Below are 144,179 nucleotides of genomic sequence, written 5' to 3'. Positions count from 1 at the left end.
TGATTTTTGTGCTGGTCAGCTTCAGCATATGAACAACTCCCAAGTGTATGCACATGCTGGCACCTGCTGTTTGTTACTAGGCTGAGTGACAGCACTCTGTCTGCTGCTTCCTTACGTGGATGCCCCAACCCACCCAGAGCAGAGCATCAACAAAAACAACACTTATGCTTTCCAAACTCAGGGCTGTTTCTGTAAACTACCTTTCTCAGTGTTCATGACGAGTTGTAACTCTCCCTGCACTAACACGAGCAAACCACGGTGGGTGGTTTGTTTTTGAAGCCTTAGGTAGTTTCTTGCACAACATTTAGCCTTTGCTGACCTTGCTTGTCAACACTGGTAATTTGTGTCTCTGTTAGGAATCCTCTCCCAGTACCTGCTGTACTAAAATCACCTCCCAAGGCTTCAAATAGTCCAGCCTTGGCTCCCCTCCTTTAAATTACATTTTCCCCCTTTTTTTTTAACTTACACAGATCTGTCACATTCTACTGCTCTGTTCATTGAAGTATTCGGGTTTTCTTTCTTGTCTTTCCTTTTTAACATGGGGAGACCCAAACAGGCATAAATCTGAGCAGAGATGTGTCCAGAAGAAACTCACACACTTAAAAACCTTTATATACAATGTAAACAACCCTGAAATCTCTCCCCCTCCTTCCCCCCCAGCTTATTTTTTGAGGAGAGATGTGAGATTTCTCTTCTATTTCACTGAGTGACATTAAAAACCATTCTTGGGTCTGGGACTATGAATGAAATGAAAGCTGAGTGGTGCCAGGATGTCTCTCATGTGGCTGGACACTGGCTTGGTGTAACCCAGTGGTGCTTGCAAGGCTAGGTGAGCAACAGCACAGGCACTGTAGCTCATGCTAAGGGGCTTCACTTTCAACCAGTGGCCCCAGATCATGCTTTGGGGGGTTGGAGCTAGGTAATCCTTGAGGTTCCTTCCAACCCTAACAAGTCCATGATTCTTTGCCTTTAGCCGTAATTTTTTTTGTGCTTTGAAAAATGTACAGAATGTCCAACCATTCTTTAACTCTCCCAACTCTAGTGACACAGTCTCAGGCTGCACCAGGGGAGGTTTAGGCTGGAGGTTAGGAAGAAGTTCTACACAGAGAGAGTGATTGCCCATTGGAATGGGCTGTCCGAGGAGGTGGTGGAGTCACCATCACTGGAGGTATTTAGGAGGAGACTTGATAGGGTGCTTGGTTGCATGGTTTAGTTGATTAGGTGGTGTAGGATGGTAGGCTGGACACGATCTTGAAGGTCTCTTCCAACCTGGCTTATTCTATTCTAAACCACGTCCCTCAGCACTGCATCTCTGTGTCTTTTAAACACTTCCAGGAATGGGGATTCAACCACCTCCCCGGGGACCCTATTCCAGTGTTTGAGAACCCTTTCAGTGAAGAAGTTTCTTCTAATGTCCAACCAAAATCTCTGATGTTGCAACTTGAGGCCATTTCCTCTTGTTCTAAGCCTTCTTAAAGAGGCTTCAAGGCACATTAAATAATAACTCTGAAATAACAAAAATCCAAGTTGTGTGTTTTCGGTTGACATGGATGGGGAAGTGCTCCAGCCCTCTGGCCATCTTGGTGGACCTTCTCTGGACACATAGATGGACACAGTACTCCAGATGGTCTCACCAGAGCAGCGGGCCAGAATCACCTCTTAATCTGCTTTTGGTGCAGCCCAGGATGCTATTAGTTTTCTCCAGTTTCTCATCTACCAGCACCCCCAAGTCCTTTATACTGTAATCCTTATTTATATGATGATTGAAAGTAAGCCAGTTTTTTTTCTAGTTGAAGGGAGGTTATATAGATGCACCTTGTCCTAGTGCTTTTCCCCGGTAGAAAAATACACACCAGGGTCCACAACTGCAAGGTGAGCAATTTCTGATTGTCAGGAACTCCTGAGCAGAACCATCTGCCTTTCTGCCCACCCCAGCAGGGATTGGAGTACACTAAGGAGAGCACTAACCTGCTCTGGAGGTGTGACTGTGATGCCTCATGTTGTGATTTTTATCTAGTTACTGGCCAGATAACACTGTCCTATCAACACAGTTCACTACTGCCCAGTGCTGCTGTTCTCTGTGACAGTACTGAACTCCTGCTTTCACTCTGAGACATACCTGTTCTTATCATGCTAATGAATTTTTTCTCATTCTTAGAAAATGGCTCCCAAATTATCTTCCACTTCCTAGACACTGGGCAGACATTGCTTAGAACCCCATAGCTCAGGCTTTCTGCTCTGGCCAAGCGGTGTTTGAACCAAGAGCAGTGAGGTGAAAGGAGTGTTACTTAGAGCTGGTTTTACTATTGCCTGGTCTTGGGACTACTCCAGCTTCTGAAGTAAGTTAGAGTTGCTCTAGTTCTGTGCTTAGCCATGTTTGAATTTGAGGCTTCTTGGTAAGCAAATACATAGAATCATGGACTGGCTTGGGTTGTAATGGACCTTTAAAGGTCATGTAGTCAAATTTCCTTGCAGTGAGCAGGGCCATCTTCAACTAGAGCAGGCTACTCCTGTACCTTTTAATTAGAGATGGTCTCCCCATGCCGTGGACCAGCAGAATTGATGTATTCACAGCATGCCGGAGGACTTGTGGGTAGTACAGCTTTCACACTGCTGCAGTTGTAATCCCTCAGTATCTGTGCAACACAAATCATGGTCAGCACCATGGATCTCATGGTTCATCATCAAATGGTTTCTCCAGCATGGTGCATTCACATCATTTAGCTCCATTTACAACAGCAGTGGTCAAGGGAGAGTCATCCCTGTGCGTTGTTCCAGCATAAAGTAATGTGCCTATGGCATCTCGGTGATTACTTCCCATGAAGGATGAGGTTTTCTGCTTTTCCTAGGCTGTTTGATCACACAACAGCCTTCTGCAGGAGGTCATTGGAACAGTAATTTCTCTGGACTGCTGTTATAAAAAGAGGCAGCTTGTTCAGGAAGATGGTACCAGCCAAAATGTAGTCTTCTGCCCTCCACGCTCAGCTTTGGTCACAGAGTGTTTTTTACTTGCTGAATATTTGAGAAGAACAGGTCTTCTCCTTCTTTTACAGCCAACCAAACATCTACCTAAATTTTTTAATGTTATCTCTCATTGTTTTCCAGTTAAAATAACCCCAGTCCAACAAACCCAACCTGCTCTGTCATGGCATGAGCAGTGTTCTTACCAAAGCTCAACTTGACTTGTGAAGGTCTAAAATGGGTATTCAGAGTGAGTGAGAAAACTGAGTATATTAGATAGTGAGAATGTTCTTCCTGTGCTAACAGCAGTGAAAAGCCTTAGATGAGGCTGGAAGCCTTAGTGTTAATTAGACAAGAATTTCCTTAATTTGTAGGTCTGTTTTAAAAGTTGTAAATCCAAGAAGCAACAGATGGCTGAGGAAAAATGAGAAGAGATTAAGACCTACATCCTCTGTAATGCCAGGTACTATGGAAAATATTTCTGAACACAAAGCACTTTGATTGTGGGAGCTATCAGAGCCTTTATCTCCTGTCTATGCTGGAAGGCACTGCAGCCCACAGATCAGCTCAAGATGGATATGTAATCCCATAACTATTCCCTGCTCTGCAAAGCTCTTAAGCATCTACTTCAGTCACAAAGAAATCAGTGGGATTGAAACAAGTGTTCAAAAGTAAAGGTACATGTTGAAGTGCTTAGCCTGGAGAAGAGGAGGCTCAGAGGAGACCTTATTGCTGTCCACAACTACCTGAAGGGAGGTTGTAGCCAGGTGGGGGTTGGTCTCTTCTCCCAGGCAACCAGCACTGGAACAAGAGGACAGAGTCTCAAGCTGTGCCAGGGGAAGTTTAGCTTGGACGTTAGGAAGAAGCTCTTCATAGAAAGAGTGATTGATCATTGGAATGAGCTGCCCAGGGAGGTGGTGGAGTCACCATCACTGGAGGTGTTCAGGAGGAGACTGGATGGGGTGCTTGGTGCCATGGTTTAGTTGACTAGATGGTGTTGGGTGATAGGTTGGACTCGATCTCAAAGGTCTTTTCCAACCAATTCTATTCACTTGTTTTAATTGCTGTCTCCTGAAACCATAACCGTTTGTGCTTTACTTCTGCTTAACCTTTACTTTTATATTCTAAGCTATGCAGTAAAAAGGAGTAAAATGCTTGTAACTGTGATAGCAAATGTTCAGTCTCTAGCTACCCCATGATCAAGGCAGTTGTTCCCTGGAATAAATCCTGCTCTTTTGCTCTGCTGCTTCAGTAATTCATCATTTGTTGTCGGAAGGGACCAACGCTGCTGCTAAAGCAGAGTCACTTATAGCAGCTTGTCCAGGATCACAATGGCCAGCTGGGTTTGGAATCTCTCCAGGGAAGACTTCACAACCTCTCTGTGCAGCTCAAAACCAGTCAGTCCCTAAGTCAAGCAGTGTGTGTGCTTATCAAAGTGAATTCTGTGCTATCAGAGCTTTGTTAGTGACTGTGTGAAGTGCTGCAGGTTCTGGGTATAAATACTCTTGAACTCATGCTGTATCTTGTCTGTATCTTGAATGTTATAGTGGGACTATGCCTGAAGAAAGAGGGCAAAAATAAGGAACTGTAGGGATTAAAAAGGCCCCATCCAACAAAATAAAGACAGACAGGCCAGTTCAGTTCTTGGTAATGCATCTCAGAAACCTTAGTAATGGGACCACTAAAGATGTGTGTGTTTAGATAGATAGACATAATATCTATAGGTGTATCATGTACTTGTGTGAGTTGCTGGTTACAGAACAATTTGAGAGAGGCAGGCTGGCTGTCCTCTGCAGGGACCAAGCCCTCAAGCCAGTATATACAGTGAGAAACCCCAGACTGCTGCATAGTGGAGCAGCCTTCCATAGTGTCTTTCCCACATGCTTTGACACACCCTGCCTTGAGGTGGGACTGGAAGCAAAACCTCTGGAATATCTGAGGAAGACCATTCTTGTGGTATTGCCATCCCAGCCAAAACCAGGAAGCACTGGAAAACTTGCCAAAGGGGAAAAAAGGAAAAAAAAAAGAAGAAGGAAAATAAAAAAGGGAAAAAATCAGACTGCTAGGGGAGTTTGCCAGCCTGGCTTCCAAGCCAAGGCGATTTGGAAAAGCATCTGAATGCTTCAGAGGTTATCCAAACCAGACCCACAGACTTTCACTCACTCTTCAGTGTAGGAGTACAGCCCTCTGAGCTGCACTGTCATGGAGCAGGCTCCTACATCTGATTGCTTATTAGCAGCTCAAACTTACCAACTCTACTAACTTACTTCCCCATAACCACAGGAGCCTGCTGTCCACCCAACAGCCAACTCAAGTTAAAAAATAAAGCTTATTCTTAAAAAGAACTAATAGTGGGGGGAAACCCCCTAATAAAAACTCAGTCTTGAACTATCTCTACCTGTCTCTCTTCCCTACCTACCTATCTCTCCCTATCTTCCTCTGCATATTGCTGTTTAAAGGCAGGCAGCTCCTGTCCTTTCTTCTTCAGCTTTAACTCCATCCACTACCAACTGGTGGAAGACTAATTAAAACCTGCTTCTCCTGTGGCAATACCATTGCCTCTGGCTTCTCTGTGCTGTTGAAGATATACTTAGTGAGGGACTTTCTCATCTTTACTTCACTTTTAGTGTGACTCTACCAGGAATGAATCATAGCGTCAATGAAGTTGGAAAAGACCTTTGAGATCATCAAGTCCAACCTGTCAACCAAGACCTCATGACTGCTAAACCATGGCACCAAGTGCCATGTCAAATGCCCTCTTGAACATCTGCAGGGATGGTGATTCCACCACCTCCCTGGGCAGCCCATTCCAATGGCTAACAACTCTCTCTGTGTGAAGAACTTTCTCCTCACCTCCAGCCTAAACCTCCCCTGGTGCAGCTTGAGACTGTGTCCCCTTGTTCTGGTGCTGGTTGCCTGGGAGAAGAGACCAACCCCCTCCTGGCTACAACCACCCTTCAGGTAGTTGTAGAGAGCAATAAGGTCTCCCCCTGAGCCTCCTCTTCTCCAGGCTAAACAGTCTGAGCTCTGTGTCTCTTCTTGTAGAGCTTGTGCTCAAGGCCTCTCCCCAGCCTTGTTGCCCTTCTCTGGACATGTTCAAGAGTCTTAATGCCCTTCTTAAATTGAGGGGCCCAAATGAAGTGCTCAGCTCTTATGCTGAAAGACTTCAGGCTTCACTCTAGAAATGATCTATCAGGAAGCATTTTACACCTTATGCTAGATCCAGTGTGGGATAAAAAAACCTCTCAAGTTGCCTTACCAAAGGACCATTCACACTATTTTGGTTGTATTTCTGATTTCAGCTTGAACATGATGGGGGGAAAAAGAACATTTGTTTACAGCAGCTTTGTAGGAGAATGAGCTCCACATGTGAAATTTCTCCAGAAGAAACAGTAGTGTATGAATGATGGTGTAGCTTATTTACCTTTTGTTTTGACTTCTCCCCCTGCCCCCACTTAGTGAACAAAAAAAAGGAATGCACCTGCATTTCTTAATGGGTCTGGTGGGAGGTAAGCTATAAAGGCACAGGCAAAAGAGAGAATGCAGAATATATTTCTGGGGATGTGCTGGAATTCCAGGGATCTCTCACATCAGAAAAAGACAATAGTGCCTGCTCTGTTCACCATGCTCAATGTCAGCTATAGCAGTGTAAGTGCAGAGTGAAGTTCCTGAACTCTGGAGAATCCCAGCAAGCAGAATGCTGGGCTGAGGTCAAATTCAGGTTGGTGGATTTGTCTCCAATGCCTCTGCAATGTTAGACTGATGATGGTTTGAACACTGGTTAGGCCACACCTTGAGTGCTGTGTCCAGTTCTGGGCCCATCAGTTTAGGAAAGTTGTTGACTTGCTGGAAGGTGTCCAGAGAAGGGCAACAAAGTTGGTGAGGGGTTTGGAACACAAGCCCTATGAGGAGAGGCTGAGGGAGCTGGGGTTGCTTAGCCTGGAGAAGAGGAGGCTCAGGGGAGACCTTGTTGCTCTCTACAGCTACTTGAAGGGAGGTTGTAGACAGGTGGGGGTTGGTCTCTTCTCCCAGGCAGCCAGCACCAGAACAAGAGGACACAGTCTCAAGCTGCACCAGGGGGGGAGGTTCAGACTGGATGTTAGGAAGAAATTCTACAGAGAGAGAGTGATTGGCCATTGGAATGTGCTGCCTGGGGAGGTGGTGGAGTCACCATCATTGAAGGTGTTTAGGAGGAGACTTGATAGGGTGCTTGGTTGCATGGTTTAGTTGATTAGGTGGTGTTGGATGTGATGATCTCGGCGGTCTCTTCCAACCTCGTCTAATTCTGTTCTGTTCTATGGCTCTGCTGCACTCAGTTATGTGCACTGAGTATCTAGTTACTTCTCTGAGGATTAGGTGAGTAAAATGCTTAACTGGAGTTTTCTGCTTTGTACAGCATTGTGTCCTTACAAAAAGAATGGCAGGAGTGGTGGGTCACTGTGGTTGATAACCTTCAGAAGAGGTGGTTATTAATTGGCTGGGTCAGACCTCCATGCTCATTATGGAGCATCTCTTGCTGCATTCCCCTACTTGGGTGAGGGGAGGTGCAGTGCATCTTGTTTAGATCTGAGTGATCTTAAGTGGCAGTATGGCAGCAGCAGATGTCCCTGTGCTGTTACAAGGCACTGTAAGATACCAGGAGGTTTTAAATCCATTATTTGGAATTCTTGAGAAATCTCACTGCAAGTTTAAAGCAGAGGGAATTTATCTGTTTACTCATTTTACAGTCTGTATTGGATTATTCTCTGCCCTAGTGAGGCCACGTCTGGAGTGTTGTGGCCAGTTCTGGACTCCCCAGTTCAAGAGAGACAGGGAACTACTGGAGAGTGTCCAGTGGAGGCTACAAAGGTGCTGAGAGGCCTGGAGCATGTCTGTGAGGAGGAAAGGCTGAGAGATATAGGGCTGCTGAGCCTGGAGAAGAGCAGCCTGGAGAAGAGCAGCCTGAGAAGGTATCTTCTCAATGCTCAGCAAGAGCTAAAGGACCTGTGGGATGCAAGAGGATGGGTCCAGACTCTTGTCAGTGGTGCTCAGTGACAGGACAAGGTGCAACAGGCAAACTTGGACTCAGGAGGTTTCACATACATATAAGGAAAAACATCTTTGATGTGAGGCTGCTGGAGCTCTGGAGCAGGCTGCCCAGAGAGGTTGCAGACTCTCTTTGCAGAGTCTCTGGAGAGACTCCAAACTCAGGTGGTCATTGTGTTCCTCTGGACAACCTGCTGTGGGTGCCCTGCTTTTGCAGGGAGGCTGGGAAGGCTCCTGAGGTCCCTTCCAACCCCTACCATGCTGGGATTCTGTGGTGCTTATCTACAATTCTTAAAAGGAAGGCTAACAACATTAGTTAAATTTCCAAGTGCACGTTTTGGGGTGGTTGCGGGGCGTGGTGTCCTGCTGAAGAGTCAAGTAAAGCAACTTCTATCCGCATTTCTTAAGAGGTAGTCCATTTTTTCCCCCCTCTTGAACAACAATCCAGCAGAACTGTCATGTTATTGGAAAGAAAATATTCAGTATCTGGATACAAACTGCAGCAGAGAACTCTTGCTTGTGGAGTGAAAGCATCTGCTGCTACTGAGGGGACATTGAGCACCCCATACTAATTATCTGAATCAGCAATACATTGGGCTGCTATCATCATGATTAAAACAAGGAAAATATGCCTGTGTCTGTGGGATGGGACTCCAGGCTGGAGGCAGATCTGGCTTTGCTCTTAAAGCCAGCAGGTGTGTTCTTAAGGTGTTCTGTGAGAGCATGGCTGAACCACATCTGGAAACTGCCTGCAGATGTGAAAGCTTGGCTTGGTGGTAGGCTCACAGGAGTGTTTAAACTTGCTGCATTGGAAAAGTGGCACTGAGAGCCTAGAACAACACTGATAGTGAAGACCTCTCTTTTCTAAGGCATGTCTTTTGATTCCTCTGTTACTAGAAGCTGTGTTTTTACACCTTTGACAGACACCTTTGGTGTTCCAAGAAGTTTAGTAGCATTTTGGTTGACATGAGTGTGAGAGATGTAGTTAGTCTGCAAGCTGTGGGGTTTTGTCTGTGATAGCTGGAGAAGCAGCATTATGGCTTTATTTCCATTTTATTTTCTGTTGTGGTCCATGATTCACAGATTGCATAGGGTTGGAAGGGACCTTCAAAGGTCATCTTGTCCTGCAGTCATCAACTACTGGTGCTCCATGGGTTTAGAATAGAGCATGCATGGATTCTCCAGAAGAAGACTTGTCACCCAGATAAGAACTGGTATTTCAGAAGTGTAACACATCTGTGTTGCAGCACAACAAGTTCAAAGCCAGGCAGAGAAGTTTATGGGAAGCAGCTGCAGTTGTCTTTGGTAACCAGCAGCAGAAGGTACTTGAGGACTTGACACAACAGGTTTGCATGCTGCCATTAGGGAAAGAAAGTTAATGTCTGCTTTTAGTAACAGGAACAAGTAGCAGAGGTGGCAAATTATTTTTAATGACGTCATTTGCCCAGCTGTTTTAGACATCTGTAACCCGGAACGTCGTTCCAGTTCTGTAACACTTCATCCTTGCTCTTCCACACCTTTGGGATGAAGGATAAGGTTAGCTGTCTGGAGGGGAGCAGTCTGGGAACTGTTTGTGTTTGTGGTTAGTTATCAGCATTGCCCCTGGTAAAGCACTGGCCATGGCGTGCTGCCTGAGCTCTGTGTTTTTATTCCATGTGCTAATTACTTCACTGTGATTTGGCACCCTCTGCTCCCTTCCAGGCTCAACTGCTAGGAGTGAAACATTTGCAGCAGCTGCAAAAATAGTTTTCACTTGTTTGGACTATTATAGTGCTTTATAACCATGGATAATGACAAGCATATAAATAATTTGTTAGTTTGTTGTGTCAGATGATTCCCCTCATGGTGCCTGGGGCAAGGATGGCACAGGAAAGGATGTGTTAGGTGGCTCTACTACATTATGTTCAGGTATGTGTTGAGAAGATGCATAGGGTCTGTTTCAGCTCCAGTTACATTCAGCAGGCTTTCTATTTGAGCAGCCTTTGATTCAGGCCTGGTGTCCCTGTTTGAGCTAGACTAGAACTAAGTCTGCTCAGTGCTGTCACTTCCCAGCTCAGTCTCTGCTCAGTGAGGGCACTTTCTGAAGTTCAGGGCAGGTTTGTACAGCCAGCAGCTGCTTCTAGCAGTGAGAATGCTGGTGGGGAAAGTTCCTGCCAAGGGCTGGGCTGCAGAAAGACTCTGGCTTAGGCTTGCTCCCGTGCAGACCAAGGTCACTTCCTCATCTTGTTCCCCACTGTAAGGGAAGGAAGTCGGGTGACACCTGTGGGGAAGAGTAGGCAGGATAGGTGACCCTCAAGTGACCAACGAGAGACTTCATCCTACAGACATCATCTTCAGTGTACAGATCACCAGGGTCGAGCATCTTCTTTCATGGCTGGTGTCTGGGGAGGGATTTGTCCTTCCTACTTCTGATCCTGATCCATGTGTTCTGGAATCCAGATATGTGGTTCCTGCCTGTTGCTGAGTCCAACCTGGATTTACCCTGTGCATGATCATAAGTTTTGTTGTTTGCCTTTTAAAAGTCTATGAATTCTTCCTATAGGTTGAAAATATTGCTAAGCTTAATGAATCTGAGTAAAAAGGGCAAAAAAAGGCAGGTGAAAGCTCCAGGACTGTGAAGCTAATGTATGTTTGTGATGATGAGAGGACACAGTCTCAAGCTGCACCAGGGGAAGTTTAGGCTTGAGGTGAGGAGAAAGTTCTTCAATGAGAGAGTTGTTAGCCATTGCAATGGGCTGCCCAGGGAGGTGGTGGAGTCACTGTCCCTGGAGGTATTCAAGAGGGAATTGGACATGGCACTTGGTGCCATGGTCTCATAGTCATGAGGTCTTGGTTGACAGGTTGGACTTGATGATCTTTGAGGTCTTTTCCAACCTTGCTGATGTGGCCCAGCAGAGGAGGGGTTAACATGCACCAGAGGGTTTTCTGCAGCGGGTGCATGGATCCATCCCAGGATGCAGAGGGATCAGGGCTGCCTGGAATGCAGCAGGGTGCAGTTTGCAGAGCGGGGCTAGCTGCCAAGCCATTTAACAGTCGGCTGTTTTTGTTGAAAAGGCAGCTTGAAAAGTTAAAACCTTCTGATTTTTTCAAATCAGCTGGAGAACATTATAGTCACGCAGAACCGAAGGCAGACAACTCGTTAAAATTAGCATTGGCTGTAATTAAAAACATGCTGGGGGAAAAAGACCATGAGAAGAAACAGACTCTTGGAAGGCTCCTGACATTGCTAGATGTCTAGCTGGAAATGTAACTTGCTAATTGATTTCAATAATTGCTAGGTGACTACGTGCTTCACCCGCTGCAGCAGATACCAAAGCTGTCTTCCTGGGTGTGGTGGAACCCCTGATCAGGTCTTGCAAGCCTGGGAGCAAAGAAAGGACCTCCAAAAGGGTGAGCAGAGAAATCAGCTGCTGCATTGCCAGGCTGCCCTGCACTGTGCTGGGGAGAGACCAGCTCCTCCTTTCCAAAAGCTGTTACTAATCTTTAATTTTCTGTGTGACAATTTTGCTTCTCATGCCAGTTAGTAACTGGCATTGCTCAGGAAATTGCTTGGCAGTTTGCATCCTCCTCCAGGACTCCCCTTAAAGTTGTTTGCTACCTTGGAGTGCAGGTTTGGTGCATGCCAGCATGCAGATCTGCAGCTGCTCTGCATTTCACATTACAAGCACAGACACAGGAAAGATTTTCAGAAGGCAGAAGCTCAGAATTGAGTTTAGCCTTTGCTGTGAGTGCAGGTGGTGAAGACTGGTGATGCTGGCAGGCTTGAGGCCAGTTTAGGGGGAGGAGTGGAGGAAGAAACTTGGACATTCTAGGTCTGTACCAGCTTACATTGTAATGAGATGAGTGTAGTATTACCATCCTATCCTGCTTCCCACAGCTGTCTTGCTGTCTTCTACACTACATTTTGTCATCAAAATGTCAGGAGTTTCCACTCAGCCTGCTGCTCCCACCCCTTACCATAAAGGTCAGTAAATCCAGATGTAAGGGTGAGGTGGAGTCTGAGCTTCCAGCATTGCATGTGCTAGCACAGGCTGTGGGATCTGGAGTTGGTATAGTGGGGGAATACAGGCTGCATCTGTTACAGGTGGCAATGCAGAAGCATGATGGCAGGTCAAAAATCACTTCTGACATCTGTCTGGTCCCTGTTCCAGGTTCCTGAGGGTGGTGTAGCTGCAAGTAGAGGGAGCACAGCTAGATGAGCATTCTCATCACATGTATGGGGAGTATCATTGCTCAAATAATGGGACTACCACCCTTTATACCTGCACAAAGAATTTCTCTGCTGGGTATTGTAGTGCTTTTATTTTTCTCATTTGTTCTGGAAGTTAGGCATAACTTCAACAAAAACTATCTTCAGAAGCTCATCATTGTGGCTTCAACACTACCCCACGCTGCCTTGCACACTGCCTTCAGATGAACGAGCAACCTGGGTGAATCCCCCTTTTTATTGTACTATTGGAGCTGGTTTTGTGGTGCTGCTCATTTTCCATTCATGCTGTTTCATGTAGAAGGAGTTTTTATTTCATAACTCCTGTGTGTGGTTGGGAAGTCTCCTTTTCCACACTTCATAATTCATTTTTCGGTTGGCCTCTGCTGTGTAACACAACATGAGCGGGAAAAATTCCCTTCTTCTTTAGTCCCAACAAGCCCCTTTTGGTATCATCCTGCAGAGTCTCATTGCTTGTACACGTTCTTGGGAAGATAACAAATCCCACTTCAGAGCCTTGTGTAAGACCAACTGCCTTCCATTACATGTTGTAACTCAGTGACAACCCTATTAAATCATAATGCAATTTATCCTGGCTTTACTACACGTTGTCAGATGATGATTGGCCCTTCTCATGTGATGCCTTTGGCTTTTTTAACAAATCAAAATGCTCCAGCCCACCTTTTTACATCCCAATGTAATGAACTCTTTCCACAGCTTGCTCAGATGCTTGTTGCTTTCTATGAGGGATCCTGTTCCTAATTTAATGAGTCCCTCCTTGCATCATAATGTAATTCATGCTGGCTTTTACAGCATCTACTTGCACACCAGTGCCAAACCATGTTGTGTCATAAAGCTAGGTGGCTTCTAATGGACATCACACCTCCCTAACCCTGTCTCACACCTTAACATCCCTCTCTGCTTCTCAAACAAGTTGCAGAAGCCTGGTAGTTCTGCAGACCAGATGCTTCAGACAAGAGCCCAGTTGGGACTTGCCAAACAGACTGCTGTGGTGTATCCTGAGCCACTGCAGGCTTAAGCCCAGAATCACATAGAATGTTAGTGTTTGGAAGAGACCATGAAAAATCATTCAGTCCAACCCCCCTGCAAGAGCAGGATCACCTGGAATAGGTCACACAGGAACACATCTAGGCAGGTTTTGGAAGTCTCCAGAGGAGACTCCATAACCTCTCTGGGCAGCCTGCTCCAGGACTCTGTCACCCTCACAGTGAAAAAGCTTTTCATTATGCTCACATGGAAATCTTCTCTGATCCACCTTGCACCTGCTGCCCCTTGTCCTATCTTAGGCATCACCAAGAAGAGCCTGGCCCCATCCTCCTGATGCTGCCCTTCACATCTTTATAGACATAAGTGAGGTCACCCCTCAGTCTCCTCTTCTCCAAGCTACTGAGACCCAGCTCCCTTGTAGCCTTCTCCTCCCTTCCACGTGCACCATTTCACAGTATCAAAGTATAACTTAGGTTGGAAAGGACCTTGAGGATCATTGAGTCCAGCCTATCAACACAGACCCCATGACTAGACCATGGCACCAAGTGCCACATCCAGTCTCCTCTTGAACACCTCCAGGGTCGATGACTCCACCACCTCCCTGGGCAGCACATTCCAATGACGAATGACTCGCTCGGTGAAGAATTTCCTCCTCACCTCGAGTCTAAACCTCCCCTGGCGCAGCTTGAGACTGTGTCCCCTTGTTCTGGTGCTGGTTGCCTGGGAGAAGAGGCCAACCCCTTCCTGGCTACAACCACCTTTCAGGTAGTTGTAGAGGGCAATGAGGTCACCCCTGAGCCTCCTCTTCTTCCCCATACCTGACAGACATCCAAGCCGCTGCTGGTTGTCAGTGAATGCTGCTTGCCAGTGTTCAGTAGGATTCCTTCCCTGTGTCCCTGAGAGGAGCTGGTGAAGAGCAGCTCAGCAGCCTAAACCCATGAAATGTGTGCGGTGCTGAGAGTGCAGGTGCTCTAGGAGACACCGAAGGATTTTGACACAGGCCTGATTGTTTCTGAATCCTCTTAATGAGTTCTGTGTTCCCTCTCTCTCTCTCCATGGTGCTATAAAAGAATAATCCTTGGCCAGGGATTCAGCTGATGTGGAATGTGGTCCTTTGCAGTGAGTTATCCTCATAACTCCTTATAACTCATCCATTTTGCTCATTGCGTTACAGATTAGAGATTTGGTACCTATAGTTTTCTATCTAATCTCCTTTCAACCTTTTCCTGGGTTTTAATTCCTTGTAAAAGGCAAGTGATGAACTTGTTTTATTCAGAATAACCTAATTGCTCCCCAGGCTTTGGTTAGAGAAAAACTGAGAGGTCAATTTTGCTTATTTATTCTTTTTTAAACAGAACTAAGAGCTTCCAATAGCATTGCTGCTGCTCCTCTCTGAGTTGGAATCTGGGATAGCTCTCTTCTGTGGGCTGGGTTTATCAGTCAGATGATATTGTCATTGTCCATGATGAGCTGATCTTCTCATGAGACAAATTACATAGTGGGAGGGAGGATCATAGTACATGGTGGAATATGAAATGGGATCCATGGAAGATGATGGACTCAGAGGACTGAAGCTCCTCTAAAGCCAAGCTTTGCTAGTTTATCAACACACAGACTCTCAGCATAGCTAAGGTTGGCAGGGGCTGGACAAGGAGTCCCCCAGATATCCCCTAGTCCAGGCCACTTGTCCAGGTTGGATCACCTAGAGCTTGTGGTTCTCAAGTGTGTCCAGCCAGACTCAGAGTCACAGACTGGTAGGGGTTGGAAGGGACCTATGGGGATCACCCCAACCCCCCTGCTAAAGCAGGGACACCCACAACAGGTTGCCTAGGATCACAATGCTCAGGTGGGTTTGGAATCTCTCCCTTACACCAGAGAAGGTTTCCCACAGAATCTGTGGAGTCTCCAAGCCTGGAAGTGTTCAAAGCCAAAACAGCCACCTGCCTGCATGACGCCAGTAACTCCCTTGCATTAAGCATCTGTCATCCTCTGCTGAGCTGTGCTGTGCTCTCTGGTCCTCACACCTTCTGCCAGGCTCTTGTCCCCTACCAGATTCTTCCTGCAACACTGGGGGAGAGAGGAAAGAGTGCTCCAGGGACTGTGGTCCAGGAGAGGGCTGGTGCTTAGTAAATTCTGCCTAAACCTTCTAGAAAAGATAATGGTGGCAATAAAAAATGAGAAAGAACTGCTGGGTGGTGTGTTGCTGTCTGGGGAGTGGAGAGTTCTGTGACTTAGAGATTGCATCAGGCTGCATAGAAATAGAATAGAATTAACCAGCTTGGAAGAGACCTTTGAGATCATCAAGTCCAACCTATCACCCAACACTGTCTAACCAACTAAACCATGGCACCAAGCACCCCATCAAGTCTCTTCCTAAGCACCTCCAGTGATGGTGACTCCACCACCTCCCTGGGCAGCACATTCCAATGGCCAATCTCTCTCTCTGGGGAGCTGGTAGATGATGGTGGCTTGATGAGGTGGTTGTCCTTAGTTTGCACTGCATTTATGTAGAGCTTATTAGTATGTTTATTACCTTTATTAGGTCAGGATTTGCTTGTGCTGTGCTCTTGGACACAATAGGTAAAGATACAGAGGATGCTGGATTTCCTGCATTGGAAGGACGTTGAGTAATCTATTCAAGGCAGGGAAAGATTACTGGTTCCAGTTTCAGCTATGGTAGGAGGTTGGATATAAAAACAGGTGAATTTAACTCCAAAAAGCTTCCAATCAGATAAAATGAGGAACATATAAAGTGAAGTAGACTGGTGCTGTTTATTAGAAAATGGCCTATGAAGGAAAATTGGCTCAACTTTAAAGAGGTGTCGGAGTTGGCTTGGGGGGAGTGAATATATCTTTACATAAAACTAAACATAAAACTTTAAACCTAGTGTGGATGAGTGATAAGTTGTTAAAGTTAATTGTGAGTGAAAATAGAGCTCTAAAGTGTACAGGGAGTAATAGAGCACAGGGCTGTTGGAGGGGTTATAAGGACAAAGCTGCCATACATATGGAGGTTTTGAAGGGCAAAATGGAGAGTAAGTAGTGAAGGCCATTAAGCTAAGGAGTACTTGGGTGAGTAAAGAGGTGAAGGGAACTAGAGGGACTGCTCTTGGGGTGCTTAGTCTGTTCAAACTAAAAAACCCAAACATCCTCCAAGGATTTAGTTCCCTTTAATGCTATACCATTAAATTGTGCAACTCCTACAAGCACTTGTAGAGCACCTGTTTTCAATTACTGATTATGCCTGTTGTTATGAGTAATTAAAATCAATTACTAGATCATAATATTTATATAACTACTACAAGGTAATGTGTTGAATTATATAGTGTGTGCTGCAGATATATGGGAATATACACCAAAATGTCACAGAACAGTTTGGGTGGAAAGGGACCTTTCAAGGTCATCAATCCCCCTGCAGTCAGCAAGGACATCTGTGACTAGAGCAGGTTGTTCAGAGCCCCAGACAACCTGACCTGGAATGGTTCCATGGATGGGGCATCTCTCATGTCTTTGGGCAGCCTGGGACAGTGTCTTACCACCTTAACTGAAAAAAATCTTCCTTCTCTCTAGCCTAAGTGTCCCTCTAAATTTCAAACCATCATCCCTTGTCCTATCACAACACACCCTGCTAGAGAGATTGTCCCTTTCATCATATTAGGTTAGTGTAGTGCTTAGAGTATGGTATCTATATGGTATCATCTAGCTTATCAACAGGCTTATGCATGAAATACATTCTGTAGGAAATTGTTAGGGATTGAAGGTATTCTGTAATAGTCTACATCATGCATTGGACTGTTATGGTGGCATTGTCTCTACATAACGTTGGCAACAGCAGGAGCTGCTGGCCCCTGGTACCTGCAGGCTACCTATGCTATGAACTTAGCTTTTATTCACTCTGGTGCATCCAGTGTAGTTATCTAACAGAATTGTAGAATGATAGGGGTTGGAAGGGATCTAGTCCAATCTGCCTGCCAGAGTAACATCACCCAGGACAGGTCATACCTCTGAGCAGCTTGCTCCACTGCCCTGTCACTCTTACCATACAGAAGTGTCTGCTCACGTTGAGGTGGAACCTCCTGTCTTCTGGCTCTTACCTCTTGTTCCTTGTCCTGTCACTAGCTGCCACTGAAAAGAGGCCATTACCTTCATCCTGACACCCACCCCTCAGATATTTGTATGCGTCCTTCCACTTGCTGGGGCTGCAGACAGCAAAGATGCATACCAGCTCCTCTGCAAGCACTGCACAGTTTGGAGCACCCATTCTCAGAGAGGGATGTAGGCAAGACTCAAGCACTGGGAATACTGGGTCTGCCTAAGATACCTTTCTGTGTTCCATCTTCTCCTATAGTGCTGTGGCTGCAAAATTCTCTACAGGACAAGAGGAAATAGTCTCAAGTTGCACTGGGGAGGTTTAAGTTCGATATGAGGAAAAATGTCTTCACTTGAAAGGGTGCTTAAGCCCAGGAACAGGCTGCCCAGGGCAGTGTTGGAATCAAAAATGGTGTTCAAAACACCATTCAGACGCAGCACTTAGGGACATGTTTTAGTGGTGACCTGGCAGTGTTAGATTAATGGTTGAACTCAGTCTTAGAGGTTTTTTACAATCTTGATGGTGCAATGATTTAAAGGGAATTAGACTTATTGTTTGTTTTTAGAATAAATGCTGAGTAATAACTGATTGGTCATTTCCTTTTTGCCTTGTGAAATGTGTCTTCTAGGAAAAAAATCCAGCATGGGCAGTCTAGCCCTGTAAGTTGAGCAACATCTCCATGTAGGACTACTGGTGCAAATAATCTGAGAAAGGATCACAATCTCCTTTGATTTGGAGGTGAAAACAATAATTTGTCCCACTTTTAAATGTTTTATTAAATAAGAGCAATGTATTGCCAGTTTCTGACCTTTGAGGTTCAAGTTGTGTGAATTGGTCTGGACTGGCTGAACAGGTGGGTTGCTGGCACAGGTTATTGGAGGTGTTGTAATGGAGCCTTCATTAGAAGGCTCTGCTTGAGGTCAGGTAGAACCAGCAGCAGGTTGTAGAGAAACACATTTATGAGACCCAGAAGCAGTAGGAAAATTTTATGGAACACTAGAAGGAGAGAGGTCATAAAATGAACCATCTTTACATCTCAATTGGCAACTTTTTTCTTCTTGGAGTAATGAGAAAATGAAATCACTGACTTTGCATAGCAGTTAATAGTTAAGCTGTTGCTGCACTTGGTCTATCTATATGCTGCAGATGCAGAGAGCTTGCCAAATGCAGATCTGGCTGAGATGAAAAGGTGTTTTGGCAAAGTTTCTGTGGCGTTGCAAAGACGGAGGAAATTCAACAGACATCTGAAGTGAGGTTCCAGGGGGAGGAAAAGATGGTAAATTGAGAGGGGAAAAAGTATGTCTTCAATAGCACTTTTTAAACAATGAATATAGCTAGAACTGAACCAGCATGTCATGAGAGTATTTCATGATCTTAAGTGGCTCTTTATCTGCTGTGTACTTTATAATCATTCCAGAATCACAAACCCTTTCTGATGTGACTCATCTGCAATAAATATTGTACAGATACACAGCAAGAGATGTTCAGCTCTGCAGAGCTTGAGTTGAACAGGTTTTGTGCTCTAAAACACACAGTTCTTCTCAAAATCCCTTCCTTTTGAGATAGAAAGGATAACACAGAGATGCCAGTATTTGTTCCTCTTCACCCACTAACTTTGGCCTTCAGATGAAGCTTTGGCTAAGCTTTGGCTCAGCTGGCCAAGTTCCACAGCTCCTCAGCTACACAGTAACTGTTCAGAGAAGTGCCTGGTTGGTGTCCTCAGATGGAAAAGTTGTTGATGAGTAACAGAGAAACGACCCTTTAAAAGAGAGTTTAAAGTAAGGGATGGCGGACATCATTTGTCTATTTAGATGCTGAAATCTGTTGTGGTTTATAGTCTGTATGCTGGTATTTGGCACTTTGTCCTGTTTCTTCTAGTTAGAACAGTAGCAAGACCTGACATTCTTCATTTTACTCAGAAACATGTTCTTGGGCTTCAACAGCATCATTCAAATACTGTCATCATGGCTTTAGTCTGAAAGAGCTGAAGAATGTTTGAGAGCTCAAACCTGCTTTAAATCATAGGAGCAGTAATGTCCAGACAAATATCATTACAGCTAGCTCAGTGGTGACGAAAAAGGATCCTGGCTTTTTTGGCACCTTTTGGAATGTGATGGTAAATCTGGAATAAGTTCAGTATAAGTTACTCTGATTTGTATCAGTTGAGCAGAGCAGAATCTGACATGTTTAATAGATTCTGGGGGCTCAAGAGCAGGAGAACAGAAGTGAAGCTGCAGTCACCGAATCCTCAGTGACAGGAACCATAGAATGATTTGGGTTGAAAGAGACCTGAAAAGATATTCTCATTTCAACCCCTCTGCCATAGGCAGGAACACCTTCTCCTAGACCAAGCTGCTCACAGCTCCATCCAACCCAGCCTGCAACACTTCCAGGCTTGGAGCCTCCATGGGCTGCTCAGGGAGGTGGTGGAGTCACTGTCATTGGAGGTGTTTAGGAGGAGACTTGATGGGGTGCTTGGTGCCATGGTTTAGTTGTTTAGGTGGGTTGGATTGGTTGATGGGTTGGACGCGATGATCTTGAAGGTCTCTTCCGGTCTGGTCTAGTCTACCCTATCCTATCTTCTCTGGGCAACCTTTTCCAGTGCCTCACCACCTTGGTGGGGAAAAATTTCTGTCTGATGTAAACTCAGTTTCTTGCAATTTGAAACCATCACCTCTTCTCCTGTCACTCCATGCCTTTGTAAACAGACATCTCTCCAATACAGTGAAATGCTTCCAATCTCACTCTGCACTATGCTGTGCAATAACCATGTTGTGGGTTCTTTTAATCCACTGTAACAAACCTCCAGGGAGTGTGGTGTTTGCAAGCAGCTGCAGGTATAACCAATGTTGTCTGATCTCTTGAGAGAATCTGTGCAAGAGTTTAAAGACAGCTGGGCAAAGGGGCTTGTGAGTCAGGACAGTGTTGGTGGGAGGTAGTGCTCACATCCCTGTGAACCTTCCACTAAGTTCAGTATAGTTTTTAAGCTGCGGTTTTGGCTGGGTCTTGCTTTTTCTGTGTCATTTGGTTCCTCTGTTTTGGACCGTGGCTGATTTAAACATTACTTTTGTGTGTGGATCTACTCACCTTTTCCTTTTTTTTTTTTAATAATCCTTTGGTTAGAAATAATTTTGCAGGAGCTGATTTAAACGAGGACTGATGTGCCCTGGCTGGGCTTCCCGTGGCTAAGAGACACATTCTTTGCCACTGAACTATGGGCTTTCTGTCTCCTTGTTCTTTGCAGCCAACCAGGATATTGAACATCCTGGAACACCTAAAGCATTTGCTTCTGTCCTTAGGGACACCTAGCATATTTTATGACAAAAGCTTTTATACCAGCTCTAACTGTCTGAGTCAACAGACTTGGTTTCTTCAAACTATTTCAGGAATTTGCCTGGGATAACCAGGAGAGCTCCAGTGTCTCCCGAAGGCTGAGCAAATGAATGTATTTGATCACCAGAGTGGGCAGGCTTAATTCATTTTAAGTCCTGTGTGCTTTTATGGATGCAGCTTTTCAAGGCCTTTTATGAAAGGTGGAGAAACCCTGTGAAAGTTTGGGGGGGATGTTGGTTTTATTTTGTTGGGTCGTTTATTTGTTTGTTTTCTATTTTGGTTTGTTTTTTTAAGTAAAAGTGGGGAGGTTTGGACTAGATAAAAGGAAGAAATCTTTTCCACTGAGAATGGTGAGATGCTCACCCAGGTTGCCCAGAGAGGTGGTTGATGCCCCATCCCTGGAACCATTCCAGTTTAGATGGCCTGGTGCTCTGAGCAACCTGCTTTAGTTGAGGATCTCCATGCTGACTGCAGGGGGTGTGGGGTAGATGGCCTTTAAATGCCCCTTCCAACTCAAACCATTCTGTGATTTTATGACTTGGAGGGAAGCAAACCAGGGGGAGGGGGAGTGGGGAGGGGCAGGGGAAGGAAATGTGCTATGATAAGCAAATGCCTCCAGTGTAGAGAGAGACTGTGGCTGGAGATCATGCAATCATAGAATGGTTTGGTTTGGAAGCAATCTTTAAAGGTAATCTAGTCCAACCCCTGATGTGAGATGTGTCCTTAGGAGAAGAACCCCAGGTTTACATTCTTCTTTCCACCACCACATGCATCTATTGCTCTGGGAGAAGTTCTGAACATCTGAGACAGAATTTGATGCCCTTCCCTGTAAACTACTTCACTCTCTAAAGAACTCATATTGTAATTGACTCATTGAGGATACACTGTTCCAGGAGTTCACCATGTTGAAGGTACTGGGAGAGCTTAGTGAATGTTGGAGAGCTGTTGGAAATCATCAGTGCTTGGACTGTAAGTCTTCCCACATGAAAAACTCTGCTGTGCCAGCGTTTTAAGATATTGGCATAGAGAGCAGAGGGCTGATTACACAACCTAGGCAGAGCAGAAGGATGTGAGGTGTGCATTGAGCTGCTGGGTGTACTCACTGTGAAAACCTTGAGGTGTTCCTTTACAGTGCAGGGCAGCTTGGTGTGGTTGATAAGACTGAAGGATGGGATGGATGCCATCCAGGGGGACCTGGACAGGCTAGAGAGGTGGGCTGAGGAGAATCGTACGAGATTCAATAAAGCACAATGCAAGGTCCAGCAACTAGGTTGGGGGAACCCTAAATATCAATATAGGCTGGGGGATGATGAAAATGAGAGCAGCCCTGCAGAAAAGAACTTGAGGGTGCTCGTGGATGAGAAGCTGAATGTGAGCCAGCATGAGTACCTCTCCTGTAGGGATAGGCTGAAAGAATTGGGGCTGTTCAGCCTGGAGAAGGCTCCAGGGAGACCTTAGAGCTATATTTCAGTATCTGAAGGGGACCTACAGGAATGCTGGGGAAGGACTGATTAGAAGGGCATCTAGTGATAGGACAAGGAACAATGGTCTGAGACTAGAGCAGAGCAGATTTAGATAAGACATAAGGAAGAAATTCTTCACAGTGAAAGAGGTGAAAGACTGCAACAAGTTGCCCAGGGATGTAGCCCTTCCATGAAGGCATTCAAGATCAGATTTGTTGTGGCCCTGGGCAGCCTGACCTAGTTGGACATATCCTGCTGAACACAGGGTGGTTGGAGAAGATGACCTTTAAGAATCCCTCCTAACCCAAAATAATCTGTGAATATTTCTGTTTCCTAAAGCACATGTCACCTCTTAAACCTTAAACTTTCTTGCAAAGCTTTTAAAAGCATAAAATGTGAGCAAGGACTCCTCTCAGCTCTGTGTTGGATTGTGGCTGGCTGCTGTAGTGTGTGAGGGTTGATGTGTGGCTGAAGGAGCAAAGCTACTGAAAAGGCTTGAGCTGTTCATTAACAACAAGCTTGTGCTGAACAAATGTAATAGTTGTCTTCAGTGTAATTAATGACTCGTTGAGCACATAAAGGGAATTAAATAGATATTATATCCTTGGCTCTTGGCAAACAGTTATTTCCTGCCATGTGAGAGTCTATGAAAAAAATTGAATGTATAGCAAGAAGGTACTAATTCCATGGCCTGGATTCTCTCTTGGCTGACATGCAGGGAAGAAAGGAATCACAAAAAGGGAAACCTCCATGTATGAAATCCTGTAAAGTGGTTAACTGCAGATGTTAGTGGTAGGGTCCAGCTTGTTGCATCTTTTATGTAGGAACATCTTTGCAGTTCAGTTTTTGACACTAGGCTGTGTAAAACTAACCTTGCAGAGTGTGTGATGGAAATGTCATGTCTAGAAAGCCCAAGAAAGGGCAGTGAAAAACCACAGCAAAATGGTAGAATCATTTTAATTAGAAATCATAGAATCATTTTAATTGGAAATGATCATCAAGTCCAACTGTTAACACAGCACTACTAGGTCACCACTAAACTGTTTCTCGGCACCATATCTCTGTGGCTATTAAACTCCTTCAGGGATGGGGACTGCAGTGCTGCCCTGGACAGTCTTGTCCCATGCTTACCCACTCTTTCAGTGAAGATGTCTCCTACAGAACCTACAAACCAATCATTTCAACACTAAGCTTGTGTACAGAACTGTTAGTGATATTTGAATGGAAACAACCCACAGGTCAGGAGTGTCACTGGCAAGCAAGAGTACTACAGAGTGACCCAGTGTTGGCAGAAATAAGGAAGAATAGTCTTCCCCTCCCGCTTAGGAATCTCAAGAACTGTTGATAAACATAACAGAATCCAAGGGAACTCTGGAGATCATCTAGTCCAACTCCTCTGATAAAGCAGGGCTACGCAGAACAGGCTGCCCAGGATTGCAATGTCCAGGTGGGTCTGGAAGCCCTCCAGAGGAGACTCCACAATCTCTCTGGGCAGCCTGCTCCAGGTCTCCAGAACCCTCACACCAAAGAATTTTCTCCCCCTGTTCAGATGGAATCTACTGAGCTCCAGCTTGTGCCCGTTGTTTTGTGTCACTGGGCACCCCTGAAAAGAATCTGGCCCCATCCTCTTGCCCCTTTTACCTTTCAGGTAGTATTCTTGTGAAAGAAACCTGAATAATTCAGATGATGTATTCTTGAATTGCATTTTCAGCTCTTTTTCTGTGACTTGAAAGAGTGGAGCCGTACTTGATGGCTTTCCTTCCTGCCAGGGCATTTGAGGCAGGGGTTCTCAGCAAGTCACTGGTTAGCAGGTAGCACTTTGTGCTTACATTTGAGCTACGTGAATGCAAAGAGCAACATTTTGCTGGAAGCAAAATGATTTGGAAACTTGGAATGTGGTTTCCTTTCTGAGGCTGTGACTGGTGAGGGCTTTTAGCAGTGTCTGAACTAAACTGAAACGAGACTGGATTTATCTTGATGCTCTTAATATAATCAGTGTTTCTCTTCCAGGTTGTTGAGTCAACCACTTCCCTGCTCTTCATTCTTTCTGGTTGCTGGAAGCAAGGGGGGCTGCATCAGACCCTGTTTTGTAAGATCAGGCCTGGTGTTTTTCAGTAATTCAGGATCTTCTTGATTTTTGTCTTTTTTAAGCCCCAAAAGAAGGGATAACCTATCATTCTGTGGTATTTGTCTTCCTCTTTCCCTGCATAAAGCCAAAGGGTAAGGACTGAGGTGCCGGCTGCTTGGGGGTGACATCCCAGAGCTTCCCACACAGATTAAGTTTCTTGTTATGTAACAGGAAATTCTAAAGTATGGTAAAAATTCACTTTCCAACAGTTTGGATTATGAATGAAAATCGCTGTGCTTCCAATTCAGGCAGTATGGTCTCACATATGGTTTTTGTCTCATATTGAAAGAATCTGTGCTAATTTGGCTCCATCCCTACTCCACCCATAGTTCGCATATTGTCTCTGACTTTACAGTAGGATTTTTCCTAGGAAGTAGAAAGACAAAACAGATTTAAGAGAAGCAAAGACAGCTTAGAAGCTCGGGTCAGCTGAGTTTTATTTTGGGCTTGTGGTGTTCTGGGTCACATGGAAGGAGAGATGGATGGGTACATTACAGACAAGGGTTTTTCCTGTCTCTGTTCATAGATTCACAGAACGGTTTGGGTTGGAAGGGACCTTGAAGATCATCTAGTTGCCTGCTGGAGGCAAGCAGATTAAAGTAATTGGACTTTGCCTTAAAAACAAATCATTTTTTTGGATACCTCCTGTTTTTATGTCACCTTTAGCTCAATGGCTTTGTAAATGCAGAGCTAAGCATAGCAAATAAGGTTGATTTTGACCCGGTTTGTGTTTGTTTTAGCGAGTCACCTGTAACTCAAGTTTTGCCCACCTGCTGATAGTGGAACAATGATGACAGTGGTCATGATGATTGGTGCAAGAGTTTTAACACCCACAGTGTGAGTGTTGTGGATGATAAACTTAAGTTGGCTTTTACCATGAAATGCTAAGTCATCTGTACATATTTCCACACCCCCCCCCCCCCCCCCCATCTCTCTGACCTCTGTTCCTGTTCACACTCAAGCTATTGTCAATGGAAAGTTTGATTTGTTGTTAGTCTGTGAAAGTGGGCTATCCACAGGTGGCATTTCTGAGGTATGAGTGTCTGTCTGTCAGAGAAACAGTGCTATGGCCTCTGTGCCCTTTTCTGAATCCCTTTCTAGTGACTGAAAGTGGGTGGAAGGAGGATGCTCAGTCCCAGGATCTATGTGCATGCTGTGGGAGTGATGATGTACCCCTGCCTCTTACCAGAGCCTGACTCCTATACATCTCTGCTATTTTCCTTGCCACTTTCACTCCTGATGGAATGCTATTTTTTTTTTTTTTTTTCTCCAGGCCTCCCTTCCCAGATCTGCCACCCCAGTTCATCCCCAGTTGTGAGGTCCCTTGGGGTCCTTTCTCCTTGCCCAGTTGCTTTCAGCTTGGGCTCCCACCCTGCTCTGTGCAGTATGCCTCTGGTGCCACGTTCATACTTTCTCCCAAGCCATGTTATTCTTTGTTGTTCTCAACTGACTCATTTCACACTCTTTCCTCTCAGTTTGGCCTCGATTCCCACTGGATGATAGATGGTGGACCAGGAATGAGCGTATCTGGAAGGGGCCAGCACGTGCTCTGAGCACTGTCTCCCACAGCCCTGGCCCTGCTGCGGCGTGGTCAGGATTTGTGATGTGTTATGGGGGGTCCAGCTGCAGGCAGTGAGCTCAGGCTTGGCGAGCAGCCAGGGCACAAAGCACAGCAATCGAAGCAGGTGTCAGGGAAGGGTTTGATGTGCCAGGGGCCTGGTGTATGTGGTGCATTTCTCCACAAGGCTTGTGCATAGCTAAAATGAGTTTGGGGTGTGTGATCTGGTTTGGAGCAATCTGAGGCTTTAGAATCACAGAATCATCATTTCCCCTGGCAGTTTAGCAGAGAGAAGAAATCTCTGTGGCCAATGAAACAGGTGTTGCTTCTGCTTTCTCATTGTGAGTGAAGCCTTATCTCACCCTTAGTTGGTGAAAAAGTCATTATCTAATAAAGGACTGTTAATTTATTGTATAGGCTGCCATAAGGTCTCCCTGTTCCCTTCTCCCGGCTGAGCAAACCCAAGAAGTTATGAAGCTACTCCCTCTAACCTCAGGCCATGTTTAAGCCTTGTGAAGTAATTGTAGCTGTTCTAGAATGGCACAAACCTGTATCTTGGCTGAGGTCCACAGGAGTCTTATATACAGAGAGAATCTGTCCTGTTGGCACAGAGTTCTCTAGTGTGCCAAGGGATGCTGACCTCAGGCCATGACAGTATGTTCTTTGTTGAAAGAGATCACTTTTCTCTTGCATGTCTTGAAATGGAAAGAGCTTTGAGCTTTCTGGTGAGGATAATATTGTCCATTTTGTCACACAACCTGGCTTGAATTGGTGGGTGGCAAATCAAGTAGGAACTAGCAGGCAGGATGAATTTCAGGAAATAACTTCTTGTCCACAGAGATGAACACAGCCCCCTAGGAATCATTTCCTTATGAGCAGCAGGAGAGACATTGCTGTTTCCTCTACTGCTTTGCTAGAAGAACTGGTTTGTTTTGGGGAGGTACAGAATCCTCCAAATCTTATTTTGTAATTTTTTCTGACACAGTTATCTTTGACTCATGCTCAGTGTTTAAATGTTCTCATACCCATCTGAGAAGTTGCTTTGTCATGGAAAGGCTCTTTTCCAGTCTCAACTGACAGAAACAGGAGCATGCTAGAAGAGCTGTGGGCCACACTGCTGCATCTTCTTGCTGTAATGTTTTCTGCCAGTGATTGCATCACCTTGCTGAGGTGAGATTCTCTCACCATGCTAGCTGACATGCAGCTCTCTGCGATGGTGTCTGCAGTTCTCTCTCCACACTTGCCACAGCAAGGCAGCCATGGTGCTGCATGGGGACACCTCAGGGACTCTGGAGACTGGATTCCTATTTCAGCTCAGCACAAGTGCCTTGGAACTCCTCTGTCCTCACCAGGGCTGTATGGCTCTGTAAGCTGAAGAAGAGCCTTGCAGCAATGAATCTCTCTGACATATCTGGATCCAGCCCAGGCCCAGTTGGCTGAGTGGTTTTCTGGCAAAATCTCCTTTCCCATCCGTATCCATTCTTACTAAGTGAGTTTTCCCCATTCAAATGTTTTGATCTCACTGAAATGTTTCACCTCAATATTTCTTTTGCAATGCCACTTTCTGAAAATCAGTATGTTCCTGTGGAAAACTTGGATCACATCTGAAATACATTCTTGACTGGAGAATACACTTAGAATGCCACTCAGCTCCTCATTGGAGAGGTCACATGCATTGACCCAGCTGAAAAACCTCTCTCAGATAAATTTACTTTTTCCCCCCCTTAGTTTTTATATTTCATGGCAACTCTGTCTTTTTACTTCATGGTTATGGGGTTTTAGCCCCTGGCTGGGTAGTTACACAGATGGAAGCCTGATCTGGGTGTTCTCTAGCTGTTGCTGTCCTCTTTAAGGAATAGAAAGGGATCACTCTGCACCCAGGGCTCCATCTCCCCTGTCACTCGAAGCCCCAAAGGTTTGGAGGTTTTTCTGTCCCTCTGAATATGCATGAGCAAAAGGTAATCAATCTGCCAAACACATGAATGCCTTACAACATAAGTGTGCAGGTTAGCTGTGAGAGATTTGTCATCAGGAAGCTACACCTCTGTGCAGTCAGTAGGTTACCATTCAAACTGGGAAGCTGCTGAAGGGCTTTTCATGGGTGAAAGTCATAAACTCTCCTTGAAGAGATGGGTGTCAAGATGGAAAGAGGATGGAAAAATGAAAGAGGAAAATAATTTGCAACTAGTCATAGAGAAAAAGGTATAAAGCTGGGAAGGGAAGAAAGAAGCTGGTTGAGGAGAGAAAGGTAGGGAAGAGAGGGGGAGGAGGATCATTGTAGATTTGTTGCACTTAGCATTAGGAGCTGCTACAGAGCAGGCAGGTTGCAGTGATTTTCTAATACTGAGTAATATGTCAGAAAGGCTATTCTGGATTTAGACCAATATATACAGTTTCTTGTCTAAGCAGAACCATATGCTCAAAAGAGAGATCATTTTATTTTACTAGGGTGGACAGTAAGTAGAAACACATTCCAGGTTTCATGAGGTTTCTTCCCCCCCTTGGCAGCCACAGTGCTGCTTGTGCTTAGTCTATGGTTTTTCAGCTGTTTGATAACTGTCTGTCACTGTACAGGACTCCAAAGCCACTACATCATGATGTCTGTTGAACTGTGACTAATGGTTGTGTTCAGCAGGTTGCTGTGGCTGCTAATTGTTAGTAGTAAAACAAATCATCCTGATATGTGCAGTATGGCAATGTGCTGTACACTAGAAGGCATACCTTTTGTGTCTGTCCTTGAGCTATGACTTAAGGCCTCATCCAAATCTTTCCTGACAGCTTAGAAAGAAGGAAAAAAAACCAAACTCCTTTGTGGAATATTCAAGCTGGTGTTTAATACATGAGCCCTGTAGGTAACAGGCTGAGCAATCAAACCTACTTAGATATTTATACAGTTTGACATAGTCTATCCCCCTTCTTCCCTCAGCCACTGGTCTGTTCTTGTTCCAGGTCTTGTGTGTTACTCTAGTTTAGTGTCCACCATGACTCATGACTTGGTGCTGAACCATCCTTAGTCATAACAAGACATTTTGGTCTGATTCAGCCACGCAATGGACCACCTGACATGTCCACAAGTAGACCAAGGACTTGGTGCTTCTTGAACTTGCTTAGAGTCCAGCTGCAGAAAATCCTGTGTCCAAGGCTGTGCCATAGGCTTGCTTGCTCTCTGTCCTTCCTGCAGGTCTGTCGTTCTGCAGTCCTGCCCACTGTCTGTTCTTCCTGCATGTCTCCTCCATGTCTCTAGCAGTAATTTCTGGCTAGGGAATGGTGAGACCCATGATTCCCCATGCAGGAACCCTGCTTACCATTTTCTCTGAAGAGCTGCTTTTGCCAGGTCCAAGTAGCAACAGAGCAACTCTGCTTGAGCTGAAAAAAACACCAATCTGTGTTGCATTGTAGGGTCCTAAAAGCAAAGGCCTCATCTATTAGTTGTGTTGCAGGGCTCTGAATGACCCAGGTGTACTTGCTAGTCTCTGCCTAGCAAGAATGATGGCACCAAAATGGCTTTAAAAGGGACCTTTTAATTTAAAAAGGAAAAGCTATATCATGGACATATTTGCTTCAGTTTGGATGATGAGCAGTACTGAACAAAGTCTAAAGGTTGACTGCTGGGTACCACCCACATTAGCTGTCCCCAGAAGTCTTCTCATCTCTTAATTTGTTCAGATTATATTCTGGGGAGATGTAAATCTGTTGCTGGTCTACACAGAGGATGAGCCTCTCTGACCTGGCTGGCGGGGCAAGTGAAATACAGAAGCCTGGTTCCTGCTGACACCTGAAAGGTCTCTTTGCACATAAGCAGTTAGATGCTGTACTTTTTTTTGCCTTAATTTACAGATGGTTGGCTGCTGGTATCTGCCAGCAGGCATACTCTAGAGGTGACTGCAGTCAGCTTTGCAGTTAGCACAGATAAAAGACTATAAAAAAACCCCAAAAAACAAAAAGACAACTAAACAAAAAAGGTCCACTGAAAATGAGAGACAGACACCAGCAGAGGGGAAAAAAGCATGTGATGAAACCACTGCAGAACAGGATAATACAAGTTGTGGCTCATGAAATATCCGCTCTGGGAGTCCAAACCTCTCAGATGATCCTGGAATTACAAATGTGGTTTTATCTGCTTCAATTTGTTTCCTGCTTTTGCTGTGCAAGTCCCAGATCACTACTTAGGCTGAGGATGGGTTGTCCTGTAAGGATGCCTTTCTCCTCCCCTTCCTGGCCACCACATCCATCCTGGATGGTTGGTTGTCAATACTCAGAAGGACATTTCTCCCTTTTAGCAAATCAAGCCCAGCAGAATCCAGTTTTATCTGCTCCCTGCTTGTCTCAGCCAGGCTCTGAGACTTGTTTAGTCCCAAATGGGTTTGAGAGGTTTTCTAAACAAAGTGCGTCTTCCTGCGAGGGAGGTCTTAGAACTAAATATAACAAGCAAGGGTTTGCAGGCTTACCTTTGCTTGGCTGATGGTGCAAAGCAAAGGGGGTTTTCTTCTCTGGGTTATGGACATCAGTTGGAGCATACACTGGGTGAGAAGCCTTTGGACAGCCATGGTGGAAGGAGTAGATCTAATCCCTGGCTCCAAAATTATTACAAACCCTCTTTCAGCCTTGCTATGAGAACTCCCCTGGAGTGTCCTCTCTAAGGAGTCTGATAATCAAACTGCTGAGGAGGAGTTAATCTGTCAGAGCTTGTTTGATGGAAGTACTGGGAAGCCACCCCAGCCATGCAGAAGGCTTCTATTTCTGCAGAGCCTTGCTGAGCACAGCCTCCTGGGGGAGTTGAGTGGGTGAGATTTTGAGTGGGCAAACATTTCAGAGGGAGCTCCAAAAAGGGAACTATCTCTGGAAATTTTTGTAGGTGGTAGATCTTGTTATGAAGTCTAGGAGGTGTTGGAGTGGTCCTGAGAAGGTCAATGAAGCTGATGAAGGGTGCAGAGAACAGGTCTGGTGAGGAGTAGCTGAGGGAACCGGGGTTGTTCTGGCTGGAGAAAAGGAGTCTGAGGGGAGACCTCATTGCTCTCAACAGCTCCCTGAAAGAAGGTTGGAGTGAGGTGGGGGTCAGTCTAGTAACAAGTGATAGGACGAGAGGAAATAGCCTCAAGCTGCAGCAGGGGAGGTTTAGGTTGGACATTAGAAGAAACTTCTTTCTTGAAAGGGTTCTCAAAGTTTGGAACAGGCAGCACAGGGAGGCAATTGAACCCCCATCCCTGGAGGAGTTTCAAAGCTGCAGAGATGTGCTGAGGGACATGGTTTAGCACCAGCCTTGGTAGAGTTAGAGAAGGGTTGGACTGGATGATCTTGAAGGTCTTTCCCAACAGAAACACTTCTGTGATCCTGTGAAAGAAAATGATGACGCTGCACTGCTCTGGCAACATAATTTCATTGAACGTGGCTGTTGCCATTTACTGTGGTACTTGTAGAGAAGGCTTTTCTTACCCCGTGCCTTTGTCACTGGAAACATTTCTGCGTGGGTGGGCTAAAAGAGCCCCTGTGAAGGGATGTGTGCATGTGTACCTGCACTGTATATACAGTAGATATGCACACGGAAAACCCCATTTGCCTGCATGCGTGGAACAATTTTGCGTGGTTTGGAGCAGCTGCTTTCTGAGAGAGTCTGTGTGCATTTATAGTATATATTTTCAAAGTTGTAGTCTCAGAGTGGTGCTTGTAGGATGTTCCTCACAAATACCTAACACCCACTTGTGAGAACTTAAATGGCTCTGGAAAATGTGATGTGTGTGTTCTCTGTGGTGTGGATGAGTAATTGTGGCAAACAGTTGTAGTAGCTACTCATGAGTTTACTGCTGTTCATTTACTATGTTTATACCTTGGTTGTGTAACTCTGTCTGCAATTTTTAGTTCTGTTCGTGTGGTGATCCCACGCATGAGAGCAAGTGGTGTTGATCTGCAGCAGCAACCCACTCCAAGAAAGATCTCCATCTGTGGAAAAAAAGCATCTGAATGACACACATTCTGTAGGGCCAAAGAATTCCATGTATTCAAACACGGTATTTCGTCTTTTGTTGTGGTGAGGACCTGCCTTTATTGTGCTGTTGAAACATCATCAAAGCCTGGGAATCCGAGGGACATTCCAGTGGAAACCTTTGTAAGGCTTCAGTGGAGAAACTGAAATTCAAAGCAGGTCTGTGGACTTGGCATCTTCGGTAATAACAATACAAGATGTGCTGAAAGCCCATCCCGAGGCAGACAGGATCCTGGGTTGTCCTGCTGCAGAGAGGAATGGGCTGGCTCTTGTGATTTATCCAGCCCTAAACAGAGGCAAACTGTTCTGAAAGTTGTAGGATACTCCAGGAAGCCACTGTTTAAGATTTTGGCAAAACTCTCCAACTGGTAGGAAAACTCTGTTTAAAATGGTTTCAAGGAAGATAAATGTGTGTGTGTATTATCTCTAAGTATGGAGATAAACACAGTTGTTCTGTACAAATATTGGTTTGACCTCAGATTATTTCATTAGCAGCAGCATGTAAGGCTGATCACATGTCTTGGAAAGCAGCTGCCAGCGCTGGTGAGCATCTGAAGTTTGTTGTGTGGGCTGCTGTCCATAGTGTGTATCTTGCCCTGCAGTTTGGGAGACACGAGCTTGAATCCTGCCCTTGCTTCTCTGTGGCAGACAATTGGCATCCCATCTGCTTCAAATGGCATCTTGCTGTGCTTCAGCCCAGTCAAGGAGATCAGCATTACAAAAATATATATGTTTTTAGTTCAGAGTCCTGTTCCTGAAAGCCTGAGGCAACCCTGATGCTGTGTAGAATCATAGAGCTGTTGAGGTTAGACCTTTGAGGTCATTGAGTCCAACTGCCCAACTAGAGCTCACAATCCCACCACAAATGCTAAGCCATTACCACTCAACTGTGACCCTCAACACCACATCCACACATCTATTAAATACTTCCAGGGATGGTGACTCCATCACCTCTCTGAACAGCCTGTTCCAATGCTTGATAAACTTTTCTGGGAATATATTTTTCCTAATATCCAACATGAACCTCCACAGGCACAATCTGAGGTCCTCTTTTCCTGTCACTTGTTGCATGTGAGAAGAAAAGTGAAATATAGGCAGATAGTAGTAAGGGATGTAACCTGCATGGGTCAGTGCATCACTGCAGATGGGTAAGGCAAAAATCAGAGAACCAGAGGCAGCAGGGCTTCCAGCAGTAGCAGCAGTTGGTAGCTTTTGAGCTATCAGTCAAAATCTGGTAGAGCATCCTGCTGGTGCTCTAAGCTGTGTGCTGCATTGGAGCATCTGCATGTGAGGGATCAGTCTGGCTGCAGAAACAGGGTGATTCAGATGACTTAAGTTGTGCTGAGCAGTGGGAAATTTGTGACTGCTACAAAGCCCTGGAATGGAGCCCAGGCACTGGGCATGGAGCAGGCACAGACCAAGCCAAATGCAGCCCTGCAGCTGAAGTCCTGCCTGTAAGCTCTGTCTTAGGCTGCTTTGCTCAGTGGCTGGTTGCATGTGCAAGTGGCATGGTTAGATCTGAGGGCAGTGGAACACTGGAACAGATTGCTCAGGGAGGTAGTTGAGGCTCCAGTCTTGGAGATAATAAAGGTCAGGCTTGACAAGGCTCTGGACAACCTAATCTAATGGAGGATATCTCTACTCAGTGCAGCGGGGTTAGACTAGATGACCCTTGGAGGTCCCTTCCAACTCAAACCATTCTGTACTTCCATGAGCAGAGAGCAGAGGTTTTTCAGCAGTGATACACCTGGAGCAGGAGCAGTTGGGCACCCTGGGAAGGTAACACAAACCAAAATTAAGCACTCCAAAGTAACTTCAGCGGCCTTGCCACAGACTTCAGTGCCTCCTTATCCCCCTTTAGCATTGAAAATAACCAGATTGTTACTCAGGTTTCTATTTTTAATAACCAGCTCCACGCTGGGATCCCTTACTTCACGAAACCAGCCATAGCAGAGTTTCACAACACTGACAGCGCTGACCGGGGCATGTCCACTGAGTTTCTGGCTTCAAGGTTATTGCTAAGCAGGCAGCTTTGCATGAAAAGCGCTTGCACAGATCACAGTGAAGGAGGCAAGCTGCATGTTTTTACAGAACACCACTTGCTCTGCCACTGTGAAAAGACAGACACTCTTTGCAGTACTTGTCAGGTGCAAGGTTTTGTCTTATTTCTCTATCTCATGACTCTATTTTTTCGTAAAGCAAATTGCAGTTTGTAGCTTTTCCTGTTCAAACATTCATCTGTCCTGCCAAAGCCATCCTGTGTCATCATCATCATTATCTCTCTTTTTGGAGAGAGAGAGGTTGTGTAACCCCAGGAGTTAGCTCTGCTCTAATAAAACTGCTTCTCCAGCTTCAGAAACAGCTTTGACAATGTCTAAAAATAGCCACTTCTTATTCCACGAATTTTCTGGCCTATTCTAGTTTAGTTTCCTGTAGAATATCTGCTGGGACAGGATGTACTGACTGGTATCAGTCAAGGTCCATATTTTATTCTAGTTTTTTAGGGCAAACAAACACAGTGAATGGGGATTATACAAAACACTCTGCAGAAATAAAAGGAAGCATCTCTGTGGTGGGTTGAATTATAAGGTTTATGGTCTAAAAGGTGTGCTAAATGGCTGTGATAAGAGGGAGCAGAGGAGCTGCTGCTGCAACCTTACAGCACTTGTGGAGGGAATCCCAGTTCCTCCCTACACAGCTCTTATCATAAGCCTGCAGTTTGAATTGATTTCCATTCAGGTTGGCATGGTAAGGTGGGTAAGTCATGGCAGTATAGCCTGTATATGATATATGTTGCAGGCTGGTGTGGGGTTTGCTAGCAGTCTTATTTCCATCCATCACCAGTCATTCTCATGTCGCAGTCAGCAGTGCGCTGCACAGTTGGCTCAACCTCTATCTGTCACTCAATCCCAGTGTGGTGTGGGTTGGAAACGACCTCTGGAGATCATCCAGTCCAAGCCCTGTGCTAAACCAGGGGCACCCCCAGCAGGTTGCCCAGGATCACAATGGCTGGGAGGGTTTGGAATCTTTCCAGAGAGGGGAAACTCCACAACCTCTCTGGGCAGCCTGCTCCAGGGCTTTGGCTTCTTTACAGAAAAGAAGCCTCCTGAGCACAGCAGACACCCAGTAACTTTTAAAACTGGAGCAATTCAAGAGCAGTGTGAGCTGTGTTGCCCCAAAGGCAAAATATCTACTTGTATAACACCCTGGAAGAGGTCAACCCTACAACTTGAAACCAGGACTGTAACCCAGGGTCTGCAGTTGGAAGGGCCCAAATTTGACAGTCAACACTAGGAGTTAAGCTAACCCATGGAGAATCACAATCTGCCCAGAATTAATTCAGCTTAAGCTTTTTCCCCTGGATTTTTACAGTCTTACCAAGCAGAACATTGCAGCATTTGGACAGTCATAAAACAGAAATGCTACAGCTTGAAAAATACTTTAGCTGGCTACTGAGATTAAAGCAAGCCCTAGATAGCTATATAACTGTCAGACAAATCAAAGTGTGGCACGCTGCGCTGCACAGGAAGATCGGCTGGGGCTGTTTGACAAGCCCCAAATCCTGCCTCACAGTTTCCAGCAGGGTTGCACAGGACCCTTCAGGAGGGATGAAGGATGACAACCAGATGCCTGGGAGCGATGGAGGTGTACTGTCCGGTGAGCTCCTCGCCGACGCGGCTCAGGACTCTTTGCGGGGATCCGCAGGCTCGTCTCCTCACGTCAGCAATAAGGACAGGAAAAGACTGAGGTGCAAATGAGAAATATAAACTGAGAGGGTTATTGATAGGGAAAAGGCAGTCCCCACGCTGCATGAGTCATGTAAGCCACAATGCTTTTCAAGCTCAATTTGAGAGAAGCAGAGGTGCATGGAGGACGGTTTCAATTTCCAAGCAGTGCTTTTTGACCATTCATGCTTTTGAGAAGTAAAAATAATATCTTGGCTCAGAAATGACTGCAAAGCAGAGGTATTCTGTTTTTGGCCCCTAGCCTGCTCACCCTCTTGAAGCAGAGCTTATGTATTGTGATGAAAACATAACGGCTTACCCTGCCAAGGAACAGGTCACTCCTACCGGAGGCTGTGAATGAGGAACTGCTGCAAGCAGGAAGGTTGAACCAAATGGAATCAAAGAGGATGAATTCTCAATAAACATGCATTCTGGATTTACATCTCGATTTCTTTTGATGGAAGAAAAGTGTTTGACTCTCTTTGGGGTTCCTGTCCTGGTGAAAGCATCCTGAAAATGCTAATTTAAAGAAGAGATGAAACCTGATTTAAAAGCCAAGCACACTTCTTCAGAGGTTCTTTGCTAGCTTTTCAACCATGAACCTTTATACTCTGAGCATGTTCTCCCACCAGACTTCCCTTTCACTTGTGCAAAAGCTTTGACTGTAACAAATGTGCTTTTTATTCTGATAGAAGTATGATTGCACCAAAGTTCACAAGCCAGATTCAATCTGGGGTAGAGCCCCAGTGTATTTTAACAGTAGTTTAGAAAATTGCCACTTTTACTGTAGTTCTTTCAGGGTCTTTATTATATTCTTGATCAGGCAACTTACATCCCTATTCCCTGCAACTTCATCTTCACACCAATAGGTCATATGAATGAGCCACAAAATGTGTGTTCTCTTGGGATGTATGAGGAGGTGGTGCATCAGTTGCTTAAACTTCATATGCAAGATGACAACTGGAGAGTCCTAGCATGGTGGGTATTATCCAATCCAACCTTCCTCTTAAAGTGGGGTTATCCACAGCAGGTTACCCAGGCTCACAATGCCCAGGTGGGTTTGGAATATCTGCCAAGAAGACTTTATAACTTCTCTGGGCAGCTTGCTCCAGTGATGATTATAATGATTTATTATTATTATTTCTTTGACTCTTTACATTTATTTGTAAAGTATGGATCAAGTTAGTTACTGAGGGAAGTCAGCTGCCTCTTGTAGGACTATAAGTACATGTTGTCTGGCATTGTATAGTCTGAAGAAATTCTTTACAGTGAGAGTGGTGAGACTCTGGAATGGGTTCCCCAGGGAGGCTGCGGATGTTCTTTCTCTGGTGGTGTTCAATGGATGAGGCCTTGAGCAACCTGGTCTAGTGGAAGCTGTCCCTGCCCATGGCAGGGGTGGTTGGAACTAGATGGTCTTCAAGATTTCTTGCAACCTAAACAATTTTCTGAATTGACAGGGCCATTGAAGTCCACTGGCTTTCTGGACCTGTGGATGCTTTATGTTCTTTAGTGCCACTATGTGAGAAATACTGGGAATGAGGACTGTAGCTTTCCCTGGTGCGAGATTGCCTAAATATCCAAACTCTGTTGGAAGTGATAGAGTGTGCAATAAATCAGTTAGTGCTGGGTAAGCTGTGGATTTTATCAACTACTGGGTTTCATCAGCATTACAGTTTCGTATTCATATGTTACTGAGAGCAAAAGAGGCTTTAAGACTTACAGCTATTTGTTCTGATAACATGCTTGTAGGAAGGAAAAGGACCTCCAGTATAGAAAATGGTCTTCTCTCAACGTGTATCTAAAAGTACAAGAACAGCAGAATTGAAGTTGCAGAACAAGGGAGGTAAAGTGTGTGGACAGGGGCTGGGGGGGGAGAAAATCAAAAAACATGAGCAGATGAGAGGCTATACACCAGCTAGTAAAGCAATTAATCAGTAAAAAGATCAAACTTTAGGAAATAAATAGGAAGGAGGCAGGAAAGAAAGGGTTATATACATAGAGAAACTGAAAGCATGAGAAATGTGAAGAATAACTGCAAAAATAGTCAGTGAGGGGAATTTTATTGAATAAAGGAGAATGTTTACAGCATGGGATGATTATTTCTCTTAGGGGAATAAAGAGCAAGTATTAATAACAAGCCTGCTGACTAATGCTCTGTCCTGCAAACTGAGGGTTTTGTAGGTTGCAATCAGGGCCTCTCTGTTTTCTGTGTCTTCAGTGGCAGAAGAGATGCACAAACCCAAGGGAGGTGCAGCAGCTCTTCTGAATGGGGAAAGGAGGCAAGGCTGGCAAGCGAAGGCAGCGTTTTGGATTCCTTTTGTAGGAGTCTGGCTGGAGCAGCACAGGCTTGCTTGTAGTTCTGCTCTAAGATATGGATCTTTGTCCACATTCAGGTCATGCCTTAAAGCTATACTGCTCCACTGTGGACTTGGGATTTACCTTGAAGAACCCAGGCCACAACCCAGAAGGCATGTGCAGGGAGAGGGCAAGCTGGGCACTGTGCAAGGGCTCTCTGCCAAGACCCTGTGTGCTCCTGTTGGAAACTTGTTGGTATTTCAATTAAGAAATCAGTACTTGCAAATTTCTGTGATGTTTCAGTTATGTGGGAATCAAAGTTCCTGTAGCATGCAATGATGCCCAAGACACCATGGCATGTGGGGCTGTGCTATGTAGGCCAAGTGCCAGCTCAGAGATTATGGGCTCCATCTTAAAGAGCCTGGAGTATTGATCCCATCAGAACAAGCTTATTAACAAAATGGGCTATTGATTTTGTGTGTGGTACCACTGTTTGGATGATGTAGAGTGGATTTTGGTCTGGGTAAAGAAATTATGTTCTGTGTGGATGTTGACTTATCAGTGCAAGCCTTTGTGGACTTCTGAGCCTCCATAACTGAACAGTAGCACCCAAGACTTCACATGGCTGGGTGTACTTACACATCTGCTTACACCTCACATACATGATGAATGTATGTTAGAAACATTGTACATAAGACACCTTTACCGAGGGTTGTGGGCTTGATTGCAGAAGGAGGAACCATCCCATGAAAGCCTAGGTTCAGACTTCAGCTGTACCCCCAGTACAGCTCTGGATGCTGCTGAATCTGTTATTTCTTAACAAAGGTGGGTGATGTCTGAATTGTCACTGTGGAAATCCAAGGAGTTATTCTGCAGTGGATGGTGAGATTGAAACCCAGGAAAGCCAATTGATTGCTCACTTGTAATTGGGGGATATTCAGTGAGAACCACAAAAGCTTGGCCTGTGGGATTGGTAACTACACAGGAGTGCTTTGAAGCATTAAGGGGAGGGGAAGGTAATGGAAAATGTGAGCCTGGTGAGTACAGACAGGATTGATTCTGCCTGTGTAGCCTCAAGAAATGAGAAGCCATGACAATGTGTCCTTGAGTGAGGACTATAGATTTCAGTCTATAGCTATAAAACAGCTTAAGGAACGCCAGGAACTTCATTGAAGGTCAATGATTTGGGAAATCTACTTTGAAAAAAGCATAAAGTGCTATAAAACTTGCTTTGTTTCCAGAGAGCTATGGAAATAAAACAAAATTCACAAGTAATTTATCTCAAACTGTAGACTGGTGTGTAGGTCTCCACAGCAAGAACATTAATATCTGTTAAATTCTCCAAATTAGCCTAAGCATTCCAGAGAAAGGATGTAATTCTCTGTTGTATAGGGAAGGAATTCACCCTTCCCCCAGTCTTTCTGCTTCCCAGGGACTCAAGAGAAATGCTAATATCAAGTCAACCTTTAGTAATCAGGTCCAGATTGGCAGTGACTGAAATATGGTCCTGTCAGAGGAGGTTTGTGTGGTGGATCAGAAAGGGCTGGCTGCCATCGGTTTGGTGGGTGCTGTGAACGTCCATCCCAAGCTGGCAGCTCGCTCAGTCTCAGCTGAGGTCTGCAGTTCACATCATGCTTCTCAGGTTTGTGGAGTATTATTTTTCTCTTACTGAGGCAAAACTTGTAAGCTGCTTGTTCTTAGGAATGAGTGGAGATTCATTACTATGTGGAGCAATGTTTTTTAATCCACCACAACGCTTTTCACTTATATTAACCAGAGTACTGCCAGGCTTTGGTTTGGGGAAGGTTTTAGCTTGTTTTGACCATGTGTCTGTTGGAAGACGAAGCAGAAGGACAGACTGCATCTGTGGCAAAACAGTGAGGAATGGGGAGCAGAAGTGTGGGGAGGAGGTTTTTCAGGAGTCACCAAATGAGTGGAATGAAGAGATTTAAACCTGCCCAGTGTACCTGGCCTCATTCAGCCCCTTAGATGGTCAGCGGTGCCATCTTGTGTTAAGCAGGTGCTATTTTTCGGAGGATGGATACAGATGTGTAAAATCTCAGGGGAGAGGGTGCTGGAAGAGCCCTGGAAAATTCCTGGTGTGAAGAACAGTAAAGCCCATAGATCTCGAGACAGAAAGGCAGAGGAGGACCAGTTGCCACAACAAAACCAAACCAAAAATCTCTTTGCATAGCAGTAGATTTTTCATGCGGGTCCTGAATTTCCCATTCTTTCACAAACAGCAACAGTAGGTGTGATGGATGCATATGGGCTTAGCTGAACAGAATGAGTGTGATGATTTTACTGATGCATCTTCTTCCAATGCTTCACACAGAAACCAGATGGAGACTCTGCAGCAGGGACTGTCAATCCCTCTTTGAGAAATGATCAGCTCAGGAAGAAAGATGAGGCTGAGGTCTTTGCAGGTGTCTTCATGCAGCTTTGCTCATCTTCAATCAGCCATCCAGAATGTTTAGGTTTTTGGTTTTCTAGCACAAAGACTGCTTTTCAAGGAAAGCTAACACTCAGGGAAAACCAAAAAGGACAGGAAAAACTTGATTTTTCTATTAGGGAACATCTTTGGAAGTGGTTTGTTCTGAGGCAAGAAAAAGGATGATGATTTTCAGCATTATTAATAACAAGATAGTTTTCAGTAGAACCACAGTGGTTTTGTTGTTGTAGCTGTTGAGCAAGTTAGAAATACTGAGACGCATGACTTTTAACTAGGTCAATCTGCAATGAATGTTATGGGTCTTTTGACCTCAAACTGAGATTCTGAAGCTGATGCTGGATCCCATAATGCTCAGTCTGGCAACTTCCCTCGGGCCAACCAACTCAGCCAGTCTCCAGCACGTGAGGTTTCCGCAGCGAGCTCCAACTTCAGGCAGATCAATTCAAGCATAAATGTCTGTGCACTGAAGCCTGACTTCAACCCGTGGAGAACTTTGTGGAATAAAGCCTTGGGGAACACATCTGACCTTCACATAGCCAAGTCAGTCCCTGGGAAATCTGGAAACCCAGGGCTCTGCAGATGATGAAGGGGTTTGGTTAAGTGGTGTTCTGGCAATGAACATTTATAACTGTACAGGGAAGGCAGCTTAGGCCATAGAAGAATTAAGGAAAAAAATAAATCCCTGAAACATGCTAGGGGAACCATGGGATTAACATTTCGGAATGTGGAGGATTACACCATGTGCAGAAGTTTCTCTAGGCACAAATGTCAAGTCAGGAAACAGATACCTTGGTAGGGCCAGCAGTGGACACCAGCAGAATGGGATGCAGACACTGAGTAAAAAGGAGTAAAGAGATAATTAAACCAAATAATGTAATCCCAGAGGAACGCTGCTGCTGCCATAGAAATGGTGGGCTTTGGGAATGAGTCTTTGGGAAAAAAAGATGGGTTTACTGCCATTCAAACAAAAATGTTGGTTTTGAGGTGCATTAAAGTAAATATTTACAGCGTAAGAGATCCACCAAGAGACGCTTTCATACTATAGATGCGCACACCTCTTTGTATAAAAGGGCATCTTTGCCTCTACAGCAAAAGGTGCTGGAGGCACACCCGTTGGTGGAGTGATTCTGCCCCTGTACCTGGAGAGGGACTAAACAAAAGTTTGAGTAGTACCATAAACCACTAGGTTTTCATTGTATGCATAGTTCAGTTTCTACCACATGTCCTCAATGAGCTCCTCAAGAAAGAGTAATTCCAGTTTGATGCTCTTCATCCCTCCCCCTTGGAGCAGTGTGCCAAACCTCCAGCTTTTCGTTGCTGTCCCTGGAGGGATCTGCTCTGGCTGGGGGCCCAGCTGTGATTAGGGTATCACTGCAGCAGCATCTCTTCCCAAACACAAACACACCTCTGGGGAATGCCTGGTTCAGCTGCAATAGCCACAGCGGAGATGGTATTTGAGTAACGTCACTTTGGCTGCTGGCCACTCTAGCAGATGATTTATTATTTTCTGTAGGGATCTGCCTTTAAAGCTTTCTCATACAGTGTTACAGATGATATCATTCAGTGTGAAGTACTTATAAGATCTGTGTCAGCCTTTGAATGTGTGTGGGGGTACAGCCCTGGCAAAAAGAAAACACTCGGGTCCTCTGTTTGTTGGTAAGGAGGTGTAGCTTTTACCTCTCCCTTGTTGGGTTGTGAAAGTAGAATTTGAGGTAGAATTTGTTACTGTGTTCAACTTTTCTGTCTCAGGGTGTCCAAGAATCATCACATCACAAATTGTTTTAGTTGGAAGAGACCTTTAAGATCAAGACCAACATTAACACAGCACTGGCAGATCACCACTAAACCATGCCCCTTAGCACCGCATCCCTGCGTCTTTTAAATGTCTCTGGGGATGGGAACTCCACCACTTCTCTGGGCAGCCTGTTTGAGGGCTTGACAATCTTTATAGGGGAAAAAATTGTTCCTCATTTTCAATGGAAACCTCCCCTGAAGCAACTTGAGGCTGTTTCCTCTTGCTCTGTCACCTGTTACTTGGGAGAAGAGATCAACACCCACCTGGCTCCAACCTCCTCTCAAGGAGTTGTAGAGAGCAATGAGGTCTCCCTTCAGCCTCCTTTTTCTCCAGGTGTAACAACCCCAGTTCCCTCAGCGGCTCATCTTCACCAGCTTCAATGCCCTTTTCTGGGCCTGTTCCAGCCCCGCATTGTCCCTCTTGGAGTGAGGGGCCCAAGCCAGAATCCAGTATTCTGGCCTTACCAGTACCCAGTACAGGGGGATGATCCCTGCCCTAGTCCTGCTGGCCACTCTGTCTGATACAGGCCAGGAAGCTGTTCACCTTCTTAGGTGCCTTGGTACATGGTGGCTTGTGTCCAGGAGGGTGGGGAGCAAGATGCCACCTGAGCATGTGCATTGCTGTGTAGCACGCCTGATGTCTCTTCATGTCAGTGTGCATCTTCCAGTGACAATGTGGTCCTCCAGTGCCACTAGGTGGAAGACAAAATGAGTCTTCAGCCTAATGGAGCACAGGAAGAGAAACACTTCAAGCGTGGTGGTTGCACCTTGCAGTGTATCTTCTGCATCCTGTTCCATGAGGTGTGACCTGCTCACAGCTCTTTAACTGACTGATAATTGTGCAAAGAGTTCACAGTTCTCTTGTTGGGAACAAAGATAAGGTCTGTGATTAAAAAAACTGAAGGAAATGGTTTTAACTGAATTTTTGGGTTTACTGTGGCCTTATATGAAGATGTGGTGGTCAATATAGTAACTTCACCAGATGCGCAGTCTGCAGTGTGTGGAGTGGAGTTAACTTGGTTTTTCCACAAGAGAATAAGGAGTTAAAGAGCAGGTGGTTTGCACATAAGTGTCTGGAGTAAGTTTGGAGCTCTGGTATTTATTCTTCCTGATGCCCCAGTCATGCATTCCTGCTGCAGTAGACAAAAGCTGAGGACCTGAGAAATCAGGCTGAGCCTGCCTGTGGAGTATACCTCGGTTTGCATGATACAGATCTGTTAGTAAAGGGAAGTTACCATACTCATTACTTGTGCAGGGAAGATTAGTGGCTGTGTGTGCAGCTATCCTCATAGCCCATTAATGTTCCTGCAATTAATAAGTCTTTATTGATCCTGTCAGGTTGGGTGATTTCCCTTTCTTTCATTGAGGTGCCTTAAGTACATCCTTATCTACATGTTTCCCAGTTGTCTCTCTATATGTCTGACAGCTTTGGAACAGGGAAGATGGGCCAGAGCTGTCACTGGTGGATTCACTGGTCAGGACCTGGGCTTAAGCAGTGTTATTACATTTATCTGGTGGAAATTGAATCCAACAGAAACATGGATGTTTTAAAAAATCCTCCTCCTCCCTGCATTACCCCTTGAAATGACTCAGCAAAGGTTTCCCTTAGCCCTGGTACCTGCACATGGACAAGGGCATGAACAGAGAGGTAGAGAGCGGAAGTGAATGTCCATGAATCCATCTACAGAGCAGAGGCCAGAGGGGTAGATACATGGCTTCACTGAAAATATTGGGCTGGTGAATGGGTATAGCTAGCATGGCTTGATTAGTCTGACAAAAGAAACTCAAATATAGTAATGATTTGCGTCCAGGTTTTTGTTTAATTTTAGAAACTAGTTTGTCCAAAAGCTGTGGGCAAAACCCTTCCTGCCTCAGTGACTTGCAGAGCCCACTTTGGGGGTTCACATTATCTTATGCCCATGTCTTAAATACCAATTTACTCGGTGCTGTGATCAACCAGCAGATTACTGCACTCAGAAAATGATCAGATTGGTGTGCCTGCTAGAGAATCATTCACTGTGTGCACTGAACTGTCCATGATGCTCAGTCAGATCTCAAGGTAACACTGATTGCTGTAGGAGTACTTGTGGTACATTTCTCCAGGGAGGTAGGCAACAGCTGTGAGTTGCTGATCTGTAAAAGAAAGGAGAAAAGAGGAAAATACTTAGTGATGCCACATGTGAAGAGTGTGGTTGTGACTATGCCAGGGCATAATGTCTTACCTTTGTTTTGTTACACAGACTTCCCTGTCACTTTATCCATGGCACCGTATCTGTTAGGAATGCTGGGTGGTGTGCCAGCTTAGCCTGTTTAGGCTGTCACTGGGCTGGCAGGAGCAGCTCTAGCAGCCCCTTCCCTCTGCTCCTCTGAACACTGTGAAAATAAAACATGGACATACTTGTTTAGTAATTCATGGGCACTGCAGTAGGGATGCTGGACATGGCCTCACTTAGCTTTGAAGGATGGGAAATTATTCTCTCTTCACCTGCCATTCTCATGCCTGGATCATTGAAAGAAGCAGCAGGGTGAAGTCTCTGAGAACGAGGCTGTGCTCTGGGCTGTTAGGAGGCATGACTGTGAAGCAAAGGCAGTTTGCTTCTGCTGCCACTGCAAAGTTCTGTCTCCTGTCTTTACCAGTGTGTAGCAGGGGATGAAGGAGAGAGGTGAGTATGAAACAAGGCAGATGAATAGAGAGTAATGTGTAACTCTAGTGGCTCTCACAGTCGTTCTTACAGAACAAGGTCTTTATGGCTGTGGATAAGAGCACTGGGCAGTGAAGGCCTGGGTCTGAACCTTGTGAACCATTTGTTATCTGTTCTTGCATGGGCTGGGCTACCCTCCTCATTCTCCTCCTTGGAGGTGGTGGTGAGCATCACTGTGGATGAGCCATCTCTATCCTTCTCAGAGCCAAGGAGCAGAAGTAGCTGTGGATGCCAGAAACCTGTTTCTTGTTCCAAATAGTAACAGGCTGCAAAAGTTAACTTGAAAAAGCTCCATCTTCATCCTAGAAACATGTAGACATCTGGACAAGTAGTTATGAAGATTAATGTAATGTGCAGGGTCAGAATTCCCACTGACATCTATTCAGTTTGTCTAAACAAGTTGGTGGAATCCTCCTGTGACTATGAACTGCACTCACTAGTGCTGTGCAGGCATTTCACATCTTGGATGTCACTTGCCTTACAGACGTGTCTGTAAGACTTAGTGCTGTAAAATATGATACTGGGAGTATGAAATCATAGAGGCAGGGTGTAAGTTTGAAGGGCTAAGTACAGAAAAATAAGCAAAAAGCAAGTTATCCCTATCTCATGACCATACTTGGACCTAAAATCAGTTCTAGTTCTAGCAGCCAGGATTTCAAGGAAGATGGGAAATGCATGTCAGCCAGGCTCAAGCGAAGCAATCTTCTGCAGTGATGATCAGTGTCTAAAATAATGCTGAGATATAATGGTATCTATGTAAGGTTTGCAGAAAGGATATAGCCTCTTAGAGCATGAGCATTAACTGGGTTAACCTAGCATAAAGGACTGAAGTCTGATATTGTTCTGTTTGAGAGCTGGCCATGAGTCAGCTCAGATGCTCCCTGAGGTACTCTGGGATCCTTTGGGATGGTGAAATGTCCTGGTTTGAGCTAGACCAGAACTAATTCTGATCAGTGAGTTAATTTCTCAGCTCAGACTCTGAAGTTTAGGGCAGGTTTGCACAGCCAGTGGCTGCTTCTAGTAGTGAGAATGCTGATGGGGAGAGTTTCTGTGAAGGGCTGGGCTGCAGACCAGAGTCTCTGCTAAATCTTGTGTGCTATGTGAGGGTGCAGAGTGGAAGGCTGCACCTGCAGGGGTGGAACAGACAATTCAGGTGACCTGAAACTGACCAACAAGGGATTCCATCCCATGGATGTGAGATTTTGGATGAAGCTGAAGGACTGCCAGGGTCAAGTTCTGTTTCTCTTCCTCCTGCTCAGTGGCTGGCATCTGCGGAGAGCTCTGTTCTGTCTTTAATCGTGATCCACAAGTTCCTGCTTCTGAATACAGTCCCTGCTGAGGCCAGTCTGGGACTTCTGCCGCAGCATCAGTGGTGATGGTGATGTCATTGCCATCAGAGGCTGGGTTTCATGCTGGTTTGTTTCCATTTGTATTTGTATCATTTTATGGTTATTTTTTTTTTTCATCCCAGCTGGTTTGAGTTTCTTCCTCGCCCCATCAGTCAGTTTCCCTTATTCCCTTTCTCTTCCCTTTGGGAAGGCAGAGGGGTCTGTAGAGAGCATCTTGTCTAGGGGCCAGTCCAACCCTCACTCTTGAGATGAGTGTTATATTAAAAAAAAATGTCCTTTTTGTGCCATGTGAACAGGTAACCAATGTGTTAATCTCACCATGCACCTGCTGTAAAAATATTACTTGAATTTGGACATGTTCTACTTTCTGTACAATAAAACCCAGGAAAAAAAGTAATCAAAATAATCTATTTTTTAGCATCTGCCACTCTCCCAGTCCTTCCCAGTTTTGAGAACATTTGTCATCAGTACAAGCCATGTAACACAGACTGCAAGGCAGTGGACTAAGGTGCTTATTTGTGTGTGGGATGCAACTGTATTGTCAGAGAGCATTTTCCTGTTGGTGCCATTCCAGGCACCTTGCTGGTTGCAATAATGTAACGGTGATAACTGGTGGTTCCAAATGGACAAGGTCAATCTGTTTGGCAGCCAGCTCAGCAATATGAAGGATTGACACAAAATAAGGCAAAACATCCTGCTGCCAGGTCTGGTGTCAGCATGGGTACATCGTTGATATACAAGATTATTTGGTCAACTCTGTTGTCACAGCATCTCTTCATTCTGTTCTCCAATGAGATGTGTCACTTAGCAGTGTCAGTCAGGGTCAAACCTGAATTGCATCTCCTCAAATGGCAGGTTTTCCATGATGAGTTAATTGAGCAACATGCTACTAGTAATTATTCCAACCTGTTCTTACTGGGATGTGTGCAGGTTCACAGCATGAAAGTGAGAATGTGCGTGAACGTCTGTAAGAAACGTAGGTCCCAGTTGTTCTGCCAGTGTTGCATGCTGAAACTGAGACAGGAATGTTAAGGGAGTGTTTTCTCAGCATGGTGCAGAGCTGAGGGATGATAACCTGCCTTTTTTCCATGTTCAGCATTTGCCACCCTGTGAGAACCTAAATCACACCCATGTAACTACTGCCTCCGCAATGTTAGCAGGGAGATAACGTGGCAACAACTTGTTTGTATCCCGAACTGACATAAACCAGGAACAGGTCTCACCATTTGTGGGTGGCCCCTGATCAGAGCAGGACTTGGAATCATAGAAAGGTTTAGGTTGGAAGTGACCTCCAAAGGTCATGTAGTCCAACCCCCCCCTGCAGTGAGCAGGGATATCCTCCACTAGATCAGCTTGCTCAGGGCCTTTTTTGAGCCTGACCTTCAACATCTCCAGGGATGGTGCCTCAACTAGCTCCCTTGGAAAGCTGTTCCAGTGCTCCACTACCCTCATGATGAAGAACTTGTTCTTAACATCCAATCTAAATCTCCTCTTCTCTAATTTCAAACTGCTGCCTGTTGGTTTATCACTGCAGGCCTTTGTAAACAGGTGAAGCCTGAAGTGAGAATATCTGTACAGCTCTAAGCCAGCAATTGGCAGTGATTAATTACAGATTAATTACAAATCCCACAAACCATGTAAAGATGACAGGGAGTACAGTCCTGGATATGAACACTGTGCATTTAATTTGTCAAGGAAGGGTGTGGATGACCCCTCCCTGGAGGCATTCAAGGCCAGGTTGGATGAGCATTTGGTCTACTGGAAGGTGTCTCTGTCTCCTGCCTCTGCCAGAGAGAATGGATGTAGATGATCTTAAAGGTGCCTTCCAGTCCAAACCATTCTATGAATTTACAGTGTTTCTAATACATCTCTGGATTTATTTCCTGTTCTCTAAGAAACAAACATACATTTATGGTTGTTTTTTTTCACATTTATATTCAGGAGGGCAAGTGAGCACCCTACTCTGTCAAGTGGAGATTACTTCATCCAGAACATTTTGGCTAGCAAAAATAGGTTGATTCTCTTTTTGGCATGTTAGTTTGATTCTGTGCTGAGATCACAGAACAGCTTAGGTTGGAGGAGACTTCAGAGATCATCTACTTCAAAGTCCTTGCCATGGGTAGGGATGCCTGTTGACTAGACTTGGCTGCTTAAGGCCTCAAATCGTTGAAGCAAATGCAGCACCCCCAGTTGCTTTCAGTTGAAGATCATGTTCTGAATGATGATGAAAGAGAAGAAATGTGTTACATTGCTCTTGGTAAAAGAAGGTGCTGTGTAAGTGTATCAAACACAGAGTTTGCTCACTTGATTTGTGTCTGCAGCAAATTGTGTCTGCAACAGAATACATGAATTGCCCAACTCTTGGGTTTGTGTTCTGTTTGCTGTTATCATTGGAAGCAGTTTTATCAGCCTTCCCTCCCCGCAGCACTTCAGAAAGTTGTAGGAATGCAAAGCTAGCTGAAGGTCGCTTGCAATTGTAGCTCCAGAAATTCCTGGCTGCTGTCAGCTATCATAATTGTGTTGATTTGTGTGGTAGGAGTTGTGCAGTGAGACAGGAGGTGTCTTGGAAGTATCCTGAAACAGAAGCATGATTTTCACTTGTAGGCAGAAGGACGTTTCAGCTGTCAGCTCTGAACAAGATCCCACTATTATGATGAGACTTGATGACTCCTGAATGGTGGAGACTGCTGACAGTAAGATAGGCACATGAAAGTTTGCCTTCACCAGGGATTTCACAGGCAACTGGCAGGTGTCCAGAGGTGTTCTGCCAGGGCCACAGAGTATGCACATTGAAATAGCCTTGGGTTTACGCCAATTTGATACATGGCAGTGGAAAAAGATTCACCAGAGAAGCTGTTCAGCCTCCACCCTGCAGAGATTTTCCAAGACCAGACTGGTTAAAGCCCTGGTTAACCTGATCTGATCCCATAACTGACCTGCTTTGAGCAGGAATTTAGAGTAGAGGACTACCTGAGGTCCTGTAATGATCTTCTGAGTAGGCTCCACTCTAAAATAGGGAGAGGTTGGTTGGAAGAGCGGTTGGAAGATGAGGTTGTCAGAAGTCCCCTCTGACTTTTGAGTCACCATAAAGTTACTTGTACTGACATCAAGTGAGTTCATCCTTGGTACACCTCCATGTACTGGGCATGTTAGAGTTACACCACAGTAAACCCTGACCTGCTTTCCAGGTAACTACTCAAGTCTCAGCTTGGGGATCTTAGCCCATGTAGGAACAATGTGTTACTATGTCACTGGAATTGGGTTGTCCCAGTAGCAGAGGAGATAGCTTAGGTCTGCTTACCTCCAGCCACTCAGCAATATACCACACCTGAATTTCGCAGCCCTTCCAGTGAGAGACAAAAATGTTTTATTGTTGCCCTTTTTCTTTCATAAACACTTTGAACTTAGTGTGGTTTGGCAGTAAATAATTGAAGAGCAGGTACCAATAAATTGAGATCTGTAGGACACTTCAAAGTAATTGTTAAGGGTTCTGGTGACTTAGTCACTTAGTTGTATTTTGTTACTTGAAATACAGACAATAAGCTGCAGTTTCTGCATGAGTGAATGCATCCAGCTTGCTCCAGACTTCCTTTTTTTTGAAGGAGCTTATTACAAAACATTCTTCTTGCTTCCAGTGGAATACTGGGCAGTAATTGGAATATTTCAGATCACTTCCTTACTGCTTGAGCAACAATTAAGTTCCTTAATGTGCAATTAAAAGCATACTCTTGCAGTTCTTGTTTGGAGGAGTTGACACTAGTATGTAATGGTTAGGGATTCTTATTTAACTTCTCACGGGTCAGGCTGTACCCAAATCTGGTGACACACCTTTGATCTAAGGTCTGGATTGCTTTGATGGAGATGTTCTGGTGGGTTTTGAATCCACTTGTTCTCCTAAAAATGTTGGTTTTCTTCTGTCAGACCTCAAACAATGGCTTAGCAATACCTCAAGACAAGGAACTCGAAAGGATGATCGAGGGTTGGCTTTGTTAAGAATGCCTAACGCTCTGCAGCACTGAATTACACACATCACCACCTAGAGTGCCCCACGTTCTCTGGAGGTGATGGTGACTAGCCAATCCAAGCTACAAATAATGCTGGAGGAGCAGCTGGACCTCATAAGATCTGCAAAAGAAGATTCCTCTTAAATACCTCCTTGGAGAGCCATATGCACAGAGTTGTGAGGATTTTGGAAGTGATGTGGTGCAATGACAGGGAGATAACTGGGAAATATTAATTGGGAGAGTGGCCTGTGCCAAGAAATTCCTTGCACTCATGTTACCTTCTCTTCATGCAAAACGGTTACTGAGTTAGAGCAGAATACCGCAGTTTAATTTACCGTAGCTATGGGGTGATCACACAGTGACTTCAAGAGAAGCATAGCTGCTGGCAGCCTTTGGGCGTGCTGTTGTGTTTCCTCACTGACAGTGAGGTGGTCAACACATCTCACTGCTGGCTGAGGAGCTGCTTCAATTCAAATGTCTACTTTTTGTTCTTCAGTCTGCTTTGATTTTGAAAACTTGAGACCTCCCTGCGGGAAAGGTGACTGTTTTTAAATGTCAGAATCCTGAGCTCAGTTGGAAATATCAGTATTTGAAAATCTGCTAAGCACATCTAACTGAAACACATTTGACATCATCTATTGCTCATGTAGACTCTGGAGTTGATCAGCATCAGCATTGTCAGCAACTGTTCTGACTTTCTCTTTACACTTCAAAATTTAGAACATGAGCCTCATGTTAATAAAAGCTGTTCAATAGATGCACGTCACAGTCACTAGAAGTTTCACATGTGAGATGTTGGATATTAGGAAAAGTTTCTTCACAGAAAAGGTTCTCAGGCACTGGAACAGGCTGCCCAGGGAGGTGGTGGAGTCACCATCCCTGGAAGTATTTAGAAGACATGTGGATGTGGTGCTGAGGGATGTATTTTAGTGGGAGAGTCTGAGTTCTAGTTGAGTGGTTGGACTTGATGCTCTCAAAGGTCTCTTGCAACCTCAACAGTTCTATGATTCAGTTTGGTCCACCTAGGAAAACAGTTGCAATTATCAAGCACCTTCAGGTAAACCTAGAAGATTTCCTCCATAAACACAGAAAGCCCAGCTATATAATTTACAAAGTCTGTCTTTTCCAGGATGCAAAAGCCAGTATGCAGCTGAAGCCCAACAGAGATGGGTGTGTAAAGGCTCCACTTCGTGGAGGGTGGTTGTCACTCACAGGGTCTGGTTGTAGAGACCCAGCTTAGGGGAATGCTTCTCTCACAAGGTAGTCTAGTGGCTGTCCATCTCCTTGATGATCACAGAATCCCAGAATGGTAGGGGCTGGAAGGGATCTCTGGAGATCTAGTCCAACTTCCCTGCTAAAGCAGCGTCACCTGCAGCAAGTTGCCCAGGATGGCACCCAGGCAGGTTTAAAATCTCTTCAGAAATGGAGACTCCACAACTGCTGTGGGCAGGCTGCTCCAGGGCTCCTGTACCCTCATACCAGTTTTGTTTTTTTTCCTTAGAACCCAGGAGGTTCCACCTAATTATGATTGGCTAGAATGATAACCTTAAGAATTGTAGCTGGAACCCTAGATAATTTTTTTTATCCATCAGTCCTTGACAGTGAAAATACTTCTGTTTAAATTTAATCAAAAGAAATTATTTTCAAGGTGAAAATTAGGTTTAGAAGGAATCCTAGAATGAAGAAGACCCTGCAGAAATACCACTCCCTTTTTGATAACACTTCAGACCCAGAGATGTGCAGGGAAGACTCACTCCTGCGCTGGAAACATGGGCGATGTGCATGTGGAGTCATCACAAATTGCACAGCAGCATTTCCCAGCCTCCAGGCGGCCTGCGGTCAGTTTTTATTTTCACTGGTGAAATTGTTTCCACCGAACGCCCTGAAGCAGCTCTGTGAATTTGAGTGCAATCAAAAATGGCCCTCAAATTGGCCTGCCTGATGATTTGCCCCAATGGCTCCCCGCTCGGCGTGGCAGCGCGTTTCATGTGGCTGCCCATCTGCCCTGCACGTGCCTAGGCGCTGGCTCCCAGCGGGGGATGGTGGGATCCGCTGGCCCGTGCCAACCCACATCTCGAAATGTTTTCATAAGGGGAACCCCTTTGTGTTAGTCATCTGGTTGTCAAACAGGACCTGGCTGCAATCCTGGACCTGGCACTAGATGAAATATGTGCACTTTAAACATTTCATACTTCAGCTGATGGGAACGGGCAATTCCTCGGTACGTTTTCTCAAGGTTTTTCAACAATAAATGTCGACCCGGGGGCAGAGCCAGACAGATTTCAGATTAAGGGGATGGGGCTCGCTCAATGTTTAGAAACCCCCAAGTCCCAAACTCCTTTGTGTTTCTTAAAACAACGAAGGAGGCAAGGCTGTGTGGGACTCAGCGGGCACTTTTGTCAACACAACTTTTTCCTTTAGCAGTGTGATAGAAAGATTTCAAAAATAGGGGTGTGGTGGTGGGGTTTTTCTTTTTCCTGATGGATTCATGACTTGGCATCCCAGAGAGAATCTAGTATTCTTCCAAGCAAAGCTCAGGGTTTGCATTAAAAGACAAATAATGCCAGTCAAAAGAACCTTTCATCCCCAGGATAACTAAAATATTCCTTTGTTTATTTTTCACCCTTAATTACTTTTCCTGTCTTGGTTTAATCCATAGTGCTGGAGCTTGTCAGCACCTATAGCCTTTAGTGTAGGAGAGATGTCTTGGGAGCAGGAATAAAAGCAATTTTCATGTAGGGTCTCCCTGTCCCAAGTGCTGCCTGAAGCTCCTTGACTTTTCTTTCCAGAGCCCCAATTCTGTGCCTGTATAAATGGAATAAAACTTAATTGGAGTCAGTAGTTTCATATTCCTTAATACCAGGGATGAGGCTTCCTCCTTTAACCCTGATGTTCTGTCACTTGAAATAAAAGCTTCTCTTCCTTTCCAAAGGAAAAAAACTCTCGGGATGAATGATCATCTCACAACACTTGTCTTGGTAAAAACTTAAAGCTATTTAAAGTGCAAATTTCAGAGTTTACAGCTGAAGTGAGGAATTGTTCTGAGGAAGAAAGTGAACCTTCTGTCTGGAAAATTTGTTCTCAGAAGCAAAAATTGCCTGTATTTCTTTTTGGTGTAAAGCGATTTCTTGAAATGTCCCACATATGCTTTCCATTGGGGTAAGCTGGCATTGCCACACAGCAGAGAAGTTTCTCAGTGGGCTTCCAAGAAGCCCTGCTGTATCATCTCCTGGACAGGGCTGCAAAGCCAGGCTGGCTCAACCAGAGACTGACTTCGAGGCTTTGATTTATTTCTCCCCCCCCCCCCCACCCCCTCCCCCCCCCCCCCTTTAATTCCTTCTCTTGTCTTTCACCTGTCTTGTCAGCTTGGGTGCAAGCTCTCTTTTTACCATATATTTATGCCAACAGGATGGCTGGTACAAGGAACTGTGACTTTTCTCTCATGTCTTCTTGCGTAATATCTTGAGTAGAATTAACCAGGTTGGAAGAGACCTTTGAGATCATCATGTCCAACCTATCATCCAACACTATCTAATCAACTAAACCATGGTGCCAAGCACCCCTTCCAGTCTCTTCCTAAAACACCTCCAGTGATGGTCTCTCCACCACCTCTTTGGGCAGCCCATTCCAATGGCCAATAATATGGTTTAGCTTTTTTCTAGCGGAAACAAAGGTTATTGTGCTGTCCAGGTGCAGTGAGGATGCTCTTGGGTAACTTCCAAAGCTTTTGCCCAGGTTCAACCAGGTGTGACAGAGGAGGATGGTGACTGCTTTCTCTTAAGCAGAGACTGTCTGGCTGTGTTTGGTGGGAAACAGGGATCACAGTCTTGTGTGAGCCCTGGGGAATGGTCTGTGGGCTGCGGGGAAGGTTATATATAGAATCATGGAATTGTTGTTCATTGAGTCCAACCATTGAACTAATGTCACCATAGCCTGTCCTGAAGTGCCATGTCCACACCTAGGTGTGTGCACCAAGCACAGGTGGATGCTGTGCAGCACACCTTGTGCTTGTGGCTCTGGTGAGCTCAAGTGTGCATGTCAGGGGAACATTAGTCCTCATTTCACTCGTTTTTTGTTTCCTACCCCTCTCCACCTCAAGCCTCCTTTAGTTCACACTGGTATCAGCTGATGCTAACAGAGAGAGAAGGTAACTACTGGAAACCCCATTAGATGCTTGTACCAGATGATGCATTTCCTTAATGCACATAATTTGTAACTGGAGTGTTTTAGTTCTCATTTTAAGCCCATTTAGAGTGGTGCAGTGAGGACATTCTGTGTTTGGGCAGACAGGAGTTACTGATTGTTTTAGAAGCCTGCTGCAAAGGAAGATGTCAACAAAAACTGTTGCAAAGCTGTGCTTTCACTTCACAGGGCTTTGTGGAAATACATTTTTGGGTCTGGTTCATGTGGGCTCATTTCTCTGACTTTCACTTTGAATTTGGGAATCAAAGGCGTTTTAAAGTTTTTTTGGACAAACTTATTAAAGGACACGGAATTTCACCTGGTTTCAGCTCTCTAAATCACGAGAAACAGTAAATTTCCTGCTCTGTTTTTGATACAAATCTATAAATCATGGGGTGGGTGTGTTTGAAGCTTGGCCCAGAACCTTTCTGTCCAGAGTCAGCACCGCTCTAAAAGTTCATGACTTTATTTCTAAACAAGCTTACGGACACGTGGGGTTCAAGTGACACGTGGAATGTGCCAGAGGTCTGGAGGAGATTGTAAAGATAGCACCAGCTTTTGGATCCATGGTTTTCCTAGTGGGAAGCTACATCTCCGAGACTGAGCCCACCTGCCTGATAAAAGAAAGACATACTATTTTAGGGGGGGAAAAAGAAACCCACCCAAGTATCCTTGCCTTATTTCTCTGGTGTACCAGGGCAGCATGGGGAGCCCTGTCCCTGCTCCCTATGGGCTCCTCCCTGGAGGAACGGGGGCTTTCCCGGAATTCCCGCCTGCCTGTGGTTTCTTAACCAGTCCTGCAAAAAAATGTACTTTTTATTGAATGTTATTCTAACCATAAAACTTTTAAGCTGTTCAAATACTTTCCTTTGTACTGTAGACATCTGAGACTCTCAGACATTAACAAGTAAATATAAGGGTTTTTTTTGACTGCTTCAATCTGGTAAGTAGTTTTCTTTGGACTGATCTCGCCTAGTCTTGTACCAGAGGAAACCCAACTGTGATCTGATATCATATCTTCTCAGTATCTGTCTCCTCAGGCTGCAGATGTAGGGGTGCTCTACTCTGAATTCAAAAAGGGACTTTATTTCATTGCAGCTCATTTACTCAGCAGCCTTCCAGGATCTGAAGGGGGCTGCAGGAGAGCTGGAGAGGGACTATTTACAAAGGCATGGAGTGACAGGAAGAGGGGTAATGGCTTCAAACTGGAAGAAGCTGGATGTAGATTAGACATTAGAAAGAAATTTTTCCCCATGAGGCAATCACAGAGCTGGCTCAGGAGGCCTTGAGCTGTGTATGGGAGTTTGATTTCACCCTAGGAGTCCTGGAAGATCAGGAAGGTGGGACAGCACTGGCAGATGGTATGTACAGTGCTGAATGGGGGCCACTGCTCTTTTCTCAGAAATAGCAGAGGTCTAAGCATGAAGACCAAATCTGTTTTATTTTTTTCCAAGGGAACTTGAAGTAGAGCTCTAAAATTGCCACTCACTGGCCTTTCCTCTGTTAGATTTTCATTCCTAATTTCTTAGTCAACGGAAGTTTTGCTCATTGTGCAGGAAATTCAGTCTGTTTGTAGCTTATTACTTGATTTGTGTATGCACACTCACCACTAACCCCTGATAGTTTGCACGTTTTGGCCACCCTCTCCAGGGCAAAGTGTTTGAATTTGAAGCAGCCATTTCCTTATTCAACTGCCACCATCACAGGCAGAAACAATTACTTCCCCTTCCAACATGGGTGGTGTTTCCTGAAGGCCAGTTACAGCAAGATCTCTAATTTCAAGCCCAGCTTTAGTACTTGATAGCCCACAAACGTTAATATTTACTAGGTAGAGTCAACCTCCAAACCACAGAGAGTAATTGGCATTGTTGGTGGTATGAATTAACATCAGCTAAATAAAAATGTTAACCTTCCACCAATGTAATTATATAAACAGAACTCACACTTGAGCGTGGGTCAAGTACTTCTGGTTAATGCAGAAATATTTTCTGTCTTCACTCTTACAAGACCGCAGCTCCTGAGCACAGCAGGGTGGGTGCTAGGTGAGAGCACAGATCCTTAGACCTTGTCTGGCTCCCCAGCTGGGTAATTAACACAGAAACAGGTCTGGGTAAGCTGTAATTGTGTGAAATCTCTGGGGCTGGAGTCACCAGCAGTAATCCTCTGTGCGCAAGCTCCCCCTTATGGAAATGAAAAATACTAAACAATGCTCTATTTTTTTTTTAGTTGTGTTCCCCCCCCCCCCCCCCCCCCCCCCCCCATCAGACTGGATTAAGTGCTGGCTAGCATGGAGCAACTTCTCCAGCCTACAGTACTGTTTGGAGACTCAACATTTGAAATGCAGATGGTTTAGGGAATTGGTTCATGTTCCCTATGATGTATGTGAATGATGAGGATGGCTTTGTTTATACTTAAAACGGTTTGGAAGTTGGAATTTCTTGTGGTATGCTGACAACAAAGAGGAAAGAAGCTCTCTGGGTAGCAAGAGAGACTTGAGTGTCATAGTGAGAGTTGTAGCTCTACCCTCCTCTGCCATATGAGAAGCAAAAACCAAGTGGTGGGCAACAAATAATTTAGTTCTGAAATAGGTTTTTCTACCTGTTTCTGAGGACACTTTACTATGTATGTTTTGATTTGGATCCTCATGGTGGAATTTCACCCTTAGCTAAGAACAGTAAGAAATTTCAAGTTATTCAGGTGAGAGATGTTTCCTGTAGGTTCACGCCTTATGAAAGTGTGGTCAGTAACCTTGTGTTCTTATCTGGTCACTTTGCTGCCTATCAGGCAGTGATTAAAGCTGTGTGACAGCAATTGCAGCTTTGTGCTTCCCCCTGTTCTGCCACTCTCCATTAACACATCTGAAGTCCAACAACAGCCTATGTGGGCCTTTGCACTGACTCAGTGGGACTGTGTTTGTGGTTTCTGGGCTTTTCCAGCTGCTGAAGAGCCACAGTTTGAACTAATGCCAGTCAGTATTCCTCCACTGATATTAGGTACTTCAGTGAAATGCCCTGATGGCTTGTGAATTGTTCTGGTTCAAGAACCTAAAGAGAAATCTTGCTGTTGAAAAAAACAGTTTTCATTTGGTTCAAGCTATTTAAGTAAGCTTTGTTCCAGTAATACCTGAATTATACAATCCTGGGTTGGAAGGGACCTGAAGGATTATCTGGTCCAAATTTTCTCGGCAAAAATGCATTCTAGACAAGCTGGCTCAACGCCTGTCCAGCTGAATCCTGTGTCCAGTGCTGGGGACTCCAATGTTGTCCTGGGGAGATTATACCAGTGGCTGATTGTCTTTGGTGGCAAAAATTTTCTTTGTGTCTAGTTGGAATCTCCCCAGGAATAAGTGGGATGATCCATTTGATTGTGATAAACACAATCGCCGAGAACCTTGCAGGATGTGACACTGGACCTAAGCATTGGCTTCAATCAGTCATCTTGTAGGAGTAGGGATATTGCTCAAATTCATTTGAAATATTATTAAAGATATATTAGTAGTAGTAGCAAATAGTAGTACTGGTGTTAAAGAAGGGGGAAATTGTACTGGAGAAACTATTCATTTGTGCTTCTCTGGGGCAGCCGAAGGTGGCTCATTGCATTCCTCACTGCTGTGGAATTCTCTAGTGCTCCTCTCCTGGAGGTGATCTGGATGGCCAGAAGGCACTGGAGCAGCATGAACAATGCTCAGAAATTTTGACTGGCTGGAAGAGATGGACCAGTTGTTTCCAAGGGAGTACATGAAGTGCATCAGTACATGAACATCAAGAACATTATGATAAGCACTGTTGGTGTAGGAGAGACATTGCTGTCATGAGACTGTCATATCCCAGAGCAGCAGCTATACCTGAACTTCTTTTCAGGGTGATCTGAATATATCCAAAGTAATGAAGAGTAGTTCAGCCTGGAAACTAGATTGAAAGTTCATTTTGCTTTGTGTCCCTCTTATGGTGGGGATGCCAGAACTGGATGCAGTATTGGATAGAAAATCCACAGCGGTGCTGGCTGCGTGAGGTGTGTTGCAGCTCTTTCACCCATTGCCTGAGGTCTTTCTTGCTTGACAAGTAGTAAAAGAGGGACTAATACCATAAAGAATACTCATCAGAGTACCTGCTTCCCTTCCACTGCAGGTATGGAGCTTTTGTGTGTAATGAGCATCATCTCTCTGATCAGGTTTGGGCCTACTGAAGAGTTGGCTCTTCTGGGAAAACAGAGTATTCCCAGTGGAATCTCTGCTTTGGTGAGGAAGTAACCTATAGCCACCACAGAACATGCCTTGGACAAGGGAGAGAGAACAGTATCACCAGCTACTGCTGAAGTGTAGGCTGATGAGGGGCTGCAGAAAGACCTGCAAGAGTTGGGGGCGCTCGCTAGAGCCCAGTCAAAACCATTTAAACCTCTTTGGCCTGTGCTAGTAACCGTTAAAATCAGGCAGGTGTATTTCTGGTTGCTTCAGAAGACCTAAGGCCAATAGCAGGAGCTGAGTTTAGCTCCCTGGAAGTGATTCATAGGCTGATGTAAATCTGATTATCCCAAGGCCAGCTCAGCTGTTAGTGCTGCCGTATCTGTGGTTGAAAGGTGGGAAGAGAGCTGGACTTTAAAGCTATCTGATTTTTATTTACTTGTTTTAATTAAATGATTTTATGACACTAAAACCTTGCTTAAGATTTGCCACCTCTTTTCACTGCTGCAGAGGTGGAAAACCTCAGAGCATTTTGTCTGTATGTTTTTTTGAGAACAATTTTCCCATTTTTATTACTTGTGTTAATAGAAATCAATCCTCAAAGCTGGAAAGCATTTTAGGTATAGCTTTTGCTGTGGGTGTGATTTGCTTCTGGCATTTTGTTTGCTGGTGTTTTTGAAACATATTTGTTTGGTTTGGGTCCATTTAAGTAAACCTTCCTTTATAGACTTTATTCTTACCAGCAAACACAAAAAAATCTCAGGCTTTTACAGTTGCAGCAGGTAAGACATTGAAATGTGGTTTCTTTTGGAGGAGGGGAAGACAGTGTAATGCAGCCAGAGCCAAAATATGTCTAACACACGCCTGGGATTCCGTTCAAGTATTGCTAGATAATTACTCGTCTGTGATACTGTGATAATTCTGCAGTAGTTTAAATTACTTCAAGTGTTGTGGTCCGGTGTGTGACGGAAGGAAGGAAGGAGGCTCCTGTACCGTTGTCATTGTTCACTTCTCCAAACACAGGCTGAAAAGCCCCTTCAGTGCTCTAAACATGGCCAGGGGATGGTTCTCTGGGTAGGCAGAGGAGTTGTAGTTCTTGAAGTAGCTGCACCTGGGTGAGGTTTGTAGGGCAGGACACGAGTTGCCAAGGTGCCCAGCAGTGCCTGGCCATGCCCAGTGCTCAGCTCCAGCAGCATTCAAGTCAGGCTCATTAGTCCTGACATCCTTCCCTCAGCACTAATCATTTTTCCATTTTGACAACGGCTGTTTACAGCAGCTGCTGCCTTATGTTTGGTTTGATCCTGGTCCAGATTTTCCAAGTGATTAAAATGCTGCTAATAAAGATATTTTAACTAGGATTTCCATGTTGACTTGCCTTTTCCAGCTTCAAAAGATCATCCTTTCTGCCCCAGTGAGGCTGGCTGGCTTGCCATTTCAGGGGTGACCTCGCAGACCTCTCTCTCCACTAGCAGGTCTTCTGCTGGCTGTCGCTGTCCTCTCACGGGGGCACCAGTGAGGTGTGGGGGAACAGCTGGATTCTGGAAGAAATCCTGGTGCCCTTGTCTGAGCACGACAGGGAGATTATCTTACACATATTCCCTTGTCTGTTCCCTTGATTTACCACATTCTTGACTGATTTCTGTTTGAATATTATAATGGCATTCAGATGCTCTAACAGCAATGGCAGTGCAGGAACTGCTGGATAAAGCCTGTGATGTCACTGGGGGCTTTGCAGCCTGTATGCCCAGTGACACCCAGGCACCAGAGTTATGGAACAAGGAGAGTTTCCTGTCCTGATTGGTTGGGTTGTTTTTTTTTGGGGTGGGGTGGGGGTGTTGGGGATTTGTTGTTGGCTTTTAGTTGTTTTGTTTTGTTCTGAGTGGTTGGGTGTTCATTGGGTTCTTTTGTTGTTTGTTTGGTTTTGCTGTGGCTTAGAAATCAGCAGGTTTGTAGAATCGCAATTCTCATTCCATTCTCCCTCATGCCCTGTGAATCTGGCCTATGGCCTCCTAGAGCCTGATGTGGAGGGTGGAAGTGAGCCTCAGGTGCCAGGAGCACCCCGTTGCACATGCTTGGGTAGGGTTTGCAAGATGCCAAGGGCTTGTCGGCAGGAGGGAGGAGAGCAGCAGAGGGTGCTCTCACTGCATCAGCCACAGAGGCCAGGAGCTTGGGGAAAGGGTGATGTGCAGAGCAAAGGAGGAGCAGGAGCTCCTCTGCATCATGCTGAGCAGCCTTCCCTTTCTCAGCATTTTCTCCTCAAGCCCTCCCTCTTCAGCTGTAACCTCTCCCTTCTGGACTGGAAAAAAAATAAAAAATAAAAAAGCACCCCCACAAAAAACGAGTTTGGGTGGGTGCCAGCACGCAGCAACGGGATGGTGGTTGGCATCTGGCCGTGACGCTCCAGCAAAGCGGTTACCTGGGAGGAGGCTGCGTAGGAGTGCCAAAAGTGCACAATAGGATTCAGGCATTTTTAATTACTGATACAGAATAAAGCCAAGCTCATGGGGAGGTTTGTTCAGCTCTTCATTCATGCTTGTGACTACAGGGTCATTGCATTGATGTGCTTTGAATGACGCTGAATACGTAGCCACTGCTGTAGAAATAAGAAGTGTGCTTATGTTTGCTGAAGGTGAGGTAAAATTAATGCAAATGTAAGGAGAGAGAGAGAAAATCCTTTACAAAGAAAGGTTCAAAATGCTGTTTAAGCAACACACTGTAGAGGTAACAGCCATTGAAAATTCCCTCTGAAGGCTGCACAGTTTGGCAGACAAAGGCCAGGATTAAGATTGTGTTTCTGTGGCAGATTATCTGCTCTTTTTCTATCTCCTTCCCCTTTTCCTTTTGTCTGTCATACCCATTTAGATTGCAAACCCTTTAATTCTGCTCTGTATCTATCCACTGCATGGCTTGATGGAGACCTGACTTGAATTGTGTCTTGAAGTGCTTATACAGTACTAATTACATTAATAATAATTGACTTCACTGGGCTTTGGATCAACCTCTGAAGGAATACATTTGCATCTCGTTATTTACCCTGGTGGAATTCTGCATGTGCTCTTTCTGCAGATGATGAAAAGCTTGGATCAGGGCTCGTCCAGGGACTGGTGGAGGTCCCCTGCGTGGTGGCTGCACTGGTGAGTGATGTGGTTCCAGCCTGTGGCGCAACTGGAGTGATGCGATCCCACTTCCCAGTGGGTTTGTGCCGTGGTGCTGAGGGACACTGCTGTCTTGAAGGTATGCTTCCAGCTGAAGCTTTTCTGGCTGATGTGAAACTTGAGGGATCTGTCCACAAAGGGATCTAGGCAGGTTGAATGGATTGTTTTCCCCTTTCTCACAGTAGAAGCTCCATCTCTTGAATTCTTGGAATCACAGCTCAAAATAGAGACTTGCTCAGACAGATGTTTTAGGTTCGCCACAGCAGGATTTGGTGGGTTGCTGTCAGCCTGTGTCATTCAAGGTGTTAGTCAATCCAAATGTCTCCTCTGCTTTAAAACCCCTTGATTCTACCAACCCAGGTAAGGGATTAGTTGATTCAGTCAGCACTTTGTATACATGGAATTCTTAGGTCAAGTACTTGGTTTGCATTTCTTCTGTCTCACTGAAATATTTCCGCCTCTGTATTGCCTTGTGGTGTTGCCGAGCACCTTCAGTTACCAATGGAGGAAAAACATACAGGGCATCAAGAGAGACTTTTGGTCTTAGGGGACACAGCCTTTTGGGGGATCAAACTGCTGTAGAGTATATACACAGCAGGTAGTCTTGCAATCAGTATTATCCTGTATTAGTGTCAAAAAAAAAGGCTGGAGATCTTTTGTGGTTGGTTTGTAGTATGCATACCAACTCTCTGTCTCATACCAACACTGCTCTTTGATATCCACGTTGGTCCAAGGGGAAAACATGCTGGAAAAAGAACCTTTGATTTCAACATTATGAAGGAAAATATGTATGTCTCTTGTTCCCAGGACAGAGCAAAAGCAGGAAAGTTGGGGGATATTAGGAGCAGGAGATCAGGAGAAATGAGACAAGGCAGAGAGTAATGTGAAAACAGAAATACTCAGCTATCTGCAATCTTTCTTTCCCTCAGTTATTCCAAAGAACTACCTCAAAATTGAAGGAAAGACTTGGAAGTGTGTGAGAGAGAGATTTAATCTAGGTAGTAATGAGTGACACTGTTGTAGGGAAAGGCCTGGAGAGCATCAGGGTACCCAGGTATTGGTGTGAGGACCAGGTGCATAGATGTGTAGCTAGTAGCAGTAAGAAACAGTCAGTAGCAAAAGAGGAAGTAAATGAGAGCTTAAAGACACCAAATAAAGGGGTATTTTTTTCCTCTCTAATTTATAATGCCAAAGACAGAGTTTTTTCTGGAAACATGGGTTAAATGTTCTGTTAGAGGGCTGGCCCTGGATTTCCTGGGTGCTTTCTGAAGGAACAGTTTAATCAGTGCCTCATGGGCCCAGGGGAGTGGAAAATGTGTGCCTTCTGATGCCTATTGTATGTTTAATATACTGAGATACTTAGCTGTATAAACCTTTGACCATCTTTTGTCGTTATTACTGAATAAGGGAAGGGGAGTAAGCCTGTGAAAGGTATCTCAAGCACTGGTTATGTTGGTGTCTGGAGCCGAGATTATCCTTCTCGTGTTAGTTACAAGATGTTGCTTGGTCTGGCCATCATCTCTTAGATCTTGATTTTTAAATTAGCATTATTCTAACACAATACACCAAAGTCCTGCCTGTTCCATACCCAACAGAAGCTATATTAAGCCTGTATTTCATTAGCTAACAATATTTTGACCGTATCATATGACAGTGGGTGGGTAATAATGTTTTGTCCCTCTTATCTCTAGTGTGTTCTTCTAAGGATCTCAATGTACTTTCAAATGCAGTGAATTTAATCTCACTGCTCTTTTGGGTGCTAGGATTGTATTAACATCCTTGTTACACACAAGGCATTACATGAGGTAATGTTCCCATAACCCACAAAATTTTTTGCAAAGCATGTTACAAGATGAAGATTATAACATCACTGGGGCAAAATTCTCCAGCATGGTGCAAGGTTCCTGCTGGAGTGCAGGTAATGGCATGGATTCTTCACTTTAAAAGTGCTTTTAGATGGCAGCAGTGGTGACAGCTGCCAGGACAAACTGTCACATGCCAAAAAAAAAATCTAATACAACAGAGAAATCTGTAACAGTGCAGGCTTAGTGTGTCAAGCTTGAGAGGTTTTCATGCTGGGAATGAACTGGACTGTATTTCTAGATCATTTCTGTCATTCAGTTTTGAGTGCTTCTGCCTCTGCCCTTTTTTACCTTGTTCATGTACACCAGAAATCTTCCTGCTCGGTGGCTTTCTCTTGGTTTATGTTTCTTCAGGATGGAAACTTCTTACATCTGTGCTAAGTAAGTGATTTATTTCCTTTGTCATTAAAATGGCCTTTTTTTTCCAGTGTGGACAGTCTCTGGGATCTAACTCTAGTGAAAGCTAGAAGTGGCTCATTAAGCAAACACTGTTCCGCTGAGTTCAAATACTTCCCTGGCAATTAGACCTGTGCAATGTATTTACAATCATAAAGTCGGAATGGTTTGGGTTGGGAGGGTCCCTAAAAATCACCTAGTTCTAACCCCCCACCATGGGCAGGACTCCCTTCTGATAATTTACTGATAATATGAAACAAAAATAAGATTAACAAGCTTTTATGCTTGAAATGATTGAAAAAGAACAAAGTGATTCAACCTTACAATGATTTTTTTTTTCAAGGTAAGAGATTTTGTCCTTACCAGTTTTAGTCTAAACATTCTGGTGTTTCCTGCTTTAAAGAAAGTAAATCCCAAGCAGCAGTTAAGGTACCATTTGCTACCTTGGACTTAGTGCTAAGTCTTGCATGGAAGAGCCCAAGGTCTCAAGTTGGCATCACTATAAGCTAGTTCTTCAGCAGACAGTTCCCAAGGTAAAACCTCTAACACACACTGTCTGTTTGGGTCAAAATAGTAACAGTCTGTCCATGATAATTGAGTTTCATCTTCCAGGCAGCAACTGTGCTGCTAAGCCACTGGCTTTACCCTGCTGTTTTACCTACTGATGTTCACCCAAGATGTGCAGTTGCCTTCCTGTTGTTGAATCTATTTGCAGTTTGTTCCTTATCCCAAAGTGCTTGTGGGCCAGCAAGCTGATGGTTGTGCTCTGCCTCCTGCTTTGGCTATAGTTCACGACCTCTTGTTTTCAGATTTCATAAAGCATAGCAAAGTGACAGCAAAACACAAGACATGAACACTGCAAGCCGATCTCGCGCTGCAAGCTGGCTTCAGCCAAGCGTGTTGCGAGTGGAGTGCCTGTAATCTATGGTGTATGTCTGGGGTTTGATGAGAAAATGTAATTCTATAGCCTCTGTGTGCTGATCTGAATTCTCCTGCCTGTGTGGTACGACGTGAGGCCACAGCCAATATTTTATAACGTTGTCCTCCAACAGCAAGCTAGAAAGTGAGTCATTTCCTACTGTCCTTTAGAATTATACTCTGTGCATTGTGGGCAACTCTTCACATCTGCTCACTAGGACACGGTTCAGTGGTAAGCACAGAAAGACTCTAATCTCCCCTCCAAGTAGATTTAGAAGGTAAGGTTTTGACAATGCGTATTTTGACTCCTGGTTTTATCTCCTGGTTGTGAACCAGGCTTTCTGGCTGTGCTCATCTCATCTCTGGGCATGTCTTTGAGGCCAAAGTGGTCAATTGTTTGCACTGTCTTGCTGCAGGAGTGCCCTAGAGAGCATCTCCGTAGCACTCCATCTGTTTCATCCTCAGGGGGAAGATAAGAGCATCTTGCCCTTAACGTGACCTCTGGACACCCCTGAGTGTGATGTGCCAGATCCACTCTTGGGGGCACTCCAGGCCAGGAGTTGGGTATCTGGCCCAAGAGGCCAACCAGCAGCACCTGAGCCAGGCAGGGTGTCTCTGCAGCAGCACACTCACATGCAGGGGTAGCTTTTCAAGGTGTTCCAAGCAGGTTTAGCATCTGCTGCAATCTATTTCCATGTGTTTGAAAGCTCCCCCAAGAGCCATATGTGTCTTCATCTGGAGAGAATTTGGATAGTCATGAGGTGATCATCATGAAAAGACAGCTGCTGAGAATAGTGATCAGAAATAGGCATGGGAATGGAAACAAGGCTGTCTTATATGGAAGGAGGCCAAGAATGAGCATGTCTTGGTCTAGGATAGAAACACTTCTGTCTGGTATCAGTTAAGTAAGCCACCCTCAGCCAACGTGTTGTGATGCAGAAGCATGTAGGGCTATATATCTCATCACCTCTTTGGTGAAAACCACAGTTCTTCAACCCCAAGAGCACACACTACGCAGAGGAGCAGGCTGCCTAGCCAGTACCATTACCTAGCAATGGAACACTTGCTTTGGAGGGCTTAACACCACATTGGTTTTGGTCCCAGTTCCCCGGCTGTCCTCCAGCTAGCAAAGATGAAGCATGGACATTTTCCAGGTGAGCAGATATCTTCCAGCTGGCGGCAAGCCACTGAATGCCTGCCTGTATCTGCTGCTCAGCATAGAATCATAGCATGCTTTGGGTTGTTTGAGGATCAGAATCTTTTGGGGTCCCGACGGAGGACCATGAGTTGTAAATGATCCTTGATTCCTCCATGGCAGTGGCCTACTATCAGCAACAGAGTTAGGAAGGAACATCAATGATCTGTTGGTTGGGGTTGGTGAACTTCTGTGGGGGCAGGTGGGGATCTTGCATACATGGAGCACAGAGTGGGACAGCAGTGTGGTGCAGCCAGCAGGGTAGGAGCATCCCAGTTTGGGTAGTCTTGGTGAGCTGTGGCCATGGCTGGGTGGTGCCGCAGGAGCAGATGGGGCTGCTCCACTGGGGCTCTGTTACCGCAATAGCCCTGAGCTGCCGATCGCTGGAGCAGGCCCCCAAGGCAAGGCACATCTGATTATGGAGCATAATTTAACCTCAGCAGCAATCTGTCCAAGAGTTCCTTGGGCATCCTGGAAATGTGTGACTTTAAGGAGCAGAACAATGCAAAATTTGTTCTTGGGGTGTAAGTCGATTTCCATGTACAAACCCTTCCCTGCTGGTGCAACAATATATAAGCCTGTAGCTGGTGGAAATCATATGCTGTTACCAGCCTGTGAGAGATTTATGCAGTTGGAACAATGGAAGCCTGTTGTTCCGATGAGATGATATACGCTGAAAGTTTTCAGACCATATATTTGAATAGAAAATGTTTCAAAGCTCTGATATATGCAATAGAAGACTCATTATGCTGTAGAGATTTGTACTCTCCATAGTCTGATCTGATTGCACCTCTACATCATCCACTGCCGTCTGTCAGTGCCTACTAGCGTGCGTGGAGATTGGAACTCATACACACATTCGGGATAACATCTCAGAGGGGAGTGTGGCATTTTCTGCTGATTGACTGGAATGCAGTGGGAGGTTGTGTGTGCTGCAGCAGGGGGACACCTCTATAACAGGCCTTCAACTCACCCTGGGAGCTAGGTCCCATTTGTACACCCCAGCTTTTGTACATGTGGATCTTTATTCCTGCTTGAGATTGCAATATTTCAAAGTTTTGTTTTGCATAATATTCATACTGCATATAACCTTTTCTTTGCATCTAAAAAACCTTATATTGCTTTACCTTAAACAACAGACTTGCTTAAGGAAGAACCCAAGCTCTTGCTCCTAAGTGGCAGTACCTCCTCTCTTGGCACTGCAGTTGGACTTGATGATCTTAAAAAGTCTCCTCCAAACAAAATGTTTCTGCGATTCTATGAAATCCCGTTCAGACTGCTGTCCCACCGAGGTAGATCAGGAGATGAGGACCTTGCAAGAAAGCTGAATCTCACTTTTCAGTGTCACTGTAAGGTCAGTTCCTGCATGACTAGAGTGGACTGTGGCTGAGCAAGCCCCAGAGCTAAAAACTGAGCAATGGAGGAGGATGATGCATTTCTCCACTAGACATGGGTTTCTGAGGTTTCTGATCCTACACCATCTCAACCTTTAGGTGAAAACACAGGATGAGGCTGCTAACAGCTGTGGGATTTTGTAGAGCAAACACTGTTTTCTGTCCCTTCCATAATAACTGTAATGGAGCGGCTCAAGATGCGGATTTATCACCCTGGTGCAGAAGTGAGAAGGTCGTGCAGCCGCAGCTGCCCTTGTCTGCGTGCATCCAGCCTCTTGTCTGAGTGCTGAGAAACGGTGTGGGAGGGGGTGCAAAAGGGAGAGGAGAAACCACAGGAGAACCTGAGGTTCATATGTGATGGGGTGATTCTGATGTGGGCAAAACATTCTCTGGTTCTAGATCCTCTCTGTAATATCCTTGCCTATCAAAGGGATGACAAGATAGTGTCATTTTTTAACTTACTAACAAACACACATTGGTATTTTCTAACCCTACTTTAGCTCAGGAAATCTCCATGATCTAAAATTTGTTATCTTAAACATTACTTTTTGTGTGTGTACCTTTCATTTTCTTTAGGGTTTGCTGACTCAATTTGAAAACTTCCAAGCTGCATTACTGGCATTTTTTTCCTGTTCTGGGTCTGTAGTATGTTTCATAATCCCCTCCCCACCACCCCCCCATTTGCTGCCCTTAATTCTTGATGATAGGAATTTATTCATCTGCTTGCTTATTCTGCCTAGGGGTTTGATAAATGAGAAAAGAAACCCTGACCACACAGCATATGTGTTTAAAACTTCTATGTAGACATAAAAGCAATTGCTGAGGTTGGTGGTGGTTCCAAATGTCACTTCAGTCATTCTGTGTTTGTTTGCTCACCTGTAACAGAAGTGTACCAGTGATTCACTGTCTCAAGAGCTGCTCTGGAGAATGAGCAAACTGATGGGCATAAAGCAGTTCAGGCTCTTTGGAGAGAAGCCCACTATATTGAGGTTTTGAATAGAGAAGTTCTACAGAGACTCCACCATATCCCAGGAGAAGAAATCTTTGGCAGGTACCTTGTTTCCTTTTATTGATCCCTCTTATGAGGGTCTAGATCAGGGCTCTAGCTCATTCATGGGCTGAGTTTTGGCTGTGATGGCATGCCCCAGCTGGGATATAATTTACAGGAGATTGTGCATGTCATTTCCATCACATTTCCAGGGTTCCTGTCATTATAGATGAAGCCAGTAATGAGCAGGTTTAAGCAGCAGTGAGCTAACTTAGCTCATTGGGGCAGCCAATGACACTCAGGGCTGCAAACAGTTCTGTTGTTTGCAAGTAGCTAGTTAGGGTCTGCCAGCAGAGCTACACATCCGGGGGACTGCAGGATGTCATGGGAAAATGTAGTTGAGACAACACTGGGCATTACTCAGGTGCTCCACAAGGGAGGTTTATTAGTAGGTTTCATTGGAAAATGCTTATCATATTTTAAACATCCTTTTTTTAAACGGACCTTTTCTGGATCTGGTGTAATCTGTAGGTTTATCTTTCCTCATTTGATTGGAAAAAAAATGCTTGAAGTCTAAAAACGACTTATTCACTGTGAACAGAACTCAAGTATTTGTTGTGACAAAAATTACTGACCTGAAAGGTCCTGAACTTCAAAATTCTTGTAAGAAGAAAGCAAGGACGTGACAGATATTAAGGAGTCTCTGTTTTGCTAGGGTGGTGGTCAAGACTAATGGCAGGGTCATCCACATTGTAGGTGAAGGCCATAAGCTCTCAGGTTTTGTTTCCTCTGGTTCTTGGGGTAGTGCTCAGGTGTGCCACACCAGAGAGCAAAGCCGTAACTTGAGAGAGCAGGAGACAGACCCAACTCCTTGCACAACAAGAATTGACTCCCAGCAGCTAAAGCAAGAGTACAAAACCTGCAGCATTTTAAATGTTCCTATTCCAAGCAGGGTAGAGAAGTGCCCTGAGTTGCCAAATTTTGTGTTGTGGATGCATAGCCTTTTGCTGGCCTGGAGACAAAGTGCTAGAAGGCTCTCATGGTGTTTCTCAAAGCAGTTCTGTGATACTCTTGGTTTCAAGGACTGATGCTCTTTGTACTCTTGGAGTTTGGAACATTATTGATCTGTTAACACAGTTCTTTGCTCTAATGTGAGGTGGGAACCAAACCTGAAAGGTAAGTTTGGATCTGGATCGTAGGTGTGGAGCGTGGGTGATGGCTTAAGTTCCTGTCTAGGTCCTTCCAAGTGAAAGCAGCAGAGGAGCAGATACTCAATGAGTTGTGTTTTCATCAGTGAAATAATAGGTGCTGTATCTGATGAGCTTGGGTACAATCTGACCGGGAGAGTTGCCAGCAGGGGTTGCTTGCTCATTGCATGACACTGATTTCACTTTATTTATTGCCTTGTAGCACCTATAACAGCAATGTCTGAGTGACGACAGAACAATCATTCTAACACAACACACCCTATCGTTCTTACAGCCTTTGAGACTTGTACTGGCAACTTCACCAGACACAATGCTGAATGAGGGAGACCACTGGTCTGACCCAGTCTGTCTGTCTCTGTGATGGACAAGCTGTGTGGCTGGGTCAGGAGCTCTGCCCTCTCCACCTTTATCCCATCATTGCTTTATCACGAGCAATGCTTGGGGTCTGCTCAGGCACCCAGTGATCCCTCTGATGCAGAGGAACAGAACTGAAGGCAGCTCCAAGAGCTGACCAGGTTTCCCTCCTCTACAAGCTATAGCAGAATTCCCAGGGGACACACAAGAACTGTCTGGAGTGACTTGCATGTGTGTTCACCTATAGCAAGAGCATCACACCCTGAGCAAAGTTCTGCCTTATATACAGACTCCCAGCCCTGGAGAGGCACCCATTCTTGGTTGCACTGTTCCTTTTGGATCTTCTAGCCACGGTATTGCCTCTTTTACTATACATCTGGTGGCTGCACTGATAGACTTATCTTTCAGACCATCCATTTTTTGTCAAAATCCACCTGCATGCCCTTCTTAAGTTTGGGTTTTATCAGCCACATGTGACAGGCTTTAAAAATAAGGGTAGTAAACTTTTTCAGAACCAAGAATATAAATCTTAGTTAATATCCATTTTCAGTACTTTAGGGGCTTTTTGTTTCCCAGAAGCCTGCTGGGGACTGACAGCATTAGGATCACACAGAAATTTGGGGTTAGAACTGTCATTCTCCACACTATTTAAAGCTGGGATTATATCTGAGGACCTTTGGATCCCACTGTTTTCACCATAATCTAAAATTGTTTATTGTAGAGTTGCTGAAAACAACATTCCAGATTGCTCCCTGCCTGTCACTTGAAGGTCTGTAGCAGATTTTCTCCCTCAGTAGCTTTAAATGCTTCAAATTTAAATTGCCTTGTCTTAGAAGCCAACATGTACAACTACCTCAAAGGAAGTTGGAGTAAGGTGGGGGTCCTTCTCTTCACACATGCAATAAGTGACAAAAGGAAACGGGCTCAAGTTGCCCCAGGAGAGGTTCAGATTGGATATTAGGAAAAATTTCTTTGCAAAAATGATTATCAGGCTGCCCAGGAAAGTGGTGGGGTCACCATCCCTGGAGGTATTTAAATGATGCATGGATGTGGTGCTGAGGGACATGGTTTAGTGGCAGTGGCTTAGCGGTAGTGGTGGAACTGTGGGCTCTAGGTGAGTGTTTGGACTTGATCTCAGAGGTCTCTTCCAACCTCAGTAGTTCTATGATTCTGTGTATATAAGGTAGCAAAGACTGTGCCTCAGTGAAATAAGGCGTATAGAACGAGACTAGTGGAATAGGGAGTGTAGTGAGGCAGACTGACTTTGTTTCCATCTTCTAAGTGCCGTTTAAACCTATGAGCTCTTTGCAATTCCTGCTTTCCTAAGCAGTGTGAATCAGCAGTGTGTTGCAACTCTTCTTTCACAGCAATGAATGTTAGATGTTTCAAGCAGCTCCTCTTTCACTTGGGAACATGAAAAAGGGGGTGAGCTTCCCAAAAATGCTCAGCAGCCTTCTCAGAGTCGCATGCACCGGTGGGCCTCAGACCGGGTGTTCTGACTTCATGTGCATAGACCCTGCTGAAGCAGGGGAAATTTGAGCTGAGCTGCATTGAAAAGCTGTCCAACTTGAGCATTTTAAAGATATTTAGGCCTTGTTCCATTCACTGTTGCAGGACTGAAGTGAGACAGGTTATGGGAGACACTGAGGCATGTTCTAATATATCCCTGCTCTGCATCTTCAATAGAATAGAATTAACCAGGTTGGAGGAGACCTTTGAGATCGAGTCCAACCTATCATCCAACACCATCTAATCAACTAAACCATCCAGTCTCTTCCTAAACACCTCCAGTGATGGTGACTCCACCACCTTCCTGGGCAGCCCATTCCAATGGCCAATCTCTCTTTCTGTGAAGAAATTCTTCCTAATGTCCAGCCTAAACCTCCCCTGGTGCAGATTGAGACTGTGTCCTCTTGTTCTGGTGCTGATTGCCTGGAAGAAGAGACCAACCTTCAGGTAGTTGTAGACAGCAATAAGTCCTCCCCTGAGTCTCCTCTTCTCCAGGCTAAGCAACCCCAGCTCCCTCAGCCTCTCCTCACAGGGCTTGTTCCAGCAACTTTCTTAAATTGAGAGGCCTAGAACTGGACACAGTACTCAAGGTGTGGCCTAATCAGTGCTGAGTACAAGGGCACAATGACCTCCCTGCTCCTGCTGGCCACACTGTTCTTGATACAGACCAGGATGCCATTGGCCTTCTTGGCCACCTGGGCACACTGCTGGGTCATGTTCAGCTTGCTATCGACCAGTACCCCCAGGTCCCTTTCTGCCTGACTTCTCTCCATCTGGCTGGATGTTATTTACCAACAATCAAGACAAGTTTGTATTTTGAATTGCAAGACTTCCATTTCCCCACAGATAGCCACAAAACAGAATAATGAGATGAGAAGGAAAAATAATGAAATGTTTCACTTGACAAATCCCTCACCATGACTGTATGGCTGGCATGGGTTTTCCTCTGTTGTGCTTCTGTCAGATGAGCTTGTCCTAGCAAACTTACTTTGGATTTTGGGTCCTCTCTGGAAGCCTGGCTTTTTGGGATGGAAAAGCTAATCTCCTAAACATATGTCTAATGATTGATTTCTCTGTATGTATGTTCAGGGTGTGTAATGCTCTCTTCAGGGAGCAAACACTGCTGTGGTTGAGTCAGCGGGATGGGAATGCTCATTTAATCCCTGTTTTTTAGTCAATATTTACTAGTAAGACAAAACAACTTCTTGTTCTGAGGGGAATATAGCCCTGTATTTCCTAATATCTTATGAAGAAAAGGTTTGGTTAACCCATTAGAGGGTCTCATGATGCACCATGGAATACAAAGAAAAATCGGTTTCTTTAAAACACCATTTAAACGTGATCTTCTATTAATGTGTCCTGAGAAGTTTTCCAGTGAGTGGTTTTTAATCATCATCAATGATTTTTTACATCATCTTAATGATCTCGGTGCTTCATTCATGGGACTGCTCAGGGATGTGGCTGAGGCCCTGTCCCTGCAGAGATTCGAGATCAGGTGTTCCTGCTGACCACAGGGGGTTGGGCAAGATGACCTTTGAGGGTTCTTTCTAACCCAAGGCAATCTGTGAATCTGTGATTGTTAGAGCAGCTCCAGAGAAAACCATGAGAGTGTTGGGGTTGTTCAGTCTGGAGAAGAGAAGGCTTCAGAGAGACCTTAGAGCAGCCTTCCAGGATTTGAAGGGGGCTATGCAACAGCTGGAGAGGGACTTGTTACAAAGGTGTGGAGTGACAGGGAGAGGGATAATGGCTTCAACCTGAAGGAGGCTGGATTAGACACTAGGAAGAAATTCTTCCCCATGTGGGTAGTAAGACACTGGAACAGGTTGCCCAGAGAAGTTGTGGAAACTCCAACTCTGGAGTGTTCAAGCCAGGTTGAAAGTGGTCTGGACCAAGCTGGTCTGGTGGGAGGTGTCCCTCCCTGTGGCAGGAAGCTGTGACTAGATGATCTTTAAGATCCTCTCCAACTGAAACCATTGTATGACTAATGTGATAAGAGTACCCTTCTTGTGGCTGAGCATATCCTTTTTAGAACCTGGACTATTTGTAGAGCTGGAGCATGTGGTTTCCAAAACAGTTAATCTTGCAAGGGTCATCCAAACACCCATCCTTCTGTGTCTGAATGGGCAGAAAAGCTCTAGTGCTTTTTAGATTTGATTCATAATTTCATCAATTATTGCTACAAAGACAAGCAGGGGCAGAAGAATATTCAAAGTACAATTTTCAAGCCTGAGTGTTGTGCTGGTTGCTCACACCTGAGTGCGTTAGAGATGTTGGCCATCCACAGCTCCCTTTTGTTTTCACAAGACTTGGAAAGTTCAAGGCGTTTGATATGTGTTAGAATACACCAGAATTCAGAGTGTGGGAGCAGGGGAGAGATGCACGTTACCTAGACACAGGCCATTCTCTGTGCAATTCAGTTGTCTCCTCCAGCCACACATACGTGTGCCCTGTGCGTGCTGCATCACTATGAGAAGGATCTACCCTCTTCTTGCTTTTGTTCTGCTGTGAAAGTGTTCCTGGTGAAGCTTTCAGAATCCCAACCCTAAGCCTGCAGACTCTGGAGGAAAATGAAGAAAAATAGAAATCTCAAAATGAAGGTCATGTCTGGGAATTAATATTAAATGTTTAAATATACTGGGGTAGCCAACTGATTTTTGGATGTCTTGGTCTAATCTTGGAGTTTTTCAGCCAGTTACACTCTGTGAAACGACCCCCTGATGTGTTGTTTGTAACTGCAGTACAAGAAAGGGAATTTTTTCAGGCTAGTCGTAATGATACTGAAATGAGTCTCTATGTGATGTGAGACTCGTGCAAGTGGTGGTGTTTGTCAGAACGTGCACATCATCCAGGCTTGCTATTGTCTTCTGGATCAGGAGAAACTTCACCACTTCACCAGAGTGCTTCAGAGGGGTGGGTAATTGGGCAAAACAATGGCAAGGCCACAGAAACAAGCAACTCATGCTCTTGGGAAGCACAAGTCAAGTCATTCTTGTCATCAGACATCCCAGTCACCTGCTGGGATACCTGGGGGAAAAATTAGGGCAGCAAAACACATATTGTTTCTTTTGTTGGAAGTGCCAAGCTCGGTGGAGATGAATTGGCCATCTGTTCCACTCCCAGCCACGTTCTGGCAAGCTGTAAAGCTCGTTTTTATACGTTGCCACTTTCCGTCAGTGCTAACAAAAGTCAGAGGGAATTGTTTGTTTTTTTCCTTAGAACATTCTTCCTTTTGACAGTATGCAACCACGAGCCTTTTCCACGAAGTTTTGTTCTCCCTCTGGCCTCTCTGTGTTTGCACAAGACGTTCAGGTACCTTATCTCCAAGGGAGAGAGTAATCAGACACCTCTTTACGCTTGAAACTAAAACCCCTCAATGGACTGCCCAACAAAGAGCTCTTGTCCAAGCAAACACTGTTCATCCTGGTGTCAGACCTTTAGCTGATATGGTCCCTGTCCGCACTTCATCTTGTAGGACAGTCCACATCTCTCCATTGTGGTTAGGGTCACGGCCTTCTCCCACTGTTTTCCTTTCATGGCCCAGATGACACACTGCGGTCATTAGTTACCTCCTGATTGACTGCCCTGGGCTGCAGAGGTATCCTCTAACACACTTCTGAAGCTGCAGGTTCCCCCAGTGTCTGGATTCTCCAGCTCTTCTTCAATCTGATAAAGTCTGTCTGATCATCATTACCCAGGGTGGTTTTATTGGGTTGGGAATATGGAGTTTAGCTTGTGTGCAAGGTGCCCTATATAACATGGGATATCACACATGAGAAACAAATTATAGATAGCAAATATGACCTTGCTTGGCTGAGCTTGTGTTTGTGGTGTCCAAGACAGTCAGTAACAGGTAGCTCAGGCACCTGGAAATGTTTCTTTCAGGTCCCACTTTCCCCTTGGCTGCTCGGGGTAGGGATGAGGTACAGAGAATCACAGAATCATAGAATACTGTGAGTTGTAAGGCACCTCCAAAGGTCATCTAGTCCAACCCTCCTGCAGTCAGCAGGGACGTCCCCAACTAGATCAGGTCACTCAGAGGCCCATCAAGCCTCACCTTGAATGTCTCCAGGGACAGGGTCTCAACCACCTTTCTGGGTATTGTCTTACAGTGTTCCACCACCCTCATAGCACAGAACTTCTCATGTCCAACTTCAATATACTCTTTTCTAGTTTAAAGCCATTGTCCCTTGTCCTATCACAACAAGCCCCTTTAAAAAGTTTTCTTGCATCTTACCCCCCTTCAAGTACTAGAAGGCTCCTATAAAATCTCCCTGGAGCCTTCACTAGGCTGAACAACCTCAACTCTCCCAGCTTGTCTTCATAGGAGAGATGCTCCTGCGCTCCGATAATCTTTGTGGCCTCCTCTGGACCTGCTCCATCAAGGCTTGCGTCCTTGTGTTGAGTGCCCCAGAGCTGCTGACTGTAGTCTCTGAGAAGATGAAACTCCAACCTGGATTTGTCTATATTCTGCCTTTTCACATACTTGTAAGCAGTTTTAAGAATAAGAATACTGTGAAGAATTATTATTATTATTATTATTCCCTTCTACAATGACTGCTTCTGAATGCAGGCCAGCCAGTGAATTCTCCTGTGTCAGGCTTCTGTACATGCATACTTTGAAATTCCATTTTACTAAACAAAACTACACCTTTCAAAGACACTTCTGAGCTTTGAAACTTGTTAATGAAGTCTTGCTGTCTTGCTTCCCTCAGTTTGATATTTATTTTGTGCTGCCAAGAGCGAATGAAACCAAATGGCTCTGGGTTCAGAGTGATTCCTTACTGTTGTGAAAAATAGAGATAAAATAGCATTTGACTTCTCCCTCTACATAGTTCCCTTTGATGTAAGGAAGACCTTTAGGAATTATCTCCTTTTCAAGAACTCCTTCAGCATTCAGATTTGTATTCTCTCAAAATCCAGCCTCCTGCCCCGACTCTGCTGCCCTGTGTCCTGGCTGCATTGCCATGAGCAATGGGGACAGCCAGGTGAGCTCTGGAGACCCAGCTTCTCTAAGAGAAGTCCTCTATTTTGCCCTGATGGGAACTTTAAGGAGGCTAAAGCCTCCTAAAAGCCTACTCTGTTCCATCCTGTGAACCATGACAGCAGCAGAGGAAGGGCTGCTGTCAGAAGACCATAAAATTAAATAAGCAGCATCAAACCAATGTCCTGTGACAACTGTAAGGCCATTAAATTATACAATTAATAATCCAGCCTATTTATATACCTAATTAGCTTCTGTATGATTACTAGAGTATGAAATAGTACTCCAGTGCTGGAAAGGAGCCAGGGAATATTTACTTACCCCTCCCACTGCTGCATGGATTGCTGCTGGCAGGTAACTAAATCCAATAATTACTAGGGATGGGGGGAGGGGTGAAGCATGTCTGCTATTTGCTCTCCAAATTGATGACAATTCCCCACAAGAAGGGAGGTGAAAGAAAGACTTGGAAACTGAAGGAATTTGGATATCTCTGGTTTGGGCACAGAGGGCTGGAGGAGGTGTGCCGTGGGAAGAAGGGGACCATGCCACCTGCAGCCCAGGACCTTACAGCCTGAGGCAGCAGAGCTGGACACCCTTTGGGAGCATTTTATCTAAAGACAGTCAATCAACTCTGCAAAGAGTTAGAAACTATTTACACTTGGTACCAGGGAAGGAAAGGTAATTGAGCCCCTTTTGGCTTTGTTTTGTGCATCTGGGTTCATGTGTGTTTAACAGAGCAAAGAGACAAACTGTGATTCGTGCTTTGCATCCACCCACAAGTTAAAAAAGCAGCCTGGGACACTTGAAACTTGCTTGGCATTAGTGAACACCAAGAAGTCGTGCCAGAGCATTGCTGGTAATGCACCAAAATTACCTAGTTTTGTATTTCACCCTGGAAGTTTCCTAGAGCAGATCACAAGGAGCTGAACACAGCCAGCAGCTGCAATGCAAATCTCTCAGCTGAAATTCAACATTGACAGCAAAATAAAGCCTCTGATGGGTGGTAGAGAAAACCACGGTGGAGGAGCAGGCCTGCTCCAGAAAGTTTGTTGATGTGTAAGAGGGGCACATCTTCTGGGATCAGGAGCTTTGACATCAGGGTAGAGCTGTGCAGAGCTGCTGGTGCTGTGGTCCCTCCTGTCCTCTGTGCACCTTCTAGGAGAGAATTTCCTTTCCTTGAGTCACACTAAACTAGTCAGATGAGGAGTTGCATTTAGCCTGCCTTGGACCACGGTGGGCTGGTGCATACTGTGATGGGCTGTGCTCCTAGTATCTGATCTGGGTGAACGTGAAAGCATCTTCAGCACCACATCTCCCTGAGTCCTGGCTGTTACTGTGTCTCTATTTTCAGAACCCAGTTTTGCCAAAATGATCTGTGTGATAGCCCCTAAGACTGCTTGAGGAGGCTGATAGGGGTCAGAAGGAGAATATATGGCTTGGGTCTGGCAGTGTTGCTGTCTATGGGCAGCTGAGGTCAGGAATGCTGCTTTCCAGGTGGTCACATCCCTTTAGGGGCTTCGTTGCCTCTCTGCCCCTTCCTGCCCTGAGCTATCACCTCTCTGACAGAGCTTCACCCTGCCTGTTTTCCTTTGTGCCTCCTTATAAGCAAACACAATGCTTGGAGTGGCTGACAAGAAAGTCGGGAAGGGACTTTTTACAAGGACCTGAAGTAATAGAATGAGAAATGATGGCTTTGAGCTGGAGGAGGGGAAATTTAGACTGGAGATTTGGAAGAAATTCTTTACTGTGAGGGTGCTGAGTCACTGGAACAGGTTGCCCAAGGAGGTAGTGAATACCCCTTCCCTGGAGGTGTTCAAGGTCAGGTTGGACCAGGTTTTGAGAAACCTAGTCTAATGGAGGGTGTCCCTGCCCATGGCAGGGCAGTTGGAATTAGATGATCTCTAAGGTCCCTTCCCAAACCATTCTGTGAATTTATGCATGCATATGAATGTTGGGAGGGGGCTGAGAAGTGCAACAAATGGAGTGTGCTGTTCATCACTCCTCAGTGTGGGTACAGACAAATGCACATGCCCATACTTTGTGAGGAAACAAACACTACACATTAATTCTCTCTTCCAAATCTATCAAAAGCAGCCTTCAACTGGGGTAGTAAATCACAAGCAGACACATGACACAGATATACTGTAGGGCCAGGATTTTTCCACTCTATGCATTTAATTTGACTCAACAGTGTCGCTCCAGTTTCTGGAGATTACTGAGTCCACACTCTCAATCATTTCTATTGCTCCCATAAGGAGAGAATTTTGCTTTATTTCTTTCTGGTGTGCTTGCACCTGCTGTGTTTTATTGTCCTCTGTAACCCTTTCGGGACACTGTTATATTCTCTCTCACTCTTTCTCTGCTGCAGCAGGTGAGGGGTGTTTGGTGGCTTGCATGGAAGGTGAAGCAGGAAGGGTGGGCTTGGGAGGAAGAGCAGGGGAGGCAGAGTGATCTGTGGCATTGTGTGCGTTGTTGCTTTTCTGTAATCTAACCCTGCGGTCCAGAAATGTGGTTTCAATTTTTCCTTTGAAATACGTGATGAGAAGTGTTGCCAGTAGGTGCTGTCCTCCTCTTCTGTCAGGTGCTGGAACCATCCTCCCATGGCCCAGCAGCTGGGAGAGTTTCGTCTTCTGGCTGTGGCGTTTGACAGTGTGTTTGCACGTGGGATTTGTAGTTCAAACACACTTAGGAAGTAGATTGGGGGCTGGTCACCACATCAGCTTGTTCATCTTCTTTTTGGTGCTTTGTCTGCTTTGCCATCCAGTTGGAAAATCATTTCAATAGCCTCTTTGATATTGTTTCTTTTCGAAGGAACCCAGAAAGTTGTGCAAAACAACTTCCTGAGACTTCCTTGGAGAGCTTACCTGATGGCTCCAGCAAGAAGAGACTCTTCGTCTGTGTGCCTTGGCTTCTTTTTCAAGTTCTGAAATGCGTGAGCTTGGCTGGGTTGATGGCCCAAAGGAACTGTAACTTCATGTTCCTGTTACTCATGCTGAAAGCATCCACTGTGCCCTGGTTTTGAATCTCTGGGAGATCACTGATTCTGGAGGTCCCTGTTTGAAAGTTAGAATTATCCTCTCTTGTGTGTTTCCTCAGAAGACTTCACCACATTTGGCAAATGTAATTACTGCTCATCCATCTCAACATGTGACAAATGAAGGCATAGAAAGCTTAGCTTGCCTGCTTTAGGTTAGGAGCTGTAATCTAGAACAGAGCTTAGCGCTCGGTAGGCTCAGCATTCATATTTCTTCCGTTTTACTGACAGATCACACTTCTTCCCACTTCTTATCAACATTTGGTCCTTCCCCTCTGTCTGTATTGCTTTTCAGGAAAACCAGAAGTTTTACAAAGATGAAGTTCATGCTTAATCTTTTCAGCTCAGTGTGACTGCTTAAAGGTTTTGAGAAGAGGAAGAAATGGTAGCATGGAAATGGCTTATCAGGCGTTGTCAGGCACCTTGAGTCCTCCCTCCCAGCTTTCAGGGAGTTCTTAGACTTCTAAAGAGCACACAAATAAGATCCACACAAGTCCAGATTTCAGAGCATTGTTTTCAGCATCTTGTTGCTCCAAACCTTGGCTTAATGTGTTTGACATACAGCCAAGTAAGGTTTGGTATGTGTTGGGAGCAAGTGCTGCCCTATTCTGGTTCCCTGGGACTGACAGCTGTGAAGGACCTCAAGCCAACCTGCCCTGGACAAGCACTGCTTTTTAGCTTGAACATAGACCTCTGAGGCTATTGTGGGGTGGGATTGCTGCTTGGGATGATGAATCAAGACAGAGAATAGGGAATGTCCATTTCTCAGTCATGAAGAGAGGAAGGGAGTTGGCTGTGAGCAGAGAAAATATGTAACGGAGCAGGCTGGGGAGAAAAGGAGGCCCACAGTCCAGATCCAAGATGTACAGGCAGAACCAGCAATACCCACATGAGACGCTGCTCTGGTGGTGTGGAAATTCAAAATATGCCTGTCTCTGCTCCCCATGTTTTTGGACCATCGCTCAGATCTTCCTGGGATCCAGAAATGACCAGCCTGGGCACTTGCTGGGGCTCAGTTTTCCATGTCTCTGTGCCACATTAGGATTTGCTACTGGTTTTGGGTGGCAAGTGGTTTAACTAACTGTGAATGTCCATCTTGTTACCTGTAGCTCCCTAGCTTTGGCTTTGCTATGGCTGCTGCAGGTCACGCATCAGACCTTCTGCTTTCCATGCTGTAGATTGATCATGACATCACCTAAACCAACCAGTGGTTTGGTTTTCTTTAAGCTTGCTCAGCAACTGCTATGGCTAGAAGGTTAGATTGTGGGAGGACAGCATGAAAGCAGGAGCTGAACCCTGCATTAGAAAGATGGAAATGGTGATAGTGGCTGCAGAGGTGTAAACTCATCTTCTCTTTGCAGGTACAGCTTCCCCTCAAATGATTGTTGTGAGGTAAACAGAAGGAAACAGAGGTTTTCTGGGGTGTGTATATAATCCTTCACTGAATTGCCTGCCTAACATAGCATCCCCTTCTCTCCTGCTTCTGCTTAGTATATATTTTAATGAAACTCCCTCAGTCTCATGCAACCTTTACTGCTGCTCCTGACTGCAGTGTTGTTCCTGTAGCTCATCCCAAACCTGGTCAAATATTTCCAGAGAAGGGTTTAATTATAGAGCATTCTTCCCACGTTTTATGCCATTAGCTAAGAGTGAGTTCCAATCCAAGAACAGAAGAGCCTGCACTTGTTTGATTATCCACTGTAATGTTTGTTTTTCTTCCCATCAGACAGAAATGGACTTGTCACAGCACATGTCACTGTAGGGGCAGGGAGGTGTGGGTGAGAGGAGCATGTTAGCACATCACTCCATGAAAGAGTTGAAGCACTGTTAATAACCCTATGCTTAGTCCTGAAGACCTTCCTGGAACCTCTCTCCAAGCCCCAGTTTCCTTCCTAGTATCCAATGTTCCATCAGTGGGTAAGGAAAATGATGTCTGCAAAGGCACTAATTGCTCATGTTTATCAAAAGTCCAAGAGTCTGCAAGAAGGTGGGGGAGCTTTTACAGCTAGGAAACTTCTCCTTGCCCAGTTGCTTCTGAGAACCCGGCCAAGATGATTTATGGCCCCAGTCAGCAGTGAGTGCTTCACATGGGGCTGGGCTTTTCTCTTAAGCAGTTGAATGTTTAGTATAGAGATGATTAGAAGTGACTAGGCTAATACACAACTCAGAAGCTGTAATAGTGAACAAATCATACAAATAGCTGTTTATAAATGGCAAAAGCTGCAACAAATTAATGAATTAATGCTTTAGAGCTTTGCTGCAGAAAAGTTAGAAGGCAAAGAGCAGATCATTTCAGTGAAGGAGTGTAGGAGAGTGTGCCAAGCTAGATGAAGTTTGTATATCAGTGCTTGTAGCATTGCAAGATGTTAGAGACAGATTACCCGGCAGCAAGGGGCTGACAGTTGGGAAACTTCATCATCTGTGTCTGGCATGATCAGAGTCCTCTTTCTGCCACACCAGTGCCTGACCAGTTCCATTTAAGGTAATAGCCACTTTGAATTCAGTCACAAAAGTGTAAGGAATAAAAAAAACAATTCACAAAATGTTACTCTCTAGGTTCTAGGGGGGGTGGCTGAAGGAGCTCTTGTGGAACTAACCTCCTGGACGCAGCTGCTAAACTCTCCTTTGAATACTGCTGTCTTAAAAGCGCTCCCTGTGCAAATACACAGCAGGAGGAAGGTGGTGACTTCTTGCTGTTGGAAAGGTCAGGAAAACTTTCAGGATTATGAAAATGCTTGGCCATCAGAGCTCATTGCCAAAGGCACAATACAAAAAATACATTTACAAGTGACTCAGGCAAGTGTTAATGAGGCTTTTTTAATAACTGGGAGTGTATTCAAGTCATCTTATTGTCTTCCAAGTAACATTTCAGTTGCTTATAATTCACATGAAATGTTTCTGTTGGGTAGTTTTTTTTGGCTAAAAGGAGGATGTTCTCCTTTGGTACTGCTGAGCCAGCCTGTGGGCTAACAGGTGGTGAATGGGGTATCCAGGTTTAGAGAGTGGGCATCCTCCTTCAGAAGAGGTCAGGGTTGCCTTGAGCTGGCCTCGCTCATTTTTGCATTCTTCCAGCTGGCTCCACAGAGTGCAGCTGAGCCCAGCAGCTATGCTGGTGGCACCTCTGGAAAAGCATTTTTAAGAAAGGGCAAAACCACTGGACAGGCAGAGGAGGAGGGCAAAAGAGACTGTCTGTTTTAACAGGCAGTAAATTAATTTTCCCCAAGTTGAGTTTGTTTTGCCTGTGACAGTCATTGGGAAGGGATCTGTCTGTCTTTAGCTCACCCCATGGTTCGTGTGGTGGCAGCCACATAATCACTGAAGGTAGCTTTTGGTGTACAGTGGTGCAGGATCCTTCTGTTTTTGTCCTCATGAAGAGGTCAAGTGTCCAGAAGAAAAAACAGTAAAGATCATCATGCTTGAAACTGATGCTGTAGAGCACAGGTTAATCCAGAACTTTATAGCTTCTCTGGGTATCCACCTCTCCGTTGCTCCACCTTTGTGCTCCTGCACTGTGTGATTCCTTGTTAGTGCTCTAGACAATGACCTTGGTGGAGGAAAGGGCCCCAAAGAATTTAATCCATTTTCCAGTGTTTTCTGCAGGCCTCCAAGAAGGGATTTGTATTAGTCAGCAAATTACTGGCTTAGTGACTTTGAATGCCACAATCGTCTTCTGGTGCTGTCACCCTCCTTCCCTCTCATGATAACAGAATTGTAGCTATGACATCCTTTAGCAGTAGAAGTAAATCCAGACCTTTCCAAAGTGCTGGGGTGGGAGAGAAAATGTTTGGTTTTGAAGAAAGATGCAGTAATGAGTGCTCAGCAAACTTAGTTTTCAAGCATTAAAGACACATCAGCTTTGTGAATCAAGACTTCAACAATTCCACTGACCCTGCCAGGGCACAGCAGATAACAATGTCAAATACTGACTTGAGAAGTGGTTCTTAAGAGACAGCAAACATGAGAAGGGGTAAAATGGTACTTGGATTGCTCTTCTCCAAGGTTTTTTCCCCTCCATTTTATGCTGTGTAACCATAAGTATTGCATTGTAGAACAGTGTGAAAATAATGGCAGTTGGGCCAGGCTGCTTAACTTTTCTGGCATCACCTTCCTGCAAGCCTCTCACTCAGATTAAGTAGCCACATCTGGGCAAAGAAGAGAGTCAAGTTCTGTTGCATCACAGCATAGAAACATATAATTGTCTGGGTTGGAAAAGTCTTCTAAGATTGAGTCTAACCATTCTCCAAGTGTACCAAGTCTGTTACTAAACCATATCCCTCAGCACATCTCCATGTCTTTTAAACACCTTCAGGGATGGGGATTCAACTGGCTCCCTGGGGAGCCTGTTCCAGTGGTTGAGACAGCTTTCAGTGAAGAAGTTTATTCTAGTGTCCAACCTGAACCTCCCCTGGTGCAACTCGAGGCCATTTCCACTTGTCCTATCACTTGTTAATAGGGAGAAGGAACCTACCCCTACCTGGCTCAAGCCTCTCCTCTAGGACTTGTAGAGATTAAGATCTCCCTTCAGCTTCCTTATCTTCATCTGGAATCCTTCTATGAGCCAAATCATGCAAATTACTGAGTGCCCCTGACTCCAGTGGGTGGCAAAAGGATGCATCATGTTCAGAACCTCTTTACTCAGGCAAGAGAAGCTGACTCAGCAGAATTGTACAAGGGAGAGATGTCTTCTCCAGCCAGAATCCTTCTTGTTCCCCAGGCTGTAGCTTGGTAATAGCTAATTTTGGCCAGAGCATCAGACATGTTTGTGAAAGCTGCTGGACACCATGCAAAGGGCAGGGTGGGGTTCAACTGAGGCCAGCTGGGGCCAGATTTGGGTCCCTGCACCCTCATCCTGTGCACTACATTCCTTGTGCACTCTCTGCAATCGCTGTTGGGAAGGAACTTCTTCCTGAGGATGGGCATGCCAGTCTAACCAAGGGAGGGCAGAGACCATATCTGTAAAGCAATATCTTCATGCTAGTCATGCTCAGAATTGGTTCCCAAACCTCTTTAATTACAAACGGTTTCATGGGGGTTAGTTGTGCTAAGCACCCCTCTGACATTTCCACAGGATGCAGAGGATAATGCAGAATTTCTTCTCTTTCAAGCTCCATTCTTTGGTGTGAATGGGGAAGATTCATGGAATTGAGAGGTGGAACATACCCCCACTACCTTCCTGCCAGAGAAGGGCTTTTCCTAAAGTACCTTCCTAAGAATGTTAATGTGTTTGGTTATAAACCAACCGGAGCAGTGGAACTGTGTTGCTTCCTGGGGGAGGCTTCTCCCCAGGCTCATCAGCTTTGCTCTGAGGTAATCTTTTGTCTCACAGCTTTTTCTGTCATTTTTATTAATGAGTTTTTGCTTTAGTGCTATGATACTTTTTTGATTCTCACTGATCTACACATCTGAAGGTCACTAGGGACCTTTGGCCTTAGAGCTTGGCTCCTTGCTAATGTTGTTAAATTGGCTTCTGCACATTTAGATTTTGTGTGAGAAAAAACTACTGTGCTTGCAGCTAAAGCAAAAGATCTCTTGAATTCCCTTAATAACAACAGCTGGAAAAAGGCTTTGGTGCATGACCTCAGCGCAGCTCTTGTCTCATCCTGGTGCCCAGCATGTAGCTCCTGTGGGGCCCAGCAGGTCCCATCAACCAGGCATCCTTGCTTGAGTGGGCAGTCTGCATGATACTGCCTGGAAATGTTCTGGGCTCCCCAGTTGAGAGATAAGAAACTACTGGAGAGACACCAGTGGAACTGGAGCATCTCTGTGAGGAGGAAAGGCTGAGATACTTGGGGCTGTTTAGCCTGGAGAAGAGCAGAGAGAGATCATTGATTTCCATGCCCATCAGTATCTAAAGTGTAGGGGGGCAAGAGGATGGGGCCAGATTTTTGTAGTGGTGCCTAGTGACAGGACAAGGAAACATGTATAAACTGGAACCCAGAAGGTTCCATCTGAACATGAGGAAAACTCCTTTGCTGTGCTAGAGCCCTGGAGCAGGCTGCCCAGAGAGGCTGTGGAGTCTCCTTCTCTGGAGAGATTCTAAGTGCACCTGGACATTCTGACCAAGCTGCTGTGGGTGCTCCTGCTTTAGCAGGAGCGTTGGACTGGGTGACCTCCAGAGGTCCCTACCACTCTCGGATTCTGTGAAGTCTCTCTTACAGCACAACCTCACTTTTTCCTCTTGCATATGAGCACAGGGATTACATGGATACCTGATCTCCTGCAAAATAGTCAGTGCCTAACCTGCTGAGATCTGCAGTGCTTGAGGAACAAGACTTGTGGGGCATTTGGGGCTTCCTCCTTTCCAACTACAATGCCTGACTAAGGTGCGTGGACGCAAGATCAGTGTCAGCATAGCTCCAGGCCTACGTGCTCCAGCATCCGCTTCCCAGCCAGCCATGCAGGACAGCATTAGAGATGACGTGAGGCGCAGAGCAGAGCCCAAGTGCAAAAGCAGGGTGAGGTCCAACTGCGAAGTCCAAACTGCCGTGCCAGTGGACTGCAGAGGCTCCGGCCCTAAGTACATATTGCTGGCAGGACAACAGCAGTGAGAAAAACAATCCCCAAGCAGTAAATATGGGCAAAGCTCTCGATATAATGGAAAAATACAGATGCATCTGTATTAGAGCTGAGGACCTCTCCACAAGAGCTGTTTCTAACCCCCACATTTCCTGTTAGCGTGGCTTTCCTAGAAATGGATACCACGTCCTCCTTAAAGGACTCAACTGGGGCTTCTGGCTCTGCTGCCTTCCCCTCACCTGCTTGGATGCCCGTTTATTCCTGGAACTACAGCATCCGGAAAACAGCACTTGACAGAGCTCTCACTACATTTTTCAAGCAGTAAACGCGGTTGGAAAGCCGCGCAGAAGGAGCTGTGGCGTGTGGAGATACTCCCTGCCTTCAGTGCGCACGTAATAAATGGGCTTGCTTGGGATCCAGCTCTGCAGAGTGATCTTTCGCTTGTTCTTTGTCTACTATCTGCGTTTTTATGGAGGATAATTTCTTAGCGTAGAGCAGAGCTGGAGGAGAAGTTTCTAACGCAGTTCTTCTGGAAAATGCTGGTCTTTAAGCACTTCTAGAAGTCTCCATTTGACCAATTTTCCCCTTTCTAGCAAAATATTTGGCTTCTTTTTTAAATACCCAGAGGCTTAAAGTACTTAAAATCTTAGATATATTTTTTTTAACACTTTTTGTTTCTTTCAACTGGATAGAATTTTTTTTTGGTAAATAAAACCTGCAGATTTGCAAGAGCACTCTGCTCTTGAAAATTATCAACCATTCCAAAGCAGCTTCAGCCATTTTGCCCTTCTCCCGTTGTCATTTGAACCGTTTGGCTCATTCCAGCAAAGCTGGAGACAGAAGTTAGGGAGATAATGCCCAAGTTCATCAAAACAGGACACAGACAGAAGTTAGACACCAGAAAGCCTGGAGAGTGAGTGAGCGTGAGACTAACCACGAAGTGTGTTCAGAGTGTGTTCAGTTTGGGGCCATTCACTACAAGGACATTGAAATGCTGGAGCATGTCCAAAGAAGCTGGTGAAGGCTTTAGAGTGTTTGAGGGATCTGGGTTGTTTAGTCTGGAGGTAAAGAGACTGGAGAGACCTTCTGGCTCTAATCAACTCCCTGAAAAGAGGTTTGAGCCAGGGCTGGGTTGGTCTCTTCTCCCAAGTAATAGGACAAGAGGAAACAGCCTCAAGTTGTACGACGGAAGGTTTAGGTTAGAGACGAACAATTTCTTTCCCCAAAGGGTCAGTAAGTCCTGGAACAGGCTGCCCAAGGAAGTGATAGAATTCCCAACCCTGGAGGGATTTAAGTCATGTACATATGGAACTGAGGGACACAGTTTAGTGGTGACCTGTCAGTGCTGGGTTAATGCTTGGACTTGATGTTCTTAAAGGTGTATTCCAATCAAAATAACTCTATGGTTCTGTGGGTGTGACTGCTGCCCATACCATGGCAGTGGTGGACTTCAGAGATGTATTTCTGTGGGTCTCAACCATTCACCACTGCATTTCCCTTCTTGGTTTCCTTCTTGTCCTCTATTTCAATACATGAATATAAAACATCAAGGTTTTCTGGACAGAGACCCCTTTTTCAGTACACCATTACAGCACCCAGTTTCCCACACTGATTTCAGGTGACTATTACAACAAATAACACACAGAGCACTGGCCAGATCCATTCTCCTCTGGCAGGGCTTTTCTGGGTTTGACTTCTGTTTTCCTTTCTGCTACTGGTCATTCAGAAAGATGCTTCCCCAGAACTGCTGTGATCACTGAAGATGACAGATCTGTCCTTGTCAGTGGTTCTTTCCCATCTCCTTTCTGAACACTTCTCTGTTGTGCTAGTAACACTCAGCTGTGTGCAACTTCCCTTACATTTTGGCAGGCATGGGGAATTTCAGCAGCAATAAATTTAAATGGATATAATTAAGGAAGAAGACAGCTTTTTGGAACAGAGAGCAAGGCTTTTTTTGGGTGGGTTTTTGTTTGTTTTTTCTGTTGGTTTGTTTTGTGTTATTGTTTTGGGTTTTTTTCTAGATATATCATCTATAAGCTCTCACCTGGGACTGCTTTGATATAAAAAAAAGTATCATGTACCTATATATCTACAGACTGCACCTGGAATTGAAAGTAGATGTTAGGTCTAGTCATTTGTATGAGTTCTCTATCCCTGAAAGGAGCTCTCATGATCAAACTTTGACTTGGCATGTTTTATTTACCTGGCTTTTTGTTTGCAATTAACACAACATTTAGCATTCTATTTTCAATAAACACTTGTGACATGCAGATAACAGCCATTTCCTTCTGCCTGACAGCTAGAAGCCATCCTTCATGGGTGCCACTAATGTGGAGCCGCTTGGTGTCGGCAGAACTGATGACCTCTCTTGCACCCCAAACCCAGGGTGTGTGCAGCATGCTGCCTTTTGTTCCCCACCTTTCTTCAGATGATCTTTCTTGACAGGGAAATTGTACACATCCCTATGTACCAGGTCAGGAAAATGCTGTGGGCAACTTTCTAATCCCCCAGCAAAGCTGGAGCCAGCACCTACTATATCAAACAGCCATGGCTCCTTCCAGGCTCTGGCCTTGTCCAGTTTATGCCAACGCTGCCAACCATAGGTCACCTCTTGCTCCTTGCAGAGCCCCTTTGCTGCTCCAGCAGATCCCACCAGTAGGAATATTTTCCAGATGTGTAGCCTGAGCTGGCCCCCCTTTGCTCCTAGCTGTGCCCATTGCTTTGAGTATGTCTTTTACCAAAGATGCGTTTAAGCAAGTGTTGCAACCTGGTAGGACCACAGGAAGTATTTTCAGTGGTTCTGAAAAGAATTAATGGCTGAAGGAGATTTAAAAAAAGCCCTTGAGAGGCATTGCTATCCATAAGGACTTGGAAGCACTTGGAGACTGGCTTCTCTTCCCATACGGAAACTCCACTCATCTGGCTCCTAAATCTGATGAGAAAGCAGAAACCTCCTCTCTGCAGTGTATCTCCTGGGGGTTGTCCTTGCTTTGCACTCTGTGTACGACTGGATCTTCCCAATGTGACCCAGTACAAATGCCCTGACCTCACTGAACTTGGCGTGGTTACAACAGGGCTCTTTTAATCTGTATCAAGAGTCCATTAGTGGTCCTGCCCTGTGTGTGCTAGGTAGATGCTGCCTGGAAAGAGACCAATGGACCAACTATACTTTTCTGTCTGATGTATTGTGCGTGTTTTCATGTGGTAGTGACAAGTATGGTCAAGAGCTTCAGCATGATGGTGGTTGTCATCTGCATATGAAGTTTTATGATGTCTTATTTTTACTGGATTGCAGTGTGTACTCTGTGCTGGGGTGGGGTCTTCTCATGGTTAAGGAGATGGAGTAGGATGAGAAGTAGGTCCCTGCCTCAGTGCCTCTTTTTTTATCTACGGGTTCCCCTTCCCATTCCTTGAAAAAGGAAACAAGAGCATCACTCACTGCATTACCAGGTGCATTTCAATCCTAAACCTCTTAGGGCTGAAGGTACTTATTCCTTTGTGTTTAGAGGTCAAATGCAGCATGGGTTTGACTGGGAAATCTGACCAGTTTGACCCTTCCGGTGGAGGAAGGACTGTAGTGTGCCACTGTAGGTGACACAAAGTTTGTGGGCAAAAGAGCTTCAAGGATGAAAATGGCAATGCTGCATTGAGCACAGAACAGCAAAGAGGGGACCAGTTCTACAAGTTTGTCATTGCTGCCTTGAGTGCCAGAAGGGTGGGCTGAGGACCGCCAAGGTCCTTGTCTCTTAGGGAAGCACTTTGCTTTGTTTGATCTTGTTTTCATCCCAAGTAATCTTTAATCACATCAGCCTATTTAATTAAACATTATCCTAAACACTGTATTTAGCTCTTTCTGCGTCTGAGGATACTGAATCTGTAACTTTATGAGGAGAAAATGGTTGTCTGGTATTAGTCCACATGAAAATTAACCTCTGAAGAAGAGCGAAACGTCTGCTGGAATGCGAGGAGAGAGGAGCAAGGCTGTGATGCAATCCCCAGGAGCTCCACGTTGGGTCTGCAGGCTGCATCTGCAAACAGCAGCAGCTGAAAACAACAGACCAGGGCTTTTTGTGATATGTGAAGTGCAATTATGAGGTGAAATATGAGGCTGGTATCTTAATATCTTAACAATACTGAATTTATTTTCAAAGTTAAGCTGTGCAGAATGAATCATTTATCAGTGGGCCATATGGAAAGGCACTTATCTAAACCCCCTCTTTGGTCCCAGGTGTGCCTCTCTGGCAAGAACAAATCACACACAGCATTTGGAAGGGAACTTAAATTCCAGATGCGCAATTCTAAAAGATGCAAAAAATAAAATGAGGCCAAATTCTGCAATGTTATTTTTCTGCAGCTTCAGTGAAATTAATGAGGTTCCAGGAGGGTAACTGACACAAAATACAACTCAAGGGATCCCCTTTTTTCACTGTGTTACTCCAGTTTCATGCCAGGGTTGACATCTGAGGAGCTAGTCTGTCATGGGGAAGAGAACTCAACCAAGTGTGTCTACTGCCTAAGTTCTTTCTTTACATCCTGTTTATAAATGTATACAGCAAGGCAGTAGTGAGGAGGAAATGATCATATTGATGTTGCTGATGGGTGCCAGGGTGAAAGCAGTAGTTCACCTTTCAGTTGGTTTCAGGTGTGCAGCTTCTGGAGGTCTCTGGCATGAGAAAGATGATGTGGTGGTCACTGGGCTGTGAAGTCCAGCATGTGCAGCACAGCAAGCCTCACCCATGAGGATTTCTCTCCTAGGGAAAGCCAGGAGTACCAAGCCAAGGGGTCTACTGCATCTGCAGCTCCTCACTGTTGTCCAGGAAATTAAAAATCAGAGAGATGTTAAGTCTGATGGAAAAAAAAAAAATCTTGAAAATCACTCAAAGAATATCAAGGAATTATTTAGACATCATTTCTCTCTGCCAGGAACTGGTGTTGGGCACAGATCCACTGCAATACTCTCTTCCACTGTACGTTTTAGTTTAGAACAACCAGAGAACTTGGGTGAAGCTGTTGAGCATTCCCAAAGTGTACTCCTCGAGCAGCATTTGGAAGGACCCGAGAAGAGCCTGGTTAGATATTGTAGCTGAGAGCTGCAGGGTGGACTCCAGCTGCAGAGGGAACATTTACTCCCAACCGCTGAGCAGAGCTCCCAGATTGATTGCATGGTGACTGCTGTCAGAGCCCAGGTTAAGTTTCAGATCTCGGCAGCAGAAGGAATTGAGGGCAGGAAACAAGGAGCAGTAGCTGTGTCTGCAAAGTGATATGATGCAACAGAAGCACATCACTAGGAGAAAAAAAATGTGTTCTGGCCCCTAAACTTGTAAATTTAGGGGGTAAATGTGCTTGGGTGTTAATATTAGGCTGGGATTCATCTGGCTTCCCTCAAGCCAAGCATGTGGGTGGAAGCTACCTGCAGGACCATTTGGTGCAGCCCTGCAGTGGGGCTTCTAGCTTTGTAGCCTGTGAGCCATGGCAGCACTCACAGCTGAGCTCATGCAAGCAGGAATGATGGAGAGATTTACTTTGGAGCTGTACTCTTGCTCTGACCTGCACCACTATGGTTGCTATCAATGCAGCAGGGCCAGGCTGTGTGGTCTTGTAGAAGAGTTTCTAGAGTGACAATCAACATGCTCAGGCCTTTAGTCTCATGTGGATGCTGAATTGCTGTGTGTGAGTTCAGGGCAGTTAAATAGCTCAAAGCCTTTTAACTTCCCTCTTGCGCTGCTGAGAGAATGTAGGCTGCTCTCACTGTTGTGCTTTGCAGAATGATGGTTGTACGGAGACAGGAACAGAGCACTGAAACACTTCTGATTTATTCAGTTCTGTTTTCAAGGTGAGATAGAAAAAAACCTTACCTTTGCTGGAGAGTTTTAATTAAAACCGCCCAAAGCAGCTCGTATGAGGATAAAAGAATTTATACTTGAGGCTCATGGCAATGTTCAGAAGTGGTACTGTGGGGAAGGGTTGTTTTTTTTATATAGTTGTCTGACTTGCTGGATCATTACTGGCCTTTCTCTGATGCTGGAGACTTTATGGATCGGCTTAAACCCAAGTGAGAGGATACCAGAGGAGAAGGGTGCCAGAGAGCAGCTGCTGACTGGTGCCTGCAACCTGTTGGTGGAATATACTCTTGGCTTGGTCACTGTCAGAAACCATACACAGATGGACTGCACTGGTTTTGATGTTCAATTCCTCTTCATCCTTGTGTTAATTTGATCACCACTGAGTGGCTTAGGTGGAAGTTCAAAAGGCAGGATCAAACTCCTGCAGGGAGGCTGAGGAGTAACTTGTATCTTGAGATACTCTGAAATGTCTGCCAGGTGGCTCTGATGACGGGATTGCCCTCAGGAGCCAAATACTAAACAAAGTGATGCAGAGAAGCCTGAAGGGCTCTGTATATCCTAATAACACCAGAATATAATGGCAATTGAATGTCTGACTGCCTTTCAGTCATTTGAAAATTCCTGTCCTGAGACTGGACCATGCTTACAGGGGCACTAAGCAGGTTCTCCATGAGTTCCTTCCATTCCAGAGCTGTCTAGCAAAAGCCATGCAGGGTTACATACCAAAGAGCAAGCCTGGCTCTTGGCACAGCTCATTAGTTTTGGCACTATGTAAACCTAATTGGGGTCTGAGCTGTATGAAGATGATGGGGACTCAGAGGGTGAGTCAGTGCTAGCTTGGTGGGCTCTGCTGCATGCAGTCAGTGTGTAGCAGAGGTAAAGCTATCAGACCTGATGATGAGCTTCACAGCAATGAGGTGACATCAGCGTCAGCAGAAGTAAGGAGGAGAGAGTTAGCAGGGTTATAGCTGGATTATCTCTTGCAGAGCAGATGTGGAATGGAGATCACCCCACGACCCCACAGCTCAAGGACTGCTCCCTCTCATGGCCACGTCTCAGCACCCAGACAGTCCTGACTGCTGTTGGTCTTTCACTTGCATTTTAAGTTTCCCCAGTTGTGGAAAAAAAAAATATTCCTTTCCTGAGCCAGCTGAAAAATCCTCCACTTTTTCTCTTTGTTTGGTTTTTTTGTTTCTGACACATAGTGTAGCCTGGAGACTGTGAGTGACTGATTCCTAAAGAAAAATATCTCTGTTGCCCAGGCCCATAATTTATAGAATGGCTTTTCTGACCAGTTGTGTTTTCCATTTAATATATTTTCTGGTTTTCGAATCTGCCCCCTTGAAGCGGAAATGCAGTGCTTCTCGGAGCTGGGATGGGGGAACACTGCTGAGAGCTCAATTTAAAGGTCAGGGGCCTGGGGGCTGAGGCGTTCCTTTGCTTTCTGCTCCAAAATAGACTGAAGACAAAGGTGAGGAAGCCATAAGATCATAAACAGCACCGTGTGTGCAATCTCGGGGCTGTGTCTCAGGCTGTACATCACCATGGTGGGCTCATTAATGTTCGCTCAAAACGTTTCTGAACCACCATTTCCCAAAAATCATCTGTTCCCATGTACAAAAACAGATGAGGTCAGCCTTGCCATTTCCCTGCAGTGCTTTCCCCTGGAAGAAGCCAGCAGCAGGGCAGGCGGCCAGCTGACATCCCATGGCAGGGGCTCTCCGGGCACGCTTGGCTCTGTGTGATCTGTGAGTTCAGAGATGTGCCGTGTTGCACTGCCAGGTGCAGGAGGGTTGTGAAGCCATGTGTGACAGCCTGTGACCTGTGCTCCTATTCACAGCCATGGCTCACCTCCTCTTCATGCCCAATATATGGTGAGAACAGCTGAAAATCAAACCTGATGCTGCTATAGGTGTCTTGGATGTCATGAATGCTCAAGGCAAGATACTGGAGGTTTGATTTTTCTGATGAATTTAGATGCATCCAACAAAGGATGTAAAACTCAAAGAATCCTCTTGTTTTGATGGGCTGTTTGGGGTCTGTGTTGATAGGTTGGACTCGATGATCCTCGAGGTCCTTTCCAACCTAAGTGATACTGTGATACTGTTTATTATTTATACCTCTTTTACATGTGTCACTGTAGCAAGGCTTTCCATGACTGTATGCTAACTAAAATAAAGTCTCTCTAGCCCTTTTAGGATGTTCACTTGAGCTTGGATCTGTGTTGCAGGAGAGGGCATTTACAATCAGAATTAACAGTACTCTGTGGCAAAATAGATTCTCCCTTGGAAAGCTTTACCATGTGTGCAGAAATGCTGGAGTCACCAAGGCTGAAGGACAGCAGCTGCCCAGAGACCTGACTGCAGTGTGTGTCAAGATGAGGTTCTCCACATGCTGGGTCTTGCTGGTACAGGCTCTTTGCAGCCTGTTTCTGCTTCTTTATATGGTGATGGTGTTACAGACAAGCCAGCTCTTTTTCTTTTTTTAAGGAGCTAGGAAAAGATATCCTTTACAGAAAGAGTGGCTAAGCATTGGAACAGGCTGCCCAGTGAGTTGGTGGAGGCACCATCCCTGTAGGCTCTCAAAAAATGTGTAGGCATGGCACTTAGGATCATAGAATAGAATTAACCAGTTTGGAAAAGACCTTTGAGATCGAGTCCAACCTATCATCCAACACCACCTAATCAACTAAACCATGGTACCAAGCACCCCATCCAGTCTCTTCCTAAACACCTCCAGTGATGGTGACTCCACCACCTCCCTGCCAGCACATTCCAATGGCCAATCACTCTTTCTGTGAAGATCTTCTTCCTAACATCCAGTCTAAACCTCCCCTGGCACAGCTTGAGACTGTGTCCTCTTGTTCTGGTGCTGGTTGCCTGGGAGAAGAGACCAACCCCCTCCCAGCTACAACCTCCCTTCAGGTAGTTATAGAGAGCAATGAGTTCTCCTCTGAGCCTCCTCTTCTCCAGGCTAAGCAACCCCAGCTCCCTCAGCCTCTCCTGATAGGGCTTGTGTTCCAAACCCCTCACCAACTTTGTTTCCCTTCTCTGGACACGCTCCAGCAACTCAACATCTTTCCTAAACTGGGTCAACGATTTGACTCAATGATCTTAGAGGTGTTTCCTGATCAAAGTGATTCCATGATTTGATGATTCTAGTGTTCCCTAAAAGCCTAAGCAAGATTTAAGTCTGAGAATAAGAGCTAGGGACTAACTGGGAGATGGGAATTTGCACTGAGAAACCATCTTTCAGTAAAGGCAGGGAAGTTTGCTGAAGCATCCCACCACTCTTCCAGAGTTTGCCATTAGCACAGGGGCTGTTAATCCATTTCTGCACTGAATGCTTACAATTAATAAAGCTGATGTGTAGTTGGGAAATAGAGCTGATAAGGAACTTAGTTTATTTTCCTGTATGAAAAGTGTATATGGAATCATGGCTCTCTCCTGTCACTGAGGTTATGTATTTTTATGAAGGAAAATGTTTCATTGTAATTAGCATTTTCAGGTAAAAAGATTACATCTGAATATTTAAGGGAGGTTGTAGCCAGGTGGGGGTTGGTTTCTCCTTCCAGGCAGCCAGCACCAGAACAAGAGGACACAGTCTCAAGCTGCACCAGGGGAGGTTCAGGCTGGATGTTAGGAAGAAGTTCTTCACAGAAAGAGTGATTGGTCATTGGAATGGACTGCCCAGGGAGATGGTGGAGTCAGCGTCACTGAAGGTGTTTAGGTAGAGACTGGATGAGGCACTCGGTGCCATGGTTTAGTTGATAAGATGGTGTTGGGTGATAAGTTGGACTTGACGATCTCTATGTTCTTTTCCAACCTGGTTAATTCAGTTCTATTCTAGTTGTACATGCTACCTGGGAGGTAGTCATTATGATGGTGGATTTCTGTTAAGAGTGAGTGCCTGGCTCTTGAATCAAAGGGTTGTTTTGTTTGGAAAAGATCTTTAAGAACATTGAGTCTAGCCATCAACCCAACACCACCATGATCATTAGACCATGTATGTCTACAGATGATTATTTTTTTGAGGGCCTCCAGAGGTGGTGACTCCACCACTTCCCTGGACAGCCTGTTTGAATGCCCAACTGAAGTAGCCTGTGTCACTGGAATACAATTTTCCAGTTTCTTTTGTAATTTGTGTATCAGTACTCAGTCTGCTCTGCTGAATTTCAGCCCCACGATATGGAATGGCAGCTGCAGATGATCTGGTCACATCTGTGACACCAAAAAGCAAAGATGAGATGTTACACAGCAGCAATTTAGGGAAGTCTGGAGCATGAACCTTGAACCTGAAGTTTGAAGAACAACTAAGATATAAATATCCAGAACAGGCAAACTGCATAGTACAGTGTTTGGAGAGTGGCCAGGCAGAGAGGGACCTGGGGGTACTGGTTGATGGTAGGCTGAACATGAGCCTGCAGTGTGCCCAGGTGGCCAAGAGGGCCAATGGCCTCCTGGCCTGCATTAGGAACAGTGTGGCCAGCAGGAGCAGGGAGGTCATTCTGCCCCTGTACACTGCACTGGTTAGGCCACACCTGGGGTCCTGTGTCCAGTTCTGGGCCCCTCAGTTTAGGAAGGATGTTGACTTGCTGGAATGTGTCCAGAGAAGGGCAACAAGGGTGGTGAGAGGCCTTGAGCACAAGCCCTATGAGGGGAGGCTGAGGGAGCTGGGATTGTTTAGCCTGGAGAAGAGAAGGCTCAGGGGAGACCTCATTGCCCTCTACAACTACCTGAAAGGTGGTTGTAGCTGGGAGGGGGTTGGTCTCTTCTCCCAGTCAACCAGCACCAGAACAAGAGGACACAGTCTCAAGCTGTGCCAGGGGAGGTTCAGACTGGAGGTTAGGAAGAAATTCTACACAGAGGGAGTGATTGGCCATTGGAATGGGCTGCCCAGGGAGGTGGTGGAGTCACTATCATTAGAGGTGTTTAGGAGGAGACTTGATAGGGTGCCTGGTTGCATGGTTTAGTTGATTAGGTGGTGTTTGATGATAGGTTGGACATGATCTTGAAGGTCTCTTCCAACCTGGTTTATTCTCTTCTCTTCTATTTTCCTGTAATTTTATCCTAATTTATACTCTTGAAGAAAAAACAAAACACACAAACCCAAGCCAGAAGGGAAAAAACCCAACCAACTAAGGTTGGTAGGCAAATACCCATAGAGTTGCAAATGAACTCACTCTGCTGCTTAAAGTATTCTTACCAAAATGCTTTGAGATTGAAAGGTTTTGTTCATATTATCTAATCTTTTATCAGTACAAAAATGCCACAAAGAAGTGGCTAGAGTCAGTCACAGGGGGTTTTGCTGAATTTAGATGCTTTTAGATCCTGTCCATAGTGTAGTAGAAAGATGAAAAAGTGAAAGAAAAGTAGAAAAAATAAAAAAGGTTTTTTACACAGAGTATAGCCTGGAGGGCTTGAGCTGAATCTCTCCAGACTGGGACATTCAGTGGGATGGAAGATGCAACATTAACACATTTATAATCATTTTACATCAACACAATGTGTTTTGAGTCTTCCCCATGAATAATGGCATTCTGTCCTCATTAAAGCCTTGCACTGCATGTCTCCCATTACACTGGAATAAAGGACAAGTCTCCTGCTTAGACTCCAGTGTCCTAATGAGTCTAAAATCCCCACTCAGCCTTGCTGGTCCTGACCGTAGGCTGCTGGCAGCCACCCTACTGCTTGCTAACCTCTGTAAGGTCACTGTGGTGGCAGTCACATCGGCTTGATATAAACCACAGACCTCCAGCCCTGAAGCTATGAGAAAATTGCTGTTAGCAGTGTTACAACCAGGTATCCGTTATGGTATGTCTCTGAACCAAGTATGTGACCCACACATGAGGCTGGCTGCTGATGGTTAGGGTCACTGTTCCCTGCTGAAACAGCAATGGCTTTGGTGAAGACCTGCTGCCTGCCTGCTCCCTTGACCTGCCTGCTTTTCCCAAGTTCTTGTATGATCAGGATTTCTTCTGTTGCTTTGAGTCTTATGATTGGTCCTTGTGATGTGCATTGCAATATGCATGGTTGTTTTCCAGTTCATGGAATTAGTACCTGGCAGGAAGGGATCCTTGTGAGCGAGAGGAGCACGTCAACACTGGAACACTGGAAGGTGTTTTCTATGTAATTTTGCAACCTTCTAGTGCTTAACAGGGCCTGTAAGAAAGCTGGGGATAGACTTTTGAGCAGGGCCTTTTGTGCCAGGACAGGGGGTGATGGTTGGAACTAAAAGAGGGAGATTTAGAGGAGATACAAAGAAGAAATGTTTTACACTGAGGGTGGTGACGCACTGGCCCAGGTTGCCCAGAGAGGTATGAGATGCCCCATCCCTAGAACCACTGCAGGTCAGGTTGTTTGGGGCTCTGAGCAGCTTGCTCTCTTTGAAGATGTCCCTGCTGACTGCAGGTGTGGTTGGACTATCACAGTGTAACTAAGGTTGGAGGAGACTTTGAGGATCATTGAGTCCAATCTATAAACACAGACCCCATGACTAGACCATGGCACCAAGTGTCATGTCCAATCTCCTCTTGAACACCTCCAGGGATGGTGACTCCACCACCTCCCTGGGCAGCACATTCCAATGACGAATGACTCGCTCGATGAAGAACTTTCTCCTCACCTCGAGTCTAAACCTCCCCTGGTGCAGCTTGAGACTGTGTCCCCTTGTTCTGGTGCTGGTTGCCTGGGAGAAGAGACCAACCCCCTCCCGGCTACAACCACCCTTCAGGTAGTTGTAGAGGGCAATGAGGTCTCCCCTGAGCCTCCTCTTCTCCAGGCTAAACAACCCCAGCTCCCTCAGCCTCTCCTCACAGGGCTGTGCTCAAGGCCTCTCACCAGCCTTGTTGCCCTTCTCTGGACACGTTCAAGTGTTTCAATGTCCTTCTTAAACTGAAGGGCCCAGAACTGGACACAGTACTCAAGGTGAGGCCTAACCAATGCAGAGTACAGGGGCAGAATGACCTCCCTGCTCCTGCTGGCCACACTATTCCTAATGCAGGCCAGGATGCCATTGGCCCTCTTGGCCACCTGGGCACACTGCTGGCTCATATTCAGGCGGCTGTTGATCAGTACCCCCAGGTCCCTTTCCATTTGGGAGCTCTCCAGCCACTCCAACCCTCCGACTAGATGAGGTTTAAAGGTGCCTTCCCACCCAAACCATTCTGTGATTCTGTAACAGTGGAAAACCTACTTAATTTTCTGTGCTACTTTTATTTATCTGGAGCTTAATTTTACCTTGACAAATACTTCTCTTCCTTTTCTTTTTGTCTAACTTATGCTGGCATTTCTTTGCCCGTGTCCTGCAGGAGCATTTGCATCCTCTGCCTTGCCCTCTCCAAAGTTTCCTCTGGAAAGGCATTTACACCTTATTCATGTGCTCTCAGTAATAATTTGTTCTTCTCAATACATCATCAACTGAATGGGATGTAGGGTTTGATTTATTTATTTTTTTTTCCTATCTTTCAGTTTTCTCTTTCCCATTTAATTTTATTTATTTTTAAACTCAAAGAGAGGGCAATTAATTCTGGTACTGACTTAATTGAAAAAGGAAGCTTAAACTTAATGATTTAGTAGGAGTCAGAAGCCCAGCTGAAGCTAACTCCCTGCCCCTGCTCTTCTGCTGTGAACTTGTCACTAATGCTGTGCTGTATTCTTTAATTTATGGAATATCACTGAAATCTAGAAGTGCTTGCAGTGGCTGGAACTCAGCAAGAAGTTTATGGCCCCTGACAAGAACAAACAGGACCAGAAAATCCTTCATGTTCTCCCAACTAACCATAGAAACAGACATTTTTCTTTTTTCTTTTCTTTTTTTTTTCTCTCTCTCTCTTTCAAATAATCTCAAGGAAAAGTTAGTGAAACATAAATTAGAAGTACTGCAGCTGATTTATTTTTTCTGAATAAAAAGGACATTCAGTAGCAGGTCATTTGTTTTTGTTTTCTTTCAAAGAGTAAATGGAAACATATTCTTACCTCACTTTTCTCACAAGTACAGTAGATTTCCTAAGCTTGTGTCAAGGTTTTATTGCCAGGAAAAAGTGGTTGAGTATTCGGTATTTGTAATGAGGGCATCACCAGCCATGGAATATATCTGGCAAGGCTGGGACGCTCGTTGCTTGGTGCGGGGCTGATTTGGTTAATGGTCTTTGAGTGTGATTTTGCTGGACTGTTAACTAGCAGCCATTCTGCACCCATAACTTTCCTCTCCAGGTAATTCTTGGACAAAGTGTATTTCTGAATGATGAACATGCTGAGAAACCGTGTCACTTCTGGAGGGAATAGGGAGTTTTATTTAAACACAAGCACTCAGTGAGATTGACTGTACCAGATGGGACCATGGGTCTGCTGAGCTTGGTTTCTGCTCTTTGGTAGTATCAGCTTTTTCAAAGGAAGTACATGTCAGGAGGTTTTTCTGAGTATTAACAGAAGCACTGAGCATTCATTCCTCTGACAAATTGCAAAGTCAGTATGATCAAGTGGATTACAAATAGGACTGGAAACCCCTGAGTTCTTGCTCTGGCTCCGTCCTTGACTTTCTTCTGTGACCTTAAGCAAATCATTTGAACTTCTCTGAACCAGATTCATTGCTCCTGTAATTCCATTTGATAGAGTAAATGAGGAAGTGTATGGCCCTATATATCTTAATTTTCCTATCTGTAAATGTGGGTGAGTGCTTTTGGTATGTAATTATTACCCAGGGGTTCTGAGATGTTTCAAATCTCTGCAGTGCTTTGATGTTGGCGAGCCTATTTGTTGACATGTGGAGGATCTGCACAGTAAGAAGTTTTAGAAAAGTTTTAAGCTTTCATCCAAGAGTGGGTGGAGAAAAATTGTGTGTATATTATATATGTTTAATCTTGTTTCTTTTAAGTGTAAGTTTAAGTTTAATCTTGTTTCTTTTAAGTGTTAAAATTTGCCTATTGTTTTTGTCCAACCATTACCTGCATTCTGCTGAAAGACCTAACAACCTCTAGAACTTGGTCTGCTTGGGTAAAAAAAAACCCAAACCACAGAAGTTTTACTTCAATATTGAAAAGCCTTTAAGGAAGTCAGTTCAACTGCAACGTGCTTGTTATCTATGCAGCCATGATGGGTGAATGGTGATGATTGTAGAATCACAGGACATGGGTTGGAAGGGACCTTAAAAATCATCTTGTTCCAACCCCCTTTCCCCCTTATCATAGAATTCAGATTGCATTGGGTTAGAAGAGATGCTCAAAGGTCATCTTGTCTGACCCTCTTACACTCAGCAGGGACACTTTCAATGAGATCAGGCTGCCCAAGGCCACATCAGCTCTGCATATCTCCAGGGATGGGACCTGAACCTGTTTCAGTGTTTTACCACTCTCATTGTGAAGAACTTCTTCCAACAAAAATGTCCCCTGCTCCAGTTTATAACCATTGCCCCTCATCCTGTTCCATCATTGAATCATTAGGGTTGGAAAAGACCTCTAAGATCAAGTTCAACCTTATTCCATGATGACAAGGGTGATGTCCATGATGTACTCTGAATCCACTAAATGCTTTATAGGCTTATTGCAAGGTAATGTTAATTATTCTTAGCTCTGTTTTGCAGTGGGGAGGTGGCTGATGTTGATTTGTAGTTAGAAACATCTTGCTGTGATTGTATCCTGGTTTGGATGCACATGTTTAGTTGGGTGTATCTGTACCAGTAGGCCAACTCTATATGGCAGCTGGGTGATGGGTGCCCAGTGGAGGCTGCCTGGGCCCTGTAGGACTATGGCATTGCAAAACTGAAAATAGAGGTTGCCATAGCATGTGCTGGCTGTTGTGCCAGTGCATGAAGCCTGTCTTGCTGGGACTATGTATATCCTATGCAGGCAATTTCCTTACAGAAACATAAACCACACATGGTAGATTGAGTTATCATGACTTTTCTTCATGTATGTGGAAGAGAGAGCCACTGGAAAGCTGCTGAGAAATGTCCTGAAGCCCATTGTTCATGAAAAAAACCCTCTTCTGACAAGTTGTTACTTAAAAAGGCCAGTGTTTATAGTCATTGTACTCAGCAGCTCTGTGCAGATGTGGCTATTAAAGCTTGTGGTAGCAGAATTCTTTGCTAGGGGTCTGGAGAGCATGACCTGGGCATGATTCTGGTGATAATGGGGCTCGTGCATGAAGAGGTGCCTTGGTGGGGTGACTAAAGAGACAGAATTTCACAAGGCTTTGGTTCTCTCTTAGGCTTTCAAGTTAATAAACTTAACAAGAAATACTTTTTCTTACTTTTATCTCTACCACCATTTGCCTGGCATGGGAGGTATCTCAGTCTGCACTTGCATGGTCAATAATCCAAGGAAGCTTTGATCTCAGTGCAGCAATCTAGACAAAGAAACAATAATAACCCATGGCTATGCCACTGACTGCAGTGCTGCTGCAGTGATGGAGGCCATTCCTGGACAAAGCCTTTCAGAGGTCTCTTTTGGGTCTTGGAGCATGTAGTCACATTGCTGTGAGATGCAGAAGCTATGGTGCTGTGTTTCTTGTGCTGAAAGTCAGAAGTGGAAGAGAGACCTATTAGGTCATTCATTTTGTTGGCTCTTGACAGAATTCCTCCCAATACCATGCTCTCACCAGAGCCTGATCCTGTCTAGTTTGTAATAATTCAAGCCCTGGTGCTTCTGCTACCTTTTACTTGGAAAAAACATTTCAGTGTCTAACAGACCTCCTGGATAGGAAACTCGGACTCAGCTGAGCCCAGTAATGGCAGTGTATAATTCCTTGAATCATCTGAAACAGTTCCACCTCTGTCTTGGGTGGCTGTGCAATCAAAAATCCCTCGAGCTTGCTAAACCCAGCTCTCTAGTCACTGTTTTAGCCCAGCTCCTTTGTTCTTCAAGCTTTTCTTGTCAGTCTGTCTCCCCTAGCCCAGAGATTCATCCAGAGCTCTCAGGAGTGCAGAGGGAGACTGATCCTCAGTTACACCAAGGACTGTATTATACCTGGCAGACTGCAGAAGGGTCCTTTAAAAATGAATTTATTGTCCTATTTCTTTAATATCCCATTATAAAGTGAATTTTCTCACAAAGTATATTAAGCTCCACTTCATTAATGTCTCAGTTTAAATCCCCACTCCCTGGATCCCTGAATATCAACAAATCTGTGGGTTTTTTAATTTTCCTTTTATTTTTCCCCTCTTTTCTTTAATTATTTACTTTTCTTCTTATTTTTCTCCCTTCCCCCTTCTTTTTCCCCCCTTCCTTTCTTTGCTCCCCCTCCCCCCATACCTATTCCAATTCTTCCTTGCTCTAAAGGAATGTTTTAAATAGAAGAACAAAAACATTAGGCCTTGAAAGCTCAGAGACCATTTGAACAAATCATAATAAAAATGTTGGGTTTTACTCATTTTCCTTTCCTGTATTTCCTCTGTCACAAGCAGTTGGTAGTGCATAAGACCCTTAATGGGAAGGTCATGAGTTCAAGCCTGCAGTGGGCAGTAGCGTCCTCCATCCTCTAGTCATGAGGTCTGTGGTGATAGGTTGGACTCGATGATCTTTGAGGTCTCTTCTAATCTAAGTGATACTGAATACAGTCTGGTTCATGAGCTCTTAAGCTTGGCAGCAGCTCCTTTTGGTCTTGCTGTGGTGGGGCACATGATGCTACAGCTCTGTTCAGCTGTATTGTACAGCTGAATTGTTGCTGAACTCAATCAGTAACAAAAAAATTTAGTGAGTAGTTATTGGTAAACTTAGGGGATAACAAACCAGGTGTGTTTGGTCAGAAGTTCATTTTCTTCTCTGTTTAAGGCCCTTGAGAAGGCACCTCTTGAATAATCTAGGGACCTCCTGCTCCCATTTCTGCTTAATGTGTTCTTATGTAGTCACCTCTGGATTTTGCTCATGGAGCTGTGGCTCAGAAAACTCTTCAGAAGTTCTGCCACGGAGCCATACTGGGTGGATGAGTCTTGTGTGTGGTTTTCCTCCCTGGTAAAGCTATATGTGCTCTGAAGGGACCCCATTCACTCAGCAGAGTGGAGCTGCAACAGAGCCTTACCAGCTGCCTCTTCAGGGGCTGAGTGCTGGTTAGTGGTGCATCTTCCAGAGAAGAGAGAGCAAAGTAGTACCTAATGCAAATGACCTCAGAGTTTCCTAATAAGCTCAGTTTTATAAAACTTTTCAGGGAGGTGTAAGGAGGCAGAAGGCTTGGCATGGGTTTAAATGCTGCACTGGACCCAAGGCTGAGCAGATTGAATCCTTTGCCTTTTCAAAGGCTCTGAGGAACACTTGGAAGTTATTTCATTTCCCAGGTATTAGTTTTCCTTCTCAGCCTGGATTCGTACTGGAGACTTGTCCAATGTAGTGACATTCTTACTGTCTCTTGTCCTGGGCCAGCCAGGCACACCTTCTGCTCAGGACTCAAGGCATCCCTGTGGCATTCATTAACACTACAAAGAGTTATGACCCCTGACCCTTCTGCCACAGAGGCCTGTGAAGAAAAATATTGTCTGAAAAAACATTGACCTTTAGGATGGTCACTTACAGCTAAATTGGATGAGAGCCCTTCATCCCATCAGAGCCCAAAAGCAAAGCAGCAAGACCTGGGTAGAAACTAAATCCATAAGGATCATGTTCTGTTTCTGTCTTAATTATTCTGAATCACTTTCTCATTAATAGTATCCGTAGTGAGCCTTATAATTATTCAATAAAGTGTATCTGCTATCAGATGGAGCATTGGACCAAGCTGCTCAGATTGACTGTGGAGTCTCCTTCTTTGGAAAGATTCCAAACCCTCTGGATGTTGTGATCCTGGGCAACCTGCTACAAGTGACTATGCTTTAGCAGGCGTTGGGCTCCAGATGATCTCCAGAGGTCCCTTCCAACTCCACTGGTCTGCAATGGTGGGATTCTGTGAATCTGAAGAAACCAGCTCTGTGCAAAAGGGCTTTGCAAAGACCTTTGCAGCATTTAATCCCCAATTAAAGTTTCTAGAGCCAAGTTGTGATTTCCAACACGGAAGGAAAGCTGCAGCTGTGATTTCAGTGGGACATGGATGTTGCCTGCACCAGGTCTCAGGTTAGCAGTTTGCCTTCTGACCCTTAATGAAAAGTCATCTGCTAGCCTGCAAGAGTTAAAGCAAGGAGGTCTGCAGGCTGCTGGGTGCACAAAACCCTCAGCACACCATACAGCTGGTGAGAGTGAAGTAGAAGGTGAGCAGGAGCCAGCTCTGAGCTGATGGAGGTGGGCAGGCAGATGGCTGAACCCTGCACCCCAACATGCACGTGTGCACAGGGAGAATGACGACGTGATGATTCTAGTCCAAAACTATGTGGTCTTGGAAGCAATGTGATTTTCTTTCATGCATCTTTTATCTGAGAGTTGGCACGCTGTGTTGTGCATAGAAATTAAGAAGATGACTTGGGGCTCTCTTCTGTCATCACTTGCATGGTGTGTAACTCAATATTTTGTTTATTTACGGGAAAAAATTCTTTTCTGCAGCTCCATAAAGATTGTGCGAGAGCAAAGGAAGCATGGGAAGGAGAGGGCCAGCAACCTCCACCCCAAAGTGAGAGCACTGATAAAATAAAACCTGGCACCCAGGCTGCAGCTGACTGAAAGCGTCTTTCATTTGTGCATTAAAGCCGATGGAGGCCTGGCCTCAGCTCTCCCAGCCTGCCCTCAGCACCATCCAGCTGGCCAGAAAAACAAGGGCCACGGCAAAATAAACCCTGTGTGTGAATAACTCACATCTATCAGAAGCCAAGAGCGAGGCAAATGTCCTACTCGTATCTGATGATCACAATGCAGCTCCACCCTGTCCATTGTTGTCTTTAAGTGGTCCTCTGTAAAACAAGAGAAGTGGTGGGTACAAGAGATAAACTGCATCACTTTTGCACTTCATTTATGCACCAAAATGCATGTGGGAATAGTCCCCAGCTCTGAGTGCAGCGTTGCAGGGATGTTTGGATTATCTTGCTGTAACATGTCCTATCCCTTCTGCAGCTGAGAGCATCCCTGTCAGGTATGTGCCTTTCATGAGGACAAGTACTGCACTGAGCATTTGAGGGCAGAAAAGCCTACTTAAGGATGCCAAACTATTCCAGGTGGTTAAGTTATGTTTCTAGGCACAAGGCTGGACTAGTTGATGGTCTTTGGGTGTCGTTTTGCCAGAGCAGTAATGACAGAGTCACTCTGCAATTCCTGCCGAGCGTTGGAGGGTTCAGATATAACCTTGAGGGGATAAAATGCTTTGGCTTCAGCGTTCTTCACATATGACAATATTTGTTTAAAGTCACAGTTGGAATGTTAACTCCTTTCTTCTTTCTTATAAGCTTTAAAACTGTAAATCAGAGTCTTGGTTTACATGTACCCACTTCAAGTAATGGTGCAGTATGTGTGTTGATATCTCATGGGGACATGGATGAAGCATGGTGGTCCTTCAGGACACTACATTGAGGTTCCCAGGCTGGCCTCCCTGTGCTGGGCAGGTACCACTGGCAGTGAAATGTCACAAGAATTACATGGGTCTAAGTGCATCAGCATCAGAGGCTCTGGCTCCGTCAGCACTGAACATGAAGTGAGGGCTGAGGTTATAACCAGGGTTTATCAACAGGAGCAACTGCTGGAGCACAGATCTCTGTGTTTCATCTGGGTTAATGCAAAATATATGTAAATAAGGGAAAAGATGCTGTGGGATAGTCTGCAGAGCACAGCACTCCTGGGCTGGTGCCAGAGGAGCAGCACACTGTGCTGATGTGGTGGTCAGATGTACAAACAGCTAGATCACAGTGGGGCAAGTGGGAGTTCTGCAGCAAGTTTCTATGCTGTGAGCAATACCATCAGCTTGCATCATCATGCAGGTTTCCATCCTTCTTAGCCCTATCAGTGAGGAAAATGGCAAAAACAGATCCTTGCTTTAACTGGGAGGTTATTGAGTTATTACTGCAGTGGGTCAGGGGGGGAGTGGTAATAATTTACATGACTGCAGTTACCTCTGTATTTCTTCACTACCATTCAAAGCATAAAAGGATTTTTAAGGAATATATGCCATTTATCAAAGATGTTTCCAAAACAGAGTTGATATAAGCATGCAGATGGCTTGAACTGTGAGGACCGTACACTAACCTGTGGCCTCTGTCACCTGCTGAAGGTGGTTAATCTATATACTTCCATCCTTATTCTTAGCCCTATGACCTGTCTCTCTGTGAGGCTGCTCAGAGAGGTTGTGGAATCTTCTCTGGAGACTTTCAAAACCTACCTGGATATTGAAATCCTGGGCAACCTGATTTAAGTGAACCTGTGTGAGCAGGAGGACTGTGATGACCTCCACGAGCCCCTTTCAACCCCTAACATTCTAAGATTCTATAAAATGTTAACTACAAGTGGAACAGAATAATACAGCAAAAAAGTCTCAAAAACTCAGAGTAGATTCCAGCATAGTGCTGGAACAGTTCCCTAGGGAGCACAGGATGAAATAATACACCCCAGATGTGGTGCATGGAATGGCAACAAGGTGCTGCAGTGTCAGGGGGATGTACACACAGTGCAGCCCCATGCCAGTCACTGAAGCCTCTTGGGATTGTGTGTTGGGCATGCCAGCTTGCCTGGTTCCAGGGGACAGCTCTTATCACAAAGAGTATCTCCAGAGCTGCAACCAAGGGCTTTGCAGCTTTAGCAAAGGCTTTATGAGAAGATTTCCCAGATTTCATTTGCTGCCTTCTACAGTTCTCATTTTCACACACAAAACTCTGGAAGCCTAAGCCTCTCCTTCTGTGGTTTTTTGTTTGTTTGTTTTTTTCATGTGCAAATAAGAACAGTTCAGTGCCAGCCCCAGATGCTTTGGTCTGGATGTGGTGCTAATACCTCATATGCAAGCTCTGCATGAGCTGCCTTCTGCTTGCTTTTATTTCAGTACAGGCAGGACTTGTGAGGGCAAGTTCCTTGTCCCACCAAGCTCCTGTAATCAAATGGAGCAATGGGTTACACCAAAGTAGGTAGAACTAGCTGAACCCCAAAAGCATGTGGAAGCTTAATGCTTTGAGGCAATGGCTGGCACATCCCCAGGTACCTAGGCTCTCTTTCTTGGCAGCCCTGGGGGTAAAGAAAAAACAGCTGAGCTCTCTCCCTTAGTCTGCATTCTTTGTCTTAGCCCTAGTCCTGGCTTGTTCACACTACTGAGCCTGCAAGGGGCAAGACCATGCAGGTTGAACACCCTAATTATGCAGAGAGAAAGTTCTTCAACAAAGTGAATTACAGCAGTGAGATCATTTCTCCTTCTGAAAAAGCTCCTTGACAGAGCCAAATGAGGAGCATTGGTAATATGGACACAAGTGCTCTTTTTCTGGGATGAAGGCACCAAGACCTCTCAGGGTTTGGATCAAGCCCTGAGAGATCATGCTGGCTTCCTTCCCAAAGAAACTTTACCCAGCTCCTCCAACACCGAAGCAGATTTTTGTACAAGCTGATGGTTACATTTCTCTTCCTTCTCCTAACTCCCTGATCTTCACAGAAAAACAAAAGACAAAACAACCCACAACCCCCCCCCCCAAGGCTTTTTCTTACTGGGGGTTTCTACACTGTGGATGTAATGAGAATAGTCGGGAAAAATCCTCTCGGGGGTCTTTGCACATAAAGCTTGTCTGCGTCTGAGGAGCAGAAGCCACTAGTAAGAAAGCAGAGAGCTTGTCTATCACCCCTCATAATACTCATCACAACTTGCGTGATAAAGAGCATTGCTTGGGGTTTTCAACCAATTTGTCTGTTGTTCACTGTTTATTCAGGAATCTGGGTTAAAACCCGATGTGGTAAAATAATTGACTGAAGAACCATAGTGTAACCAGAAAATGAATCAGGAAGATTTATTTTACAAACCCACCACTTAACTTCAAGCTAGTGGCAACCCACAGTGGCCCTTTTCATCTGCTTATCTTCATTATGGCATTAGAGATACTGTCTGCTCTGCCAGGCTTTTCCTAACCCCACAGTCACAAGCATCCTCTTTCTCCTTTTTCCTCGAGAGAAATGTAGCTTTCTGCTAGTGTCTTATCCTCTCTATTAGACAAAGTAAATAATACATTTATGCCAATGAATAAATAAAAGTCTCAATAAGCCTGTAGCTCAAAGGTCTGTAGCAGCTTTTCTCCCTCAGTAGCCTTAAATACTTCAAATTAAATTGCCTTGTCTTAGAAGCCAACATGTACAACTGCCTCAGACATGGCTGGTGCGAGGTAGGGCTTGGTCTCTTCTCACGTGCTAGAGGAAATGGGCTCACGTTGCCCCAGGGAAGGTTCAGGTTGGATATTAGGAAAAAATTCTTCACAGAAAGAATTATCAGGCTGCCCAGAGAGCTGGTGGAGTCACCATCCCTGGAGGTGCTCGAAGATGTGTGGATGCTGTGCTGATGGTTTAGCAGTAGCAAATGTGATCTCTAGGTGAGTGGTTGGATTTGATGATCTCAAAGGTCTCTTCCAGCCTAAACAGTTCTCTGATGCTGTGACAATTCTTGAAGTCTCAATAATCCTATCCATGTATTGAAATGGATCTTAGGCAAGGAAGGGCCAAGGTAGGAGAAATTTCAATCTCAGTCGGTCCTATGCTCATCACTTCTATAAATGAAGCTAAACTTGTATAAATAAAATCAAACTTGTATGCATGAAATAATTTGTATAAATGAACATTACACTGATCTCTTCTATCTGAAACTTTCCTGGCTTTCCTGTCCCAACTGACCAAGCACTCTCCCTGTAGTAAAAACTGCTAGGAGTTACCTGTGCCAGGCAGTCTCATAATTTCCAAGTACTGAGACATCAGATTGTGTGTGGGAAATCTGGACTTTACTGAAAAAGGGCAGAATGTTCATGTTCCTTAAATAATTTATGCAGCTCTTGACATTAGTTGTGGTATCCAGAAAATTATGAAAATGCTGGGAAAGAATCTTCAATATAGGCAAAGATATCCCATGTGGATGATGGAGTGGTTTTTTTTTCACTTAAATGGGATTTGTGTGCAGTGACTTAGACTGGAGAGCTGGGCAAAGAGGAACCTAATGAGGTTCAACAAGAACAAGTGCAGAGTCCTGCATAGGGACAGGTCAGGAAGTGATCTGTTAGAAAGCAGCCCTGTGGAGAAGGACCTGGGAGTCCTGGTGAACAACAAGTTATACGTGGGACAGCAATGTGCCCTTGTGGTCAAGAAGGCCACTGGGATACTGGGGTGCATTAAGAGAAGTGAGTCCTGCCCTGGTGAGACCACACCTGGCATATTGCATCCAGTTTTGAGCTCCCCAGTTCAAGAGGGACAAGGATCTACTCAAAAGAGTCCAGTGAAGGGCTACAAGGATGATGAAGCAATTGGAGTACTGCCCTATGAGGAGAGGCTGAGAGACCTGGGGCTGTTAAGACTGGAGAAGATTGAGAAGGGATTTAATAAATGTCTATAATATCTGAGGGCTGGGTGTCAAGACGGAGGGGACAGGCACTGCTCAGTTGCACCCTGTGATAGGACAAGGGGCAATGGATATAAACTACATCACAGGAGGTTCCACCTCAACGTGAGGAGGAACTTATTCACTGTGAGGTTCACAGAGCACTGGAACAGGCTGCCCAGAGAGGTTGTGGAGCCTCCTTCTCTGGAGACTCTCAAGGCCCATGCGGATGCATTCCTATGCCTCTTGCACAGGATTCTATGGTCCTGCTCTGGCAGGAGGGTTGGACTCGGTGATCTCCAGAGGCCCCTTCCAACCCCTGACATCCTGTCATCCTGTGAATGTACATTTGAAATCAGAAATTATTGTGAGAATGGAGATATTGACTAAATTTAGGCAGGCAGGTTCAACCTAACTGTATCTAAATTATATTAGTATGCTACCTATCACTGATGTTGTCTTAGGTATGTTCTTGAGTGACTCACCAATACCATAAACAGTGTTAGAAAAAATATACCTTTTTTCTTCACATCACTAATCATTTTGTTTACCCTTAATTACCCCAGTGTTTTCATACCTGGTCTTCTCCTAGCCTGCTTCCTTACGTGTTTGGGGGGCCAAGTTGCATGTGTGTACCGCTGTCCAGCTCTCTCCTCTCTTATGCAGCCACATTTACAAGCAACCACATCTCAACTTCATAGATTTATAGATTCATGGAATGGTTTAGGTTGGAAGAGACTTTAAAGATCATCTAGTTCCAAGCCTCTGTCATGGAAGGGACGCTTTCCACCAGACCAAGCTGCTCAAGGCCTCATCCAGCTTGGCCTTGAATTCTGCCGTGAGCCCACTCCCAACAGTTACAGCTAAATCCATGTGAAATTGTGACAAATTCAGGTGTTTTGAATTCAGAATGAATGCTGCAGGTCCAACTGTCATGTTGATATGTGGTTAGGAGAAACTATAAATACATTGTGAAACAATGAGTATCAAGGGCTAATTAGTGTGATTCATTAATTTCTACAGGCTCAGGATCTGACTGAGACATGGATTGACACTCAAGAGTGTTGCACTGGGAATGTACCCCTGCCAGTCCAATACTTTTGTCAGCAAAGGGAAGGAGAGAAGAAAATGATGTGAACTTGCAGAAGCATTGGGTTTTCTGGAGCTGCTCAGGGAAGATCTGCCATTTGCTACGTAGTAAAACCCTTTTGCTAATCTGTTGCCATCTGCCTTTATTACTTCAGCCCATTCAGCTAGACACTGCAGCAGCCACTTTATTGTATGTATTGCATCAACATCAAATCCTCCACTGAGCAACTGGGTGCTTCATTTGGTCTTTATTTTTAATAGAGACTGAGGCCACCCTGCTTTGCTGTACTTATGGTTCTTGTGGATTTAGCACCTTTTCTTATTTTTTTCTTTGGCAGATCTTGCCACATTTTGAACATTTTTGAGTGTTCCATAGCTCATTTGGTTTCCAACTTACAGTAGGTGTCTTAACATAAATCACCACACCGCTGTCCTCCTGAGCTGGAGATCAACTAAAACAATAGCACCCAGAGGTGTGAATTTCCCTCCCTTCATCTTAGACTGTTAACTTCAAAATCTCTTTGTGACCACTTAAAGGCTCAGTGTTAACCTCTCCTGCTACAGTATGTCCAACAAATGCACTTGTTGTCCAGCCCCATATGGACATACCAGATGTTCCTGCCACTGGAGTGGACATTCCAGAGGAAGTTACTGCTGGCGGCACAGTCCAGTGGCAGGACAGAGGTAAGAGACTGGTCCTGTCCAGCTGAGGCCAGCACTGGTATTCTTTTTGATCTGCAGATGCTGACTTTATAAGCTGTCTCCAGCAATTCCTCGTGTGAACTACCAATTCTAACCCTTTTTCCAGACTCCATAGGGATGTTGCTGAAATTGCTGAGCAATTTTTACTCATCTGCATCCAATATTGAGAACCTTAACAAGTCATGGAATTTTTTATTTTCCTTTCCCCTGGGCAGAGAGAGGAGAGGATTTGCAGCCATATTTTCCTCTCATTTTCTTAGAAATAAAGACAAACATTGACTTATGCTTCTGCAAGGCTGTCTGCTTAAAACAGATCCAAAAGGACTTAGAAATATGTAGGTGAGAAGAACCTTTTCTAAACGATACCACAAGTAGAAATCACACACATCCTTCTCTCTGTTCTGCTCCCATTTGGCCCTGTCTATGCAAAGCACACTTGTCTTGCTTCCTTGTCAGGTGCCAAATGAGAGAAAGTTACTTGACTGCATATATATATGCCTCAGAACTAACTATTCCCAAGAAAAATTTTGATTAACATGCTGCAGATTTTCCCCCAAAGTTTGTCTTTTCAAGGCTTCCATCTGCATCATCCCAGACACTTCTTGGTTATTTCCAACTTACTGCTTCCAACTGCTCCTTCCAGTCCTTAAAGGGGGCCTTCAGGAAAGCTGTTGAGGGATGTTGTGTTAGAGAGTACAGGGATAGGACAAGGGATGGTGATTTTAAACTGGAAGAGGGGAGATTTAGACTAGATGGAAGGAAGAAATTCTTCACTGTGAGGGTGATGAGATGCTGGAACAGGTTGCCCAGAGAAGTTGTGGATGCCTCATCCTTGCAAGTGTTCAAGGCCAGAGTGGATGGGGCTTTGAGCAATGTGGTCTGGTAGAAGGTGTCCCTATTTGTATCAGGGAGTTGAAACTACATGATCTTTGAGTTTCCTTCCAACCCAAAGTATTCTATGATTCTTTTCCCATCTCCTCCTTATCCAAGACCTTACTGATAAAAGGAAAGAAGACTGAAAACCTATGGAGTAACCTCTCCTTCACTTTGGGGTGTCTTTCCTTCTCCCACTTTAAATCTCTTTTGCTTCTTTCATGTCTCAGAAATAGGAGCTCCAGTTTAAGGCCCTCTTCTAAGCGTTCATTGTACCTCCACAATACAGTTTTATTTCTTGCTCTACTTTGGGTAAAGGGAGAGGTTGCTGTGTCTCATTCTTCAAGCCCCACGTCTAGTTTTCTCTGCATATTTACATCCAAGACTCCTTAGATACCTTGAGTTCCTTCCCATCCTGCACATTGTCTAATCAGTTCTAGCTTCTTGCTGTACTGCTTCATATCTTTAGGGGCTACTTTCTAGCTGAAACTCAGAGGTCTGTAACCACACTTCATGCCCCACCATTGGACTTGGTCCTTGATCTCTCTGTATTCTCTCTAGGTCTCCCTGTTTACATATGTTATATGGTTTCTCTCTGCAAAACATCTTCCTGGTGGAGGTATTGCTCTATATACTCAATTGAACTTTGATCCATCCATACTGCAGCGATCTTCTCTGTTTGTTTCTAGAGGACACTGCACCTCTCTCACTTACTCTGACTGCAGAAAGCTGTTTGCACAATTCCTAGAAAAGTTTATCAGTGCACTCCCTTGTTCCCCCAGACATGTTTGTACTTGATGCTTTCCACGGTCTAGAGACAGGACAAGAGGAAATGGTTTTAAGCTGAAGGAGAGCAGGTTTAGACTGGATCTTAGGAAGAAATTCTTTGGTATGAGGGTGATGAGATTCTGGAATAGGTTGCCCAGCGTGGTTGTGGATGCCTTTCTCCCTGGAGGTGTTTAAGGCCAGATTAGATGAGGCTTTGAGCATCCAAGTCTAGCTGAGTAGCATTCCTACCTATGGCAGGGCAGTTGGAGTACATGATCTCTGACTTCTCTTTCAACCTAAGCCATTCAGTGAGCCCCATCAGGTCCTTTTCCACCTTTTCTGGCTTTACACACCATCAGACAGCTGTGGTAGAAAGCCTCAGGTGTGGGGTCCCACGGTGACGTTCCCAGCTAGAACTGCCTCATATTCCTGAAATTGTTTCCTTAGGAGCTGGCTGGTTGGGCAATTTCTTCCTTCTTTTTTTTCTTGACAGTTATTATGGTCTCTGTTCCGTGTTTATAATAACATGTGTTTACTAATAGTGTGGTGGCAGGCACTGCCAAGCTGCTCCTGCTAGCAATAAAACAAGGGAAAATTGATAGTTATGGAGTCTTGGGGGCTGGCCAGGCTGCAGCTCTTGATTTTTATTGTAGCTGACTGCAAACTTCTCAGACATGAGAATCTGTATCTCATTGTGGAGAGCTGGTTTCCATTTCAATCTGGGTCCCATTATTGGGGTTTGGTTTAGATTCTGTAAGGTTAGCCATGTGCGGATTCACACAAACAAATATGGAATTTATGTCTGTAGTTTTCACTTGTGGTATTTAAACCTCCACCTATTTGAAATGTCTCTGGAAGGGGATGAGAGGAACTACAATGTTCCTCTTTCTAATGGATGGATGTGTTGTGTAGCAACAAGCGGTCTAATAAAAATAGTTGGAATTAATTTCCAGTCTCTACTGAGCCACCAGTGCAGGAGCGAACTGTGTTGGGGAAAAGCATTGCAGAGGATGTGACTCATTGCTGCTCACCCTGGATATCTCTCATGGGTTCATGGAGAACCCTGTCTCCAAGGCTGTCATCAGCCCGGCTTGCTTCCCAAGCATCAGCTACTACTTGGAGACAACTTCACACTGCCCAGTGAGGTTTTCAGGTTCAGGGTATTTCATATTGGAGAGCTTTCAGAGCGTTTCCCAGTTCAGTGTTTTCAGGTTCAGGGTATTTCATTTTGGAGAGCTTTCACAGTGTTTTGCAGTCAGTGTAAGAGAATTCACAGAGAACCTCTTGGTCTCTGGGTGCAAACCACTTCCATTTAAGCAGAGATTTCACCCTGGATCAACAGAGATCAAATCTGTGTTGATAGAGAAGGAGGGATGTTAGAACCCTAACCATGCACAAGAACATCAGATGTTGGAATGGAGACTTCTTTTAAAAAGTGTTTATGTGTCAGTGGACAATTGACTTCCTTTGGAGGAGTGGATAATGCCAAGGAGGTGACTTGGCAGAGATGAAACATTTTATGGGAGGATGCTAGGAGATAGGCTGGTGGCACTCTCTGCCTCCAAGATGGAGCTTTGCTTGACACTGCAGGCAAGGACTAGGGGAGCTGTGATGAAACTAAAGGGCATCCTTCTGGCTTTCTGTTCTATGCACAGGATCTGCTTGTCCTCAGGAAACTCTGTCTGTCTCTTCAGCTCTAATCAATGGAGATGTGGGTGATTTGCCAAGTGGAATCCTACAGCTTCCCCTCTCCTCTTAGATTTTGCTTTTTTTCTTTCACATTCCATGCAAGCAGTAGTTGTGTAATTCCTGTGTTTAGCGTTTTGTTTTCCTCTGTGACTCCTAACCCAAAACACTCATAGAAGAAATGGTGACTTGACCTTTTGACTGACAAAGCAGGGTTATGACAATGCATGATTAAAGGAGACCACCTGGGAAAATACTTTTTTCTCTGAAGGAAAAAATAATCTATTTGCATTTTGGAGTAATAGGGGAAATGGTTCTCCTCCCCTCAGTCTCACACCAGTACTCAACCCAGCCTGTGCAGTACAGCCATTTGTGCTGCAGACAAAGAAACAGGCTTGATGGTGTTTTCATGTGTAAACTCCCCTCCTTCAGTATATATTCACGGAATCATAAAAGTATTAAGGCTGGGAAAGACCTTTCAGGTCATCAAGTTCAACCATTCCTTTTCAGGCTACCCTGTACAGGCCCCTGTACACTGCACTGGTTAGGCCACACCTTGAGTCCTGTGTCCAGTTCTGAGCCCCTCACTTTAGGAAGGAGGTTGACTTGCTGGAAGGTGTCCAGAGAAGGGCAACAAAGTTGGTGAGGGGTTTGGAACACAAGCCCTATGAGGAGAGGCTGAGGGAGCTGGGGTTGCTTAGCCTGGAGAAGAGGAGGCTTAAGGGAGACTTTATTGCTCTCTACAACTACCTGAAGGGAGGTTGTAGCCAGGTGGGTGTTGGTCTCTTCTTCCAGGCAACCAGCACTAGAACAAGAGGACACAGACTCAAGCTGTGCCAGGGGAGGTTTAGGCTGGAGGTTAGGAAGAAATTTGACAGAGAGAGTGATTGGCCATTGGAATGGGTTGCCCAGGGAGGTGGTGGAGTCACCATCACTGGAGGTGTTCAGGAGGAGACTTGATGGCATGCTTGGTTGCATGGTTTAGTTGATTATGTGGTGTTGGATAATAGCTTGGATGCAATCATCTTGAGGGTCTCTTCCGGTCTGGTCTGGTCTGGTCTATTCTATTCTATTCTAGTCTATTCTAGTCTATTCTAGTCTATGCTATTCTATTCTTTAACCCAGCACTGCAAGGTCATTAGTCAACCATGTCCCTCAGCACCACATCTCCATGCTTTTTCTGAACACTCCCAGGAACAGTGACTCCACCACTCCCCTGTGCACCCTGGTCCAGGGCTTAACCAGTCTTTCAGCAAAGAACCTTTCCTGATATACAACCAAAACCACCACTGGTGGAGGCCATTTCTTCTCATCCTATTGCTTGATGCCTCTGAGAAGAGACCCATGTCAGGGACATTTATATCATCTCCTAGCAGTTGATCTATATCATTCACATGATAGAACCTGATTCCTTTCGTGCTAGAAGTTATGCCAATTACATATTATTCAATTAAGAGGTTGGTACTCTGAGCCTCTCATCGTTAGGGGGAAGAGGAGAATGGTGGTTTGGAAGCTGTGGGCTGCCCTGCAGTACAGCTGTGTTAAAGTGCATCTTATACACATGGAAGTTTTAACAAGCTTAATGAATTTAAGCTGACTTCTTGAGAACTGAACTGTGCAACTCTATAGTCTCTAGACAAAGTTAGATTACAGGAACATGTAAACATCATACATCTGATTTGTCCTTTTCCAGCCCTACATTTTCTCAATTTCATGGGTGCAGAATGTGTGCTCAGCTTTCCATTCCCATACAGTTTCCATTCAAACCCACTTCATAACCACACTGACCAAATGGAATATGAAATAAGACTGTTGGGAAAGTTTCCTCTAGTCTGCCCTGGTGAGACCACACCTGGAATACTGTGTTCCAGTTTTGGGTTCCTCAGTTCAAGAGAGGCAGGAATCTGCTGGAGAGAATCCAATGGAGAACTATGAGAATGACTGGGGGAGTTCATCTCTCCTATGAATAAAAACTGAGAGACCTGGGGCTATTTAGCTTGGAGAAGAGAAGGCTGAGAAGGGATCTTATAAATGTCTATGAATGTCTGAGGGTTGGGTGTCAAGATAAAGGTGCCAGGCTCTTTTTGGTGGTGCCCAGTGATAGGAGAAGGAACAGTGGGTACAAGCTGGAACACAGGAGGTTCCACCTCAATATGAGGAGACATTTCTTTACTGTGAGGCTGCTGGGGCCCTAGAATAGGCTGCCCAGAGAGGTTGTGGAGTCTCATTCTCTAGAGACTTTAAAAATCCACCTGGATGAGTTTCTGTGTGACCTTTCCTAGGTTATCCTGCTGCTGTTGGGTTGGACTCAATGGTGTCTGGAGGTCCGTTCCAATCCTTAACATTCTGTGGTTCTTTGATTCATGGTTTATAGACATGTAGGACACTAACCTGAATAATAAAAATTAATATGAATGCCCTTTCTGGTTAGGGAAGAATAAAATTACTCAGCCCCAGAATGAATGAAACATAGTTTATGAAAGGCAGAAGAACGAATGTTGAAACAAGTTCAGAGGTGGCAGTTGTCCTTAGTTTTGAATGCTGACTGTGGTGAATTGGTCCTTCTGGGGTCATACTGAACAAAAAAACCAACCTGGGGTTGTCATCTCGTGCCAAGACTGCAGTGAGAACTTAGCTCAAGAAGTATGTTGCTTCTGCGGTCTTCAATTCATTGCTACTTAGAGCCCTGAATTTTGCTCTACTTCTCAAAGAAGACATGTTTGTATCTTTAATATTAGCATTAGGTTTGAAATGCTGTCCATATCCTTGGTGACTATAAGATGGCATAACTCCTTTGGTGACAGCAGAGGGACATGTTGGCACTTTGGATCCTGGTACTTTGCTTGGTCCTGTCGTATAAATTGACTGTAGTATGAGCTGCTCTCAGGAAACCCAGCTTTTTTGGCAGCTGGACTGGCCATGCCCACCAACATCTGCTCCAGAGATGTGTTTATTACCTCTGGATTTTGCTGTATGTTGGATTCAGAGATGTATTGAGCCATCATATGAGAAAATCTTTCCATGTGGGGATAGTTTCTGCTCTCTTTCCTGCTGCCTTCTTCCTCACTGCTTTATGACCCCTCTCCTGATGAAGTAGTTCTCATAATGTTCTGACAAGAGGTGCTCCCCTGAGGCCGTGACTCATCTCTTCATGACTGCTGGCATCTTCTGCTGGCAGCCCAGGGAGCCTGATGCAGGGAAGCAATCCTGCAGACAGCCCTCTCCCACAAAGCTATAGAGTGGAGAGAGTTAATGGGAGGCAGTGGGTTCTTGTTTGGGACAAAAATTAAAACTTTAGCTTGCTGCTAGAAATTTATTACACACAGACTGTGTTCTTACTGCATAACCTCATAAATAATATTTCCTTTAAGACTTCCAAGGATAGAGTGAGGAATTTTAAGGACCAGACTGAAGGAAGCATATTTGTATCATCACCATCTTTGATTTACTGCTCTTTGTAAACTGGTGGAAGATTGTGGGTCCAGGGACTACTAATAAATGCAATGTATTGAATTGGGATATGGTTAAAACCCCAGATTTTTTATTGCTTTAGCTCTAAGCTTGTGCCTGAGACCTTGGGACACTCTGAGGGTTCAGTTTTCAGTACATAGGTGACATGAATGCAAGGGAGATGTGAATTAAAAGGAAACAGATTTCTAGGGGTAGAAGTTACTGTAGCAGAAGAGTGATTTACATCAGCTGACTTTGCTGCCCAGCTTTTGGAGAGTAAGAGACAGCAGCTTGGACTCCCGAGCTTTCCTAAAGCAATGGAGTGATCTTCAGCTCAAAGAGGGGAGGCAGATCAGATGTTGTGGATGCCCCCTCCCTGGAGGGCTGGCCAGGTTGGAAGAGGTTTTGAGCAACGTGGTCTAACAGAAGGTGTCCCTGCCCATGGCAGTGGGGGTTGGAACTAGCTGGCCTTTTCCAGCTCAAACCATTCTTTGAATCTATGAATGTAAATCACTGCACAGTAATTCACTTTTTGTTATATTTTCTCTCCCTTGTCCCACAGAGGAGGGGAGTGACAGAGTAACTACAGTGGGAATCTTGTGTCTAGACAGGTGCCCAGCCAGGGCCAACCTGCCACATGTACTTTGATGAAGGAGATGTGGAAGCTCTCAGGGAGTGTTTTTAGAGGACCATGACTGAAATGCATCAAGGCTTTCATAAAAGTACAACTCTTGTGAAGAGATCAGTGGCTGTTTAAACCTTCTGCAACTGACTTACATCATCAGATGCTTTTAAACAGCTTTTAATTTGCTGAAGATGGAAGGGAGGAATTTAAGAGGGAAATAATCCACTTCTCTTTCTCATGGGCAAATAAAGAGATTTTCATGAGAGCAAGAGGCAATGAGATCCTGTGTTCCTGTTAAATAACTGTGTGAAGCCAAGTCAGAACTCATGTGAGAATAAGGAAAACATGAATAGTTCAGTAGGGCACAGCTTGATGTCCCAGTGACTTTGAGATTGTTGGCCTGTGGAGGAAATGAGAGTTGTCAGACTGTCCCCAAAGCACTGCAAGGTGGGTCAGGGGCTAACTCCACAGTTAGAGCCAGCAGTGTTTGTTGTGGACCACACAGAGAGACTCTGGAACCTGTTTTATAGCACGCTATTGGTGACCAAATGTTGACTATTCTCATACTGACATCCTGACTAGCACGGAGAAAGCAGGATGTGCTGTTGGGCACAGGGTGGCTTTTGTGAAGCACTGGATATGCTGAGACACTGAAAGCAGATGGAGACTGTGTTCAGTGTCTCATTTTTTAATCTTTTACTGAAATTCTAATAGTAGGTTGGGAGCAGATGAAAGCATTAGAAGGTGGAAGGGAGTATTTTCTGTTTCCTTTTACTGTTAAATGTTAATTAAGGGCTTTTATTAATGCAAATCCTTTCAACATACTGTAAATGCAAGTGCTGCGAGCTGCAGTCTGTGTCAAGCTTACCCTTCACTGGAGGACATTTCTGTGCAGAGGTGTAGGTACAACAGCATTACGGATACCATTGAGCTACCAGTAGTAAAATTATGTTGCTATCTCTGGAAGCACACCTATAACACAGATAGAGCCACTGGGTCTTACTTCGTGTTGTGTGGATGCTGGACAGAGCATCCCAGCAGTTCCTGGGATCTGACCTTGCTCTATAGTGTAGAGTTGCTGCAGTTCCATGTGGAGTCTGTTGAATAGATAGGATTAATGTTTTACAGCACCATCCGTGATGTTTTTGAGGCAGGTCACACTGTTCAGTTAGTTACAACTCAGCAACTCTTCTCCTATATCCCTCTTGCACTGCTCCCCGTAGAATAGAATAGAATAGACCAGGCTGGAAGAGACCTTCGTGCTGTCCTCCTGAAAAGTGTAACAATTAGTATTTATAGTACAGCCTCCCACTCAAAGCAGAACGAGGATTGCCTTCTGCCGTCACTGTGAATGTCTATCTACTACATAGCCTAGGGAGGCTTCTCAGATGGGCCGTGTTGTGGTGGGACAGTGTTTCCACACCCACCACAAATCAGCTCTTCAAGAAGTTACAGGTATAAGGAGTCACCAAGTTACCTCCAAAACACATCAAAACTTAGGTAATTCTGCCCTGGAGAAGGTCATTTTTGTTTATGGATTTCTCCCAAATTGAATTTCCGCTGCCGTTTTCAGAACTAAATGTTACTGTGATAGGTACAAACATGGAAAAAGATGATATGCTTTAGTCTTGAAAGATTCTGACTTGGCTGTCCCTGGAAAAAAAGTCAAGTCAGGCTAGAACCATGCTTCCTATTTGCCTACATCAAAAATATTCCTGGATGAGAGACAGTCATTGCTGCTTCACAGAGACCTTGTGTCTAATGAGCTGGCATTCCTGTTGGCAGTGGAATGGCATTTCAGGAGCTGGATGACTTCCACAGAAAGCTAGTGAGGAAGAGCCACCGGGTAGCAGGCAGAAGACTTCTGGGATAATGGGAAAGAGCTCTTTAACTTTGCAGGCTTACCAGAACTGAAATAACTCCTTGGGATATTTGGTCTATCAGAAAGTTGGTATCTTCCTCTTCTACCTAGGAATGGTGATGTGTTTTTTATGGTGTTGTAGGTCTGGTAAGTCAGGGATTTTTTTGGTTTGGTTTGGGTTTTTTTTGGACAGCAGCAATTGGTGGTGCTTTCCTGGAAGTTCCTGACATCCTGCAGTTGCGGTAGATAAAGCCCAGCAGCACAAGTTAAGAGGATCAGGAAGTGCTTGACTTCACAACATGTAACATCACTTGTGGTCAAGGGGAAATGTCAGAGCTTGGAATAAGTCTGTTTGGTATTATCAGTCTTTCTCACAAGGAAACCAGAGCCACCTTTAAAAGCAAGCTGAATCCTCTGGTAATTGAAATGAGACCTAATCCAAGCTTTGTATTGTGAGACAGGAGCATTCTAGTCCTCCTAGATGATCTGCTATTAAATACACAGGAAATATGAAGCCTCTTGCTTTAGACCCATCTCTTACCTGGTTTTAGTCATCTGTGTCTACATCAGTGCCAAAAGGGAAATAGCCTGAAAGTAGAACTATGTTTTCATTAGTGCAGGTGCTCCCTGAAGCTCATGGCAGACACATGGTGATTTGTAGCAAACTTAAGGACCCAGGAATATGAGGATCCCATCCTGGATCAGTCCAGGGGTCTGCCTAGTCCCCATCTCTAACAGCAAGGAAATCTTTGATGAGAAAGAACATCTGAAGCTTTGTTTCTTTTCACAAATTGAACACTCAGCCAACTTTTTCTTTTAAGTTCTTGAAGGATCCTTCTAACTGATTGCCCAGTGCCAAGGAAAGCAGAGCAGTGTTTTCCATCAATCTGCAAGATGTCCAGTGGAGTTCAGTCAGACTATCTACCTGCCCAAATTAACAGGCATAACAGTTTCCAGTATTGGAGCCTCCAGAAAAGTTCATGCTCCACAACCTTGGAGATCATATGATGGTTGGAAGGGAATTTTGACTTCTTTGCTATTTTAGAAACGCCTGGAGCATAAATTTAATACATGTGAAATGTCCCAACCTTTGCCTCTTCCCCAAGACAAAGGGAACCTGAATGCCCAAGTTTAAAGCCCTGCTATAATTTTACAGACTCTGCAATGAGGTGAAGTTATTGCTAACAAGAATGTGTCCCCTTCTAGACATGTGGTCTCAGCAAGGCAGTGCTGGGCACATCTAATAATTTATTTGTAAGAGATGGTCTTCCCCTGCCAAGTCCTTATGCCTCAGGCGTGATGGACTTTCCTAGTTAGCACAGAGGATGGAGGATTGAGTCTGTGTGTGCTGGGAGACACAGAGGCACCAGATGATGAACATCCAAGTTGGGCAGTGAAGGGACCTGGATTAGAATAGTGCTTGCTGGTTATGTTTCTCTAGAACTTCATGGGCTTACTCAAGGCTTACACTCAAGAACCAAGCTGCTTTCTAGGTCAGCTTCCCTGGTCCTCCTTCTATGAGTTATCTTTAAATCATACAGCTTTGGGCATCCTGAAATAACATTAGCTGTATCCAGAGAGCCTTTTGGCCCTTCAGGCCTCCTAGACACCTCAGTGAGGGACAGCAGAGGTTATACTTCTTGGAGGAATGACTCATGTGCTTGCCATGGGCAGAGTATCAACTATTCCATGGACTAAGATCCCCTGCAAGCTGGCCAAGCAGAAAAATTGGCTTTAACTATAAAGGTAGCTGGTAGTTTGCCCTTCACTTGGAGGTAAGAGGAGTTGGAGAGCTGCCACTGTGGGAGTGTACTTCAAAAATTGGGACAGAAATGAGGAAAATGTTAAAATGGAGAGAAAATGCCAGTTAAAGAGCCTGTTATAAACACCTCTGAAGGCTCCCCAGTGTAAGTGCTAATACTGAGCAGCAGATCTTACAGCCAGCTAACAAAAGGAGGAAAGCTTGTCAGCTACTCTGGAGAAAAGTTTACTAAGAAACATAGTTTTTAACATTCAGTGACGTCATATTGTTTCCAAAACACAGAAATTCCTCTGTAGGTTTAACAAGCAGTTTAATAGCATGGACATACCTGCAGTTTTGCTTCTGAGAGAATTGTGTTCTCAGTCTAATCTCAAGGTTTGCTTCTTTTGATGTAGCTTCCTGAAGGGAGCCTCCAATTGCTCTGGACATAGATCTGCTTCTTACAGAAAAATTTCACTGGTAGATCCCACAGCACAGGCGTGAGGCCAGGGTCTTCTGCCATGCTGCAGAAGCGTGCAGAGGGAGAGTGGAAGGACAGGTGAAATGATCTTCAGAAGCAGCTCCTTGGAAACCTAGCAAAGCTCTGTCATTTCAGTTTCTGAGGCTGTATTCATTCTGCCAGCTTACCCGGGGACACAGGGTCACAGAAAGTCAAATGCTTTGATTGTTCCCATTACCTATATGTTGATTCTCCCTTACCTTCCCAGCTCCCAGATTTGGGGACAGACATGTGCCACGCCATGGCCAGTATCTGAAAGTTCATCTGCTGCATGGTGTAGACACAAGTACTACTGCTGTGGCTGAGAGGCCTGCTCATCAGGGAGGTAAACCTGGATACACAGAGGGTCTTGCTCTGATCCTACAAGCAGCATGGGCACAGAAAGGTCAAGCCATTTGCCTCTGTCATATTCAGCTTTGTGTTCCTGAGGTGAAGTTTGGTGTAGTCTGAACAACAGAAGATTTCAGCACTGATTGTGCCACACATCACCAGTGGGATTCCCTTGAGCTGTGTATTTGAGATGTGAGACTTGCATGGGACCAGACCTACTGCCATTCTCTGTGGGCAGGGTCCTCGTTAGCACCTGATGTAGGTGAATATGGTTCAGTCCTTCAAACAATCCCTTTTGGAAAAGGATATGACCTGTCCTTTGGGCACAATAAATACCACTTGGGACTTGTTTTCATCATAATTGTTTTCTAGAACAAATTCATCCCTTTTTCTAGAAGTCATCATAATAGTTCTGTCTTTTTTTCATATACAGTTTCTTGGATTTTTCTCAGTTTTTATCCATTTTTTTTGGGTAACTTCAGCCTTCCACCTGCCTGGTTTACTTCAAGGCATACTTTGAATGTCCCAGAAATAATGACTTTAACAGTGTGTCCCTCCTGTAGTTTGCCATGGTAAGACACCCAGAGACCAAGTTTTAACCAGCCTTGACTGAAGGCTAAAAATGATTCACTCCTGTCAGCACTGGGCAACACAACAAACAGCTCTCCAGCAAATCACTTCAGCAGAAATATGTTGGCATGTTTCTATAGCAACTAAGGAAAAATATTTCACACAAAAGTCCATCTGCTGCAACATAGAGGGAGATCTGGCCAAGGATCCCATTATAAATTAATCTTCATTTGCAAATTTTATGTTCAGGAGCCTCATGCAGCCTCTTGCACACACAAAAAGAGGACTAAAGTGAGAGGAGAGACAATTGATTTTTAGGTAGGGGGATGTCAATTAACCACCAAACTGGGCATTAATTTGGGAGGCAGTGCTTGTCTGAGGATGAAAAATCACAGCGCATGTGAGAGGTATTCATCTTCATTGCTGTTTACCAATCAGGCTGCATCACACCATCTTGTAGGCAGTGTATTTGGAAACACACTTTAGTTTTTCAAATGAGGATAGGAAGACCCATCCAATAATTTTTTTTATATATATACTTTTTTTTTCCCCCCTCTCTTCAAACCATTTTGGTTTGATTTACTTGTGAAGAGTTACTCACATTTATTCAACCATGTAAAATTCTTTGTAGAAGCCATCAAAGTGAGGAAAGGGAGTGGGGAAAGCAGTGCCATAATTTGGACTGTGATGCATTTTATTTAAGGTGATGTCAACACTTCAAAGCCTATTGGAGCTGTGCTCAGGAGATCTGAAACATTTTACAGGGTGCTTGCTGTCTGTGCTACAAACCTTCTCCAGCTATAGATTCTCTTGCACGATCCTTGCATGCTGCTACCAGTGCTTCTTTCTCCCTTGCTGGCTGCTTTCTGTGTCTCCTTTGGCACAATTACAGAGTCCCCAAATACAAATTTAAAAAAACCAAAGAAGTAATCAAAAAGCCAACAAGAACTTTCTTCCAGCTAGGGAGCATGTTAGATCAGTGTCTTAGAAGGTGTGCCAAGTCTCCAGGGGCTGTGTCCAGGGGACGGGAAGTCCAACCTGAGGAGGCTCTGTCATAGATTGATAGAATATTTTAAGTTGGAAGGAACTTGAAAGATCATCTAGTTCTAACCCCCTGCCACGGGGAGGGACACCTTGCACTACACCAGGTTACTCAAGGCCTCATCCAGCCTGGCCTTGAACACCTCTGGAAAGGGGGCACACATGTCCTCCTTCAGCAACCTCAGTGTCTCACCACCCTCACTGTAAAGAATTTCTTCCTCATATTCAGCCTAAATCCTAATATCTGGTTTAAATCTTACTTGATAGACAGAAAACGGATGTTGCATCTCATCCGCAGTCCGCTTCAATATACCTTGCACCGATCAGTTGGAAAACAAGAGAACAGCTTCCTTGGCAGTCAGATATGTCCAAACAAAAAGAGGTAAAGCAACTGAATTCCTAACATTTTTCATAGTCTATTGTAACAAGTATTTCCTCTGAGATTTTTGTGCTGCATAATGGTTAGTGTTAAGTTGTTTGAGGAGGAGGAAAGAGGGGCCCCTGTTTTATTTTCTGCCAGGGTTGCAATTCTGTCCCCCTACATTTGCTGATCTCTTGTTCACAGAAGCTGGAAAATATTTGAGCTCTACCAAATACACTGTCTTGGTCTGAAACTCAGATCCATGAACTATACAGGTTGGACCTGTTGAGTTTTAACACTGAAGTAAAAAAGATTTGCAGCTTCAGGGTAAGAAATATGAAAGAGTCTGCTAAGCACATTCACTTACAAAAATGCTGCAGTCTACTAGGTGAGCGGGTCAGGAAAATTTGACTCAACTGGACCAGGTCTGGCCAGTTTCAAGTTCTAGAAGAAGGAAAATGTCTTTCAAATGCAAACACATTACAGCATTTTGTATGGATGGAGTTCCAGAGTTCCAGGCACTACTTAAGAGTCTTTGTACATTGGTCTATGGACAAGAAGGGAAAGGATTTGAATTTGGTTGGACACCGTAACAGCTAATGGGAAGCTCAGCTGCATCCGCCGCAGTATCCAGCCACACACAGTCATTTAAATGCCAATTCATCCAGGGTACCATTCCCAAGAGAAGAAATATTTTGCAAAATTCACACTGGGAAAGAATTTAAGATTCTGCTTGAGGCTTAAAACAAGATCCCATTCCCCGTAATTCAGATTAAGCCTGAAAAATCTGAATTGACTTTCCAGTCAGATTTGGGGAAGTGTCGTTAAATTCCTTCATCCTAAAAGGTGGTTTAGCCAAGCTTCATTCAACAATTGGTGTGATACTTTGATTATAAATACTTTCCACATCATTCCTAGTATCAATTTTCTACATTTTCAGTAGTAGTAATAGTATTCTATTAGTAAAATGTGTGTGTGGGGGTATTATTGCTGGGAAATTTTGGGTTGAGACAGTGATTGCACTATGACCCTTGAAGATATGTAACCTTTGGTTGAAAGGGATTGAGCCATGGCGAGTTTGTCAGTGGATGTGTTTTAGTGTCTCTCTGCTGGCACCAGTGTGTCATATTCACAACTGAAATGAGAAAGCACAGATAATCTGGAGCAGTACTGATGTGTAGAAGCTAACAGTTTATCCCTGTGCTGTAGCAAATCCATGAGGTATCAGCAATGATGACAGTTTTGCTGTGCAATTATTTAGCATGTAAATTCAGTCTTCTCTGAAGTCCCTTCCAGGTCTGCCCTCAGTTAGGGTGTGCTATACGTTTTGGGGATCTCAAGTTGTCCTGTATCTGTTGTCTTGATATAAAGGCTGCTTGACTGCTTGAGTAAAGAAGGGTGACATTTCTGCAGTCTGTGGGATCTCAGCCCACAAGTCAAAGTAGAGCTTGGTCATTGCCACACAGCTACAACCAGCACTTTTGGAGAATATAGAACATGTTGAATTTTAATCTCAATTTGGCATGTTGGAAAGGGAATTAGGTGCCTCTTTGACTTTTAAATGATCTGAAGAGGAATGTACTTGATACAGGTGGTAAGAATTATTCTTGGAGTCCTCAGATATTCCAGGCACACATCTATTTTCATTCCTTATAAGTGTATCCCTGGTGAGAGGGGTGGGGACATCAGTTCAGAGGAAAGCCATTTTCCACAATAGTGAAGGATCTGAAACAAGCCTTCTTCAGATTAAGCAGAACAATCTCCAGAGGTTTTGCCAAACAAATTTTTCAGATTTCTTGAGGATTCTAGTTGTGGCCTGTGATCTGAAACCTTTGCCAAGAATTCAGCAGAAAGAGGAAAAATACCCCAACTCTGAAGTTCTGAACAGGGAGGTGGTTTGTGGGTTTCATGGGATTGCATCAGAAGTCTGATCTTCCCGGCAAAAGATATTCTCTTTGCAAACAATGAATCCCCTAAAACCACAAGTGCCATGAAGTCAAGCAGCATGTGGTTTGGAAATGAGCAGGCCAATTTGTCAACTCAGTTTCATTCAAAGAGTAGGAAATAATGAGTGGAAAAACATTGAGATAAAAAAGCAAAACCTCGGCATCCTCGCTATGGATAGATCCTCCCAAAGCAGAACATAACCTTGTTTTTACGCAGTGGAGCTCCCCTCTATTTGTGCTTAAAGAGTGCTGCTAGGTGATCTGAATAATATATGTGGTTATTTTTTTATGACTGGCACAGGGAGTGTTTTTCTAGGTAATACAGTCTGTTGTGGGAATTTCAATCTTGTTTTAGAATCCAGTCAAAATATTGTGGTGAATTTCTAGTAGATAGTCTCAATAAACAAATACTGTTGAGAGGTGAATCTAAGGAGTGACTGCACTTGGCTGCTGACGTTCAGACCCTGTAGACAAGGCTGAGGATTTTGAAGCATCTGTCCCAATATTACCATGTCATTCTCATTGGTCACAGTATATAAAATTATTCTTTGAGGCAAGGATTTGCTTCTTTTCTCAGTATTGCCAAACATGTCCAACACCCTCCCTTTCTCAAGAGCAGCATTAAAATCATTTGGAAACGATTTACCAGTTTTACTTAGTTAATTTGGGGCTGCTTTGTTCTTCAGGAGATAAAAGATGGGAATAAAAAATACTCCAAGCTACAGAAAAGAGCATCACCCCCACCTAGAGTACTTTCTGCAGGTCTGGTGGGTGAAATCTTGCCTTTATGAAGTTAGGGAAACAAAAATAATATTTAGGTACAAAATAAGTTAGGGTTTGTTTGTTTGTCCATTTTTTTGTGAAAGTTGGAGTGTAATTCCTCAGCAGCTTTGCTAGGATGGAACCAGGAAAGCAGTTTTTCATTCTAAAGATGAGCTGGATAATGCAAGTCATGTTATTCTACATGCTCAATGGTTGTGATTGTAGTCTGGGAGTTTTTCGCTGTCTCTGGAACTGAATTCTTGAAAGTCCTCCTTGCTGAAGTCAAACTGTTCATAACTAAGCAAAGATATCATGAAGGTGAGCAGCACGCTGCAGTGTCTGTCCCGGCTTGCTTTAACTCACGGAATTCCTCTTTCTTGTTTTTTTGATACTTGCTGGTGGTTGCCAGTTTCGTTTCAAAACGCTTTCATTTCGGTGTAAGCAGCAGGCAGTCTCCACCCACATCTTCATTATTGCCTTTAAGAAATTCCACAAAACTTGTAGCAACAGCTTTCAAAATCCGCAGAGAGCTTCATTAGCATCAGAGGAGAAAAGAAACAGATTTTAAGTAATCATCTTCTTGTTAAGAGTTTGCTTGCTTGCACATCTTGGTGCACACTAGCTCCACTTGGGACTTTGTGGTACTAGTTAAGAGCTCAACCATGTGTGCTCTGGCTAAACCCAGGTCCTAGCACTGCCAGTTCACCAGCAGAGATCTCATATTTGAAAGCCATAACCTTTGTTGAAGGCACTGATTTCAGCTCTAGGTTTATTAAACACAAATCAAAAGAGAAACTCCATATCCTATAAACCAATATGTTGAAGGTATCAGGAATACAGTTTAATTTTCCATGGAAAGAACCAACCTAAGCCATCTGTTCATGAACAAAGATAGATCTACAGAGCATTCTCCTTTGCTGTTTCAAAATAGCTACAGCATGGAAAAAGGAGTTTATGGCAAGAGAATAGCGAGTATCACTAACACAGAATTGCACCCAAAATCCCTTTCCCCTTTAATAAAATAACTAAAGAAAACAAATATGTAATCCATTAAGTAGCAGGCTAGATGGTGACTTTCATGCCAGCACTGGCTTGTTCCCACTGGGTTACTCCAACCGTCTGAGGCCGCCGTGTTTTGAATTTGGTGCAAACTCCCACGCTGGTTGGCTTTTGACTGGCTTACTGAAGAGCAGACCTGGGAAACTGAAGCTAAAAAGTGAGGTTCTCCTGTAATAAATCTTTTTGCTCTAGCTATCAGATGTGGAGAGAACAAGTAAGCGCTGCTCCTGGGTCTTAGAAACCCAAGACAGAATTTGTGGTAGCTATAAAAATTAACTATTGAACTCCTGTGGAAATCTAGTAAAGAGGCAGAAATGGATGTAGCCCAGTTTCTCTATACAAAATGTTTGTGTTATTTAGTTCCAACTTAAACAATATCCCACCCAGTTGCTGAGCAGCCCAGAGAACATGATGATGACTCAGTGGAGGGTAACCAAAGGTCATCAGACTTTGATTCCGTAGCGGTGTGGAGATCAAGACAAGCAAAATATGGAAAGCACAGCGATTTGTACATGAATATGGGTCTAGATATAGCTACAGGAGAAAGTCACATTATCTTTGGGTTGCCCACTGAATGTTGACTTGTAGTTAGAACCATAGAATTGTCAGGGTTGGAAGGCACCTCAAGGATCATCTAGTTCCAAGCCCCCTGCCATGGCCAGGGACACCTCACACTAGATCAAGTTGCTCAGAGCCCCATCCAGCCTGGCCTTAAAAACTTCCAGGGATGGAGCTTCTACCACCTCCCTGGGCAACCTGTTCCAGTGTCTCACCACCCTCATGGTGAGTTACACACAGCTGAATGACAGCGGAGAGCAGGATTCTCCTCAAAGTGTGTTGTGGTTTTGTGTTGTGCTTTTCCTATCGGTGAGGCCATTGACAGAACTGGGAACTTGCTGTATTTCATTTTATCCCTTCAGATGCAGTAAAACTCCAAATTTGAAAATGGTGCTCTCATCTGTGCAGTGCCAGAACCTCTAGCCCTCTGGTATGGGTAGGGTTGATGTGGGAATAGAGGAGAATAACAAACAGCCTGGCCTTGAGATCCCAGGCGGTGCTGCAAACACAAGTAATTAGGGAAACTATGTACTCCAGTATCAACTGGACAATTTGCTCTGCAGCAGCTGAGACAATAATGGATAGAGAACCCATGGTGCTGCTGGTTGTGTCTGCAAGGAGTCACACCACAGTCACCACCACCCTTTTGGCTGCTGTTGGAAAAAAAAAAAAAAAAAGGGCATGTTTTCCAAAAGTAGGAAATTTGTTTGGGAAACAGTGATCCTAAAAAATGGCCAAATATGACTACATCACTGAAATCTTAGGTTACCTGCCAGACCAGGTTTCTTTTTAGGGAATGTGTCTCTATACCATGATTCATGGAGGCTGAATTTGTGCCTCAAATCCTCCTCTCTTTCCATATTTCTAATGCCTTTTTACACTCATACTCCGTCCTTCCCACACCTGTTTCCAGAACCAAGCTTTATCCCAGCAGAGCCAGAGGCATCCGGTTGACTAAAATTCCGGTTATGAGCAATCCCGAATGGAACAGACAGGGTCCATCCTTTTTTTCCACAGGGTGTAAGTCATGTCTAGTAAGAGATGAAACTCCAAACTAGGGTTTGTTCAGAAGATAAAAGGATGGGCTCAGCCCAGTTAAATTTGAGATGGCTCAAGAAGTGTCTGAGCCACATCCCCATAATTCATGTGGTATGATAAGTCAGCACAGTGTGTAATATCCTTCATTCAGGCACCTGCAAGTGCTTTGTGTTGAGTCCAGTAATCCCAAAGGCTGCTCTCAGATAGCTGGGTTTCATCCCTTTCCTTTTTCTCCAAGAGAAATTTGGATTGTCTCCCTCTTTAATTTAAACCATTTGTCCTTTACAACTGCTTTTACAGGCAGAAGTCTCTGGTTTCACAAGACTTTTAAATCACAGTTACCTGGTAGAAGTACATGTGCAGCAGACACATGGCCCACTGTGGCCCTTCCAGTGTCAGCTGTCTCATTTGGACTCTTCTCATTGTTCTGACTTAGTCTTTGCTCATAATGCCTTTTCAGAAACTGAGTAGAGAAGCCCTAGACCACAAATGTCTTCACAAAACCCAAATCCTTAGGTGTGGATGAGATTGTGGATTTGGAAGAACTGGGTGAGGGTTACCCTACAGCCAGCAAATGTTGGGCAGTGAACAGATCTTATTTGGGTGAATGGTGGCATAGTGACAGGCTTCATTTCTTTTCCTTTTGCCAGCTGTTTGTGAACTGTTGATTCAGGATAAAACTTCCACTGGCATTTTTCATTTATTCCTTATCTATTGTATCCTTCTGATTGCCATAGTCATGAAATAATTTTCTTAAGTGTTTTGGATATTTCTTTTAATGTCTTATAGTGAGACTCAGGACTTTCAAGTTGTTGTGCATACTCCTACAGCAAAGACCTTATAATCCAAAGAGACAAGACTATTCCCTTTATTCCATTTACATAATGTTGAGCACCATCAGAGTGCAGCTTGTTGAAAGGAGGCATTGGCAGAGCCAGAAACAAACTCCAGGTGTTGTGCCTCTCAAGCCAGGTCTTCACTCATGCCCCTACCTCCCAGAGCATGCTGTATTTGTATCCCTTTCCAGTTTTCCACACAGGAAGATAAAAGGGTGGGATTCATCTCCCCTCACTGTAGAAATCTGAAAGTTAGGAAACTAGTTTGAACTAGTGGTTTGGTTCCCTCCAAAGCTGGCACCCCCAGGAGCTGATTCAGCCCATCTCTGGGTATGTGAGTTAAATCACCTTCTGCAGGGCACTCACTGATGTCTGTGACTACCCACAGAACTGAAGATACTGACTAAAACTATACTTCTTTCTGCTAATTCATGATGCCAGTGGTATAATCATTAGAGACAAAATAGCAGCTGTCAGTTGTCTGCCCATTCCCACAGCCAGCAGGACTAGTGCAGTGATTGTCCTGCACTGGGTGCTAGTGAGGCTGCACCTTGAATATTGGGTTCAGTTTTGGTGCCCTCACAAAAAGAAGGACATTGAGGCCCTGGAATGTGTTCAGAGAAGGTTAATGAAGCTGATGAAGGGTCTGGAGAACAGGTTTGATAAGGAGCGGCTGAGTGAACTGGGATTGTTGAGTTTGGAGAAAAGGAGGCTGAGAGGAGACCTCATTGCTCTCTACAACTCCCTAAAAGGAGGTTGGAACCAGGTTTCTAAGTCAGCCTCTTGAATTAAAAGAAATGCATTAAACACTTTTCATTACATAAAAGATTTCCCATCCCTTGAACCTCTTTAATATTGGGAAAACAGTCAAGCCCTGTTTTGTCCTGGCATGAGTATCGAGCCATTGTTAATTTTTGCCTGTTGCTGTAAACACTAAGGTGGTGGATGGAAACTGGAGGTGCTTGAAATCCATAAGTGAGTCTGGGACCAGTACAGCAAGTCTATGTAAACATAGGCACAGTCCAGGGAGCATGGTTGTAAGACTAGGTTGGAAGACCAAGACAGATCTTTTCACAGCCTCATTACATCACAGTCATGGGCAAAGTATGAGAAAAGATAAGGGAGAAAAACACACAAACAAAAAAATCCCCAACCCCAAACCAAACATCAAACCACATTGCAATGAACTGATTGAGTTCTGTGTGGTGTGAGACATGAATTGCTCACTCATGTGATGATCTTTGTGCTGCAGTGTCTCTAGGGTGACTCCACTTTTTCTGTCCTTTTACTCTATATTCCTATGAAGGCCACCTTAGGAGTCTCCTGAAAGACCCTGGATCTACAGCAGTTTATTATCTTCTCTAAGTCTTTGGCTGTAAAGATCCAGGCATGTTCCAGAAAAGTTTCTGTCAATAACATGTATAACGTTACTATGACACCTTGAACTATGGTCCCTCAGCTTGCTTTCCCACCAAGGAGCATCTTTCTCCTTTTTTGTCCTCTCTTTGTTTACTGTAAAACTCCAGGTCAAAGGAGGTCTGTGGTGGGTTTGGAAGGATAAGGCTGAGAAGCCTCCTCCCTTCCCCCTTTGTAAAGTAAAAGGGAAAAAAAATTGAAGGGAAAGGAAAAAAAAACTCGCAAGCTGAATTAGCAAAGCAGTGGAGCTATATTTACAAAGCGATGTAGGGTTTGCAGGGGATTATTTACAAATTTACAATATCTACAATATATACAAAGATATACAACAGAGTAACACAGAAATGAGAGTGAACCCCTCTCGGCAGAGAGGGGGGTTCCCCACCTCCTCTTTCCCCCCTTTCCCCAGATTAGGTTAGGAGAGAGAGAGAGCGAAAGAAAGAAGTTAAAAGCAGTTTTGTGTTAATTGGAAGGGAGTTAGTATACAGGCCTGGTATCTTGTTTTCAAGGCCGGGGCCTTGGCAGAAAGCCCAGGACAGAAAGCTGTTGCCTGAAGAAGAGGCGGAAGCAAGACTGACTGAGAAGTGCTGGAAATGTCCAGTATAGTCCCAGCTCAGAAGTGCTTCCTCCCACTCATCCAATGAAATTAGTTTAGACTATTCCTTCCGTTTACCAACTTCCGTCCACCATATTCCCTTTCTTAAGGGGGCAACGTCAACCGGCCACAGTCCACCCCTTCTAAACAATTTCATTGGCTGTTCATACTGTCCATCTAATCCAAAACGATATTTACAGTTCGTGAGTAAAGTTCATAGTCCATTCCGGCTATGCTCAGATGTAGATGATTCAAAAGTCCAAGAAAATCAGAAAGTGAGAAAAATGGAAAACAGTTCATTTCTTCACCGACGAAGCGAAGAAAAGGGAAACAGGGATTCTCAGGGTCTCTTAGTTGACTCAGGGCTCTCAGGGATCTCAGGGTTCGTGCACCGTAGATTCCTCGTTGATTCTTCCTTTGGACGCGATGTAGCTGTACAGCAGTTTGAAATTAACCTCTTTCAGCTAAAGTTAAATTTCTTTGTGGAATACACTGAATTTCACCATTCTCTTGCATTACCCAATAAGTGTGACCCGGACCTTCAGCTGAAACCACCCCTCGGACAGGCTTAGCCTCTCCTGAGGGTGAAAATACCCAAACAGTTTTACCTAACAGATTCTTTTCTCTAACAACAGGAACTCTATCACCTTCTACTTTCCGTAGCAAATCTGAATGTGCAGGTCCAGCTCGGTTCACTGAACCTCTACTATTTACCAGCCAGGTTGCTTGTGCTAAATGTTTTTCCCAGTTTTTCAAAGATCCACCTCCCATGGCTTTGAGAGTGGTCTTCAACAAACCGTTGTAGCGTTCAATCTTCCCTGAAGCTGGTGCATAGTAGGGAATGTGGAATATCCACTCAATACCATGCTCTTTTGCCCAGCTCTTTACAAGGTTGTTCTTGAAATGAGTTCCGTTGTCTGACTCAATCCTCTCTGGAGTTCCATGTCTCCACAGGATCTGTCTCTCCAGACCAAGAATGGTGTTGCGTGCAGTTGCATGCGGAACTGGATAAGTTTCCAACCATCCAGTGTTTGCCTCTACCATAGTAAGCACGTACTGCTTACCAGAACGAGAACGTGGTAGAGTGATGTAGTCAATCTGCCAAGCTTCACCATACTTGTACTTGGACCATCTGTCACCATACCACAAGGGCTTAAGACGTTTTGCCTGCTTAATAGCAGCACAAATGTCACAGTCATGGATGACTTGCGTGATAGCATCCATGGAAATGTCTATGGATCTGTCACGAGCCCATTGGTATGTTGCATCTCTGCCTTGATGTCCTGACGAATCGTGAGCCCACCGAGCTAAGAATATTTCACCTCGGTGTTTCCAGTCGAGATCAAGATTAGAGTCCATGTCTACTTGAGAAACTCTTGCAGCTAGATCTGCCTGATGGTTGTGTTGCTGTTCCTCAGTAGCTTTGCTCTTAGGAATGTGAGCATCGATGTGTCTCACTTTCACTGGAATTCTCTCGATTCGATCAGCAATGTCCTGCCACAGGTTGGCTGCCCAAATGGGTTTTCCTTTTCTCTGCCAACCACTCTTCTTCCAGTTCTTTAGCCAACCCCATAGAGCATTGGCTACCATCCATGAGTCGGTGTAGAGATAAAGCTTTGGCCATCTCTCACGTTCAGCTACGTCGAGAGCTAGCTGGACAGCTTTTACCTCTGCGAACTGACTGGATTCTCCTTCTCCATCTTTCGCCTCTGCAACTCGGCGTGTTGGACTCCACACTGCAGACTTCCACCTTCGCTTGTTTCCAACAAGACGACAGGAACCGTCTGTGAACAAAGCATATTTCTTTTCATCATCAGAAAGGTCATTGTAAGGAGGAGCTTCCTCAGCACGAGTTACTTTCTCCTCTGGAGGTTTAGCACAGTTGATACCTTCAGGCCAACTTGAGATCACTTCCACTAGACCAGGTCTTTCAAGATTTCCCATTCGAGCTCTCTGTGTTATCAGAGCCATCCACTTAGACCAGGTTGAGTCTGTGGCATGATGTGGTGTGGAGCCTTTGCCTTTGAACATCCAATTCAAAACTGGTAATCTGGGAGCTAAGAGAAGTTGCGATTCAGTTCCAATTACTTCGGAAGATGCTTTTACTCCTTCATAGGCAGCTAAGATTTCTTTCTCTGTTGGAGTATAGTTAGCCTCTGAACCTCTGTAACCTCGACTCCAGAAACCAAGAGGTCGTCCACGTGTCTCACCTGGAGCTTTTTGCCACAAGCACCAGGTTGGACCATTGTCACTTGCAGCCGTGTACAAAATGTTCTTAATGTCTGGACCATCTCGGACAGGTCCCAGACCCATTGCTTGAATCACCTCTTGCTTTATCTGGTCAAAGGCTGCTTGTTGTTCGGGTCCCCAGTGGAAATGGTTTCTCTTTCGAGTCACATCATACAGAGGTTTCACAATCTGACTGTATCCAGGAATGTGCAGTCTCCAAAATCCCACTATCCCCAAGAAACGTAGGGTCTCTTGCTTGTTGGTGGGACTAGCCATGGTAGAGACTCTATTTACCACATCCACTGGAATGTGTCGGCGTCCATCCTGCCACTTCACTCCCAGAAACTGAATTTCTGTGGTAGGCCCTTTCACCTTGTCTCGCTTGATGGCAAAACCTGCATTCAGAAGAATGTCAATGATTTTGTTACCTTTCTTGAAAACTTCCTCAGCAGTTTTACCCCAGACGATGATATCATCGATGAACTGGATGTGTTCTGGAGCACCGCCTTTCTCCAGAGCATCGTGGATCACTGCATGACAGATGCTTGAGCTGTGGATCCAGCCCATTGGCAGCCTGTTGAAAGTGTACTGGATTCCTCTCCAGGTGAAAGCAAACTGAGGCCTGCATTCCTCTGCTATGGGAATAGAGAAAAATGCATTAGCAATGTCTATGGTAGCATACCATTTGGCCTCTTTGGATTCCAGCTCATACTGTAGCTCCATCATGTCTGGTACTGCTGCACTCATAGGTGGTGTCACTTCATTCAGGGCTCGGTAGTCTACTGTCAGACGCCAGTCTCCATTCTGCTTTCGCACAGGCCACACTGGACTGTTGAAAGGTGAATGAGTTTTGCTGACGACTTTCTGACTCTCCAACTGACGAATCAGATTCTGAATGGGCAACAAAGAGTCACGGTTGGTTCTGTATTGTCTGTGATGCACAGTCTGAGAAGCAACCGGCAATTTAATGTCCTGTATCTTATGTTGTCCCACAACTGCAGATTCATCAGAAAGTTCAGGTCTGGCAGACAGCTTCAATTTTTGTCCATCAATTTCTATTGAAGCTACTCCAAAAGCCCATTTGTAACCTCTAGGGTCTTTGAAACGCCCTTCTCTCAGAAAATCAATTCCCAAAATACAAGGTGCATCAGGTCCGGTCACAACTGTATGCTTCCTCCATTGTTTACCAGTTAAACTTATATTAACCTTTACCTTACTTAACTCTTGAGATCCACCAGTGACTCCCAGAATAGTTATAGACTCTGATCCCTGATAATTTGATGGTATTATGGTGCACTGAGCTCCTGTGTCAACCAAGGCCCTGTACTTCTGAAATTGTGAAGTGCCAGGCCACTGGATGTACACATCCCAATAGATTCTATTATCTCTGTTATCCCTCTCCTCCCCCTGGCGGGAGGCAGGGCACCCCTAGTTATGGGGAACATGCGCACATGTGCATTGCACATATTGTGCAGGGTTATAACTTTGCATGTTATAACTGGAGCCACTGTTGGAGCCATAAGAGTCGTTCTGGGGAACTGTGGAAGTAACAGCTACCCTTCTGGTATTACTACCTTGGGTTCTGCCACTTTGCAATTCCCTCAGTCTCCTGAAAAGATTAGAAGTTGGTTGGCCATCCCAGCGGTTCATGTTCTCACCAAACTGATCACGCAGAGTTATCCAAATAGTTCTACGTGATTGCCTTGGTGGTCTGTTTTGGAATGACCTGTTTTGGAATGTCCTGTTTTGGAATGACCTCCTTGGAGGACGTGTATTCCTCACAGATGAGACTTGTACCCACCTGGAGGAAGAATTGAAACTATCCCTCTGTGCCAATTGGTATATGGAATCTTTCAGATCCTTCATACAATTCTCAATTTTTCCAGACAGAGTTTCAATGGCTGAAACCAAAGAACCACGTGTCATGCTATCCTCCAATTGTCTCATTTGATCACTGAATTGGCCAACCGTAGGAGAAGCTCCACCATAACTTCTTGACACAATTCTGCTTGCCAGAATGTTTGCATAATTAGAAGGAGCAAGTTTGATGATCTTTTTAGCAAGACCAATACCCACAGGAACGTCATCAGGATTCAGAGTTTCATGTTCACCATAGAGTAGCTCTCTAACAGCAAATTCCCTCAAGCGCTTAATTCCCTCGTCTATGGTAGTCCAGGGTTTAGGATTCCATGGGAGATCATCTCGGGAAGGGTATCTCAGGGCAACCGCTATTAAAAGGCGTATCCACAGATTAACCTTACCGAGAGCTTCGCCTAGATGTCTATCTATTCCATTGTCCCTTGAGAGAGTTCCTAACTGAGCTGCTGACTTGTCTCCAACTGTTAGAGCTGAAGCACCTGTATCATAACACCTACTAAGCCAAGCTAGAACTGGCTCCTTATCTGCCCTGGTGAAATCTTTACGGACATTTCTCAATTCCTCCCGTGGTGACGAACAGTCCGTAATATCATCTTCCTCCTCATCTCCCTGGATTCTTTGCCCATAAAATCCTGCTGTCATTCTCCTAAGGATCTCTTTAAGCTGAGAACCACCTTTGCCAGCTGCTTTCCTAGCTTCATCTCTATCCTGCTTTGATCTCACTAGGTTAGCTAGATCTTTAAAACAAACCTTCTCTTCCTCCTGAGCAGGATCTTTTAGAGTAGAGGGCCCCTCACCAGGATCAGTCTCCTCCTCTTCTTCTCCATCTTTGCCCTTTCCAGCTCTAGTCTTTAAAGGAGCCACCTTAACTGGAGCTGTGTTTGAATTTACAGCCACCTTAATGGAAGCTGACAGGTCCTGAGATAAATCAGCTGCTGGGGCAGTGACTTCCAGTCCCACCGAGGGAGTGGGTGGAAGTGACGTTGCTCCATTACTGGCCGACGGAGAAGAAGAGGGAGAAGAAGTGGGAGAAGGAGTAGGCGCCATGTTGATACCAGCCGATGCCCTTGGCTGCTTGCCAGAATCAGCAAAGTCATTCAGAGCTGCCTTACCAATTAACTTTTTAGCCTTCTTTTTAACTGACACGGGTTCTCCACAGTCCTCGTCACTAGATGACTCTGGGACTGATCGAGAGCCACGGCGTTTCCTTTTTGATCTAGTTTTAATAACAAAACAAGCTCTGGATATCTTTCTCTCTCGCCGCAGAGAGAACAGTAAATATGCAATTACCATCACCAGCAACAGATTTATACACATCACATAAATCACCTTTGGATCCCAGGCATCACCTAAAGTTACTGTCTCCTCAGGCGGAATCTTAAAACCCTTTATCTCAATTGGGAGAGTGGTGGAGGTAACATTCCTGTATCTCACTGGCCATAATAAATTAATACATTTTCCATACCATAATTTAACTTTATACATAACCCACATATAAATTGTCCGCACCAAATATTTACCCAGGTAATCCAAAATCAAACCCAAACAATATCTGTAAACCAGAGCCCCAAAAATTGAAAAGAATAATCGCTCCACAAACCACAATACCTTCATGTTTGCTAATTCAGCTGGGAAACAATAAATCAATCAAGTAATAAATTAAACTAATTATCTGCCCCACGTTGGGCGCCAATAAAAAAATGTGGTGGGTTTGGAAGGATAAGGCTGAGAAGCCTCCTCCCTTCCCCCTTTGTAAAGTAAAAGGGAAAAAAAATTGAAGGGAAAGGAAAAAAAAACTCGCAAGCTGAATTAGCAAAGCAGTGGAGCTATATTTACAAAGCGATGTAGGGTTTGCAGGGGATTATTTACAAATTTACAATATCTACAATATATACAAAGATATACAACAGAGTAACACAGAAATGAGAGTGAACCCCTCTCGGCAGAGAGGGGGGTTCCCCACCTCCTCTTTCCCCCCTTTCCCCAGATTAGGTTAGGAGAGAGAGAGAGCGAAAGAAAGAAGTTAAAAGCAGTTTTGTGTTAATTGGAAGGGAGTTAGTATACAGGCCTGGTATCTTGTTTTCAAGGCCGGGGCCTTGGCAGAAAGCCCAGGACAGAAAGCTGTTGCCTGAAGAAGAGGCGGAAGCAAGACTGACTGAGAAGTGCTGGAAATGTCCAGTATAGTCCCAGCTCAGAAGTGCTTCCTCCCACTCATCCAATGAAATTAGTTTAGACTATTCCTTCCGTTTACCAACTTCCGTCCACCATATTCCCTTTCTTAAGGGGGCAACGTCAACCGGCCACAAGGTCTAACAGTGCTGAGATTAAAAGTTTATAAAGACAGAGCTCTGCACTCACACAAGCCAAACAAAACTTGGTTTTAAGTAAGAAACACTACCTACGCCAGGGAAACTTTTTAGCTGTGCCTGCCTCCTGTCCAGTGTAAGTGGTTGCTTTGTCATCATTTGAACACATGAAACCATGGCAATGATTAAATACTATAGTTGAATCAATGTATTAATATGAATGTCTGCCTATGTTACACTGACCTTTTGCCTGGGAAAATGAGATAATCAGAGCTTCATTGGAGAGTAAAAGAAAATCATACTGAGCAGTGCCTAACAGCATCTCTGGCTTGAATGGCCTTCCAGTATTTATTTGGATGTATTTAGGGGTGCTCACTGACATGAGCTGGATGTTCTTGATTCCTTCCTTCTGACAAAAAATGAGGGAAACTTCCATAATACTGTGACAAAGATGTGCAAGGGTTTTGCCAAGGGTTGCTGCAATTCAACCTTTTCAAGATCCTTTCTAGGCTGCAATCTGGCAGGAAACATTTCATCTTCTGATTAGTAATCCACACAGCTATGAGCAGGGAGGACAACACATGTGCCAAATGATGGCCACTCAACTTAAAACCCAACATTTTTAAGCAATCTCAAAAAAAGAATCTCCCTTGTTCCATCTGCCAACAATCTAAATGATGTTCAGCATCTGCATCTTCTATTGAATGTAAACCTGAGTCCCTAAATGTGAGGAGAGGGCTTCAATGGCATTGTCCAGCTCAGCTGCTGGTGGTAGTTGGCCAAGACTTTGATTTAGTTTCTGCCTGTAGCTCTGTCTTATACCCACAGCTATCATCTTTTCTGCCCCAGACAGGAATATGGAGGACAAAGCACCAGCAGCCATATATAGATTTAAAAGCAATCATCTCTTCATATGCTAATAGGAAAATAACAAAGGGAAAAATGAGTTATTGGTGAATGTCAAGTGGATCAAATATCTTCATTTTATTTTACTACTGAGTTCAGAGCTAGCAAAGCATCTCAGGAGCTTTGGACATAAAAGTGAAGCAGGATGTTCTCGGGGAAGAGAGGACAGAAAAGATTTAGCAGTTGTCATCTGACCAGTAGGACAATGGAAGTGATTCTTCCCCTCTACTCTGCTTTTGTGAGACCCCACCTGGAGTACTGCATCCTGTACTGCTGCCCCCAATACAAGAGGGACATGTAACTGCTGGAGTGGGTCCAGAGGAGGACAGAAAGAGCCTCCCCTATGGGGACAGGCTTGAGAGAGTTGGGGATGTTCAGCCTGGAGAAGAGAAGGTTCCAGAAAGGCCTAATAATTGCCTTCCAGTACTTGAAGGGAGTCCTACAAGAAAGCCAGGAAGGGACTTTTTCAAAGGTTTGTAGTGATAGGATGAAAGGGAATGGAGGGAAGCTTGAGGAAGTCTTAAACTGGAGATTAGGAAGAAACTCTTGCTAGTGAGGGTGGTGAGGCACTGGAACAGTTTGCCCAGGGAGGCTGTGGATAATCCCTTCCTGGGGGTGTTCAAGGCCAGGTTAGATGAGACTTTGAGCAACCTGGTCTATTGGAAGGTGTCTTTGCCCGTGGCAGGGGGATTGGAAGGCCCCTTCCAGCCTAAACCATTCTATGAATCTATGAACTGTGACCTTATTACAACAGCTGATGCCCTGCAATTGTTGACTGAGAGGACATCTAGGTAAATAGTCATGAAGGAGGAGACTTGATGGGGTGCTTGGTGCCATGGTTTAGTTGTTTAGGTGGGTTGGATTGGTTGATGGGTTGGACGTGATGATCTTGAAGGTCTCTTCCAACCTGATCTATTCTATTCTATGAAATAAAAGTGCTGTTGCTGATTATGAGCTCAGTCTCCTCAGCAGGCAACAGTAGCACTTCCAGATTATTTTCATAGATATTTAGGGCATAGACAAGCTCTTGTCTGCCTATCTGGCCCTAAATTCTCCTTTTCCTTTGCTGATTATTGAATCAACCAGATGAAAACATGGCAAATCATTTTCGCTGGTGGACCTGTTTTCCCTCCAGTGACTAAAACTTTATCTGCACCCAGACCGCACTGAAAAGTACTCCTGACACAAACTCCAGCATCCAAGAATGATCAGAGATCTCATTTCTGGTGAATTAATTTTCAAATCCTTGATCTTTACCTTTCTCCTGAGTCTTCACCTACCTGTGGTGGGACTTTGATGTTTCAATGCTTCAATCCACCCTTCATAAAACCACCTAGAAGATTTTTTTTTTACATATACCAAATGTGTCTTTCTTTTCTGCTGCTTCTCCAGTTTATTTTTCAGAATGGAAAAAAAGAAAAGAGTTGGATCATTTTTATTGGAATCATCTTAGCATTAAATACTGCAATTAAATAATCTTCCAGTGTCAACAGACAAAGGGTAAAACTCTGGCTTCAGGGGAATGGTGCCTTTGATTGTGGTGAGCTCAGTTCTTGTTTTCCCTTGGTCTCTCTAACCTCCCCTCACAGGGTGTATAATCACAAGATGAGGGAAGATCTGACTGTAGGGTTGTAAAGAATTCTTCTAATGTGCACTACTTAGCAGGAAAGTTTTGTTAAATAATTTTTGTTGCTGAGCTACTTTATTCCCAACTGAGCTTCACAGATTGCATCAGGTTGAAAGGGACTCTCAAAGGTCATCTTGTTCAACCCCTCTGCAGTCAACAGGGACATCCCTAACTAGATCAGGCTGCCCAGGACCACAATGAGTCTGATCTTGAATGACTTCAGGGGCAGGGCTTCAACCACATCTCTGGGCAACCTGTTCCATTATTTCACCACTCACATTGTGAAGAACTTCCTCCTGATGTCCAACTTAAATCTATCCTGCTCCAGTTTAAAACCATTGCCCCACATCCTGTCACTACAAGTGCTTCTAACCAGTCCCTCTCCAGCTTTCCTCTTCAGATATTTAAATGTAGCTCTAAGGTCCCTCTGGAGCCTTCTCTTCATCTAGTTCAACAGCCATAACTCTCCCAGCCTGTCTTCAAAGAGAAGTGCTCCAGTCATCTGATCATCTTGGTGACCTTTCTCTGGACCCGTTCCAGCAGATCCATGTCTCTCTTGTGTTGGGGGGCCCAGAGCTGGACACAGCACTGCAGTTGAGGTCTCACCAGAGTAGAGGGGCAGAATCACCTCTCTCCATCTGCTGGCCATGGTTCTTTTGATGCAGCCTAGGATGCCATTTGCCTTCTGGGCTGCAAGTGTCTATTGCTGGCTTATGTCCTGCTTCTCATCCACCAGCACCTTCAATCTACTGTCTCATGTTTTGCTGGGTATTTGCCAGCATGAGAAGCTCACTGCTTTTTTCAGTCACTCCACTCCTTTCAGTAACTTATCCAATGGCTGCAAATTGCCACCTTTCCCATAACACAAGCTTTCATCACTGTCCTTACCAACTTTCCTTCCTCTTCCTGTCACTTAGTGTTCAACAACAAGGAAAGGCTGAAAGACCTGGGGCTGTTGAGCCTGGAGAAGAGCAGTCTGAGAGGGAATCTTCCTAATACTCATCAAGAGCTAAAGATCAGGTGCAAGAAGACGGAGCCAGACTCTTTTCAGTGGTGCCCAGAGATAGCACAAGAGGCACTGAGCAGCAACTGGAACCCAGGAGGTTCCACCTGAAGGTGAGGGAAAGCTTCATTCTGTGAGGGTGACAGGGCACTGGACCAGGCTGTCAGAGAGGTGTTTCTCTAGAGAGATTCCACTTGGACATTGTGATGTTGTACTGTGATGTCCCTGGGAAGG

The sequence above is a fragment of the Melanerpes formicivorus genome, unplaced genomic scaffold (genome assembly GCF_026170545.1).
Source record: "Melanerpes formicivorus ecotype bairdi unplaced genomic scaffold, bMelFor1.0.p_v2 SCAF_2, whole genome shotgun sequence".
NCBI lineage: Eukaryota > Metazoa > Chordata > Aves > Piciformes > Picidae > Melanerpes > Melanerpes formicivorus.
Note: the sequence above shows the minus strand (reverse complement) of the source record.